Source organism: Chaetodon trifascialis, chromosome 7, assembly GCF_039877785.1.
Source record: "Chaetodon trifascialis isolate fChaTrf1 chromosome 7, fChaTrf1.hap1, whole genome shotgun sequence".
Classification (NCBI taxonomy): Eukaryota; Metazoa; Chordata; class Actinopteri; order Chaetodontiformes; family Chaetodontidae; genus Chaetodon; species Chaetodon trifascialis.
In genome coordinates, this window is record NC_092062.1 from 18,825,546 (window position 1) to 18,946,522 (window position 120,977).

The window sequence follows — 120,977 nt, forward strand, 5'->3', positions numbered from 1 at the left end:
CAGTCTTAGTATTATTAGATCTAAGTGCTGCCTTTGATACAGTTGATCATGACATACTTCTTGACAGACTGGAAAAGTGGGTGGGACTAACTGGCACTGTACTACACTGGTTCAAATCCTTTAGATAGAGATAGAGACTACTTTGTGTCAATTGGTGAGCATGTGTGTCTGAACGAAAGAAGATGATGTGTGGGGTGCCACGGGTCCATTCTCGGACCACTTCTTTTCAATATTTACATGTTGCCCCTAGCTCAGATTACGGAGCATCATAATATTTCTTATCATACTTACGCAGATGATACACAACTTTATATTTCTGTGAGTGGATGTGCCAGAATTTTCTTCAGCTTAATGCTGATAAAACAGAAGTGATTGTTTTTGGTCCCAAAAATGGAAGGTCAAAGATCAGTGCTCAACTTAACTCCATGTCACTGACAACAACAGATAAAGCCAGAAATCTTGGTGTAATTATTGATTCGGACCTGAATTTTAACAATCATTTTAAGCTCATTACCAAATCAGCCTACTACCACTTGAAAAATATAACCAGAATCAAGGGATGTCTGTCTAAAGAAGACATGGAAAAACTGGTTCATGCATTCATTTTCAGTAGTACAAAATGCTGCTGCACGAGTCCTTACAAAAATAGACCATATCACACCAGTCCTCAGATCACTACATTGGCTTCCTGTGAGTCAAAGAATAGACTTTAAAATCTTACTGTTGGTCTACAAAGCATTAAATGGTCTAGGACCAAAATGTATTCTAGATTTATTAACTCCATATGTGGTATCCAGACCCCTCAGGTCTTCAGGGACAGGTCTATTGTGTGTTCCCAGAATGAGAACCAAACAAAGTGAAGCAGCTTTCAGTTATTATGCTCCTCACCTGTGGAACATTCTCCCTGCACACCTGAGGTCTGCACCAAGCGTCAGCTCATTTAAATCAGGGTTGAAAACATTATTATTTGCTACAGCTTTTACTTAAAGTAAATGTATTTGCTCAATGGTTTTAATCATTCTAAATGCTAAATTATTGTCTTTTACTGGCTTCTGTTTTTAATTTTCCTTTAATTGTATTTTATTTTTCTATTCTCTTCTACTCTCTTTATTTCTTTCTTTGAAATGTGTGATTTTAATGTATTTTTATGCTTCTGTAAAGCACTTTGAATTGCCTAGCGTATGAATTGTGCGATACAAATAAATTTGCCTTGCCTTGCCTTGCCTTGCCTTGCCTTGCCTTGCCTTGCCTAGTTGAATCAGAAACACAGTAAGCATAACATGACAGTTCAGTTCAACTAACAAAATACATTTGTAATATGTTATTATGTTAAGTTCACCATCATCATCAATATCATTAGTATATATTGGCATATTGTCCACTTTGTTTGTCAACGACTAAATTGATTTACACAAACCCATAACAGCAGACTTAGGCAGTCTGCTGTTATGGGAAGGCAAAGCGGTCGTCTGCCAATCAGGAGGTCCGTGGTTCGATCCCTAGCCTCGGCAGTCCACATGCTGAAGTATCCTTGGGCAAGATACTGAACCCCAAAACTGCCCCTGATGCTGCGCCATCGGGGTGTAAATTCATATGTATGTCGCTTTGGATAAAAGCGTCTGCCAAAAGACTAATTGTAATTGTAGACTATTAATTAATCATGAAAAGCCAGTGATGCTCAATTCTGGACTCAGTATTATGCTCCACATTAAATATATGAATCTGCAAACAAATTTCATTATTTTCTGAAAATGATATCCTCGTTTAGAATCTGATGCCAGCAAGACGTTTCAAAAAAAAAAAAGTTGGGGCAGTGGAAACAAGAGACTGGAAAAGTTGGGAAATGCATCATCTTACAATTACTGAGGTGAACTAGCAACAGGTTAGTAACATGACTGGACATACAAAGAGCATCCCAGAGAGGCTGAGACTTTCTGAAGCAAAGATGGGGAGGGGTTCAGCACTCTGGGACAGACTGCGCTGGCAAATAGTTCAACAATTTAAGAATAATGGTCCCCAACCTGAAATTGCAGAGCTTTTAGTTCTTTTTTTGTCTACAGTACATAATGTCATGAAAAGATTCAGAGAATATGAAGAAATCTCTGAATGCAAGGGATAAGGCCCTAAACCAATATCGGCTTGGATGGCACTGCATTGAAAACAGACATGATTCCTCCAAAAACCATCATCCGTGAACACAATTCATCACGGCACGCACAAATGTAAGTTGAAACTCTGCCATGCAAAGAAGAAACCGTACTTAAACCAGGTCCAGAAGCGCCATCACCTTCTCTGGTCCTGAGCTCATTTAAGATGGTCTGACGAGTCAAAATTCGAAATTCTTTATGGAAATAATGGACGCTGCATCCTCCGGGCCGACCTGTTAGTTCCAGACAACAATGTCTGAACACCTTTTGGATGTATCATTAGATGTGTCATCAAATTTGGATGAATTGATGGTTACTTTAAATTCCTACTGCTTATAGTAGAAATGCATAATTAATAGGCAATAATTCAATTAACCAGCTTGAAATATTTCAAATATCAAATTTCAATGCAATTAACATGTGAATTTCATTGTTCTGTGAACTTCAAATCATGCAATATTTTTAAGAATGTGCAGACACAAGGAAACAAGGCCGAAGAGTGTCTGATAGAAATGACAGCAATAAACTCCTGAGACATAAATTTGAAGTTATCTCCTTCCAAATTATTGCTAGAAGTGATTTATCGTACCATCTTGAAGTTGACTTCTGAACAATCAACTTGTACAACGAAAATAAGCGTTTAACCTATAAAGAATCCTCTGAGGGACACTCATGTTTTCTAAGTGTACTTCAATGCATTCTCTGCTTTCTATGGTAATATCAAGAAAACCCCTCTGACAATATGCATCATTAGCAGCATTACTGTTCTGTTAGGAACATGTTGAAAATGTGAATGGAAACCATTTTGGAAGAAAAAGAACATTATTAAAACCTTAAAATAATCCTGTGAGGTAGGTTTGTGTTTTACCTCCAAAAATAGAGCCGTGAGGAAGGTGCATGCTTCTTCTGGACCATCACAAGCATCTACCAAACTTAGACTATCAAGATTCCTCATGGAGATTCAATATTCTCTGCTAACTCACTAAATTAAGATGGCTAACAGCCTCACAGACCTACTGTCATAATTTCTTGCTCTAGTTCCATTTTGTTTATTTTATATCTTTTTGAAACTGGATTTCTACATACGTGAACACAGCACTCAATCTAACTGTAGTTAAACTGTAACATGAAACAACATACACAACATACACTTGAAAGCAATTTTCAATGACATAAGTTCAGATTTATTTTCATCATTTTTTTTGTCATGTATTTCTTATTGTTTTTGTGGTTTACATGATTGAATATTTTAGTTTATTATTTAGAATCTATTCTCTATTCTTTATTGTCTATTTCTTATTACTGTTTTTGGTTTTGGTGTAGTTACAAATTTCAAGTCTTGATTTCAAGTGACTTGATGTTCTTATTTTTTGATATTTTGATTTTTCACCAACTCACGAGGACTGCGAACTCCGTAACGTTCACAGATGTAACTGTAAGAATCTTTATAGGTACGTTTTAAAGTTTGAGGCAGTACGTATCCACCAACAGATATGTAAACGTTGGAGGTTTCACGAGGTGTGCTGTCTCTATTCATGGTGGCTGGGGTGTCTTTGACAGGCATATTCGGTGGATAAGGCCTGTCAAGTCTGGTATCTGCAAGGATGTGACTGAGATCGTCAGTGGTAGTGCTTGCATCCTTGGTAGCTGGGGCGTATTTGGGTGGTTTGGAGATGGGTGGGGGGTGGATGGATCCCAAGCTGCCGTCATGGCATTCGCTTGCCTTCCTTAGGTCCTCAGAGTCCTTGTGGAGTATATGCTGAGTATGCTGTCGGAAGTCGTGGTCCCACTCATCATTCTTTTTGCGCCTCACTACAGTGTCATATTCCTCAGGTTTCGGCTGCTGGAGACGGGCATGATTGGCAGCTCTGCGGGAGGCATTGACCTGCTCAATATGCATGATGTTTGCTTTCCTCTGCTGAGCCTTCAGGCTCATCTCTGCGGCGAATGCCTCTGCATTCCGTTCGTCATCCTGACGCTGCTCCATTTTCATTTGATGCTTCTCACGTTCCTTTTGCTGTACGTTCAAGGCCTGTTGTTCAAGATTCCTTGAAGCATCATTGAGCACTTGGACTTCAGACTCAAACCTCCTAACATGTGGCTGCCTGTCTGTCATGCATTCCACCTTCTCTGCAGCAAGAGGAGGATGAGGAGTGCGAAGTCCGTAACGTTCACAGATGTAACTGTGAGCATCTTCATAGTTACGTTTTAAAGTTTGAGGCAGTACGTATCCACCTACAGATATGTAAACGTTGGAGGTTATACGAGGTCTGCTGTGTCTATTCATGGTGGCTGTGTTGTATTCGGGTGGGAGGCGCAGACTATCTCTGTCATTCTGGCTGTAGTATTCTGCCATTGGATTGTTTGTGTATAGCCTAGTATGTGATAAAATATCTCTCTCTAACTCAATTTCTCTCTATATTGTGGTACTGGTACTCTGAGAATGCTTTTATAGCAAACTAACATCAAAGCAAACATAACCGCCTTTGATCTTGAGCTCTTTTATTTGGCCTTTGATCTTGAGCGATTATTTTTCAATGCTGAGACGTCGTCGTGTGGCGTCATCACATGACGTCACACTTGGTGTGGACAGCGAAACTGACCGAAAAATGCCGGGAAGAAATGATTCGTTAAGCCTCTGTGATTGGAGGAGCCGAATCCCATAATGGTGGAAATGGTGTAACATTAGCTATTGTTTTAAATCTATGGTGAAAGATTTAAAGTAACGGCTACACGACTAACAATTGTTAAATCGGCGTTAACAGATGGAAATCTCATACAGATACCATATACTTGTTCAGATTTTATTATTGACCTTATTCTTTTATTATTTAGGAATTTACTCAGTTCCATGATGCTTTTCAAGTCTGTGGTGATGCTATATCTTTGCATTATAGTGAAAGATATCTAAAATCTGGTCCACCTTATCGACATGAATGATTTTCAATGTTTCTGGTCATTTACGACTACAGTAGTGTCCGTCCCATGTTAGAATTACAATTTAAGATTTAAAAGATTATTCGGAAAAACTCTCATCCCCGCAGCACCATGGCCTGTGCCGATGTTGACATGCACATCCGTGGAGCTGATGAGGAGCGACGCAGAGGCAGCTGTAGAGAGCCGCTGAGGATACGATGTTACCAGGCTTCAGAGTTCCTACCCGACGACAAAGGGCAGCTGCATGACCTGCTGCAGAAACAACCTGCTGTGTTGGGAGTAAGAAACTGGCTTTGTTTTTGTACTCTGATTGTGCTTTTACTGTAAGAAAATCGCGGCACTTCTTCCTGCGTATTAAATTAGCGTTTGTAGCCCCGATTTTTAAGACTCAAAATTGATGTGACCCCAGGAGAGCGTGCCACATTTTGTGAAAGCAGAGGACTCCAAACAGATTCCATTGAAATGATGGTATTAGAAATACGTTGATTCACTGATGGAAGTGTTACCACGCATGGCGCTTAGCCGCTCATCAGGAGCACTTCGGGGCTTGGTGTCTTGCTCATAATTCATTTAGGAGAAGCCAGGGATCGAACTACCAACCCTGCAATTACTGTACTGGACAACATGGTTGACATGAGCTACTGTCAGTGTGCATGTCACTGTCTCATAATAATTCAGCTGACAATAAGAATACAAACTTCTTTCCCAGTGTGTAATCCAGACAAATCCTGAACAGGATGAGCTTCACCTGTTAATGTGATTTTGTTCAGGTCTTTTTATTAGAAGCCTTTTATTTAATATGTGAGTGTAACTGCCTCAAGTTGTAACAATAATGTGTACAGTCATGGGAAAAAGGATCAAAGATAGCCAGATGTTTTTCTCACACATTACTGCTTTGTTTTCTGGATCACGTCCACACACCGTAACTATGTGATTTCATGTTTACAAATATTTACAAGACAACTCATGCAAAATATCACAAACAGATAAGCGGTACCATTAAGAGGGACGTCTAAAATAACTTGAACCCATTGTGCTGATTTGGACGGCAGCAACAGGAAATTCTTGGTTGGTGGGTTTTGTGTTGTTCTCCCTTGTCAGCGTGAAGGCTGAAGTCTCATATAATCCTGTGATACTGTGAATATGTGCACAGTGTCTCAAAGGTAAAATCACTGGTGCATTCTTTGTTTGTTTGGACTGTGTTTATCTATTGTTAGAATTTGGATGAAAATGCATCTCATTTTGGGGACAACATTCTCAGGCAAGCTATAGCTTGTTTTGGCAGGCACTGCAGTCAGTAGCCACTGGTGGAAATTAATTTCAGGAAAACTTCATTGTAGAAAAAAAAATGAATACAACAATTTGTTTCAAATATTGAAATCATCTGTACAAACTGCTCACAACAAGAATGGCAACAACAGAAAATAAAAGAAAAAGGACAGTATAACATTGACGGGATTGATCTGCCTGCTGCTTCTTTTTAATTTGTAAAATACATAATAAAAAACTCATCTACAATATAAACACTGATTCATACCTAGTTCATTAAAACAAACGTACAGACCACTGACGTACCATCATGGCAGTGTATTATGTGTCAATTTACAATTTACAGTATCATAATGAAATGCCATAATAGTTGAGCTTCATCCATTTATGTCTTAGTGCTCCGCAGATGAATTCCTTTTATTGTCATGACATGCGAACTGCTGTGGCGTCAAGTATCTTTCAGCTTGAGGACTTCACAACTATGAAGAAAGAAGGAAGAAGAATGAGGGATTTAGTAAAACCCATTTTCTACATGTTATGTACTCATTAGACCTGAAAGGGTCCATTTCGAGACCTTTACATACCTTACACGTATAAAATGGCATATTTTAAAGATTACATATTTTGTCAAACCATTAACTGCTTACTTAGAAATAAAAAGACAGTGGAAATTACTTTTACCACTGACTGCAGCTTCAGGAATGTTTCTTAAAAGTTAGCTAGGGACATTTTGGGAAGACTACTGCATATTGAAATCCATTATGAATAAAGAATATTTTGCTGTCTGCTTAAACATTTATCAAAGCTATGTAAAGGAGCAAACATGTTTGTTTCTTTAATTTCTTTGATGACAACATTTTTATAGCCACGTATTTAAACATTTAAAACTACTTTTGGGGTCCTCCTGGTCAAAAGCTGACCATACAGTCAGAGTAATATCTAAACATGGGGAATAATAAATTGTAGTAATTGTAAGTCTTTCATTCATTTGCTTACAACAAACAGCAACACTTCTTGTTAATTCAACATGCCTTCAGTTCTGCTCAGTCCATTTTCTACAACCTCTTGGTCACCAAATTTAATGCTGCTGTTTGCAATGCAATATTTTTGCACTGAATCCTTTTCTTTATTGTGGTTATGGAATACAGTTCTCATTACGTACAAATAAAAGCTGAACAATGATTTAAAAAATTGGAAACGAACAAAAACAAGTTTGAAAACACAGTTTGAAAAAAAAAAAAAAACAAGGTCTGAACCATAAATGCCCTAAAACAAAAGTTGTAACAGCACAGGCATGCGTTCATGCTCAAAACACTTGAAAACATATATTTTATGACAAAGTGTCACCCTCATGCCGAACAGACCGACAGACTAAAATGAGATGATGAGGAAAGCAAGTGGAAAACATGTTAAAGAGCCAAAAAACAAAAAACAAACCACCCATCAGGACACCGTACCATGCAGCAAACAACACAGGCACCAGAAGCACATTTCACACAGATTAGTAGTCAGGCCAAGGGCTCCTCACAGGTGTTAATGAGGCTGTGAAGGGAACAACACAGATGTCATCTCTGAGGACACCAGTTACTTACTGAGCTAAAACCCCTCAGCTCTGAGTCAGACCACAGTAGAGAGGCCTACTGCTATATGAGAGGTCTTGCTCTGGTAAAAACAAAACAGCACAAGGGTGGTGAGTGAAACTGAAAATTCAAGTAATTTCCAGCACTTTAAATCCTCAGAGTCTGAATTCCAACTTAAAATAATACCAGCTCATTTAAATGAGTTCTCCCACACTGGCAACAGTTTCGTGGTCCGTCTCAGGTAGCTCGTTGAATCTCCGTAAAGTGGTTAATAAGAAGACTGTGCATACTTCAGAACAAACGCTCCATGTTCAAATTAACGTGTGAATGAAAAGAAGAAAATAATGTCTGCTGATGACAATTTTCACCACGAGGTACAAGTTGATTTTCATACTTCCACAATGGGACATTTTGTGGCCATTTGGTTTTTTACTTTCAAGCCATTTTGGCTGTGTTGAATGAATATAGCCATGAATATTCCAAAGGATATTCATTTTAAAACATTTTAGAATTTTCATCTCAGTTTCTTAAATTAGCCTAAAATGGCTAAGCTACACAAAAACCGACACATTTTATCCTAAGGACAAAAAAATGCCCCCATTGAAAACCATTGAAAATGCCTTGATTTTTGATCCCACATTTATCTTAACATAAACTAATGCATTCCTATATGTTAGGATTTCATTTTGGTCTACTATCTTTAAATTTAAAATTTTTATATTTGTCCACCAGGTGGCGCTACTTTTAACCCCTTCAAAGCATGCAGCAAAATTTCACACTTTTTACTGTTTTCTGTGAGGGTGCTTTGCCACTGAAATGATAAGTGTGTGTCGCTTTGTTGTTGATAATGGTGTGTGTGTGTGTGTGTGTGTGTGTGTGTGTGTGTGTGTGTGTGTGTGTGTGTGTGTGTAAAAAAAAGTGTGTGTGTGTGTGTGTGTGTGTGTGTGTGTGTGTGTGTGTGTGTGTGTGTGTGTGTGTGTGTAAAAAAGTGTGTGTGTGTGTGTGTGTGTGTGTGTGTGTGTGTGTGTGTGTGTGTGTGTGTGTCTGTGCGTGTGTGTCTGTGTGTGTGCGTGCAACAAGTCTTTTCTCTTAGAAGACCACACCTGGCGTTAGAAACTTATTCTACAATAAAAATGATGAGTAGCTTGTTGTGGTTTTCGCTCGGGTTGTTTATGCAGGTGCAATGCAGCCATGGTTATAAATATGAGTAGTAGTACGGGTGTGGTCATTTTGGCGATGGAAAGACTTTACAGCACACAGGAGGCTCTGGATGTAATCATGCACTCTGAGTGCGAGGATGGCTCCTCATCCACCTCTGAGGATTCCGAGGCTGACATGGAAGAGGCCTCAGAGGTTGACAGTGACCAGCTGGAGTCAAACTCATCTGAAGAATCAGCTGAAGATGAGAGCGGAGGAGAGATGGATGAAGCAGCAGTGGGATAGGCTTCAAAGAACAGCAAAATTATTTGGTCTCCCACAAACACCGAAACAAGCCGCTACATCCCAGCAGCTACAGGTTTGATCCCAGGACCAACACACTATGCTGCTGCCCGAATCACTGACCCGGCCTGACCATCATGATCAAAGACTACAACAGATGCAAAGGAAGTGTTGACAACCTTGATAAGGTAGGAGCTATTACGCATCAGTTATGCACACATTTATTTATTGTTACTCTATAATTGTTATTGTATTGTTGTTGATCTTGTCTAAAATACATGTAGATTTTTTTCAAGTGAGCATTTTCATATAGAATAAATAATATGTGTATCATGAGAAAGAATACTTGGATCATTTATTCATATTGTCTTGTTTTATGTTTTGGGGTTTGTTTGTTAGGTTGTTGGCACCTACTCCTGCAGGAGGACAACAAATCGGTGGCCACTGGCCCTCTTCCACAACCTGGTTGACATCTCTCATTACAACGCCTATGCCCTGTGGACATCAGTTGAGCCATCCTGGCAGCAGCAGAAACCGCACAGGAGGAGGCTCTTCATTGAAGAGGTGGGAGAAATGCTGGTGCGCCCTCACATCATGAAGTGATGTGTGGCAGTGTGGCTTTTGCACAGACAGAAAAAGGAGGAGGAGAGTTTGCAGCACCTGCTACAAATGTGGCAAGTTCATGTGCAAGGACCACAGTCTGTCCATCTGCAGCCTCTGCTCCACCTGAGCTGGACTCTCACACAGACAGTGTCTCATCAGTCAATGTTTGTCTTTCAGTATTTATCATTCAATGTTCGTCTTTCAGTGTTCATCATTCAGTGATCATCTTTCTCAAATAAATTTTTTTCTGGTTGAAACTGATCTTGTACACACTCAGTATTGTTGTTGTTTTTTTTTCAATAAAGAAACTGGAAATATGTAAACACATTGGCATTTAAAGGGTTAAAATCCCCCAAATATAATTAATATTTGAAATGTATATTTCAGGCTGAAGTAGTTTTAAAAGATTGAATCATCTAAAGTGGAAAAAAATATGAATATATAATATTTTTACAGCAGTTTTTGGGAAGGTGGCACGTTTTTGTCCTGAGGATAAAATGCGTTAGTTTTTCTCTAAATCTGACACTGCAAAAAAAATAACAATGCATCAAAATCAATGTTGCTACCAATCATTGACCCATCTCAGGGCCTAATAATAATGATAATCAAATACTCCTTGAAATGTATTTTATGGAAATTATTTTAGTTTTGTTGTTTTTTTTAAATAAAAAACAATGGAAATATGTAAACATACTGGCATTTAAAGGGTTAAAATCCCCAAAATATAATTAATATTTGAAATGTATATTTCAGGCTGAAGTAGTTTAAAAGATTGAATCATTTAAGGTAGAAAAAAATATGAATATATAATATTTTTACAGCAGTTTTTGGGAAGGTGGCACGTTTTTGTCCTTAGGATAAAATGCGTTAGTTTTTCTCTAAATCTGACACTGCAAAAAAAATAACAATGCATCAAAATCAATGTTGCTGCCAATCATTGACCCATCTCAGGGCCTAGTCATAACAATAATCAAATACTCGTTGAAATATATTTTGTGGAAATTATTTTAGTTTTGTTGTTTTTTTTTTTGGAAAAAAAAAAAAAAAAACCTAGTGGAAATATGTAAACATACTGGCATTTAAAAGGTTAAGATCCCCAAAATATAATTAATGTTTGATATGTATATTTCAGGCTGAAGTAGTTTTAAAAGACTGAATCGTTTAAAGTTGAAAAAAATATGAATATATAATGTTTTTACAGCAGTTTTTGGGAAGGTGGCACATTTTTGTCCTTGGGATAAAATACGTTATTTAAGGATCTTTTAAGGGTTAAAGGTGGAAAAGCCAAACTTGTTCACTATGATTGCAGCAGCATTAACTGATCTAAAGCTTACTCCAAAGGTGAGATGTATGAATCCTGAACTTAAGCATATGACCACATATCAGTACAGACTTGATCCAATTAAAAAAAAAAAAAAAGAGAGAGATCATCAGAGCCAAATTGGGGTTATTATCAGGCTGTAAAATCACAAAACATGTACCTGGCTTTAGACAAATAATCAACATGGTGCTAAAACATTTTGAATTGCAGTCCTTTCTCATCATTGTTGTTTTTGTGTATGAAGACAAATGCAAAAATCACATTCACAAAGCAGGAGAACTTCTTCTGGCAAAATAAAAATAACATCGGCCCAAGACTTCAATGCCTTTTACTCTGTGGGTACACAGTAGATTTTGGGCTGAATTTCTCGTAGTAGATGACGGCAAAACTTAAGGAGCCTTGCAGCATCAATAGGAAAAAACGTAAAAAGTAGTATGGGATAAAGTTGGGGAAGACGTAAAGGTACAAAAAAAAAAGTACAATACATAATATCAAGTACATTACTTGTCTTTTAATAAAAAGAGACACTGATGGAATCAGAAAAATGGGAAAAGATATGAATAGTGTAAAACAGGAAAGTAATTCATGAGGTTACGTGTCCCTGAACCAACTAATATTTAGCACATGGAACTAGGACAAAAAGACAAAATACATGCAAAATGTTCTGAGGTGAAGTACTCACACCTTTATATAAAGGTAGGCTTAAACTCGAGACAGAGCCTCAAAACAGCAATGGGTGTCACTGCAGCTACAGTTCATCTAACAATCCTCAAAATACCCTCTCATGAAACAATGTGGTGCACAACATCAGGTCATTTAAGCAAAAGATAATAAAAAAGATAATCAAATACTCACTGCTGTGATGAACTTAGTGCCCTGGGGTTGGAGATCTTCCTCTTTCTGGAATATCGAAGGAGGGAGGTGTGGAGGCACACAGGAAAGAGGGGGGGGTTGTTGTTGTTGTTGTTGTAGGAGTCTGTGACGATGCCAGAGTGCACTGGTACAGTGAGGGTGCTCAGCCCCGCTACACTGTCACTGGACGTACACTGGGAGGATGTCTCTGAGCTCTCAGTGACTGCCCCACAACACAAAGAAAAGATACATTAATACTGTAATAGTGGCTCAAGCAGCACAGACCTCCATTCATTTCCTATTGAGGCAGCAGTTCAGGAAGTTCAGCCAGTGTGCAGGCAGCAAGTTTGTTTTGGCTTTGTCTTTTGTGCACCCCTAGAGCGGCTGTGTTGAGGATTTGAAATTTTCATTTCAAAATTTCATTTTTTGGACTTTGGCAACTCCAAGTGGTAGAAGCAGAGAAGACAGTAAACCTTTCAACTGCTACACATGGAGACTTTAAGGCTCACAATATATTTTTTATTTCCTTGTTTAATCTGTGTCATTTTATTACTATAGTTTGTTTTATTATCTTGAAGCACACCTCCAGTGCAGTAGTGTTATCTTTTCATTTATCTGCTTTTTATTGCTTTGTGACCACTGACTTGGAGTGGGTGAATACTTATGCAAGTGAATATTTTGTATTTTATATTTGTAATGAATTCAAGAGATCTGTTTTCATGTTGACAATGAAGGGTCTTTTGTGTTGGTAAGTGTTTAAAAAAGTCAAGTCTACTGTGAACAGTGTTATAGAACCTGAAAACTTCCAATGGGGTGAATACTATTTATAATCGCTGTGTTTTAAAAAGTGTAACAGTCACACCAATAATAAAAAGTGAAGAGAAATATGAAAATTAAGCACAAATGAGCTGCTGATTAAGTGTAAAAAAAAAAGACACAAAACAGTTAAAGTACAGTGTTTATACTGACAACAGCATTTCTAAAATTGTATTTTCACCCAGTAATAGTACACTGTATCTGATGTTTACCAGTTATTTGATCATCAAAATGAACACAGAATCATTCCCTCCAGCTCATCCTCCAAAAACCAAATTCAAAGTATAATTGGACAACAAGTAATTACAACTGCACTTAGCTCTGGATGTCTTTTGAATTTTATTACATACATTTTGTATGAATCCATGTTTTTGAAGACACTCTCCAATTCACATGTGTTCCATCAAAAGGCATTAGAAATATATTACCATCTCCAGAATAATGCTATTCAGTGAGCGCATAGTGGGGTTTTTTTTGTTTGTTTGTTTGTTTGTTTTTTGACTCAGAGGGTTAACTCACCTTTTGTGCTTAAAGAATTATCTTTTTTCCCCTGTGCTGTGAAAGGTTCACAAGAGAAAAAAAAAAGTCATTTTCTGATGCAACACATTTTATTATTATGTTAAGTTTACCATCATCATCAATATCATTAGTATATATTGGCACATTGTCCACTTTGTCAACGACTAAATTGATTTACACAAACCCATAACAGCAGATTGAGGCAGTCTGCTGTTATGGGAAGGCAAAGCGGTCTTCTGCCAATCAGGAGGTCCGTGGTTCGATTCCCAGCCTCGGCAGTCCACATGCTGAAGTATCCTTGGGCAAGATACTGAACCCCAAAACTGACCCTGATGCTGCGCCATCGGGGTGTAAATTCATATGTATGTCGCTTTGGATAAAAGCGTCTGCCAAAAGACTAATTGTAATTGTAGACTCATTAATCATGAAAAGCCAGTGATGCTCAATTCTGGACTCAGTATTATGCTCCACATTAAATATATGAATCTGCAAACAAATTTCATTATTTTCTGAAAATGATATTCTCATTTAGAATCTGATGCCAGCAAGACGTTTCAAAAAAAAAAAAAAAAGTTGGGGCAGTGGAAACAAGAGACTGGAAAAGTTGGGAAATGCATCATCTTACAATTACTGAGGTGAACTAGCAACAGGTTAGTAACATGACTGGACATACAAAGAGCATCCCAGAGAGGCTGAGACTTTCTGAAGCAAAGATGGGGAGGGGTTCAGCACTCTGGGACAGACTGCGCTGGCAAATAGTTCAACAATTTAAGAATAATGGTCCCCAACCTGAAATTGCAGAGCTTTTAGTTTTTTTTTTGTCTACAGTACATAATGTCATGAAAAGATTCAGAGAATATGAAGAAATCTCTGAATGCAAGGGATAAGGCCCTAAACCAATAAACCATGGCTAAACCATGGCTTGGATGGCACTGCATTGAAAACAGACATGATTCCTCCAAAAACCATCATCCGTGAACACAATTCATCACGGCACGCACAAATGTAAGTTGAAACTCTGCCATGCAAAGAAGAAACCGTACTTAAACCAGGTCCAGAAGCGCCGTCGCCTTCTCTGGTCCTGAGCTCATTTAAGATGGTCTGACGAGTCAAAATTCGAAATTCTTTATGGAAATAATGGACGCTGCATCCTCCGGGCCGACCTGTTAGTTCCAGACAACAATGTCTGAACACCTTTTGGATGTATCATTAGATGTGTCATCAAATTTGGATGAATTGATGGTTACTTTAAATTCCTACTGCTTATAGTAGAAATGCATAATTAATAGGCAATAATTCAATTAATCAGCTTGAAATATTTCAAACATCAAATTTCAATGCAATTAACATGTGAATTTCATTGTTCTGTGAGCTTCAAAACATACAATATTTTTTTTTTTTTTTTTTTAAAGAGTGTCTGATAGAAATGACAGCAATAAACTCCTGAGACATAAATTTGAAGTGATCTCCTTCCAAATTATTGCTAGAAGTGATTTATCGTACCATCTTGAAGTTGACTTCTGAACAATCAACTTGTACAACGAAAATAAGCGTTTAACCTATAAAGAATCCTCTGAGGGACACTCATGTTTTCTAGGTGTACTTCAATGCATTCTCTGCTTTCTATGGTAATATCAAGAAAACCCCTCTGACAATATGCATCATTAGCAGCATTACTGTTCTGTTAGGAACATGTTGAAAATGTGTATGGAAACCATTTTGGAAGAAGAAGAACATTATTAAAACCTTAAAATAATCCTGTGAGGTAGGTTTGTGTTTTACCTCCAAAAACAGAGCCGTGAGGAAGGTGCATGCTTCTTCTGGACCATCACAAGCATCTACCAAACTTAGACTATCAAGATTCCTCATGGAGATTCAATATTCTCTGCTAACTCACTAAATTAAGATGGCTAACAGCCTCACAGACCTACTGTCATAATTTCTTGCTCTAGTTTCATTTTGTTTATTTTATATCTTTTTGAAACTGGATTTCTACATACGTGAACACAGCACTCAATCTAACTGTAGTTAAACTGTAACATGAAACAACACACACAACATACACTTGAAAGCAATTTTCAATGACATAAGTTCAGATTTATTTTCATCATTTTTTTGTTATGTATTTCTTATTGTTTTTGTGGTTTACATGATTGAATATTTTAGTTTATTATTTAGAATCTATTCTCTATTCTTTATTGTCTATTTCTTATTACTGTTTTTGGTTTTGGTGTAGTTGCAAATTTCAAGTCTTGATTTCAAGTGACTTGATGTTCTTATTTTTTGATATTTTGATTTTTCATCAACTCACGAGGACTGCGAACTCCGTAACGTTCACAGATGTAACTGTAACCATCTTCATAGTTACGTTTTAAAGTTTGAGGCAGTACGTATCCACCAACAGATATGTAAACGTTGGAGGTTACACGAGGTGTGCTGTCTCTATTCATGGTGGCTGGGGTGTCTTTGACAGGCATATTCGGTGGATAAGGCCTGTCAAGTCTGGTATCTGCAAGGATGTGACTGAGATCGTCAGTGGTAGTGCTTGCATCCTTGGTAGCTGGGGCGTATTTGGGTGGTTTGGAGATGGGTGGGGGGTGGATGGATCCCATGCTGCCGTCATGGCGTTCGCTTGCCTTCCTTAGGTCCTCAGAGTCCTTGTGGAGTATATGCTGAGTATGCTGTCGGAAGTCGTGGTCCCACTCATCATTCTTTCTGCGCCTCACTACAGCGTCATATTCCTCAGGTTTCGGCTGCTGGAGGCGGGCATGATTGGCAGCTCTGCGGGAGGCATTGACCTGCTCAATATGCATGATGTTTGCTTTCCTCTGCTGAGCCTTCAGGCTCATCTCTGCGGCGAATGCCTCTGCATTCCGTTCGTCATCCTGACGCTGCTCCATTTTCATTTGATGCTTCTCACGTTCCTTTTGCTGTACGTTCAAGGCCTGTTGTTCAAGATTCCTTGAAGCATCATTGAGCACTTGGACTTCAGACTCAAGCCTCCTAACATGTGGCTGCCTGTCTGTCATGCATTCCACCTTCTCTGCAGCAAGAGGAAGATGAGAAGTGCGAAGTCCGTAACGTTGATAGATGTAACCGTGAGCCTCTTCCTGGGTACGTTTTAAAGTTTGAGGCAGTACGTATCCACCTACAGATCTGTAAACGTTGGAGGTTACACGAGGTCTGCTGTGTCTATTCATGGTGGCTGGGTTGTATTCGGGTGGGAGGCGCAGACTATCTCTGTCATTCTGTCTGTAGTATTCTGCCATTGGATTGTTTGTGTATAGCCTAGTATGTGATGAAATATCTCTCTCTAACTCAATTTCTCTCTATATTGTGGTACTGGTACTCTGAGAATGCTTTTATAGCAAACTAACATCAAAGCAAACATAACCGCCTTTGATCTTGAGCTCTTTTATTTGGCCTTTGATCTTGAGCGATTATTTTTCAATGCTGAGACGTCGTCGTGTGGCGTCATCACATGACGTCACACTTGGTGTGGACAGCGAAACTGACCGAAAAATGCCGGGAAGAAATGATTCGTTAAGCCTCTGTGATCGGAGGAGCCGCATCCCATAATGGTGGAAATAGTGTAACATTAGCTATTGTTTTAAATCTATGGTGAAAGATTTAAAGTAACGGCTACACAACTAAAAATTGTTAAATCGGCGTTAACAGATGGAAATCTCATACAGATGCCATATACTTGTTCAGATTTTATTATTGACCTTATTCTTTTATTATTTCGGAATTTACTCAGTTCCATGATGCTTTTCAAGTCTGTGGTGATGCTATATCTTTGCATTATAGTGAAAGATATCTAAAATCTGGTCCACCTTATCGACATGAATGATTTTCAATGTTTCTGGTCATTTACGACTACAGTAGTGTCCGTCCCATGTTAGAATTACAATTTAAGATTTAAAAGATTATTCGGAAAAACTCTCATCCCTGCAGCACCATGGCCTGTGCCGATGTTGACATGCACATCCGTGGAGCTGATGAGGAGCGACGCAGAGGCAGCTGTAGAGAGCCGCTGAGGATACGATGTTACCAGGCTTCAGAGTTCCTACCCGACGACAAAGGGCAGCTGCATGACCTGCTGCAGAAACAACCTGCTGTGTTGGGAGTAAGAAACTGGCTTTGTTTTTGTACTCTGATTGTGCTTTTACTGTAAGAAAATCGCGGCACTTCTTCCTGCGTATTAAATTAGCGTTTGTAGCCCCGATTTTTAAGACTCAAAATTGATGTGACCCCAGGAGAGCGTGCCACATTTTGTGAAAGCAGAGGACTCCAAACAGATTTCATTGAAATGATGGTATTAGAAATAACCATATAAAACAATTACCAGTCTTAACAAAATAGAACGTTACAATACCTTTGTCCTAAAACAACAACAACAACAACAACAACAACAACAACAACGCAAAGCACTTCACAATATCTTACGTGTCCACACACGCACGTTGATTCACTGATGGAAGTGTTACCACGCATGGCGCTTAGCCGCTCATCAGGAGCACTTCGGGGCTTAGTGTCTTGCTCATAATTCATTTAGGAGAAGCCAGGGATCGAACTACCAACCCTGCAACTACTGGACAACATGTTTGACATGAGCTACTGTCAGTGTGCATGTCACTGTCTCATAATAATTCAGCTGACAATAAGAATACAAACTTCTTTCCCAGTGTGTAATCCAGACAAATCCTGAACAGGATGAGCTTCACCTGTTAATGTGATTTTGTTCAGGTCTTTTTATTAGAAGCCTTTTATTTAATATGTGAGTGTAACTGTGTCAGGTTGTAACAATAGTGTGTACAGTCATGGAAAAAAGGAACAAAAGCCAGATGTTTTTCTCACACATTGCTGCTTTGTTTTCTGGATCACGTCCACACACCGTAACTATGTGATTTCATGTTTACAAATATTTACAAGACAACTCATGCAAAATATCACAAACAGATAAGCGGTACCATTAAGAGGGACGTCTAAAATAACTTGAACCCATTGTGCTGATTTGGACAGCAGCAACAGGAAATTCTTGGTTGGTGGGTTTTGTGTTGTTCTCCCTTGTCAGCGTAAAGGCTGAAGTCTCATATAATCCTGTGATACTGTGAATATGTGCACAGTGTCTCAAAGGTAAAATCACTGGTGCATTCTTTGTTTGTTTAGACTGTGTTTATCTATTGTTAGAATTTGGATGAAAATGCATCTCATTTTGGGGACAACATTCTCAGGCAAGCTATAGCTTGTTTTGGCAGGCACTGCAGTCAGTAGCCACTGGTGGAAATTAATTTCAGGAAAACTTCATTGTAGAAAAAAAAAAAAATGAATACAACAATTTGTTTCAAATATTGAAATCATCTGTACAAACTGCTCACAACAAGAATGGCAACAACAGAAATAAAAGAAAAAGGACAGTACAACATTGACTGGATTGATCTGCCTGCTGCTTCTTTTTAATTTGTAAAATACATAATAAAAAACTCATCTACAATATAAACACTGATTCATACCTAGTTCATTAAAACAAATGTACAGACCACTGACGTACCATCATGGCAGTGTATTATGTGTCAATTTACAATTTACAGTATCATAATGAAATGTCATAATAGTTGAGCTTCATCCATTTACGTCTTAGTGCTCCGCAGATGAATTCCTCTTATTGTCATGACATGCGAACTGCTGTGGCGTCAAGTATCTTTCAGCTTGAGGACTTCACAACTATGAAGAAAGAAGGAAGAAGAATGAGGGATTTAGTAAAACCCATTTTCTACATGTTATGTACTCATTAGACCTGAAAGGGTCCATTTCAAGACCTTTACATACCTTATACGTATAAAATGGCATATTTTAAAGATTACATATTTTGTCAAACCATTAACTGCTTACTTAGAAATAAAAAGACAGTGGAAATTACTTTTACCACTGACTGCAGCTTCAGGAATGTTTCTTAAAAGTTAGCTAGGGACATTTTGGGAAGACTACTGCATATTGAAATCCATTATGAATAAAGAATATTTTGCCGTCTGCTTAAACATTTATCAAAGCTATGTAAAGGAGCAAACATGTTTGTTTCTTTAATTTCTTTGATGACAACATTTTTATAGCCACATATTTAAACATTTAAAACTACTTTTGGGGTCCTCCTGGTCAAAAGCTGACCATACAGTCAGAGTAATATCTAAACAATAAATTGTAATGTAAGTATGTAAGTCTTTCATTCATTTGCTTACAACAAACAGCAACACTTCTTGTTAATTCAACATGCCTTCAGTTCTGCTCAGTCCATTTTCTACAACCTCTTGGTCACCAAATTTAATGCTGCTGTTTGCAATGCAATATTTTTGCACTGAATCCTTTTCTTTATTGTGGTTATGCAATACAGTTCTCATTACGTACAAATAAAAGCTGAACAATGATTTAAAAAATTGGAAATGAACAAAAACAAGTTTGAAAACACAGTTTGAAAAAAAAAACAACAAGCTCTGAACCATAAATGCCCTAAAACAAAAGTTGTAACAGCACAGGCATGCGTTCATGCTCAAAACACTTGAAAACATATATTTTATGACAAAGTGTCACCCTCATGCCGAACAGACCGACAGACTAAAATGAGACGATGAGGAAAGCAAGAGGAAAACATGTTAAAGAGCCAAAAAACAAAAAACAAACCACCCATCAGGACACCGAACCATGCAGCAAACACCACAGGCACCAGAAGCACATTTCACACAGATTAGTAGTCAGGCCAAGGGCTCCTCACAGGTGTTAATGAGGCTGTGAAGGGAACAACACAGATGTCATCTCTGAGGACACCAGTTACTTACTGAGCTAAAACCCCTCAGCTCTGAGTCAGACCACAGTAGAGAGGCCTACTGCTATATGAGAGGTCTTGCTCTGGTAAAAACAAAACAGCACAAGAGTGGTGAGTGAAACTGAAAATTCAAGTAATTTCCAGCACTTTAAATCCTCAGAGTCTGACAAGGAAATTAAACAAACAGATAATATGAATACCAATCTGATCAGTGTATTCACAGATGCATATAATGCTAAAAACAATAAACATATAATATCACAAATTTACAAACAACTGCAAAGCTCCAAGACCCATTCCACCATCCAGGTTAAGCAAAAATGGGAGGCGGAGTCTGGTCTGGAGATATCCAACGATGACTGGAAGGCCATCTGAGCGGGTCAAGCTAAAACCACTAACTCCAGAGCCTGGCAAGAATTTTGCTGGAAGAATACAATAAAATTTTTTGTCACCCCTAAGTTGAAATCAAGACAACAGGGTTCCCAGGGACAGGGTAATTGCTGGAGACAATGTGGTCAGGCAATGGCCGACCACTTTCACATATTCTGGAGTTGTCCTCTTATCTGACCATATTGGCAAGATCTTGCAGGCGAAATTCAATTAATCTTTACTTTAAAAGATGACTTTTCTTTTATTGTGCTGTACCTGGGTAAAAACCCGGTTGGACTTAAGCCTCGGGACACTTACATGTATAAAGTACTTTTGGCTGCAAGCAAAAAGGCCATTACACGGAAGTGGCTACAGCCAAACCCACCATCAAGGAACGACTGGATCACTATCGTCAATGAAATACAAAGCATGGAAAAATTGACTTTCACTCTAAGACTTAAAGCTGAACAATTTACCAAGTACTGGGAAAAATGGACTTCTTACTCCGTATCTGGTAACTCACTGGTTATGTGAAAGATAGCCCTATGTTGCCCTAATGTGGAAACCCATGTCAAACTTATCAACCTGTCTGTTCTATATGGTGTTACTGTGTGTTATTACTTTGTTTGTTCATTGCACCCTGAAAAAGAATTGAAAACTCAAAAAAAAGAAAGTTTCAAAAAAAATAAATCCTAAGAGTCTGAATTCCAACCTAAAATAATACCAGCTCATTTAAATGAGTTCTCCCACACTGGCAACAGTTTCGTGGTCTGTCTCGTGTAGCTCGTTGAATCTCCGTAAAGCTGTTAATAAGAAGACTGTGCATACTTCAGAACAAACGCTCCATGTTCAAATTAACGTGTGAATGAAAAGAAGAAAATAATGTCTGCTGATGACAATTTTCTCCACATGAGGTACAAGTTGATTTTCAGACTTCCACAATTTAAAGGTGGAAAAGCCGAACATGTTCACTATGATTGCAGCAGCATGAACTGATCTAAAGCTTACTCCAAAGGTGAGATGTATGAATCCTGAACTTAAGCATATGACCACATATCAGTACAGACTTGATCCAAAATCACAAAACATGTACCTGGCTTTAGACAAATAATCAACATGGTGCTAAAACATTTTGAATTGCAGTCCTTTCTCATCATTGTTGTCTTTGTGTATGAAGACAAATGCAAAAATTACATTCACAAAGCAGGAGAACTTCTTCTGGCAAAATAAAAATAACATCGGCCCAAGACTTCAATGCCTTTTACTCTGTGGGTACACAGTAGATTTTGGGCCGAATTTCTCGTAGTAGATGACGGCAAAACTTAAGGAGCCTTGCAGCATCAATAGGAAAAAACTTAAAAAGTAGTATGGGATAAAGTTGGGGAAGACGTAAAGGTACAAAAAAAAAGTACAATACATAATATCAAGTACATTACTTGTCTTTTAATAAAAAGAGACACTGATGGAATCAGAAAAATGGGAAAAGATATGAATAGTGTAAAACAGGAAAGTAATTCATGAGGTTACGTGTCCCTGAACCAACTAATATTTAGCACATGGAATTAGGACAAAAAGACAAAATACATGCAAAATATTCTGAGGTGAAGTACTCACACCTTTATATAAAGGTAGGCTTAAACTCGAGACAGAGCCACAAAACAGCAATGGGTGTCACTGCAGCTACAGTTCATCTAACAATCCTCAAAATACCCTCTCATGAAACAATGTGGTGCACAACATCAGGTCATTTAAGCAAAAGATAATAAAAAAGATAATCAAATACTCACTGCTGTGATGAACTTAGTGCCCTGGGGTTGGAGATCTTCCTCTTTCTGGAATATCGAAGGAGACACTACAGAGGAGGGAGGTGTGGAGGCGCATAGGAAAGAGGGGGGGTCGTTGTTGTTGTTGTTGTAGGAGTCTGTGACGATGCCAGAGTGCACTGGTACAGTGAGGGTGCTCAACCCCGTTACACTGTCACTGGACGTACACTGGGAGGATGTCTCTGAGCTCTCAGTGACTGCCCCACAACACAAAGAAAAGATACATTAATACTGTAATAGTGGCTCAAGCAGCACAGACCTCCATTCATTTCCTATTGAGGCAGCAGTTCAGGAAGTTCAGCCAGTGTGCAGGCAGCAAGTTTGTTTTGGCTTTGTCTTTTGTGCACCCCTAGAGCGGCTGTGTTGAGGATTTGAAATTTTCATTTCAAAATTTCATTTTTTGGACTTTGGCAACTCCAAGTGGTAGAAGCAGAGAAGACAGTAAACCTTTCAACTGCTACACATGGAGACTTTAAGGCTCACAATATATTTTTTATTTCCTTGTTTAATTTGTGTCATTTTATTACTATAGTTTATTTATCTTGAAGCACATCTCCAGTGCAGTAGTGTTATCTTTTCATTTATCTGCTTTTTATTGCTGTGTGACCACTGACTTGGAGTGGGTGAATACTTATGCAAATAAGTATTTTGTATTTTATAATAATAATGGGAAAAATAGCCACTCACTCATGGAGGGCTGACTGCCGGTGTCCTGCTCCAGCTCATCCTCCTCTATGCAATCATAGGGCCACTGGGCAAAGGAGGGAACGCTGGTCATTGAGTATGGATGTGTGTGTGGGTGAGAGGGCGAGGAGTACAGATGGAGATTGAGTGAGCCCAGCAGGGAGGAGGACGACTGGCTGCTGGAGGAGGAGGTGCTGCTGTTGGAGATGGTGGAGTGAGGTCTCTTGAAGGAAGTGGCGTGTTCAAACGAAGACACGGCGATGGATGCCCTAGTCCTTGACTCTGTCGAGAGAGACAAACACAGTGAGCTGTGAGATTACAGGAGGGACGAAAAATGGCAAGAAAGCAGGAAATTTCCTACGGTTGCTCATGATGATACTTGACACTGCAGCGGTAATGACTTCAAATCAGTGCGTCATCAATTTGTTAACTTGACGCAAATCTCAAAATACTCCTTGCATTAAAACACGTGTAAGCAAGAGCAAATTTTATCACCAAGATGCGACAAAGGAGGAAAGTCAGACAGAGAGGGAGGAAAATATTACTGAGGCAAAAACAGCTCACCTGACCCTTTCATGATATAGTCAATGGCTCTGTCACTGATAGCTGCATCACTTGGCTTGATGTCCATGAAAGGCTTGCTTCCAATTCCCATGGACACCATCTCCTGCATGCGCAACGCTGAAAGGCATGAAAACCAATCTTTAATGAAAATAAATAAAGAGCTATGTACATGAGATAAAAGGTGTGAACATTCGTCACATTGATATTCAGATCAAAATCCCAATTAAAAACACCTCTGTTTCTGAGCGCCTGCCTCCACAGAATCTTCCCTATGATGGCAGTCCACACAGCCTTGACCTCTGCCGAGCTGGCTTGGAGTATAAATGTGTCCTGTGACTTCCTCCGACGGAACCAAATCTCAAAACGTAGGCCACTGTCGCCAACATTTTCAGTCATGCCTATCTCTGCTGTCTACACAGAAAAGAATAAAAAACAAAATGAACTGTCATTATACAAGCACATTGCACAGACTGTCATAAAAATCCTCCTCAAACAACAAACTCTTACTTTGAAGGACTGTTTATAGATGTAAATGTCATATCCTCCTTCAATTTTTTTGGTCTTGCTGAAGAGGATAAGGTCTTCAAACAAGAAGACGTGGCGGAGGTATTTCCTCCGTCCACACCAGACGATGAACTCATCCTGGCAGCGGAGTTGACCCTGCTCCTTCAGGTTCACCTGGAGAGGAAATGTGATCGTTCGAATGCGTCAGAGGGAACAATCCAATTCCTGGTGGGATTCTGACCTCACTCTGCAGCATCCATAACAAGATGACTCATTCAAAAATAGCTTTAATGACCTCTGGTGTACAAGACTGCCTTATAGTAATGTTAAGTAGTATTTGGTGTTTGTGGTGACATCAAAATACTCATCATAGTAGCACAGGCTTCTCTGCCCATTACTACTACTTACGTCACAGCCCCGAATAGCATCCATAGCCAGCAGATCATTGCCATGACGAAGCTGAAACTTGACCATCTCCTCTGCTGTGCGGAGGTCGCTCAGCTCCTGCTCCTGGGACTGACTGCACTCCTTGATCAGGTCTTTGAGCAACAGTGCATATTTACTCATCCTCTGGATGGGCTTCAGCAAGTAGGACGCCAGGTCCATCTTGTCCCCAAGCTCCATCTGCTTATTCTGGAGAGAGACGCTGAGGATTTTAATTGTGGCATTCGTACTTATTCTACAAGTCTTTTGAACATGGGCTTACTTTTGCAAATATCAAATATGCTGTGGATCATGCAAACTGTGGGTTAGTCCTGTTATCTTGAATATTGTTTACTAGCCTTTAGCTGCTTGATGTTGATTCAGTGCACCTGTGTTTGCCTTAAAGATACTGTTTTTAGGCCAATATTAACATCTATCATAACAGAGTTTTTGTCACAAAACTGTGTGGTGCATTTTACATTTGAAAAATAAACTTTTCTATCTATATCTCTGCGACTAACATGTAGAGGTACTTGTCAGGCTCTAATATGTATAAATTTTTTTGTGATCCAATTTAGTATACCACCAAAATATCACGTATTTGCTTCTTGAATTCAAAATCTTGGGAGGGTAGCGTTTCTTGGTTTAGTGATGGCCACTGTGGGGGGGGGGTTTAACCAGAGCCAGAGTTTCCAGACGCACCTTAAAGAATTCGTTCCCGTGGCTGCTGAGCAGAGCGTCGGACTGGGGCTTATTCTTGCTGTACAGAGCATACATTCCAAACTGATCCTCCTGCACACAAGATTGACAAGTTATAACACAGACTACAGTGAAATGTAGACATTTCAGTTCACTTTGCCAAACACTATGAATAGTTCAATGCACAAGAGACTGTAAATGCAATGATATGGGTTCCTCTAGCAGTTATATTCTACATGTAATGTAGCAGTGTGATAGTGAAACCGTGACACTTCACTGCAAACACTGTGCTGTATTGACATCAGTCACTGTTATTGGGAGACACTGGACCTCAGAATTGTTTTTAAGCTGCCAGCAAGCCGCCTCAGAGCACAGCGGCTGACTGTCCAGACTCACATGTCTGAGAAAACAGCTACTGATGGACAGCGGGGAGTGGGCACATGACTCCAGATCCTTCAGGAAGTACTGGCTGTGGAAGTCCCACAGCTTCTCCACATTCCCAAATATGATGCTGCGCTTTCCCCGCAGGTCCTGGGGTAAGTCCAGACGCTCCATCTCGGGGAAATAGTGCTCAATGATGTAGCTGAGAGAGCGGACATACTCCCTCTCTGTGGAAATCATCTCATCCATGATGTGCTGCACTTTACTGGTGAACAAAAAGACACTGAGTATTTAGGATGTATTGGTATAATGATTAGTATAATACCAAACAACTTTAGGTAATCAATAAAAAGCTTTTGTTATTTTTGATGAATGAGCAGTTGTTTTATATCATTTATCAAGCAGGCACGCAGGATTTTCACAGCGTTATTTCATTATACAGTAAACTGAAGACGTCATCTTAGGCGATGGGAAAATGTGATGGCCATTTTACACAGTTTTCACATATCAAAATCTACGTTTCATAGATAAATTGCAAAAATAAACTTCCATAAATCAACAATCAATGTAACTGTTAGCTGCAGCCCTAATTAGTATGGAGACTACATTATCACTATATCAATATAGATCTACAACAAATATGATATGATGACTTTAATATAGTAAAATGTGGGGCGGTGCTCAAAGTCGACCGTTACCTACCGGTATGCAGTACCGGCACTTTTGCATTTTTCTCTTTGGTGTACCGTGACTTTTTCTTGCACACCAGCACTTCTCACAAGCAGCCGGTGCTCTTTTCTGCCCTCTCCAAAACAGGTTCTAAATAAACTGCATTATCCTGCAAACAGCACGTGACGCCCTCCTCTTCCTGTTTTCAACTGCTTTTCTCAGTGGGTGGCTACTGTCCATGTTGGATGCATTTATACACATATTAAAAACATACATGCAGAGTCTATGTTTAGTATCAGTGTTTCACTCCCTCACCTGCTCTGTTTCTTGCCATCTCCGTCACTGCGTCTGATGTGGACCCTGGAGGGCATAGACATGCTGCTGCTGCGTCCTAATGCAGGGCTCATCACATCGGGCCTCTGCAGCTTCTTCTCTGCAGACACGTTATTAGCCACCTCCAAACCCTTGATGTAAACACCCGTGTAGCCATGAATGTGGCTGACATCTGAGTGACTACTGTCCCTTGGGGTCAGCTCATAGCTCATGGTCTTCTTCATGATCTTCTTCATTGGCTGCTTGCGGAGGCGGGCGGCCCCGGAGTAAACAGGCTCTGAGTGGCAGGAGATGGTCGAGTCGACGGTGCAGTCGCTGTCCGTGTCGTCAAACATGGATGGACTCTGCCTCAGTTTGCTGTCACAGTCGGTGGGGAAAACGAAATGCGAGGAGGAGGAGACTGAACTGGTGGGACTCTTGGAGAAAGGCTCAGGAGAGTGAGGCTTGTTGTCCTCAAAAGGTAAGGGTATAATTGCCCCAGGTAAAAGCACACATGCGTTAGCTCCATGCAGTTCTGGAGAGGCAGTCTGACTTTCTGCAGTCACTGGATCACCGGCTGTGGAGATCGGGGCTGCTGTGGTGGCTCGGGCTAAAGTCTCTTCCAACTGCTGTTTGGTCTGCTGACATTTGTGCCACACTGTGTTCCATTGCTGCAGCTGCTGAGGACTCTCCAAGGAGATCACCATGTCATTGAGGGTGCTGAAGTTGTCCATGGAGAACTTGGATGCCTCAGTGTAGTAATTCTGCAGGATCTGCACCACAGATGAGGAGAGGCTGACACCTGTACTGTCCAGACTCAAGTGATGAAAATAATCCTTGCAGTGCTCCATCCATTGGTTCGCCTGCACATTTGAAAGAGCAATTAATCTACTTTTTATCATAATTCAATGGACAGAAGGGTTAATCCTGACAAAAAAAAATCCCTCTGAAATATGCCTCAGTTGTGAAGGAGTTCTGCTAATGCAACTGTCCATATTTTATGCTATTGCTTAAAAACCTTACCCAAAAAGCACTCTTCTTTAAAAGTAAAATGTAACATAACTGAAGTCAGGATATCAACATTAGATTTTAATACTTACTGAGTCATAGAATTCATACAGATTGGTCAGGATGTCTAGCTGGGCCTTCCTCCTCTCCACTCTGCTTAAGATGGAGCCCAGATGTTGCTTAAAGTCAAGGAGGACAGAACCCGGAAGAGACTCTGGAGACTCTTTCACCAGCTGCAGGCCATGCCTCTGCTGGTGCTGTGAGGATAAGGGCAAAACTGATCAATTCAGCACTGACTATCAACCGTGGTCCAGGAGCAATGTTTTTAAAAAATGAAATGGCTCTATTTACCACTGACTCCTCCAGAAACTGCTCCAAGCTCTCTCTCATCTCCTTAATTTTGGCCGCAGACAGAGTTACCGATTCCAGAGGAGTGAGTTGCTTCTCTCCCTCTCCACTGAACCAGAGTTTGACCTGGAAAGAGAAGGGGATTGTTTATTGATTGAGGATCCCATTTGGTCAAGAGTGGAAAAAAAGCAGCAGAAAATCTGCAGCACAGATGACACTATCAAGGGTGGAAAATTTCAAGCTCACCTGCTGTGTTTGCTCTTCAAACTTGCGCACTTCCAGCAGGTTCTCTAACTGTTTCTGAGACTTGTTGGATAGGATCACAAGTTTATGGACTTCTTCATCAACCTGGTTGTACAGTGCATTCAACATGTCGACAGCATCTCTAAATGCACAAAGAAAACAATAACAGCGCAAAACAGGTTATGAAACATTTTTACTCATATTGAGCAGTCTAATGTGGCTGAGAGTCTGCCCTACAGTACCTGTAGTTTTCATTCTCACAGGCCTCTTCCCTCCTGATGCGGGCAAGGACAGTGCCTCCTTCTAAACGCAGTCTGTTCAGGCGAGTGTCTTCTAGTACACACTTCATGAGATTCCTCTGCTGATCCATCACCTCAGACACCTCCTGAACCAAACATGCACAGTGGTAAATAAAATCAAATGAGTGAATACAATTTTGCAGCAGATGCAAACACAAATGAAGTGAAACATCTGCTTTATTTCAAACTCCAAACAAAATCCTGGTAATGTTATTGACCTTGACAGGCACAAAGATCACAAAAGTTAGCCATAAAACCAACTCCTGGGCTGTTTACTCCAGTTAGAAGGAAAAAAGCCAGCAGAGAGCTATTGTGTGTCAGTGGAGACACATAAATCAGAAGGCCAGACGGCCTGCAGGGGGTGGGTCTGACCTTCGAGGACTTCAGGTTGCTGCTGTTGCTCAGTGTGCTGATAGACTCCTGGAGAGAGGAAATGGCTTCACTGCAACTACTGGCAAATGGTTCAATTTTCTGGGAGAGAGACAGAAAAGAAACGCTTATTAGCAGCATCAGGGTATCGGTAATTACTGGAGCCCTTGGTCATTCTTAAATATCTGCAGGATATTCTGCAAAAAAGGAAACGATTGGCTGCTGTCCCTGCCTGAAATGGAAGGGGTTGATTCAAGAAAAGCGTTATTTCCATATCTGTCTCAACTGCGCCGGGGAAGCCATTTCTTGAAACTATATGAAACTTTGGCAAACCAACAAGCAAAAAATGTTCTTTTTTTCTTATGAACAACGAAAATCTAACAGTGCAAAGTGAAAAAGATATCCCCATTCTCGTCCAGCTCTCAGTTTAGTTTACATGTGTTTATACAATAGTGTTGGCCTTCATCACACTCACCTGCCTGAAGTGGATCCAGTGGTTGTGGTCGTAGTGGAAGATGCCCTCCAGATCTCGCGTCAGCTGAGATTGGTCGATGTGCTTCAGGAGGGCTTTCAGAGATGAAAGTGTCTCGGTCTGTGGCAAGAAGAACATAAAGTCACACACTTGGACTCAGTTTTAGTTCAATATATCCTTCAAAAATGTGAACACATCATTTTATTTGAAATAACTGTCATCTGTCAGACGGTAAGAGCCTTTATTTACCTGTACATTGAAGTCTCTCTCAGGTTTGGCTGCTGCCTCCTTGTCCACCAAGAACAGAATCGAGTAAAGTGCATTTGGTACTAATGCCTGAGGAACACATGCACAAGCAATTTTGGTCACTTAAAATGAAGAAAATAAACAATAATACATGTAGATTTTTTTGTACAAACAGCTGAACAATGTGACTTCTAATACAGCTGTTGTGGTTGAAAGAATTATCGTCCTCACATCAAGTAAGAAACTCATCATCACAACATGATGATACGTCTCTTGTGAGTTGGCTGCAGCCAGCCCATTCCCAGTGTGTGGTTAAAAACAGACAAGTAAGCACAGGCTTCTCCACAAAAGCCCAGAGGCCATGCTTTTTCAGAAAAATGTCTTGGAACTACAGTCAGTACAAATTCAAAGGTGTGCCTCTTTAAAAAATCCAAACTGTGTCAGAGACTGAGAGGTCGAGCAATAAGAAACGTGCAAGGAATGTCATAGTGGGACAGAGAGGCACAGCATTACATGTCAGAGGACAACAGAGATTCAGCAGGGCCTGAAAGCTCTTTGGGCGTGTGTTGGAAGGTAATTACATATTTTCCACTGTGGGCTCACCTGCAATTCAGACAGAGATGACAACAGAGCTGGAACAGGCTGCTGCCTCCTGCTATCTATTACGACAGATAGACCTTGATCACGCCTTTCTTTCCTGAAACAAAAGTATTACAGTTGGTAAACTTTCTGAGACAGACAACTCATTGCTTGTAGTTTTTGTACAAGCTTTGAGATTGATATCGTCTGATAACTGAGGAAAAAGCTAAACACAGAAGTATCTGATTATTTTGGGACATTTGGAGATGAGATTAGCGACATTTGATGTCTGGCTATTCAAAGTACTTTTCAAAGACATGGATATAAAACACTGATTTTGTGCAGGCTTGGTGAATGCATCTTTTATACTGCTTTAAGATGTATGTATGCAATGTATAAACAAATAATGCATAATCTAAAAATACTAACATTTTCGTTCATCTATCAGCTGTAAATTGTAATATAATAAAGTTTGCATGGGACAACAGTCACGTTCACCTCAGGGGTAAACGGCTAGGTGTGAAACAAAAAAATCCTGAGTATGTGTGACTTACCGCAGCGTGTAGTAGTAGTAGGCCAATAAACAGGTGAGGTCATTGACCGTGCAACTCTCACCCGCCCACACCTGAGCCCTTGTGCACACCTGCAGCACTGCCCTCCCACTGCGATCCATGTTTCCTGGAAGAGAGAAGGCCAGCAGGGGGGTCACCAAGCACTCATATGTCTACTATCACATTCTAGGTCAAGACTGTTGCTCAAGCTTTAGGCAGTTCACTCTCATGATGTCAAAGTTAGTCTCTCAGCAGGACAAGAAACTAATAGTGCTGAGAGCAAAAGATGTATCTGAATCACTCGTCTCCTACCTGGCAAGATGACAGCCCCCGATGTGAGCAGCTCTTGATTGACCTCTGACACCAGTCTGGGGAGGGTTGAGTTACTCTCATAGGAAGAGCACGATACCGAAGCCAACCTGATAGCCGTCCCATTGGCAGCTTTGGGACTGTGTAACTCTTCACTATGCCTGTGCCGCCTCCTCTCACTGCTGATGGTGTCACCACGTTGTCCTGTAGAAATAATTATAAATAGTGAGCACAAATCTATTAATTGTCTAAGTGATATTTACTGGGCAAGTGTATAAAAAAGCAACAGAAATTAGACCCTTCCTTTCACCTCAGTACCTCATCGTAATACCTCATAAAACAAATCTTTATTAGTGGTGTATTGTAGGAGTGAGTTCACACTGACTCATCATGGAGACCAGGTGTTTATCCAGACTGACTCACAGGTAACTCTGGCGTTATTAGGCTCTCATATCTTCACATCCTCCACTTGAGCTTTCCATACCTTGAGGCTCTGTTAAAAGGAATGCTGCTCCAGACATTCCCAAGTGGTACCACAGTTTATAGTCTTGAGCCTATTCCTGAGGAGGTGAAACAGCATGCAAATCCGCACACACAGAGTGCATGTCTGTGTATGCCTAACTGGATACTTCACTGAGGCTTGGCCAAGGAAGAATGTCAACAGCAGCGGCAAAATGGATAGCACAGTATGCACATTATACAGTATAGCTGCAACAATTATTTCATGAATGAGTCATTTTAATTTTTAGTCATTTCAATTGGGCATTATTCAAACTAAAAAGCTAAAGAATCTCTGGTTTTAGCATCTCTAATGCAAAGCTTTTCTCTGTCATACTTGATAGTAAATTAAGTATGTCACACTGGACTCTGGGAAATTGTAATTAGCATTTCTCCCTATTTTCTAGACAAAACAATTAATCAATTAAAATAATTGGAAATAATTATCAGAATATTTGCTAATAAAAATAACCATTAGCCCTCTGTTTTGGTTGTTATATCTACAGTTAGCTGCTTGCCTAATTGCAGGGTTCACCATCTTAGTTTAGCACGTTAGCATGTTAGAATTTGCTGTTATGCACTAAACACAGAGTAGAGCTGAGGATGAGGGACTTTTGAGGATTCATTCTCTGAGGAATGTGAATGTTCGTTCATGTCGACCCATGTCGTAGTTGCTGAGATATTTCAGCCTGGATCAAAGTGGTGGACTGGCCATCAGAGCGGCAGACCGACATTGCTATCCTTAAAGGCCCAGTCATACACTAGCTTCTTTCAAAACATCAGTCACCCAAGCTAAATTCCTTGCTTGAAAATAACGATAAAACCTTGATCGGCCTTTACTTAACAACCTCACCAACAGATGTGTGATTATGGATCTGTTTCTGATGGACACCTGTTATGTGTTGTCTTTTTAAACAGTTTGAGGCCTCTTGTATTGTCCTGCTCTGTTGTGTGACAGTAAACCCTCCCAGCTCAGCCTCTATTGTCTTCAAACAGTCAGTGCATTTCCTGTGCGACTGTGTGGCCAGGCCTGTGTTTGCTGCATGTTTCCTAAATTGCTTTGTTTTCAGAGGAAGTGACAAATGTAGAGTAAAGCCTCCTGAGTATTGTCCTGTGTGAAAGTCTTTTTTCTGTGTAGTCTGCGGGACACATTTTTAAGCTATCAAAGAGGCTAAATCTGCACTGAGCACTGGAATTTGAAGCTACTGATCACATAAATCATGGTGAATGTTGTGATATTGCAGTTTCTGGTCCACCTCATGAGTAAGTCAACCCTTCTGGGTATTTCTTTTTACAGTGAGTCAGTGCAAGTTATGTCTTGTGTTTCTGCACTGTATAGACCCGCCACAGAGACAGGCATAGTTTGAATGGCTTTTTCGTGGATTCCCAATGGCTGATTAATTCACAAAGGAAACTTTTGTAAATGAGGCAACCCGTCTAGGATCAGTGCAACCCCCAGTCCCAATAACACTGTAGGATCATCTCATTGTGGGATGCTGGGGTCCCTGTGGTTGGTTTACAGGGTTTACAAGATCCTTTATTGCCTTTGAAATGTTGTTGTGGGAAACCTGCTTTGCAACAGCTGAAATACAATCCCCTCTGAGGTAATCTCAGGAATGCAACAGTGATGTGATTTAACTATTGTATTTTCGCTGAGTGGTGCGCATGTATATATGAACATATATAAGGTAGCTTGTATTTAAAAAAAATAAAAATAAAATCAGTACTAACAGCCTTAGCTATGGCCTGGCATTGTTCAGAGTTAGGATTCATAGATTTAAAAAAAACTCAGATTTCACCTCACATTTCAATTCACGGAAGAATCTCTGTTTTCTAAAAACAGCATGATTCCCTAGGCGGTACTCTCACATCGCTGCTTTCCTGAGCTACCCCGTATGAACCAACACACACCAAAAAACAGACTGACAGTGGTAAAGAAAACACAGGGTTGTGACTAAAGTTCGGTTTCCAGGGTGGGGCCATACCTGTCCCCTGGACGTGCCAAAGAATACACGGGGGCTCTGACAAGCAATCTGTCACCAATGACAGCATTAACACTTCGGAGTTATGAGCTGTCTCAGCTCAGTTGTAACCAGCCCTGCTGCAGGGTATGATTACACACACTGGTGAGAAACTACCATTATCTAGCTATTAAGCGTGAAACTTGGCTTTCACACCCTGAGGTTGTATTATTTGATAAGCAAGAAATGATGAATAATGGACTGTCATGGTGACCCAACCACTGTTGGAGAAAACCATCTTGCCAATACTGAAGGTTTCTTTTCTTATTGCCAATAAATCCTTTAATTACCAAAACAAACAATGCTTTAATCGGTCTCTCAATGCCTTCTCACTTCTCTACCCTGTTTGCGGCATTCGGCCTAAAGACCACTCATTCCAATCTAATCTTAAAAAAACAAACAAACAAAAGGTCACAAATGTATAGTTCCATTTTCTAGAAAAGCCAAGCAACCTCCAAAAACAGCTGTGCATAGGGCAAATGTTGCTGGAACGGGAGAAAATAGTGTGTTTATTGTGGACTTTTCAGTCATGGATTACCACACATTTTGATGCTCTAGTGAGTATTTTGGCAGTTCTATCGTAAATACGGGGTTAACTCAAAATAAACCACAGTGCCCATGTTCACTGTTATCAAGGAACATGTCATCTCCTATATCAGTGTGGCTCGGTGATGTGTTTCTCGCAGTTTTTGAACAGAAATGGACGTCTATATCACAGAGGAATAAGTCAACAATCAAATGTAATAAATGTAATGTAAAATGCAATTATGTATGTAAAGTGCAAGTATCTCAAAACAGTACAAAAGCACATTGCTGGAGTAAATCTCTTAAGGTACCTTCTACTACAGTAACTTCAGAATGATTTTTGTACATTGTGACAACAAAGGGTTGAACATCAGTGCAGCATCGCGTACCTGACTCCTCTTTGCTGCTTCTCCTCTCAGAACTTGGAAAAGCTGCCTCGACATCCAGCTTCCCAAAACGAAGAGCGTAGCCGTTCATCAGCTTTTTGGGGGAGATGCTAACTGAGCCTCCAGAAGAGGATCGTTCCCGGTGGCCCTTAACCTGGCCTGCCTTGTTCGTTCTCTCCAGTGACTTTGAACGTCTTTCTGCCCGTCTCTCAGCACTCCTCAACCCCCTCTGTAAGTAAAGTAAAGGTGTGCTGGGCCTGGAGTCGTCACCACTGAGCCAGCCCCGGCTCCCTAGCCTCCGAGATAAAAGTTCTCTGGAGGAGGTCCGGGTGTCGGGGCTGCTACCTGGTGTCACGATTCTTTCTCTCAGGCCAGCACTGTGCTCTGGGCTTTCCTCCAGGATGGATTCAGAGCTAGATCCGAGGCTCATGGGGTTTTGCAGGGCCTCCATGTAAGATTTCCTGAAAAGTCTCCTGCTCTCAAAGGCTACAGAGTCCCTTGGAAGACGGTGTCGAAGGCCTGGGTTACTGAGGTCAGTGCTAAAAGAGAGCATCTTGGACCCGGGGGCTCTCTCTCTCCCACCACTATCTCCTGTTCCTTGTCCTATCCCACACTCTTCAGTGGATCTTTCAATTTTAATGATGGGTGTAGCAGTTTCCTGTGCCCTGACACGGTGGGTCTCACTGCTGGGGTCCATGTGGTTTGGGGAGGTGGGCTCAGAGAAGATAGAGTCAGCTCCCTGAGAGTGCAGGGACTCTCTGGAGCTGCGGTGGCTGTCCAGAGTCCCTGTGGATCCGCTGGTACTGCAGGTGCTGAGATGGCCACGGAAGCCACCTCTGCTACATTGTGCTTGCATGATGGGGTCCGACATGCTGCTGACAAACAGGGGGTTGACCACGTTCTTCCACGGCGTCCTGTACACCGCCGTACCAGTGGTAAGCAGACAGTTCTGTAGTGGGTGCAGGTTTCGGTCACGTGTTACATTCTGCAAGAACTCAGCTGTGAAGACACTGCCATACATGCTCTCTGCAATGGGGATTTCTGTAATGGCCTGTCCGCTGGCCGACAAGCATTTTATCACTAGCTTGGCAGTCTTACGGCCTAAAGGGACTATCTGTAGGTAGAAGTCTCCTTGCTTTAGTCGCACTTTGTGCAGAGGGGCGAGCTGCAGGGTGACCTTCTCGTGGATGCAGAGAGGCCACCCCTCATGATAGAAGAGCAATCCCCTGAACCTCACCTGAGAGAAAACACAAAAGTCAGTCAATCCCCACTCCCATAAAAGATTATCATCACCTGTGTGTCATGGTTCAGCTGCGGTACAACTTGCATCATTTCAGCTGACATCTGCAGAGCTGTGTTCAAACACATGTTTAACTTTAATGGAGAGGCGAGATGTTTTCATGGGACGTACTGGATGAATCACTGTCAGCGATCATTCGACTGAAAAGGAAACCTGTCTGATCAGGTCTAGTTTCGTAGCAACCAGAACACAAATCTCCAACATGACAGAATAAAAAACAGACCCTGAGAGCAAAGACGCTGCATTCAAGGGGTGGCTTTTTTCATCTCTTATGAATGTCAAGGCAAAGACTGAGGATGTGGTCCTGTGAAACCTCTCAGATTGCCTGCAATACAAAGACTCTCATGCACAGCAAGCTGTTCTCAGGGGCTAGGCTTAGGTGAAACTATTGCTCTATGGCTATCGTCACAGTGTAATCACAGCAGAGATGAATACAGAGGAATAAAGTTTCAGTGCTTTGGTCATACAGCCCCACAGCAATCAAAGCTTGTGAGAGAGAATATTGAATTTCACTGTGGACCCAAGAGTCCATGGCAGCCTCTCAAAAAGACCACAGTTTGCCTCTGTTTCCCTATTCAGAGAAAAATGGCTGCTTTTCAGCTTGTTTTCGGAACAATAATTAACTCTGTCTCAGTCTGATGCTCCCCCTTCCCACTCAGCAAAGATATTCACACTCAGCTGCACAGTTCTCACATTCTTTTGTCACAAACATTTTGTCTGGCTTATCTTTCAAGATGTTTACTGTTCTATGTTTGAAGTGTTTAGGGAGCTACCAAGGCCTGATGCACACAAACATGTGCTCTTGTTGTGCCCTTTCTCTACCTTTTAATTCCAGGTAAATCTCTATGCACATTGTAACTCAACATGAATTCTGAAACACAAGGCATTGAAGGATTCCTTGATTTAAAATCAGGACACATCTATCAACAACTCACACAAGTTTCTTGTTGGATTATCTGCAGGATCCTCTTGGCAGGAAGCAAGAAGTCAATGAGGCAGCGGAGGCCGTCTCCTCTGTACTGCCTTTCCACAACACTGAAGAGCTGCCACAGGACAGTGGCAGCGGTGGCACTGAAGGGTCGGTACAGAGCTGACAAAGTGCTCTGGATACAGTTGTCCAAAGACTCAGCGTCCTGAGGGGGAAAAAAAGAGCTGGATTAGGTTGGATATCGTTCCCTCTCAGAGTGTTTAATTTCAAGGATTTCAGACATGTGAAGTGAAAGTAGAGTCTATGAAGTGAAAGCATCCAGCATTTAACAAGAAAATAGCAAAAATTAGAGAAAAGTCAGAAAAAAATGATCTTTGTTTAAAGGATTAAAGTTTTTCCTCCTTTTAATCACATTGAGAGCACTTGGACGTTTCCTTTGGACCCCCTGGGAGCTTCCAGGCCCCATGTTGGGAACCACTAGGCAAGAGTGCTTGAAATGCAAAGAGGTCACTTTTAAAAAAGACTAGGAGTCTACAGCCAAACTACTGGCTCTGTGAGACAGTACACATGCACAGGGGTGGTTTGGGCTAAATGCTTTGGCACCCTAACATGCTCACAATGGCAATGCTAACATGCTGATGTTTAGCAAGTACAATGCTTACTATACGTACCATTGAACTTTGGCAAGTTAGCATGCTAGCATTTCCTAATTAGCAAAGTACAGCTCAGGCATATTGAAATTCATTAACAAATTTCTTTTATTTGAATTAGTTGTTTTTTAATTATAATTAGTTATCAAGGCATCTCTCATAATGCCAGAAACATTAACCTTCTGGTGGCATTTCAGGAAAAGTCAGGGGATCACAGAAGTCAGTAGGATTTATCCTCTGGGACCCAAGACAACTTAAAATTTCACAGTAATCCATTCAATAGTTCTTGAGATATTACAGTCTGGCTGTGAGCATCGCTAAAAATATCAAACAAATGTACAGTAAAACTATGGCCAAATAACAAGACATCTGCTTAGTGTACAAGTGTTTAAACCAGTTACACATACAGTTACAGCATATACACATGAGTACTGAGCATGATCCCACTTAGCGAGACAGTCAGGAAGTTTGAACATGACAGGAAATGTCAGCCATGATGGTCTTTCCATCAGGAGAGGGGAAACACCTGGTGAAAGTGACGTCACTGCCAGCGGACACAAACAGCAGAACTGGAAAGTCCAGACTGGGCTCCAGTTGCTGCCGGGATGGTGCAATGTTACCCACAAATAACAATCACGTCATTGATAACTATTATCTGACCCTTGCGTGACCTGGGCCACCACCACCTGTCCCCACCAGAACAGATGACATGTCCCACGCTGTTGCTTACAGCTTGTCCAGGAATGAGATGGCACATTTGGGATTACAGTAGTCCTGGATGAGGTTGACCTGTTCTTGTAGTTATGTTCACAGTTCAGGCTATGACCTTCCTCCCAGCAGTCAGAGCCAAGGCCAAACATCCCTCAGCTATCGGTCTTTCCCGAATGGAACACAACAGTGGACTAGAGACATCTGCCTCCAATGATAACCACACAGATAGCCAGCAATGCCAGGGAAAGTCCCACACTATGACAACTGTGTACCACGTTGAAGAACGTGGGGGCTGCGGTCTCAGCTCCCCACAACTAGCATTTACTTGAATGTCTATGCTGCATTTACATTACAATAAAAGTGCGTAAAAAACGATGCTTAGAAATCAAGTGATCGCCTCTGCTCTGGTGAATTGAGCCTGTCAGACAGCCCATGTTTCACTCTTTGTAGAAACTGTCCTGTTGATCTAAGCAGCTCGGCACCATCAATTAGAGGAGAGTGAGTACAGTTCAGTGCATTGGTACACATGCCACGACTCTACTACAAGGCGCTCATTGTGTACTCCGCCTCTTTAAGTGGCATGTGCTGTACACTGTTGGTGCCCTGAAACAAAACGCCCACCTCCATTAGCAGTCAGCCTGCTTTTAGCGGGACAAAAATGTCTCTGGGCATTAGTCACTGTTACACCCGGGAGGAGAAGAATAACATGGTGTTTTATTGGAGGAAAGCTAACAATAGGAGGAAAGCCCTCAATACATAGTTAGGACAGACTAGCAAGTTTCTCTTCAGGTTCCCAAGGCAGAAAAAAACTGTAGTTATGACAAGGATAGTGTTTTGAAGAACAATTAATCGACATGGCAGAGACCTGAGCTCAATGATAAATCAAATGCCATTCAACCTGTTGAACAGGAGTGCTAATGCAATGTCACAATAAAGACACAAAAACTGCTCTTTTTCTGAACAATGGCTGCATAACACACTGTTTACATTCAGAGTAGTGGCCATTATATGTTACATTGTCACCTTGTTGATTAATAACTTACATGAGGTACAACATATATAGCTTTCCATTGTCCGGAAGCATGTGAAGCTTTGTCACCTGGCTATTGGGAGACATATCTGCATGTCTCAGCAGAACGACTGAGCTTAGCCACCAGAGCTGAGCTTCCCATCCGCTTTGAGCCACAGAGGAATGCAGTGTGTATGGTCGGGGATGTCTAGTCTCAGACCCTCAGCCAGGACAGGAGCAGATTGGGAAGTCCCACCCTCTCTGATGCCAGGTCTTTGTAAGCAGCTGCTTGTGTGACGGAGGACTGAGGTGGTAATTAATGGCTTCAAGCTCCAGGTGGGACACTTTTGTCTCACCTTTGGTAAACCAGCTGTTCAGACGGTGTGCAGAGCCAGTCAGTAGGGTAAATGACGGGGTTTTTGTCTCTCTATGAAGCAGGCAAAGATAGAGGCTTGATTCTCTTTAATATTAGGTATGGCTGAGTTTGTGGTGGGAACAAATATTGCAATTTAAGCGAGAGCTTGTAAGCTGTTTTATGTTTTCCTGGTGTTTTCCAGTAAAACATATAAGAGATATCAAATATGCCATGGGCAAATGTTTCATTAGCTGGTGACTCTACAAGTACAGCACCTTTAAAGCATGTGTCACACTGCAAAGTGGAAGAATCAAAGTCAGAGAGACAGAAAGAGAGAAGGGGTGCATCACAGACAAAGAAAGAGACCTACAGAGACAGAGTGAGCGAGAGGTGGTCACTGACACATTTAGTGGGTCAGGGACACAAAAGGCGCTGCCTACCAGGCGTCCAGTGGAGCATGAAGCCACCAGGGGAGTGTAACAGGAGAGCCCTGAAGCCCCCATACAGGCTGCTCACTAACCAACCTACTAACAGCCTCAAAGGCACTGAGCTGACAAAGGCTGCAGGTTGCTCAGACCTGCCCTCTGCCAGGTGCCAGGACGCCAACAAAGGAGCTTGGTGAGACCCTACCACTAAGCCTACAGTTTGATTCAGCTTTTGATCGTTACCAAAAGAAACCCTATCTCATGAGAAGAGGAGAGGCAAGGAGAGGAGAGGAGAGGAGAGGAGGAGAGGGGCTGGGATATGAAGCCAGACAGCAGATCTGAACATTGCACTAATAACTCCTTTTGTCAGTTACATCAAGCAGAGATAACAAAGTAAGTAACATTACTTATGAATGCTCGACAAAGATCTCTATTAATTCAAAATGCTGCTCCAGAATCACCTGAAGACACACACTTCTTCTATGTCTAAGTATCAAACTCAAGCTGAACTACACATGAACACACACACACGACATTGCACACAATAATACTTAATCTCTCTCTGTGTTTAAACACGACAGAGCGCATTCTCCAGCGGACCACAGCATAATGTTAGAATGGCATTGTAAAAGGGCACTTTTGTAAATGTTATACTGTTATCTCAGCAGATAAACTTTAACCCCTGAGTGGCCCACGCTGACTGTGTGACAAACACAGCTGGGTCTGTGAGGTGACAGCCAGATCAACAACAATGGAAGTCTGGAGGTGATAAACTGGCCCACCCACTTATCTCGAGCAAAACTTACTTTTTTAAAATCTCCTTTCATTCATATTTACTTTCCTGGGGCTTGACTTTAATGCAACAGCTAAGAGAAAGAAATCTGCTAATCATCAGGCTTTAGTGTACACTGCAAAATGAAAGGCCTGAATGTTCTTTCATGCTCAGTCATTTAAATGTGTTGCACAAAATAAAATGGAACTGTATGCTCTTGGGGTATTGGGGAATGATTTTCCAGATTCCCACGCTGCTTATCTGAAAGACTTGATCCATGAAGTCAGTCGGCAACTAATGACTTTGTCCTACAGGATGTAAACAACATTGAGAGGATGTTGTTCCTGAGCAGCCCTGACAGACCTCGTCGACCCTATAGGTAGATGTTGTTCTGTATGCAGGACACACCCACGCACAGTCACATATTTGATGAGCCTTTGCATAAAGACAAAAAGGGAATGGACGTCCTTCAACCAATCAGAGCAGTGATGAGCCGTGACAGAGGAGACAAAGGAGACTAACAAAGTTTGCTGATACCTCTGCAGGGTAAATATAGCACGGGTGCATACCAAAACAAGCGGGAGGATGATAAAGGAAACCGACTTATCAGAGAGGATACAAACTTGTGTATTTCACTGACCCTGAAAATGATAAAAAGGACGTTCATCAAACCTTGTTTTCATTCTTTTTCTTTTTGCAAACAAAAGCCCACCACTGCTGATGATGGCACACTGCTGAAATACGTCAATGTCTGTATCAGCTAAAGAAATCAATTCAGGATTTGAAATATGTAGTATTTTTGAGCTCTGGTTTCTGATTACAGTGTTTAGCTCCCTGTCAAGACTGCACACTTAACTTGTCTTTAATCACTGCAGGGATGCACTTAATTCAGTCGTAATTGTCATTCAACATATGGGGGGGCCATCAATAAGGAATGACACTCCCAGTGTCCTTCAAAGTGAACGCAGAGTACAACAAACAGGCAAATATCTGAGAGCAGAGGACAAGATTTTGTTACAATGTAAACATTTTCACATTTACTGTGACGCATTAAGTTCTCTTGTTAGAAAATAAGAGAAACCATAATACAAAAATATGGGCACAAATATCTCTTCTCCTTCACTTTATGCAGGTATAAAAAGCTACCTGCTATGTTTTGTCTACAGAGCAAGGAGTCAAAACATCATCTGTCGACGAGCTGAGACAAAAACATCCATCATGAGAACGTGCACAATAACACAACACGTTCGATGAAGGTTCCCAGGAAGCCAGCTTTACACTCAGTGCGGTTTAAACATGCAAAAACACACAGAAAGAAACAGCAACTTACAAAAAGTCACAGTAAAACTGGACTGAAGACATTTTCAAGCTTGTACCTTAATGCTCAGGTAGTTGTCGCAACTCCGGGACTTTGCTCTGGAGTGCATTTTGCCCAGTGACAGCATTTAGGCACCAGACAAAACACCGAACGGCAGCAAAAAAACTGTGTCATCAAATCCGAGCGCTAAGATCCTGAGTAAAATCCACTCTGTGGCTGCTGTAAGTCATTTCTGTGATATCAACAGGTCCCGTGCCTTTTCTCTCTCCTGCTCTCTCGGTGTGCTGTGGTGCAGGCAGCTGGAGCAGACTGATCTCTTGTCGTAGCGTGAGAGAGGCAGCGCGCTGGCTTCCCCGTCACTCACCCTGCCTCCCTCCCTCCAGCATAACCTCCCCCACCCTGCTGCTGAAGCCTCTTCCAGCTGGATAAATGCTAACTGCTGCAACTTCAGGCTCATCATTCAGAAAAAGAAGAAAAAAAAACACTACCTGACCTGCACACCCCCACCACCCTGCACTCCACCCAGCAGGGGTCGGACTCTGACTAACTCCTCTCTGCACCCCCCTGACCCCTTGCACCCCTACCTCCACCGGCAGCTCCCCTCCACCCCTCCTGCCACAATAGTCTCTCTTTGTCCTGACAATACAAATGGACTAGGGTTTCAGCTTATTCTGCTGCTTTTCAAAAGGAAAAAGAAAGGAAGACATCAGCATAGGATGGGTGGCTCAGGTCACTCACTACAATGACGCTCCCCTTGAATACTGTCAGGGGAATCCCAATCTTTAACTGTGCCTTACACAGGGCTGACATATGTGGGACATCTTCCATTTACAAAAGACAGATATGACATCCTCAAAACAGACTCTATAAAACTGCCTACTCAAATGTCTTTAAGTTAAAGACATGAAAAAATAAACTTATATCATTAGTTAACGATGATGACATCTGACTGGCAGCACAAGAAAACCCTCTCAGCCACACAAGAAACACTGGAGAAGCGAGCATGTTTTTACTGCTGGAATGCACCAAAGTGACAGCACGATAGCTCCTTCCCATCTCCTCCTAAACACAGGAAATCCTTGTTCTGGAAAACGCGCTCCATGAGAATGCACGCTTTGTGTGAAAATATGAAGATCGCATTAAGCCAGCCTGTGTAAACAGAGGAGGTAGTGAGGATAGGTAATTGGGTTGGTTTATATTTAGAGGGAAGCGCTACAGTCTTGTCATTACAGGCAGACATCACAATGACCCAACAGTGATGAGAAAACACGCTGTCACCGCACGCGGGCTTGCGCAGACACACAGTTAGTTACTCTCATGTTGACAGAAGCAGGCGGAGAAACTTACACTTTAATGTAGTGAACTTCTGGGAAGCACACGTGACAAAAAAAGCAGAGATGTTACTGTAAACTGCGATGCAATATTGTGAACCAGTAGCAGCACGTATTGTTATATATACAGTAGACCTACATTTAGCCTTATGTGTGTATCTGCTCTATAATCTGCTATATAAACAGACGCACACATACCTCACATATGCACTATGCAAATATACACTCCTCTCTCTCTCCCAGTCATATAATGTTTGTGCCATGTCTGACCCTGTAATTTCTGCTTGCCTGGCCTTTCCCACTGGGCTGGTTTCACTGTCAGTGAGGGCACATTTTCGTCTTTTATGTCTCCCTTTTTTCTCCTTTTCCTTCTTTTTAATTCTTACTTATCTGACTGGGTTGAAACTGCGCAACAGAATGGTTCAGGCTGAAGTCGACGAAGGCCTTGGGTCAGCACGTGTCCATGATGCAGGCGTGTCAGCCAACTGAGGCAGCAGGGTGCCCGCCGAAGCAGGTTTGAGTCAGTCCTGTATAATTTTGTCCAAGAAAAGTGAGGCTGCAGCCCTGCCTGTCATGGCAGCATGGTGACGTTTTTGAGCTTTAGAAATAAATGAAATGAAGTTGATAGGAGAGAGATGACAGGAAATGAGTGGGAAGGACATGAAAAAGAGGTCCCCCGAGGCGTTTGTACTGGGAATGTCGTGTTCCAGGCTGGAGTGTTAACCCCTAGTCCACCAGGGCACCCCAGTTTTTACCTAATTATATTCAACTGAATGTACAATTTATTTTTTCCAGGTGTATACTGGGTGTTATTTCTACTATGAACTCATTCCTAACGCGATGGATTTGGAATAATCCAGCTACTCCGATACGCTTACGATTGTGATAAAACTATACACCCAGAAAATTACTACAATATATACAAAAATGTATGTGTTTGTTGATGATATCTCTGTCTAAATGTAGTTACAGCATCAGTTTGAAAGCAGATGAAAATTATGATACAAACACACAGACTCTGAATAATATAATATACCCTTCTATGTCGGATGTCTGTAACAATTTACTCTTAGCAAGGCTGTAAATTCATTTACTAAACGTTTTCTTCCAAGTAATTCAAAGCTGTGTTCTTGTGTGGCTGACTGAGGATTTTTGGTCACGTGACAAACTTTCATCTATCTACTATCCATCTATCTATTTTCCCGTCTTCATACGTCCTGCTTGGGAATGTAGACGTGTGGTTCCTCTGTGGCCACTCGAGGAGGCATCAGCGTGTGTGTTTGTATGCCTGGTGATTTAGGTCAGGATCAAGCCCTTCTGCACTGGGATAAACAGAAAACAACGCATATCCTGGAGCCAAAACGTATGTTTAAATTTGTGGCGATTTAGATCACAGTGCTGACGTCCCTGAGCTACAGATGAAAATAAATCCATCTGTGGCCTTCATACATTCTTACTGTATCCACAGTATGTTTAGAGTCAGCAGCACAATACAACATTAGCTCCATTTAAGCTAATACGGCTGCATGACCAAAAGAATTAAACTTTTTCTGTTGTTTTTCCATGAGCAACCATATAGTTTAAAATAGCCTCACTTACGCAGACTTGTGGTAAACAATATTTATGTGATCTGAAAAAGCAGATAGGGGAGTCCCAGTGGTGGCGCACGATCTGATAACACTATCAAGGGAACAAATTAGTCTGATGACATGAGAGCTGCAGTTTCATCATTTCTCAATGTCATATCATACTGCAGTTGTACAGATAAAAATATAAGACAGATTTAAGAGGGAGGACAGATGCAGTCGTTGTTTGGATTCAGATTGAAAGATTTTTGCTGTCCATTTCACTCACGTACACAAGCACACATGAACCCACGCGCACTCACACACACACGCTCACGGAGGGCTTAATTGGAGATCAAACTATGTTAAATAAGCAATATTAGATCACGTACATGCTCTGCTGTAAATACATGGGAGGTCATTTATGATCACACACACACACACACACACACACACACACACACACACACACACACACACACACACACACACACACACACACACGCACACACACACCAAACTGTGGAATGTGACACCTTGGTCCAACCTCACTTCATACCAAACTGCTACACAGGCCACCCAGCAACAGCTGTTATGAAAACTTCAAGTTTTCATCCTCTTACACTCCATCATTTTATTTTAAATTGCGACACTTGTGGCAGGATGTGATCAGCAATCACATCACTGTGGGTCTTTGAAAATTACTTGTATCTACACAGCAGAATAATGTCTTTGTCTAATGTTTTACACCATCAACATCAAAATGTCAAACAAAGTGGCATCTCCAATACCCAAATACAATTAATTTACCAAAAAAAAAAAAAAAACCAGAAAATGACACAGATCGACAGACTTTTGGAATTTTAGAAGAGCTTTTATACTTACAGGTCAGTTGTGAACCATTAAGTCCACACAGAGGGCAGAGTGAATGAGTCATCACTCTCCTTCTGTCACACAGCCTGAAGAACTCACATCACATCACCGTCCAGGCTGAGCTGCTGCCCCTTCTGCCCCCTTCCCAACCAGTCTACAGACAGTGACTGGGGGCTGTGACTGAGCCGTTCCTCCTCTCGCAGACAGACACATGGGTGCTGTTGCACTTCAGGCTCCGGGATTCAGACTGATTACTGTGCTACACAGCTTCACACAGCTACACAAACAAAATCACCCACATGACACCCCAACCCCCATCCTCCCATGGCCATGCTAAGAGTGCACTTCAGACTGAGGCTCAAATCTGTAAGGAGACATGCATACCCCGCACATTTCAAAAGACATGAATCTTAAATCAGATTTTGGGGTCTTTTTCTGATGTCTTTGTCAGGAAAGAGATTTACCCCCACCTCCACGACAGTGAGGTGCAGCTGTTCCACCAACAGCCCGACCATATTCGTGCGCTTTATTGCAGGGCAGCGCAAGAAGAGCATGCCACCTGTCATAGCCGCCTAATGTACCTTAACCCCCTGCTGTGTGGATGTCTCACTCCAACACAAAAGCCTGTGTTTTCTCTGAGCACGCGAGCACAGGTGGCTGGAGGAGGCAAGGTCAGGTTACAGCAGCGGCTCCCACAGTTGAAATCATCAAGGAGTCAAGGAGGGGACAGGCTCAGTCTGACCGAGAGTTCATATGCTACAATATGTACTGGGGACAATTACAATGAAGTATGACTTAAACTTAATTATGCAGAGCTTATGTTTTAAAGCGTTTAATTAATAATCTCTGTTGTAAAACTACAGTAATCAAGCTTTCTACCCCTTTAATGTCTAATCTAATCTAATCTAATCAAATGTAATCTGTGCTGTAGGGCGGAAGCACAGGTAAGTCATTGAAAAACTCTTTCCCATATTAAACACACTCATGTTTGATTTACTATGCTTGCAGAGACTTGTCTGGATAACCACGCACCATTAAATCTGTTCCAGCAAGAATTTAAAAACATACATCCACTATATACTGTACACTGACTTAATGTGTTATAGCAAGTATTTTAGCTGTACTGCATTGCATTTATTGTATATGTTTGAATTATCAAGGTAATAGAAGCTCCTCCGGCCAAAGGAGCAGTGCATTATGTACTATTGCACTTCTGTTAATTGACAATCAGGTCATGTGACAGGTTACAAAAAGGCCAGTAATACTCTCCTCTTTAGTAGTTATACTTAACCCACATGTCTGCAATCAAAATTCACTTTAAAATATAAACTATTTCAACACTACAAACTGTTTACAGTGACTGCCATCCTCTATGTGTACTATTGCACAGCAACACTAATACTTGCTCTTAGATTAAGTGCAATTAACAATAGCTGCTGCTCAACTTCTCCCTTAGAGACAGCAGTTTTAATTCTAAGAGCAAATAACAAACATCCAAAGACAGAACAATACCTCAGAGATCTCATAACTTCCAAAGACCACAAAGCCCAACTTGACTCAACAACCCAACACAGAATCCAAATCAATCCCAGCTAAAGCTTTTCAATTGTTTTGAAAGTCAGCACTCACCTCACACTGCTCTCCTGCTTTGAAGTCTCCAGCAACACATTGGAGGAATCGCTGGCTCTCTGGGCTCTGAGGGGTTGACAGCTGTCTAACCAGAGGAGAGGACCTGCCCCCAAGTCCTAAAGGAACCTGACATGTCCCATCAAATGCACTGCTTTGTTGACTGAGGAGAATCACAATATTAAGGCTAGCCAGGCAGAAAGTTTCCCAGCCCCCGAGGCATCCCAATTCCTCAGCGGGGCGTAACCCGGCCGTTTTATCTGCGCCCATCTCCCTCCTGTGTGTACACTGCAAGGGAAACTGAGAGCAGTGCAACTCTACTTGGTCTGCCATGTCAACAAAGTCTAGACAATTGCACTTCGCCTGTGCTTTCAGTTCCCCAATGTCCAGTTCACAGAGTCCTTAATGTATGCAAAACTTTGAATTTAAGATTATATCTTTTTTAAAAATCAGTTCATCACATTTTCTTCTAATCTGGAAGACTGTGGTCATCTTAAAACCCAGCAGACTCTCTGTTCTTCTGTCAGTAATAAAATTAAAGGATTAAAGATAAATGTCACAATAAAGAGATCAGCAGCATCACAGCCTCACTGATCTCCAGAGACAATGCAGCGCCTGTCAGAGCACACGGCCCGGGGTGCTTCTGAAGGCACCAGATGTCATCTTGCATTGTTATATGGATTACTACAGCCACTCAGCAAACACCTCCAGGTGTGCATTCCACACCAGGAAGGGGAAAAGGTGGGAGCCACTCCTCTGAATCAATAAAAAACTCTGACTTTTCTCTCTCTTGTTCTCTTTGTTGGGTTAAATCGTTGGTGCATCCCATTTATTGGACAGTCAAAAGAAACCCCTTACTCTAATAATAATAATAATACTGTCTCTGTCCTCCTTTACAGAGACAGAGTGCAGTGCATGAGCACGTCATTTATGTGGTCTAAGATGAAGGTAAGTGCGATGGGTGGCTAATCTTAGGTCTTAAATGTACACCTGGTCTTTGCGGGGTCTTTAATCTTTGGAGGAAGGAGCAGAAATTAGAGGCCCCTCTCCCACATCCTTTACATTGGGTTAAACTAAGGCGTGTAAACATTCATCACAAATGAATCACAGGCAGGCAAAGCATTGTGATTCAAGTCAATCTGAAGAAGATGTGAGGATTAAGGTTCAGATAGCGATACACTGCATTGTATGTAATATTAGTGGCTGACGTCATGAAGAGAAAATGAATATAAATAAACACGTCTGGATACTTTCTTTCACATTTGTCATATTTGCCATAGTGTGCCAACTAAAGCTCTAAAAATTAGCTGATTATTTGATTGGTGGGCCAACATATCAAGTGTTTTATCAAGTCATACTGCCAAACAATTGGGGAGATTTGGTTGTTTCTCTGTTTCATGTCACTGTGAATTAAATGCCTTTCTGTTTCTGGCATTTAGATTTAAGGTATTTTTTGACAACACACAAAGTCAGATTTTTCTATTCTCCATGCTGAATGTGTGGCTTAATTAAGGTAATTGCTTTCTGGGAGAAAAAAAAAATCCATGTCCTCATTTCCAGTAAAGCCAAGGATTCAAGACGCACTGATAACCATCAGAGGACTCATTATAGGCCTCACTCTACGTCTCTGCACCTGATAATCTGTACAAATAAATGCACATCTGAGAAGAGAGGAGGAAGAGAGAGAGAGAGAGACAGGGGGAGATAGAGAGAACCGGGGGGGAGAGAGAGAGGGGGGAGAAAACGATAGGGAGGGCGAGGTGTTTCCTGTTTCCATAACTCTAATTATACCTGTCTCTTGAGGATAGGGCTTATCATGGAATAATTTTTGTCATTGAGAAACTCCTCAATGACACAATGCTGAGTTTCTACACTTCCCTATATGTACATTTGCATATCTGGCTTAGTTAAATCATTAAGCCCAAGCCCAAGTCTATAAGGGCAATCCATACTGACCTTCACACATAATTTAAAGTCTAAAATTCAGGTTTGTAAGATAACATTATTATTTTACCATTTGAAATGTTTGTGTGCAAACCTGTAATGGAAAATGATTCACTTTGAGGAAAAATGTCCAGTGAGCTGCTTGAATCGTCGCTTCCAAAAGACAAAATAATCCCAAAAAATACTTACAACAAACAGCAAATTTTCATGCTCATTACACTGATGTGTTGTTCCACTAACTGTTGGTGCACTGGTGGCCTTTCGCAATTGAGAGCGCTCGTTTTTAAATAAACTAAGCACTGTTTGCAAGTTGCTGTCAAAGTAATGACTCCTTCCTGTTTAAAGATGCCTGGAGATAGACTCCTGGAATTATGTGGCTTTTTAGAGATGCTGAGTCTGGAGTCAAGGGGTTTGTAGCTCCCTATTTCACCCATTTTTATCAGAGCAAAGAACTTCAAGAACAGTTAAAAATAGATCTGCAACTCCTCTACTGGCTTTATGGGCTCTCAACAGAACTTGAACACTGCCCTCCTCTGGTTGACAGCACAAAGATACATAAAAACTTCACTTTCCTGCAGAGTACAACAGGACTAACAGACATACATGACAGTAACTGTAGAGTGGTAGACTTTCTGTCTGCTGTGTTTAACAGTGGACCAGTGAAAACAATAAATCTCACAAATAACAATAGAGGAAGTTCCCATAAACTTCCGTCCCCTGTAAACACACCACACAGTGAAGAATATTAATAACCAGCCTGCCAGGCCTGGTTTGTAATCAGCCTTTGGTCCATCTATTAGTATGCAGAAGAGGAGAGGCAAGCTGAGAGGAGAGGTGGGGGGTTGCAGGACAGAAAGAGATGGAGAGCGAGCAGCCGGAGGGAGGAAAAAGAGCCATCTGAGCAGCCTTCACCCAGCAGCTCACATTGCCCAGCAACCTCACCACCAGACAGAGAATGTGTACAGTGTTCTGCCGGCCGCTTCTGCTTACTCTCCCCAATATGGATAATTACTAACAAACACTGGAAAAACCAATAGCGAGAAACGGATTTCAACTTTACGCTGTGCTGCTTAGACTCGGATGAGCTTGCAGCAGCAGTAGCAGTGGGAGGTTTCTAAAGAGCTGCTCAAAGAGGAGCTGTCAGAGCTTTTCTTTCCTGAATTGCAAAGAGCTGTCATAAACTACACTGGTGGCATTCACACCAATCCCCGAAAACGTCTGTCTGCAGCCTTTGTTGTCCGTGCATTTTTATGGATTGTTACACATGTTGATGCCATCATTCTTCAGAAGTTAGCAACATGCAAACAGGCACATTGGCTTTGTGCACAACTGGTGATACATGATGGAAGGAGCTGCAAAGATATCAAAAAGCTTATTCAGCAATACATTTTTGTATCATGAGGCTGGAACAATCAAGCAGGAGCTGGATGATTAAACTGAAAACAAGAAAAAGGTTTGCTTTCAGTCATCAGTCAATTCTTCTCCCTCACATTCACTTGACTACTTTCGTCCTGCAGTGTCGCCCAGCAGAGGAAACTCTTGTCAGCTTGTTGAATCAGACTCAAATTAGAGCGCAGAGAACAGTCTTCCTCTTTTGTGTCAGACTTGAGAGTCAGAATTAGTGAACCATTTTCCCTCCAGATTCAGCTCTGCTCAGTTTAGGGCTTAATCAAGTGGAAATTGGGAATAGGGGGTAGTGGGGGTGGCCGGGGTTGGGGTGCAGGAGAGAATGGAGCAATTGTTCAGATAAAGGCCTCATGTTGAGTCCGCTTTGATGTTTCTCTGGGGGGATATGCTGGGATTTTACAGTAGCATTTCACTCCTTCACTTGTTTGCTCACTGCAGGCAAAAACTCTGCAGAACTGATGCAAAAAATGGGGCTCAGAGTTGACTTATCGGTGCTATTTTTACCAAATGCTTTCAAAGACTTTCCTACTCCACATTTAAATGGACTAGCATGCAAACGCCAGAGGGTCAGTCGCACAGTTTTGCAATCGGTATGTCTCAACATGCTGTTGTCTCTTTCTCTCACACGGACACCCAACAACATCAACATTCAAGCGACATTCGCCTCCGTTTGCCCCACGCCTATACAAGCAGACAGGCTCCCACTGATCTATTATGTTGCAGAGCCTTTCTCATGCATGTCTTGAATGAAAGCCAGCGTGTCGATGGTCTGAGGATAATCACGTTTTCCTGAGCCAGGCTTAGCTGCACTAAATAAGCCGCACAGGGGGGGAAAAAAAAGGTGGGTCGAACAAAACTGTTGTATATTGGGAGAAAAGATGGAGTCCCCCCCCCCCCCCCACCCACCCACCCACCCACCAAAAAAAGTTCCCCATGAAGTCTTGCACACAGATATGAAACTAAGACTGATGAATGCAAAAAAAGGGGAGAAATTTACTCTTGTAAGACGCACTGGAGGAGAAAGTTTAGGAAGTTATTGCATCCGGACGCCGTACCTTTCCGACCTCTCCGTCCCGTTCTTCAGCAGGTGCACTGGGTGCATTGCAGAGATGCTGCGGCGTCTCGTCTCCAGTCAGCGTCTCCCCTCCGCCTTCCCACTTGTTGCTGAATCGAGGAAGCCTCCATGGAAGAACTTTGGTCCCCAAAAGTTGGCACAAAGCAGAGCGACGAACACCAAAAACATGAGCCGTTTTGCAGTCAGCGTCTACTTACACTTAGTTGGTAGTTTGTGGGAGTTTAGCGCAGGTTCTGCAGGGCGCACAGAGGGGATATTTGCATTGGCCGACCCTCCCCTCGCCTTTCACAGCTGCCATTGTTTGCCTCGGTCGGGGCTCGGATTCAGTCCTTCCCTAAATCCCTGACGACTGAAGCAGGGAATGCTGCTTTCTCTGAGCGGGGCTGGCAATTAACAAAAGACACAAAGAAACTTCCGCCGACAGGTTTTCAGTTATTTTTGCAATACAGTTTTCTGTATAATAGGTCTAAATTTGCTGAGACTTATCTCACACTTTGCAGTAATCCTGCTCCTCCCTAGGTTTTACTTGAATGACAGGTAGAGTGCTGCATCTATGGTCACGTGAAACAGGCACGTTCAGCAGGGTGATGGCTCTGCTTGACCCCCTTGTGGAGGTGATGGGCACTTCAGAGGCAAACATTCATGCGCCCCAGCCTTCAGTGTCTTCTGAAGGCCCCGAATCTTTCAGTTTCAATAACTTCAACTTTGTATATTTTCCCCTCATGATCTCTGATTGGACAGGTAACTCTATAGATCAGTTCGATTACTAGGAAAATGTCGCCATCTATTGGTCCTAACACTGTCATGAGGGGTTGCTGTCTTGTGTGTGCCATGTTTCATGCAGCCTGTTCAGTCAGTGAGCGAGGTTGCAAGCCAGCTCTCCCGAGTCAACCTCGGCTTCCAGCCACAGAGAGTGTTTCAGGATCATCAGCATCAGCCAGTGAAGCGCAGACTGATGTTTCAGGATTGAGAATCTGCAGCTGTAACACTGAGGCTGATGGCAGTGAATTGTTGCCACCTAGTGGCTGACTCAAGTCAGTCAGAGGGAGGCAGACTGGTGGCCAGCTTCAGTGCCCCAGATGAGACAATTGTTTTGTGGGGCTTTTTCAAGACAAGCACAGGAGCAAATAGAAGATTTTAAGGGGGTTGAACTCCATTTAGCTTTTTAGGTCAGTTTTAGGCTTGTGATGTGCACACTGCAAAAGCCTTTTAAAAATTTGTTCAGTAATATGCACAATTAAATACAATATCAACTGAAATATTGAGAGGGCTGCGCCTACATTATTACTTAATCATATGGTATGGCCCCGTGTTAGATTTTATTTCAGTTTGTATAGTCCTTATTTGGGAGAAGGAGATGGAAGTGCAAACAGGAAAGAGACATGAGACATTTCTACTGGCAGAATGCACGTTCTGATGCCTCAAATCACTTGCATTTTGGCTCTTCATCTCCTTGTGATAATTAAAACAAAACCATCACCTGATAGTAGGTTGATCATTTCACTTACTGATCAAAAAGCCACGAATGCATGACCAGGCTCCAATTTAATCAATACTCTGAAAAGCATCAGCTTTGATTACAATTTCTTCCCTTTCATTTAAAATCGGAAAACAAAACAATTTACAATCAGGCCTCTCAAACCACAGTTACCTTCTAATTATTGTATTATGATACTGAGTGCTTTTGTGCTGCTGATGTTGTTCTGCTTCTATCCACACGGTGGCAGCAAATGTACCATAATCAAGTGGGTAATGAACAGAGGAAACAAACCCACAGCAATAATGTAAGTGAACTATATAACGTTTATTAAAATATATAAAAGACAAAATACATATATGCATAATTATATCCATGGTGAAATATGCATATACAGTATAATAATTATACAGTAAAATGTGTTTACATATATAGATTTTTTTATACATATAGAGAGATATTTTTGCATTAAAACTGGCAGTGGTGATTTCATATACTCCCCCCCGACACACACAAACAGGAAACCCCTCAGTCCACATCACATCAGGCCTCCCTGAGGAAGGAGCCTCTGTGAAAAGCTTGAGGGCAGCAGCACCTTTACACCTGAGATCCATGTTTTGGAAAGGTCTCACACAGAACAACACACCTACTCTTGACATATAGCTTCCAGGGACTTCAACCAACAGTATCAGAAGGGAAAGGATGTCACATCAAAAGCCCTCTGATATGTTCCTTCCTGGCATCTTGTGCCCTTGATGAACATGGGTAACAATCACAGCAGCCCCATCAGAGAATCTACGAAAACTTCAAAACTGTGCCACACATCTTTTGTTATTACACAGTAACTTCAGAAAAACATCTTTCCGGTCCAATATCATCTGCCATCACACTACACATTCCTCAATACATCTAATCTCAGGATATATCTGTATAGCTTGCAAGAGGAGAATGAAAAGATCCTGGACAGAGTGTGAGAAACTCCCATGGGATGACGTTTAGTCCTTCAGACTGGTGTGGTTGATCGTGGTTGGTCCTGTACAGTTTCAGTCACAGCACACTAAAGGCGGTCATGTCTGATGGTAATGATGGTAGTGATGGTGGTGGTGGTGTTCGTGGTGATGGTGGTGCTCGTGGCGCTGGACCACAGGAACCACAAACCCTGGGCTCCCAGGTGGACCGGACGCCTGCTCTCTCTCCAGGCTTGGCAGTACAGAGGGCACAGGGGGTTGCTGCTGGGGGTGGGACTGAGGCGACAGTGGGGTTTTGGATGGGGACATGGCCTCTCGGGCTTTTGCTCTTAGCCGTTTGCTGTGACTGTATTGCAAAGGGTGCTGATGGTGGCTGGAGGACTGGGTTTGGTGTGGCAAGTGGTACACATCCTGACCCCCATGTCCTGCTGCGCTACCACTGTGCAGCATGGTTTGCACAGGCGGGTGATAGCCATGACATTTAGTGGATTTGCCACCTCCGCTGCCCCCGTTATTCCCTCCACCTCCCCTGTAGGTTCCCTTGGGAGATTTGAGGAATTGTGTACCCTTGCTTCGAGATTCTGTAGGGTTATAGCTATCGCTGATGACCTGTGAGCGGCGCTGGTTAACAACTTGGGTTTCTGGTTCCTGGGAGCGTGAGCGGCTCTGGTTCTGGGAACTCCGACCATGAGCCTCCTGAGGTGGAAAGGGAAGGGTGGTTCCTGAAAGACAGAGAAGAGACACAGGGTCAGTAATTTATATGACATATAACACTGGGTTTTGAGCTGCTGTTTTCACTCTGCATCAGCACAGAATAAAGACACTTGCCTTCGAATCTGGAGGTGTAGTTCTCTATACCAGCCAGGTCCAAGTAGTGATTCCTTCTCTCTGTGTTCTCATCCACACAGTAATGCTGACCCTCGGCTGTCATCTCATTGCTCTGCCCTCTGCTGCTAAAAATGTGCATGATTAGTGGACAAATGAGAATACAAAATTATTACAATACACACAAGGATCAGCATTTAAGCACAGTAAACTTGATGTGTACTAACCTGATGTAGGAGGACAGCCGCTTGTCAGATGAACGCCCCTCTTCCTGGTGACAGCGATCTGAGTAGGGAAAGTACAAGAACTCAGACCAGGAAAAGGTGTTACGCAACATGCAGACTGAAACACTCAGTGGCTGTTTTTTTCACATACTATCATTACAGTTTGCTACTTTTATTGTTTTGCGCAACCTAAACTGGGTAAGCCTTCAGAGGAAATGCAAGAAGTCATCACAATTTAGATGATTTGTTTGTATTTTATAGAATAACAACTAAGATTTGGCATGTCCAGAAACATTTGTAGACTATGAATCAGGAACTGTGAACAGAGGAACAATCTGAACATCTGACTAAGGAACAAATCTGAATATCAGAGTCAAAACTATCCCCGAAATCAACAAATATCAGGGGATACTGAGTTGGCTCACAGCATACAGAAACAGTACATCTTGTCTGAGGTGTGATGTTGTTGTCATCGTCATGTACCTGTTCCTGTTTCTCTTCTGTGGCACCTCGGCTCTGGAGTGACTGTCAGTTTGACGCGCAGAGTCTTGCTCTTATTATGGCAGGAGTGGTTCACAGAGGCATCCACCACATCATAGATGGTGTGCATCAGACTGGACATGTCCTATAGTGACAGATAAAGACACTTAGCAAGTCTGTAGTCCTACCTTTGAGAGAAAAACACTTGAAAGAGACAAACTATCAATATGAAAAATAAACAGTGTATGAAGGAGCACACAGCAGCAGCGTGCGCATGCGCGCGCACACACACACACACACACACACACACACACACACACACACACACACACACACACACACCTCTTTTGTAACTTTCCCACTGTTGTCAAAGTCATACAGAGTGAAGATCCACTCCTGGCGGTTGTCATCCTCCACAGAAACGTCACACTCCAAGTCCTGTGGATACAAACATGTACTTAATCATATTTTCTGCACATAAACAGTTTCAATCCACAACTTTTTGCTAGTCGTCAGTAAAGCAATAGTCCTTCTACAGCACGTCAAAGACAAAACACGGCAGCATTTATGACGTCAGTGCGCAGTAGCGTGCGTCCCATTTCACCGCCATCGTCGTTGTCTTCAGTGTGATTTGTAAAGATTTTTCAAAAGGTGTTTCAGTGTTGTTTTCCTGCATTCTTCATGAGAATTTACTGTTAACAAGAAGGATTCAGGACACTATCCCCTCTGGTCACATCAAATCGAGCCTTGCATGAATCAGCGTGCACTTAATAAGCAGGTACATTTAAAGGCAGCCTTCCCCTGCAAAAAACAGTGTTGGACTCAAACAATCCCTTTACATGATTTCATACACCTTGAGAGCAATAGAGCAGAGGCTGACTGAAACTCCGGTTTCCAGCAGGTCACTTATTAGTTGCCTTTACTTTGTGTCGGTGGAGCAAAGAAGAAAAAGACCACTATGACCTTGTCTTTTCACCGTCCTCCAGGAAAAATGAGCACAACCACATTTCTCAGTTACAACTTTTTGGCAGTAAGGTTGATTCAGATGTATCTAGTAACATGGCCATAATTGGAAAAATAAACATTTGGACTAGAGCCCCTGCTGCAGGCATGGCGGAGAGCTGACACTGCGTGAAAGGCAGTGAGCATTTACAAGGGAGGCAACCCCAGGGAGAGAGGCAGCCCTTTATGGTTCTATAATATCTCCTAAGCTCACATAACCAGGAGTGATCACCAAAGGGCAGATCTAAGCAGTTTATTAAAACACAAGTATAAACATTACAATCTATTTATTCTATTTATTGGTCCCTAAATTCAATCAGGATACGGTCTGGAGCAGTGTCAACATACAGACAGATGTTCTGACATACAGCTGCAGCCAGGACAGAGCTTACCCACCGTCCATTTATTTCCTAACCTGTGTTTAAATAGTTTTCACAAAACAATTTCAACACTCAGTTCTCTTCGCTCTTGGCAAATGGTTCAGAGAGACCTTCAGCGTTCAGTTCAGCGCTATTGATCTAATTATTATTAGCTCATGTTGCATACGCTTGAACCTATTCACCACTTTGAATTTTTGTTGCTCCTGTCCCAACATGTTTGAAACGTGTTGCTGCATCTACTTCAAAATGAGCATATATTTGTAAAAATCAATGAATTGATGAGGTAAAACATTAAATATTTTGTCTTTGTGCTGTTTTCATTGATGATTAGAAAATGACTACATTCAGTTTTATTCCCGTTTCACACAGTGTCCCAACTCTTTGGAATCAGGGTTGGACTGTTAATGGAAACAAAACCACATCACAGCACTGCTTTATTTCAAGGTATTATATCTGCTTACGTCCAGACTGATGCGTTTCTTCCCGGTAGCTTTGGTCACATCTCTCAGTATCTCCCGCTCTCCGTCCTCTGAGTGCAGGTACTGCAGGTAGCTTTCACAGCCCTCAGCCTTCTCTGGAGGAAGAACCACTAGCAACACAAGAGGACACATTTTAAGCACAAAAACACTGATTTCTCGCTTAGAAATTTTGTGTAATTCAGCGGCCAGGCATTGTTCTTCATAGTTTTACAGGGGTTTGATTTGTACTGGGTATCATCGCGGCCTGCATATCTCAATTTGGCCATTAAGTTAAAAATCACTGCGCAGATTCATGGAGTTTGGTAAGATCTGATGAAAACATGGTAATGATCCAAATGTCTGCCATGCACACTTTGCACAACAAAGATCAAATCAGAACTGGCTTTTTTGTTAAATTATGTCTACACATACAAGGACTGAAAATCACCAAGAGCCAGCAATATCAATAAAAGTCTATATACAGGTCAAATATTCCAAGTTCTGAATGATTATGTGTACATGGAGTGGATGATTATGCACAGTATATGCATGTGTACATGTCTATATTTATTATGAACAGTGTGCAGGATTTATATTGACAATAGCAGTTAAAAACTGCATTTAAGTCTGTAAAATAATAAAGCAGCAAAAAAAGGTGACGCGGATAAAAGACTATAATCCAGTTCAACCTGACTCACTGTATGCATCCATCAGAGGAGAGGCCATCTATCTTTTTCTCATCAATCGCTATACTGATTGAACATGAAGTATCATGAAACAATAAATGCATACAGTGATGTCATACTGATCTATATCTGTCAGGTTTCAGGTTCTATTATTTATGGAATCATACATCCATCATGCAATGTTAGATGTGTTTTCTGTGACTGTTGTAGCATGAAGTGCATCAGTGAGCAAGAAAACATCCTTCTCAACCTACCCTCTAGGGGACAGTGTTGATCTGTGAATTGTCCTTCCTTCTGCTCGCCATTTGGAAACTCCTGGGACAAGGAAAGAAATGAAGGGGGGGGTTCAGAGATGTAAGTGAATCTACAGTTCAGACCACAGACACAGAGAAAACAAACAGTTCCAGCTAAAGCATTTCCTACTCAGATGAGAGGGAGGGGGCTGGAGGCTCCGGCGCGGCCAAACACTTTGAACATCTGCACGCTTATTGTGTTTCACTGTCTGGGACACGGCGAGCGCAGCCACAGCCAAGCTTTCAAGATTCCTCCAAGCCCTTCAAACGGACTCCTTGCATCCATCAAAAACTCCATAATGCACTTCATCACTGGGGCGCTCTCTCTCTCTCTCTCTCTCTCTCTCTCTCTCTCGCTCTCTCAGCCAACCTGTTTATTCTCATCCTGCCTGAAAGGAACCCAGTGAGGAGAGTTTGATGGAAGACACCCAGAGTTTGGGAAAAGCTTTTGTTGTATTTCATTGCTGAAAACTTCACTCTGAGAAGTTTAGGTTTATGTCAAGCAAAGCCCACAATGAGCTCTCAGCAGCATTCGCATATTTATTTTGAATGGAGAATAATTGCCAGATGGAAATTTCCATGCAGATAGGATGGGGCTGATTAAATATACAACTTCATGGCCATAAAACAAAAGCCGGACAAAGGGGTGGAAGGGGGAAAAAGCTCCCCTGTCATATGTGAATAATCTATATCCTGAATAAAACAGAACCGCAATGTATTCATAACCATCCCACACATGTGCTAATGCAGAGGCACACGGAGGCAAAGGCAACAGGGTCTTACTGGTCTCACACACACACACACACACACACACACACACACACACACACACACACACACACACACACACACACACACACACACACACACACACACACACACACAGCCATTCTTAATTACAACTGGATTGTGGAAACAATGAAAATTAAGTGCAGCACAGGCCCTAAACCACAAGTATTTAAACAACAAATGATTCATCTTATTTACGTCATTCTCAGTCCGCTAAGCTGCTCCACACACACTTTGAAATGAAATCTCACCAGATTGAATCAAGGAGGCCCACTGAAACGAGACAAATAAAAAACAGATAGATGCTAGAAAACAAAAGAACTCCATGTACCTTCAACAGAGCCGAGGCTCAAGCGAGAGTCTGAACATCTGCATGCGTTTAGGTGAATGAGCCCCCCTTTCCCTTCCCCTTCCCCTCTCTCTCACAGTAATGACAGCGCCAGGGCCTGTGGTTCTATTTAACAATCTCAGAGCCCGTCATTATTCCTCACTTCAGAGGATGATACCTCCAGCCTGTAATCTGGCCCTGACCTTCACCGCTGAAGGGGGGGAGCGGGTTGAGTGTCAGGGTCAAGACTCGGACACCCCCCTGTAAATTGGCCACCGGAGACAGTGAGAGAAAACAGCAGAGGAATGGGAGTAGAGTCTTGGGGAGAGGCGGAGAGGGAAACAGGAGAGGTGCAGGAAGTAAGCGGGAGGAGTAAAGAAGAAAGAGAGGAGTAGAGGAAAGAGGGCGCAAATGAGGAAAGGAAAGATAAGAGGAACAAAGATGGGAGAGGAGAGAAGCCAATAGGAGTAGAAGCAGAGGAGGATGTGGTTTGTTAAAAGGGAGATATGGCCTATCTTCTGCTTACTCCAGTCCCCGTGAGTGCAGTGGAAGAGGTGGAGGTGGGTTTTTACAGACTCTGAAAGGCTTGTGGGGAAGGTGGAGACAACTGGTACCGCTCCCTGGGCCCCAAACAAGCTGCAGTCTTTAATCACCAAATACACATGCTAGAAACCAGACGAGTGTATGTGCATCCCCGCGCAAAAGCACACACACAGTTTCCATCTTTTGTGGTTTCTGCAGCCAAGTTGTTGTTTCCTTTCTGCACTGGATGCTTTTATCTCCTCGCTTTGTACCGAGTCCCTTAATGAAGGGCAGTGTGTAAGGAAGAAGAAGGAGTTCACACAGTTCTGCAGCTCAGAGGAGCATCAAAGACAACCACTGAGTCTTTCTCATCCTTGTTCCCATGAGGGAGCAGTGCAAGGTATAAGCACCTCTAAATGGAAGACAGGATTCGCCGTTAAATATAATGAAACAAATCAATCAGACGACTTGCCAAGAGCGATTCTCGTCTCTAATTAAAATTCAGATATCAGGAGACGTCTTGCTGAGAGCACAAGGAGGGGACCAGCAGGGCTTGTGTTGAACACATGGTTCTCCACCCACCATCACCACCAGCACCACCACCTCCACGCTCATTACATCCATCGGGGGAACTAATGAGAGAGCAGGCTGGGTCCGACCGCAGTCTGCAGTTTAACATCTAAACACATGGCATCTCCATCCACATCGCCCACGGTGTCGGGCTCTCGAATCTGCCCACCACATGTGTAATTAACTGCTTTCTGGCATCTAGCAGCTCTCATTCTTTCACTATCAGATCACAAACTGCTCTGTGGGCTATGCAAATGAGTTAGCTTTTTGGAGCAAAGTGCTCCTCGTTTTCAACCGGTGGCGTACACCTGAAACCTGTGATACACACATCTACACACTGTGATGTTATATACGGGGAGGACAGATGGAAAAGCGCATGTGTGGGACAGACGCTTCAACAACACTGACAAGGGGCTGTATCAGATCTCAGTTGTCTTAACAAACAGTGCATTGGAAATATGCGCTGACAGTGTTCCATGTAAACAGGTTCTGTCTCCCAGACGCCTTGACATAAGAGACAGACAGTGAGGTGTGTGATGTTTGTTCCTGTTTAATGCAGCAGTTCTGCCAAGCTTCCCTAAAGCCTCAGCCTACTGCCAGACTTTTATGTGGGATAGGGTAACCAGGGGAAGCTTTCATAGCTCTCTACCAGGTGACATCAGACGTCCCCCAGCAGTCTCTCTCCCTCTCTGCCTGCCTGCCACCCATCCTCCCGCTGGAAAACACTGCACATCTTTGTTCTCGCTCCCCCCCTTGGTCTCAACCCCTAAATATAAGCATGCACGCTTCTTTTAGTCCATTCTTCAAACCATACGATGCACAACTGATTTTGAAAATCACATCTTCAAAAATAGGGGAGGCTAACATGAAGATTGTTTACACAGTTCCTCTGGCCTCGGGGTACAAAATATGGCAACTTGATCAGATCTCTTGATGCGTATCCAAGCACAAACATATGCTGGAAAAAGTGCAAAAACAGGATACTGTGTGGAAGCGCCTCCATGTAATTTTGAAACTATGTGGTTTTCTGAAATAGTTCAGATATCAGTTATCATATTAAGTCGCAATTAGTTCACGGATGACTTTTACTGCACAGACGGTGCTAACTGTATATTAAATTCTGCATTTGTGTTTCTCCTTTTTAACCAAACCAACAATCTCATTTAGTATTTCCTTAATTTCATGCAAAGAGTGTCTTGAGAGATAAATACTGAGCAGCTACCGCTGCGAGTTCTACAGGATGTTTCTAGAAATACAAAGTCACCTGGAACTGACACTTGGGAGGGCGCCACAGGAAAGCCTTGATGACCACCAGCCAACCAGCTCCCAGTGGTCATTAATTGGGGATGATTGTGGGGTTCCCCAGTCATTGAAAGTGAGGACTAAGTAGTATCAATATAAAGAAAGGAACACCAGTTCGTAAACAAACTGCATACTCTTCACCGCAGAATGAAACTGGAGAGGGAGTGGGGCCATTGAGAAATAAAAGCCCTCCATTCCAGTAGAAACCAACCTGGCCTTGACTCAAAACCAGATGTGAGCGGTTATACTGAAGAGAGGCAGAGTAACAGAGAGGGAGATGAGGGGTGGAGGGAGGGGAAGGGGCTGGGGCTGAAAATATGGGGAGCTAAAGAGAGAAGGCCAATTGCACAACTTCTGTCTCTTCTCTTGCAAGACAGTAAAAGAACAATATGTTGGTCTCTTGACGCCTGAACAGAAAGCTCTCTCTCCTTTTGGTTCATCGGGCCTCAGCTTTCAGACCAAGTCAGGGTAATTATGTTGCTCAGAGTCAACGGAGCAGATTGGCTCCAGCTAATATTGAGTAGCAATATTAAAACAAACAGTGCTGCATATACTGCTGGATTTGAGTCAGCCTGCATAATAATGTTCATCGTGATCACAATATAAACACAAGCTAAAAGCGTGTTTTTATGATTTTATGCTTGTAATTATTGGATAACTAAAACATGCTTTTGTCCACTAATCAGGTTATTTTATCTATGTATCAGGGTGTTGTGACATGTCTTTCTATGAATGGAAATGAGATCAGAGCAGAATGCCATCCTGTCATCTGGACTGGCCCCATGTGGCCAAGATGGCCCAGATATGGCTCTTTCAGGGTAGCAGGACTCTCTCTGAGGTCAAACAGGAGGCAAGACCTCTCCCTTGGCAGGACATGAATCACTGGGGCGAAGTCTCTTCGGTCCTAGTATAACAACAGCTGTGGGGGGAGATGAGCATGCTTGCCCGTCTATGTAAGAGCAGCACGTAAACCACTGAAAGTCACCCGCTCCCCTTCAATCAGGAGAGACTATCTCCTAAACTCTGCACGCCCCTCCAGTCCGCTCCTCACCCTATCGCTGATCTTTCTCTCACTTGGATTATGACCTGCTGGATGGCATAAATAAAGATTAGCATCACTGGCTGACCACCCTGCATCTGTCACCGGTGCTGTAATCAGCTTGCCTTCATTAAAGCGGGCTTTGATAGGAGTCTGATGTAATGTCATGCCCTCCTCTCAGCTGTCACACAGGCAGCTACTGTACTGTACTGGACACAATGTGCTTCATACCAACGACTGGAATCACAAACATGAATCTGGGTTAAGCAAATGTATTAAATAGAGGTTGTACATCATAACACTGTTAATGTATTTTAGTAGTTACTGGAAAGAGAACAACACAAAGTGCCTGGGCTTGCTGGTGTAATGCAATAGTCTCTGTGTGGACTTTTATGTGACCAATGCCATGTGTTATATCCACTCACACCTTTAATGATCTGCTCAAAGAAAAGTTTAGTAAAATGTGTTCTTGTAACAATCAGAAGTGATGCTGACTTTTTCCTTAACAAACAAAGTTTCAACTCAAGGGTCCATGTCTCAAGTATGGTATGGCATTAAGAACGAAAATTAACTTGTGTTACATAATTGCATAATTGCAACTAACAATTATTTTCATTATCAATATTTTTTTTCAATTAATCAATTAAACATGCCTCAAGAAAAAGCCTGGAACAATTCCCTAGTGCTCAATGTGACATCTTACACAGTCCAAAACCCACATCCTCACATGTGAGAAGCTGTAGCCAGCAAATGTTTTGGCAAATGTGCTTAGTAAATTGCTTAAACTATATATATATATATATATATATATATATATATATATATATATATATATTTATTTATTTATTTATTTATTTGTTTGTTTTTTTTTACAGATTTTCTTCAAATTGATCAACCTATGAATTATTTCAGCTTTAAAATGAATCATATGCTGCAGCCCCAGATGCCAAAAAGTACACAGAAACCAGATGGGACATACACAGTCCAGATTTCAAACCGGCACTCACAACCTGACAAACAAGAAAGAGGCGAGTGCACAAGGCGACGGCATATCAAAGCAAAGTGTGGGACAGGCGGTTAGACTCAAACAGGATGTTCCTCTGTTTCTGGCCTCCATGTGAAATTCTGTAAGCTCCCGCGCAGGCCCCTGGCTCTTAAGCCCGGCCAATGGGGAGCGCGCCCAGGCCGATAAAGCTGAGGGGATTTGTTCCACATTCCACAGGCCCTTTAAACAACACACTGGATCTGAGAATGCCAGGTTGTGGGTGAGGTGGCTGCAATGCCAATCCCATTATGGTCCAAAACGACTCCACCTCTCACGCAGTCACGGATCACCCTCCACAAGTGTCCAGCCGAGCAGCATTTGAAAGCGATCAGCTGCAATCATCTCATGTAGCCAGGGGTTTAGTATAAATCAGCTCTTCACACTGATGGTCTGTCAGTTACAGTCAACAAGGCTTTGTAAGCACCTTTCCACCTCGTCCTCTTCTGCCGGGTGAAAACCATTTCAACACAATCACTCTCACCTTTAAGGGCGCTTTTTGTGTACTGTAGTTAGTGTCAGGTTGCAGCTGTCTGTCTAGTATTGAAATGTCAGTTATAATTGCTCTCACCTGTGAGATAACCACCAACACCAGTGTTTTCACTGCTCGTTTTGTTAAGCTGCAAAGGATTTGAGTCACAGCTTTGAAAAGCAGGCCTGGCAGTTCATAGGGGCGAGGCTCTGTGGTTGGAGGCTGGTGGAGCTGCAGGCGTTATAGTGCTCCTGTGGGTGACTGAGAAATGTAAACAAACCATGTTGGGGAGGGACAGCTGCACGCCAGTGTGGAAGAGAAGCATCATTGCCCATGTAGAGTGGTTCCCAACCTTTTCATCTGACGTAACCCCACAGTGTTGTCAGATGAAGTACCTCTTCATCAGCACCACCTGTCATGTTCCAGATACGCTAGTATAAATGCATTCAAAACTGCATGTTAAGTGGGTATTGTTACAATAATCTTTCATAAAATAATCTTTCATAACATTGAAGTGTGTAACTTTTAATTATCTTACAGTTCATGAACTATTTCACTACTGTTAATTATTCCGCAGTTTTGCAAAGTATTTCAGCTGTTTATTGAAGAAACACTTGACAATTTGGAATTTTTAATCCAGAGTAACACTTCACAAAGCAAGTCATGTCAATTAAGGGAACTTGGGATCTCAGTACTATTTAGTATCTTAACAAAGCAATAGCGTACGTGTTTGCTTTTGGCCCGCGTCCCACCATTGAGTTTCAGGTGTGGCCCTCCAAGGGAAAAGTCTGGGCGCCCCTGATGTAATCCATGACAACTTTTTGGCTGCTCACTTAAATATGGGGCACTCCTGCTGCTAAAGGCTGGTGGGCTGGTGGAAGAACTGCCCGCTGGTTTCCTAAACATGTCTTCCGTCAGGATAAAAACAGGTTCAGGGTCAAAACCACAGCTCTACACTCCACTAGTTACTGCTCCCTTTGGGTAACTTACACAGAGAAGTACCGATCCATATGACTGACCGCGATAAGAGGAGCTTTTGCGGCCGTGACCAATCAGCCAGTAATGTAGCATGAACTCTCAACATATCCATCTGGGAGGCATACAGGCCAAACAGAGACGGACGGCTGTTGTGCTATACTATTATTTCACTCAGTCTTCAGAGGGAATCAGGCTCGCCGGCCAGAGACAACCAAAATACAGAGTTCAGTGCAGTAGGATGCAACAAATAACCAAGGTAGACAAGCAAGCACACAGCCAGGGCCCCTAATAACTCATCTGCTATAGCCTAACTATTCCCAATGACTCTTGCCAAACCTCAGGTCCTAAGAGACACCACTGGTTTGCATAATTGGTACCTTTCCTCCTTACTATGGAATATTTAAGGCTTGAGGCCACCCTGCCAACATTGTTTGGGTAAAAAATGTCTTGGTTTTGCAGACTGCTGCAGTTTTTGACATTAAATACCTTAAATTTGACATGCAGAAAAAAATAACCGCTGCATATTCAAAGTGGCCGCTCCTCTTTTAGCTCCTGTCTCTCTCTGTGTTGTTGTGTAACTCTCTCTGACTGTCCGGTACCGCTGTCTCCTCCAGCCAGTAAGGATTGCCAGTCTCAAAGACCACAAAAATTCTTGACACTGCAAGAACAGGCTTAATTCCAAGCTGTGAAGTTCCTCACAGGCCTGGAACTGGACAGGGGGTCATCCCAGGGTCAACACCAAGTGTTTTCCTAAGGATTCCTAAAAATACACTCCTGCTGGGCTCAGGAAGCAGAGGAGACTCCACGATCCAGAGATGATGTGAAGGAAACCTGGATATGTGAAATGGATCGTTGCTAAAGGGCCACTGACTGTAATGATTTGGCATATGAGACACAACTTCCCATGAAAAAGGGGACAAAGTTGAAAGCTGAAGAGGAACAGATGAGATGTAGAAAAGAAGAAAGTAGCACATGGGGCAATTACTGATGCACCAACATCATGCAAAGCTCATTCATATTTCTGTTGAATTATTCTCAAAGAAAATTACTGGTCAAAAAAATAAAAAAGGATGTGAGGGCATGCGTATGATGAATTACTTTTGAAAACGTTGCTGCAAGACAAGAATTTTAAAGCCTCACGGTGCAAACCATGAATTATAATTTTTAATTGTGACACATAGCAGAAATATGCCAAGTAAAGATTCTGAGGCCAGAGTCTGCAAGAGTGCAACATCTGTGCTTCGTCCTTTTGGGCTGAAGCTGCCATGTGTGCACACGTTAGTGACCTGACAGACTAGCTGTGTGTGTCTGAAACACTGTTCCCCAGTGTGAAATTCTGCAACGTAATTCATCCATGGCACAAGCAGAGATCAAAAGGCTATGGTGCAGAGGGCAGCTCAGCAGAGTGCACAGAGAGCTGCTACTTTCACAGCCATAATTACTGGAAATCATAGCTGTGAGGCTATATGAAGTGAGCATGAGCACTAAGCTGCATTAGCTTAGGTCGACTTGTATATTCTTATCTTATCTCACGTGTAAAGCTACAAGACTGATGGAGTCTTGTTCTCGATCACACGGCAAGTCTGGAGGCGGTCCACTTAAAAGCACTAAGTGTGACTCTCAATGTTTGATAAAAGTCCTTGAAAGACAATTCATGCTTCAAAAAGCAGAAGGGGCTGATGTGCAGTAACACCTTAAACGCTATGAGATAATCAGGTGGTGCCACGACAGAGCGGTTCTCAAAGCCAAGCACATGACACTGTGGGTCAAAGTTCAGATATTCTGATACACTGGCATTCTTTAAGTGATAGGATCAGTCAGCCCCTATCAACACAACCAAGTAGCTGCTGGTTATAGAGAAAGACCTTGCAGATCTACTATGTCTGAGAACTTTGCTGCATTCATTTAAAGGCAAATCTGCTTTTACTGTCACTATTTGTGCCACCAGCTTTCAAGAGCAGATTTTCTATGAGCGAAAGCCTTTTTTTTGTTCTTTTTCAATACATTTTGGTCACTGTAAACTGAGGTTTCCTTTTTTATATATAATGCTACAAAGGTCACTTAGCAGCAATATCATGAAATAAAATCCTGATTTAGAAGAGTGTGTTTTCTTTGTGAAGCACCTCCTATGAGCAGATGGTGTGTCTGAAAGGCTCTCAGTGAGGGGGGCAGGCATCTCAAGGAGAACTGCTGTTTATTTGAAATGAGCCTTTAGGTAAACAAGTTACATGGCAGACAGGGCCAGGTCAGCTTTTGAAGTGGACGGGGCTCAGGAAAGAAATGGGTGGGGGAAGAAAAGAAGGCTGCCTTCAGAGGAAATGAGAACAGTGGCCTCTTTCAGCACTGTTTCATCCTCTCCCTCCCTTTCTGTCACATATAGAAAGAGCACAAAAGGTGTTTGGGTATAGAAATACACCACGACAGACTGTGAGAACCGCTGAATTCTTATGTCTTCTGAACATATTCGTAGAATCATTCCACAATCATTCTTTTACCAAATTAAATTCCCCCTGAAAAATTACCACCCATGACAAAAATAAACCACTTCCTCTCAACGGAGACCCATTGAGGGTTTTGATGACGGGAACAGGTTTGTGTAACAAAAGCAACTTTGCAGCCATTCCCCATCGGAGCGGAATCTGATGTGCAGAAGGAGGGCCAGGCCTGTGCTGTCTGCAGAGCCTGGATCCAAGCTTTGAAGCTGCTAGTGTGTTTCAACAGCTAACCACTTTCAGATGGGACTGTGGCGTTTTATGAGCTGAGTAATAGCGATACCTACACATGTGCAGGCTTGGGGTCCCAAAGAGGGGGAGGCTCAGCTCAGAGCTCAGAGAAAGATGCCTAACTCCTCAGGGGTCTGGGTTTGGGTGTGTTGGATAAATCTTGTGCTATGGCATTCTGTATATGAAACTGGAAGACGGGAAGATGGATGTTGTGTAAAGTCTGTTCACCTCTGAACACAGTTCTGCCATGAATTCCACATCTTTTTCAAGGTTCTTGAACATCAAATGAACTTAAGGCACTGGCTCCTCATGGAAGAAACACTCGAAATCATGGCAATACTCTCATAATCTCATGCAGAAGGCCTAATCTATGTGCAAAGAGTACCACAGCATCCGACACCACAGAGCATCACAAAGAGTAATAATGCCAGCAGCATGGAGTGCCCTCCACTGGCCTGTTTTTTTTTTTTTTAGCATACAGGAAGCCACGGTTTGTGGTGGGTGGTGTTTCACTCTCCGGTCTCAAACCTAGCAGGGCGTCAGGTTTAGGAATGTGGAGCAAGGATGAAGTTTCGAAGCATTCAGGGGTGACTCCAAAGGCTTTTTTTTAAGAACACAGAGAGTGAATTTTATTTACCAGTGGGTCAAAAGGAGATGCAACATAAATAGAGGTGTTCATGGCACAGATTTATGGTCCAAGTCATTCATAGCTGCTATTGTGCTGCACTCTTTGTTTCCCCTCTGCTTGTATTGTGGAATATATGTCAAGCTAGCCTCTGACCTTTGTGGAGTCAATCTCAAGTTTCCCCTGGTTGAATTCATAGGATAACAATCTCGTGTCCAAGAGAGGAATCCCCTGTCCCCTTTAAACAAACACGCTAAAACCTCAGTATTCCTTTCAATCTGCAAATATTTAAAGCAACAAAATATTGAACAAAATGGATCTGCAGTGTCTCTTCCGATCAGGTTAAGCTGTATATGTATAAGCTATGCATTGACTCTGAAGGTTCCATTGTCCTCCCCAAGCTCCTCACATGAAATATACTCAGTGAATTTGTCATTTAAACAGTGTAATCAATTAACAATGACTGTAATGACAGCATATAATAACACCACCAACAATCATAACTGAAAAAATATGATATTCCCCCCGCTGCTCTAAGGCTTGCGAAATGAAGTCCACTTGGAAACGAGCTAAAGCTTTCTAAGGGGGAACAAGGGTTTATGTGGAAACATACCTTACACACTAAAATGTAATAACCTTTGAGTCTCCCGGTGTTTTACTTGGCTGGGGAAGCATAAGATCAAACACAGACTTGGATCCAGCAGCCTTTGCCAAAAATGTCAGTGCTAAGCACTGGGCTCCAGCTTCAGGTATTTTCTTTCCCCTGGCAGGGAGTGAGAGCAAAGACACAGACCAGTGTTAACCCTCGGCGGGGCTTGCCCCAAACAGCCACCAGCACACTATCCACTATCCGAGGGGGAAGTGAGGTCTCCCTGCTGTCATCAGTGACCATGCACGTCTAGGTCATGTAATGTCACTGAACACCTGGTATGGGCTCCATTCAGGAAGTTGAAATATTCACGTACAACTGCACGCTTGATGACTCGCAGCAATCTGGTCCTGTAGAGCTACACCGATCTCTCTGAAGTACACAAACAGATATCTCATAAATATCATGAAAAGCAGGGACTTCAAAGCGCAGATGAGGGAGCTGAGATAACTACAAAGGTGAGCGTCATTCTATATGTCTGCAGATAAGAGCTCCAATAATGAAGGAGGTTGAGCAAGTGTCATTTCTCGTCTAAATATATACTCTTGTTTTGAGCTGAAGGAGAAATCTAAATGTTTATTTATGTCATAAAATGATGTTATGGTACGACAAATGCTCTCACAATGTTGCCCCCTTAAAACCAAAACATCCAGACAACAAGCAATTGTTACTTATTACTTATATATGTCTATTTTGAGGGCTACCGTCAGTCTGAAGGTGCACTTTGCCGTTGGAGTTTATGACGGTCTGGGATGATAAACAATGTAATTAGTTACCAAAACTTGCATGATTAATTGTGTCATATTGTTACTACAACCTGCTTGGCTGTGTGATGAGATTATACCAGGCGGACAGACAGTAGTAGCAGTCTGTGGTGGTAGGATCTAAGGTAGCTTGCTGTCTGAAAGTACCTTTTGCAGAGTCTTTGGGCAGAGTCAGAATAGAGTCAGAATATGGGTATTTTTTTCAACTTGGCTCCCCATACAGAGTGAATTCACTTTGACACCGCTGTTGTAAATGCAAATCATGCCTTGATCCCTGCCTCCCATAGACAGCTGCACACATGCTTTTGTTGACAAGCTGAAGGACGTGGAACTGGCAAAGATATCGTCGGAAGCCAAACAACCAGGCCCTCTGACAGGGTAGTGTACTATTACAGGATGTTACAGGACAAAAATGTTTAAGTTTTGCCAAAACACTGCCAGCATTTGAAATCTATTCATTGTTTGCTATGTGTTTGAATGCAGGTTATGTGCGTAATCGAAAAAGATGATGCGGCTGGCGACATGTTATAGGCTAAACTGAACATAATATACATTGAACAGTGCAACTTCAGTTTTCTAGATTGGCCTCTCGCTCACTCTCCACACGCCTGGTACTCTGCAGAAGAACCAGAGGGAGCGAGGGAGGTCGGTGGGACCTGTGCCCACAGCTGAGTGCCTGTTCTCGGCTGTCCTCCCATGTCCACACACCCCTGGGTGTGAAGGTGTGGTCGCATTCTCTCCAGTCTCTTTGCCATGATGCATGTACTGAGAATACGGAGCTAGCTTTGTTTGACACACTTTGAGCGTTACACACCGCTCGCACAAGATCGATGTAACCCAAGTAACAGAGTGCAAGAAAAGGCATTCAGGATACAGAGGGGCAATGAAAAAGGCACCATTCTCCCTATTACAAGTCAGTGCACCATCAAAATTATTCTTATAACTTATGGTTAAATTGTTGCTTTAAGAGTCAATGTTTAGATTACCATCTGGCAAAAACGAACAACTGGCCTCATGCTAAAGGCCTCAGCTTGACATGTTTGATGGCTCTTTGATTTGTCCTGATGGCCAGAGAGACTCCGAGCTCCCTTCGTGAGTGCAGGTTGCTGGCAAATTTGAATGACAAAGTGAGCAAACTGCTTCAAAGTCCTTCAAACAGTATAAATACCCGAAGAAAAATAAACACTGTATCTGCCGGCAGTGTTTGAATGTCTCTCTCCGTTAGGCACAGGCCACACAAACCATTCTCTGCCTCTCACTCAGTCATCCACATACAGAGAGTTAGAGAGGGACTCAACCTCTGACTCACAGGCGAAGCCATGTGGTGATTCGCACTGAAACAGTCCAACATGAAAGGCTGGATAAAACAAGCATCCCGCACTTGTGACGGCTGTCAGAGCCAACCAGGTGATGATGTTTACACTGACAGAGCAGTGAATGTTTGTTCTGGGCAAATGGCAACCCAGACAGAAAAAAAGGCCCAAAAGAGGGGCGTGACGTGCATGTTTAACAGCTGTTACAAGTTAATATTGAAGATGAGATCAACGGTCATCTCAACAATGCAGTGGACAGTGCGTGAGGCCTTTACGCCCCTTCCCCCACTACTCTTAAAACCCCTCAGATATCTCCCCCATGAAAAAAAGAAACACCCTTAAACTCCCACCTCCTCCTCCTCTTTTCCTCTTCCCCGCCACCCTCTCCCACCCCATTTCCACCACAGCCCCTCTCCCTGCTCCAGGATTTTGCTGTACAAACCAGGAACAGATGTCTGCCGGGGCCGTGCTGAAAGACCCCGCTGTTCTGGATGCCAGCCACATGCTTTTCATTCAGAGATGAAGGCTCACAGCTCGCCTTCTTGTGAAGCCAATTTCAAAAAAAAAGAGGTGGAAAAAAACAAACTCTCCAAATGCCTTCAAGTCCCTTCAAAAGCAGTACATATATGAGCACACCTTTTTGTCTCCTCTCCACCATCTATTGCTCCCTGCTAGCGCCGCATCAGCGTCAGGCTTTTTTTTTTTGCTTTTTTTTTGTCATTCGTAGACGTAAGAGAGGCGGAGGTGAAAAATCACGAGATGTTTCTGGCGAGAACATCTCGTGAAAGAAGTCTTCAAGTACTCTTCAGGAGCTGCACGACTGTATCCAGCACACACACACAGCTCCAAACTCAAAAGAAATGACCTCAGTTTGAAACTTGCGGCTGTGTACTGAAATGTCCTGTAGGGTCACAGCCTTAAGATTACCCAGATATCCCGGCGTCAGATCCAAATCAAATACTGCTCACTCAAAATTAACATGGTGACGAGAAGATATACCCAAATGCCCAGCGGCGGAACTGTCCAAACATAACATCCATTTTGAGCAGGATCGCCAAATGAGGATTTTTATACAAGGGGAAAATCTTATTCACAGATTCCAAATGAATGTTAAAAAAACATTAGCTTACAGTTCGTTTAGCGAGCTGCTTGGGAACTCTGCTCTTAAACTAAATTTATTATTGAGGAGTGAGTGCTATGTAACTCTCCGAAAGTCAAAATAAATTTGTGTCTCGGAGCTTTTGGCACATCATTACATCCAACCGAATCCCTAACCGAGCCTTTTTACTTCAAGTGTGATATCATTAACCTTTCAAAGCGGAATAATAAAGGTCTTTGTTGTGGAATTTCGAATGTTGACACACTCCCTCCTCACGGACCAAGTCTGTGGGAAGTTTTGAGACAAAAGGTGGTGCTGAAAGGCTGAATTAGCCTGTCATTATTTGGGCATCCGAGCATGCCTGTTTGAAGCTAAAGGATGAAGCACTGTGGTTGTGTGTGTGAGGGTCTGGACCGCTGATGTGTTGATGTTTCCAGAGGTGAGACACAGTGAACCTTCACAGAGCTCTTCCACTAATGAACACAAGGGTGGATAAGTACAGGGTTAGGGGTTTTCTGCATCGCACATATTCAATAACTACAGACTGGGCTCATTTTTTGGTGGGTGACTCAACCTGTGGACTGCCACTTTGATCTCACCTGTAATATTTCTTCGTTGCACCAGGTGCTTGGACAGGTAAGGCTTGTCTTGAACACCTGCAACATAGTGTCAAAATCTAGGCCGGATGAGCCAAGCCATCCTGCTGAATCATGCTCTCTTTGTCCACGCAGACGACACATTAAGAGCCTATAGCATCACATACTGAGGGCAGCTTACCAGCTGCAGTCTTGAAACATGGTTTGCACCAATATCAATATTTAAACAGGCCTGTGCGTCCTTTGATCTTTTGTTATTTCTTGTTAAAGCGCGGCAAAGCATTCAGAACGTGTTGAATAGAATTGACTGATTTATTGAGGAGAATCACAGGTTTGCACAAACTGATGTTGGGCACAGGCTGTGTTAGCGCTTGTCCCCCCCACTCCTCCCCGTGGTTGTGCTCCATCTCAGCCCATCCCCCAGGACAGGGGCAGGGGGATAGAGGGGTGAGGGTTCGGAGGCTCCACTGATATCAGAGCCCTTTTATAACTCCCAGCTCTGCGCTTTGAAGTCGCAGCCAGACAGCTCAGGAATCCTACCCCCCCCCCATTTGACAATGAGGAGGGGGATGGTCAGAGCTAAACAGTGTGTTTGGCCAATCTCCTCCTGTACCAAATCATAAGTAATTTAAAGTGTCCCTGCTACTCATCAACCATGACTAAGTGGAAAAACTACTATCTGGTGAGAAGCATATGCTAAAACACTCAGGAGAAGAAAATGTGGCTGAAATTGGTCTAAAAACTTCAAATCCCCTTTAAAAAATTATATAATTACTGCTATTTTCGATTTGACTTGGACTTGTTTAATCTTGGTCTAAACCCCAGACATCTAAGAAAGCATAATCCAATAGTTATATCTGGAAACGAGACAATGTAATGTGATCCTAGCAAAGAATTAATTAACGGCATACGGGATCAAATGTGGAAATGGCGGTGCTGTCTTACAGCGGAGATAAGCTCCGTCTGTGTTGAAAGTCATGCCAATAGATGGGAAACTATACAGCATCAAAAGCATCCCCTGGGACATCAGCTAGCTGTACATTAATGTAGGCATTGGCTCATTTCAAACAGCATGAACAGAGCTGTCACTGTTAACGAGCAGGCAGTCACATATTGCCTCTGCTCTCTCAATAGTGAGCATATAAGCTACACATACCATCACTCCCATTCATGATACTGGATTGTTTGGCATTTGATACTTTGCATTAAGGCTGCAGCTAACCTATATTTTCATTATTGGTCAATCTGCAAAAATAGGCATTAGAATTTCCCAAAGCCCAAAGAAATGTCTTCAGATTGCTTGTTTTTGTCAAAGTTATGTCACATTAGAGAAAGAAAAGCATAAAATCTGAAAAAGACTTGATGAATAATTATCACAGCAGTCGTCAATTAGTTTTCTGTCAATTCATCCTCTAATTGTTTCAGCTCTGCTCCGTATCATGCATACAAGCAATGTATTCTATTATTCATATTTTGCTCATGTGCCATTCAAAATCCAGCGTGAAGTTGAGCCATTCTTCACAAGGCGATATTTCTATACTGTTTTCATGAGTATACGTTGCAACAGATGTGACGGCGTTTTACTGTCCACCTCCTCTCAGTCAATCTCAAGTTAGTCTCGCGGAAAGCAGGAAAAGTAAAGGGCTGGCTGGTTAAAAGCTGATAGTTATCCAGTTGCGGTCTGTGAACGAGCCTCTAATGCAACCAACGAATGACGCAAAATAAATCAGGGGCATGACTTTCATAGAAATAAGGGTGGGACCCGCCTACTAATAAGTGTCAAGCATATGCCTTTGGTGGTTTCCCTTCAGGGGAGTGTGAACTCAGACTCCTCTGAAGCAGAGTAAAGTTCTCTTTTAATTTGCCATGAGTGGGCGGTTTATAGCCCTGATATAATCTATAACTCTTCCACTATTACAACCACCCACCTCACAGACTGTCAGTACCTCTGCGTGAACTTCTTGCAGTTTCTGTCAGAGAGCTCGTGGGCTCTTGTACCCCTCAAAACGACACGCTAATTGAAGTGATGTAATGTTATGCCGCAGAAGGCTGCCCACTGGGAGCTGCACTAGAATGGGAGGCATTGAGGAAAAAGACACAGCCCTGAGTCATGATGCCAGCAGCCACAAGAGCAAACTTTATATCCCTCAGTCTGTGAAACGACTACCTTTCCATCCAGTCTGTGTCTGTGTGTGTGTGTGTCTGTGTGTGTGCTGCTTTGCCAAGCCGTTTCACACACGAGGCTCAGGGCTGTCATAACCCCATCCAATGATGCTGGCAGGGGAATAACCGCTGCAGTGTTGTGCCAGAGCCAGACGTGACAGAAAAAACAACAACCTACAACTTTGCAAAGGCATCAGCACGCCTTCACACATGCTTTGTGAATGCAGATCGCTTCCTCTTATGCCAAGAAGTTCTCAGCTCATCTTGGAGGCGCTTGACACTCATCCCATCAGCAAATGCATGCACATGCAAACACCTGGCACACCTTTTTTTCCCTGACAATGAATTATTTTTGTCAATGTAAAAACTGTTAGACCAACAGGAATGTTGCACAGCTTAACAAAAAGGGTGTGATGATTATTTCAGAGAGTAGCAGCCAACATTTTCCCATTCAGGCAGAACAGGATTTAAGGCTCCCCTGTGCCAAAATAAATCATAGGGTTTCACTGATTGTTATTGAATCCTAATTTTTAGTTTTACTCTTGAAAGTACTTTAAAGTCAGCATTGAAAGGTGTTCCACACATTTACAGGCCATTAAAATTAAAACTCATTGGCCTTAGAGTCGTTTCATTCAACTTAAATCAAATCAAATCAAATCAAATCAAATCAAATCAGGGAGTCCAAACAAGATGGTTTTGGTGTTGAGTTGACTGTCACTAATGAAGAAAGAGAAAATAAAAGAGACAATAAGAAAAGAATAAAAAGCCTTGTACCTGCATGTTCTTCAGCTTGTGATCCGTCGCGCTGTACCTCTCACATTCCTCCATCCCTCTCCGGAGGAACGCGTTCACAACAAAACTGTCTCCTGAGACATGGAGAAAACACACCGATCAGCAGGTATGAAGCGGAAGTTCAACCTGTGCTTTAGCAGATCATCACCATTTATAAAGCCCCATTAAAAAAATGATGCATCCTCACCTTCAGGGTTTTCTCTGCGCTTACACGCTTCGGATCCATCACAAACAGGGATGCAGAACAGACAATCGTTAGTTTCTGTACGATATGAAAACAACACTGGATATGCTTTAGAAATGTTGTCATTCAGCACTTTCAGCTCCAAAATTTCTCACCATGTTTTGACTGAAGTTTGCCCATTCTTAAGTCCCTCCTCCCTGGATCAATAAAGGTACTGCGAAATCGGACAAGGATAATACAGTCACTGACTCAACATGGTCACATTGTGTTTGTTTTGCAAGAAGAAAAGTCCAACTTCATCCAGAGGCAGGTAATTAAAACGCGTGTTCATTGAAGCATCAGTTGTTTCTGCGCAGGAACGAGATAAACATGTAGAAATGATGTGTGAGGGAGACAGGGCACTCTGACTGTCTGTCTCCAGGCTTCACTCCAGTCCAACTGGATGTGGGAGCGCTTTGAACACAGCACAGATCACGGAGCCAGTGTCAAGGCAGACACAAAAGGTACGGTACTTCCGTGTCGTGTTTTATAAAATAAAACCTCAGCATCGCTGGAAGCGTCGCAAAACGTTTCGAAGTTAAAAATCATGACGAAAATGTGGGAAGAATTTACAAAATTTGTGTGTATTAAAACGGTTTCAATTAAACACCTTGATATAAACTGGGTTATTAATGGCTTAAATTTAAAAATGTATTTTTTGCTGTAGGCTGCAATTGGTTTCCTGAAGGTTAGGTCATTATATTTTTATTTGGATAAGCATCTATCTAATCATAAATCAACCACTATGAAGAATTTCTCAATTATTATCTTAGTTTTATGAGGGTTGCAGCAGTCATTTTTTGATGATAAATCTGGCCATTTTATTATTTTTATTAACTACTTACTCAGCCTTTAAAGAGTGAACACAATTTTGCAGATGGGCCAAAGCAAAGGCTTGTTTATGGAATTTTAGAGGGAAAAATACTTGATTTCACTCACTGATTTGCTGCCTTACAGTGCAACTCGTTGCACTATGAAGTTATTCTGCAAATGTAATAGTGTCATAGTTAAAAACTGCAAATGAGTCTGTGTGCCCCTGTCCTTTTTCTGAGAAGTGTCCAATGCAGCTGCAAGATGTGTGTGGGCAGACAAACAAACAAGCAAACAAGCAAACAAAAAAGTCTGTTTACAAGAAAACCAAACAAATCCTCACTTATGCCAAAGTTTAAGTTTAAGCTATAGGCAGCATACTGGTTAGTGTTGCGACCTAAAAGTTCATTTGATTTGGAATGGGAGTCGAAAAAGTAGCTCAATCATGTGTTTAGTTTAGATCTAATTTTTTTTTCGTTTCAGTTATTTTTATTTATTTATTTATTTATTGGTTTTATCAAATGTACTTTTACTTTGAAAAGCCCCTTCACTCGTGTTGCGGTTCGTCCTATTTGACTTGACGCACTGAACACTGGTTTGGCTGCTCATGTGGGTGTGTCGTTGAACGTAAAACCGCGTCCTCTGTTGGTATAGTTCTCCGTACGGCTCCATTCATGCTTTTCAAAGCAGATTTTAGATTTATGACGGGGACACTTTTATCATTTTGATGATAACTTTCAACATTTTAAATCAAATTAGTTTGTAGGCTTGTTTGTATGGCAAGTTTTTCTTAATCAAACTAATCTAAACACTAAAAGGTAAAGATTTGAGTTATCAATAAAGAAGTGTTAATTAGATGTATCCTCACATTGGTTTATGATGATATATAAATCAGAATAAGAGGAGCATTTAAGCTTGACTGCTTCAACCCCAATTAGATTGTGGTTTTTTAATAAACTGATGTTTCCCAAATTCTATGGTGTGGATAAACATAAGGGGCAATTAATAACAATATTATTTAGTGGACGATTATGCTATTTGTCTGTGTGCTAACCGCACACTGAAAAGCTGTTCATTATAATTTCCATCATTTGTTTCAGGCTTGCGTACAACAGATGCTAAAGATAAACTTTTGTTTATAAAAGAGAACCAGGAAGAACAAGCTGTACTTTCACCCACCAGACATCAAAAGCTCTTCAGCTGTTTTACAGTTTGTTTCCTTTGGCAGGGTGTTAAAGCAGGGCCTGCTGCACATACTGTAACCACAGCCAGACCTCTATTGTTCTTTGTTGCAACATTTCCCCATAATGCAATCAGTCATGATGACATGAAGTTCACTTTGGTTGTAATTCTTAATTGTTGCATTGAATGGTTTTCTGACCAGAAAGATTTTAAAGTCAAAATCCAGAAGTGTTTGGTCATGGAAGGTTCCCTAGACGCCTCCCAGTGTTTAACTCTGAGAGCAATGAGTAAAAAGCTTTTTGATTCCTTGCTTTGTCGTGTGGCCTCATTTCTGGGCCAAACGTTTTGCCTTCTGGGTTTGAGTACTAGTAGCCTAATCATAATAATAATTATACTACTAACAATAATTGACATCTGGAGGACTTTTCCCAAATGTCCCTGTAAAGTCCTTGGGACGTTCTCCGAAGGTCCTGCAACTACAAGTTGGAGCATTTTACAAACATGACTTTAGTGACTGTATGCTTTGGGCTCTGTTTGTTGTCCTGTGTGTACGGAAAGCCCATTAAACATACTAAATTTTTTGACATGTAAATAAATGTAAATGTCACATAAGCCCAACACTTAACCAAATATGTGGTCATAACAGATAACAGATCATTAGATTATGTGTTAATTTACATTTTTTTAAAGTACACACACAAGATTAATAGAGATATCCTCAAGAAATTTCTGAAATAAGATTCAAAGTGATCAATAATCATATCAATGCAAGCTTTCTTTAAGGGCTTAAACAGGCTCTTAGGTAGAGACCTACATTTGAAGATGATATTCACCAACTTTGTCTCTGACACTCTGTGAAGCCACACATCAGCATCTCAGAGTCTGTGTACATTTACTTGCACTTGGACATTAGAGTTTCACTCCAATTTCACACATTTCAGGATCTTAAATCACACAAGGGACTTGGTCTTGTCCGCCTGAATATAAAGAGCCTCCTGTCCAAATCAGACTTTGTCAGCACTATAATAAATGAATGTGACCCAGGCATTCTGCCCCATAAACAAACTTTCAGAAAAAAACTCTGCTATCAGGAATGACACCGGTGGCCGTTCAGTAAACTGAGGTCAGCTTCCCGATTCTCTCGTTTGCACTCTGCAGGCGTGAGCGGGCTCCTGTGGATGTTAGCCAAATCAGTGACATCCATGAGACTGAACTCTGAAATGAAAAGTGAATGTTGGAAATGATGCCGGCACGTGGGCCCAGTAGAGCACGGTCACTATGATGAGGAGGAGGAGGAAGAGGAGGAGGCAGGAAGGGACTGTATCGCAGGAAGTCCACGTGTCAGGTGACCACGTGATACAGTTTTCAATTAGATAAAGCCTGGCTGTAGCCTGGACAACTTCTCACCAGCAATAACAGAGTAAGTTTCAGGCAACCTTACAAAAACATGAATGCGATGCTTGTGTTTTGTCAATATTCCACTCCTGTGCAGGTTACATTCAAACCGCGGAGAGACGCCACTTTGATCTTTGCATGCATCGAGGCATCGTCTGTTTTTACAGTTGGAGTCAGTCACTCACACACCCACTGTTCCTGTCAGTGCTGCTGTCCTAGTAGAAATTACAGAGCACGCACTCGACCTTATCTTTATCCTCTATTACCTAGACAGAGGAGCTGTGCCTGGAATAAAATAAGAGGCATTTATTCTCTGTGCTACTGGAAGAGCATCTCATTTTCTGTGAGCGCTACTATATGATAGTGTCCCAGTTTCAGTTTTCAGTTTCAGCAGCTATACTGCTCTTCCTGTCAATTTGTCTGCCATTTGACTTCCCATAGACACAGGAGCCTCAGATCACTGTCTGTGGTTGACAGGATGAGCCGACACATTTGCATAGCTCATTGATGGAAGCTTTCTTTGATCCCGCTTGCCGTGCCTAATTATCGCCATTTCTTTATGCAGCGTGGCTCTCAGGATTCTGCCTCTTTACAAGGTATCTCTCCCTCGTCCTCCCTCTCCTTCTCCCCCTAACATACCACTTAAATGGATGACATATATATGCGCTGCCAAAAAGAAAAACAACTATTGTTACAGTTTCTGACAGGCTAGTTTAGACTGTGAACACACAGGGAGAGAGAGAGCTGAAGTTGTTTTTAAGGGCAATATTCACTAGGATAAAAGATCTGCTTTATCATCAAGGGCTGTCATGTGGATGAAGAATTGAGAAGTCCTGACACGGATCAAGTTTTATGGGCTCATTGAGTATTTGTGCAGAGGATGTGGATCATCATCCTGGCAGAAGTGCAGGGTTTTTCAAGACTTCAAGATCATCTGAAAGATTATAGCAGCATAAACCATAACCCCTGTCCTTGGTTTCGTGTGCAGTTCTGCTCAGTTTCTTCTGAACATGCCTATAAGTCTGTGTGTAAATTAATCCCCTCCCATATGTGAATCACTATTGGCACATGCTACAATATTCCGTTGCTTTCAGCCATGTACCTGAACAACGGTTGAGAGGATAAACATCAGACTGTTTGTTTTGTTTGGAGTTTTCTGACATTTTCAAATTGCTCGAAACTGTGATAAAACCCAGCAACAATAAGGCTTTTGACTTTTCTTCCTTCTTGGTCTTGATTGCCTTTTAACAGCTGCCTGGTTTTGGACCAACTACAGTCAAAAGAAAAGGGCCTCCAGACAGAGCAATTATGGTTTTATTTACCGTGCCCGTTCCTACAGCTCTCCCTTTCTCCGTCTTCCTTTTTTCTCTCCACTTTGTGATCATTGATCAGATTAGAGAAAAGTACAGGTTCCTCGTGCAATTCATCTCACATAAAAACTTCATTGGCGTATGAAAATAGCAGGCGCCAAACAATTAGGTGTAAAAAGATACTGTGGCATTAAAGGGATAATTCACACAAACAACAGTTATGCTTCTTTAATGAAATGAGGGGAAATCCATTCTGGCTTTCTTATAAAACCCAATACTTAAGAAAAATCTATGATTGAAGGTCTTGATTAGAGTATAAAGAGAGTATAAATCTTTTGCTTGATCCTAACGGCAGGCTTTAGACAGTAAAATCAAATACACCAAAGTTCTAAGTGAGACGTGCTTAAGAAAACACTCACAAAAAGAGTCATTTGAAAGGTGACAGTGATGAGGTCTGAGCAGGAATGAAGCAAGTGAGTGAAAGATTCAGGAACAGCCTCCAGCCTCCACTTTTGAAGTGGAGTGAAAAAGCTGTTGCCCAACAACAAACAAAGGGCACATTGTCTGAACCCAGCAGCTGACATGCAAAGCAGCCGAGCATTCACAGAATGCAAAACATGTTCATATGAACAATGGAGACACTGATCCGCTCGTGTAAACTGTGCGTACGGCTGATACATTTAAAAACTGAATCATCGTTCCACAGCACACACTCAGACATCATATCACTTTGAGCCTGCGTGCAGGAGTCCGTCTCATAAGCGAACAATGTGTTATCTCCACAGCTGCACAAGCTGGAAGAGCCCTGTTTACGTCCACATTTGCAAATGTACATTTTATATATTTGTGGGGGTTTCTGGTTTTACACAGCAAAGTTATTCAGCTAACTTATGGGAGACAGACTAAAGGTCGACTGCAACCTGTTTTTAACGCTTTTATTGCCCATAAAATACACAACACAGGAGTCAGACAATGTTAATCCACCGAGGCCTCTGGCCCGTCATGGGACTGCTTTTCATGTCTGCCCTTTCAATGGGATATTGCCAACAAAATGCACAGACTGAGTTAATGTGTATGCAGTGATATCAATACAAGAAAATAACCAATGCCAATGAAAATCTGAACTATCCCTGGAGCATGACAACAAAAAGAAGCTGGTGCTGTTCAGGTTAAAGCTTCCTGTTAGAAAACATCCCTTTGAAAGTAAGACACGCCAGAGACAATAGGACGTTGGACCTACTGTATGCTAACACAAAGGATGCCTACAGATCTTCACCCCTCCCCCTGCTGGCCGCTCTGATCAGAACCTGGTTCATCCGCTCCCTGCCTACATACCTGTGGTGAATTAACAACCATCTGCCATCAGGTACGTGAGAAGATGGTCTGAGGACACCATGATGGCACTGAGAGACTGCTTTGACACCACTGACTGGGAAGCATTGTACAGTCCACACAGGGAGGACACTGACCTGGAAGGTACAGTGTCTCCCAAATAACAAACCCTGGGTGTCCCCGGAACTGAAAGCCCTTCCGAAGTAGAGGAAGAGGGCTTTTAGATCTGGGGACAAAGATGAGCTGAAGAGGGTGCAGAGGGAGCTGAAAAGGGAGATAAGCAGAGGCAAAGACAGCTACAGGAGGAGGCTGGAAGAGCGTCTTTAGAGGGACAACGATAGAGAGGTGTGGAAAAAATACCCAGAATTCATCCATCAGTGCTTCAAAGATTTAAAGTCAGTCACATCCACAACATTTCATTTTGGTTTAAACCAGCAGATGTGCCTCGGTGTAAATTAGAGGCACAGTCATGTGTCTAATCCTCCTTACTGGCTTTGACCAATGATTTTTTTCTCCCCCCTTCGCATCTTTTTTTGATATTTTCAGGTTGTATTACAGTGAGGGTCATGTTTTTTTTACTTCTCCACTGCTTTCAACACAATCCAGCCATCGCTGCTCAGGGGGAAGCTGGAAGGAGCTGGAGTAGACTGCCACCTGGCTGCGTGGCCCATCAACTACCTCACCAACAGATTACACGATGTGAGGCTTTGCAGCTGTGTGTCTGATGTGGTGGGTTGCAGCTCTACGGGGGACAGTGCTCCCTCCTTTCCACTTCACCCTCTACACATCAGACTTCAGACACAACGCTGACAGTGGTCACATCCAGAAGCTCTCCGATGATACAGCCAGTGTTGGATGTGTATCACAGGGGAACGAGCTGGAATACAGGAAAGTCATCACCAACTTTGTCAAATGGTGTGAACTGAACCACCTCCACATTAAAGCCAAAGACAAAGACAAAGGACGTGGGGACAGATTTGCTGTATTTTATTATCCACATCTAAAATTTTCCATTTCAAGGCAACATTATTTTTACACTCTTTTTTATGTAATGTACACACACATAGATATAGTTAATTTCATTCTGTATCCCTTTTTACTGTTTATTTGTTCTTTTTCTACATCTCCTTCTTATTCTTGCCATTATTGCTGTCTGCAACAACTTCATTTCCCTGGGGCGGGATCAATAAAGTTTTATTCTGGCAGGACTTCATACAGGAAGCGATCATTGTACAGTGTGTATCCTTTAATCATAAGGATCATCATATCTTAAATGTAGGGTTCCTCTTAAATGCATTGGTAACTTTTCTTTGCTTCCTGGGATCCCGAAGAGGAGGTCTTTTGCTGAGACAAGGACTCATTGGTAGTTGAACGGTGGGCAGTGCAGTGTCTACTGTCTACTACATTGGCTACTTTGCTTACTGACCGCTTGATCTGGTCCAATTGAGCGAGAAAGTAGTTGACCACTCGGATGGCGTCAGAGGGCTCTCTTCCCAGTTGTCAGGCCACTAGCTGCTGTAAGACTCTCCACGGACTCTCTGTAAAACAGGATCACAAAAAGGAACAGAGACACACCTGAACATGGAATAACTAAGGCACATCAAGTGCACAAGTCTTCTTTTTCCAGTGAATTTGGAAGCCAATCAATAAAGGAATGTACTCAAAAGATAGAATTAATAAACGTTCACTTCCAGTATATTTAACGCATCAATCAGAACAAATACAAGAGCATCTTCATCAATGATCAGTTGTTCAGATCTTTTGGAAGATCTTCGTAAACATTTTACCCCTGTAAAAAAGAGGCATGATTAGCTACCGAAATAATATCAGCTCGATCTAGATCAACCTCCAACTGCACAGGTAAAAAAAAAGGAGCCACCTGTACTTCTGACAAACCACTTTGAGAACAAACGGCTGCTTATCTCAACAAATTTCCCATAAGAATACCTGCAGGGAGAGGAGTGTGCCTGAGTGTATTTTGAAATGAAAAGAGTGTGTGTCGTTTCTGCTGAAGTGGTTTCACTAAAATGAGGATTGTCTTACCAACTTGACAGTCTGATTGACAGCTTCTGGGCGAGAGCTTTGCAAAGTGACATTTTCCCTGTGCCCAGAGGTCCTGAATGTGGGCATACACAATACCATAAATTACTTATTTTGCGCACATCTCTGACACAACCTCAGCCAATTAATGTGATTTCTCATTAGTGATTTACCTCGAAGCAGCGCAACATGTTTCCACGAAATCAGGCTGCTGTGCGTATTCCTGTTGGAGAAGTAAAATGCTGTTTTGACATAATCCAGGAGCTGCAGGAATATGAAAACAATGTGAAGTTTAGCAATGTGAAAAACCTGAGCACCTGAGTCTGTTTTGACCAACCTGTCCCAAATCCCATGGAATTCAGCTGTCCAAAACAAAAAGAGTGAAATATTTAGCCAAGATAAAATTTTAATGAGCCAAAGGGAAAAAAGGGTCTTTCAAGTTGCACAGGATCAAGGTGAAAATATAACACACATACACACACACACAGGATGGCAGAGAAGATCAAAATAATGACACTTAATCATCATTATTACGCTAACCACATCTTTATATTAACGCCAGCATTGACGTCTCTTTCGATTACGCAAAACTTATTCTATGGGAGCTTACAAAACAACTGTAGTTTTCTCCATAAGAAACAAAGGAGGCTTTGGTCAGGTCGGATTCACAGATGATTGAATGGATCCCAATGAATTCAAGGTTTTCACAAAAGGTAAAAGTAACAAACATTCACAGCAACTCCTCAAACCACTCCTGTGGCACAGTTCTCTTGTACCAGGGCCCATTCATATTAGAGCCAGGGCTTGCTTAAGAAAGATGTAGTGGAATCTGCATGTATAACAAGAAATAGGTTTCAAGTCATTTAGAGACACAATCTCTGTATCAGTAGCTCATAATATGTTATGAGCTTATATTAAGAAAAAATGACCATGAGCCAAGTGTATCAAATTTTTTTTATCTTTCAAATATCCAAATCAGAATTAGAATCAAAGACCCAGTAACGGTTGGCCCATAATTCATAGTCTGAGTTATTCAAGTATGCCCAAAATACTCAAAACAATATTTTTACCAACAGGCTCCTCGTTTTTACCCTCCAAAGGTTATGCATGAGGACCAAGACAAGAGCAGTGTCAGCCATATGTTTATGCCAGTTTGTCACCTACCGTCCTTGGTTGCCTCCTGTGTTAAGTCCTGTCTGACTGTCAGACTTCAACCAGAAATAAATCAAACTAAGAAAGTGAGATTTTCTCAACATGACGTTCTGTCCAATGTGCCGAGCTCTTGTCCACACTAGTGTCACCTGCTGGCAGCAACCAGCGATTAGCTGCTGAAAGGTCCTCATCCTCCTCCTGCTCCTGCTACTGAGCCTGCTCTGTCCATCCTCATTCAAGATGACTGAATGAAGACAGAGCAGTTCGTCAAATCACAGAGCTGAATGGGGAAAAAAAGTTAAGGACAAAAAAAAGCATTATTAATTCTTTGAATACAAAAAAAATCAATGACATAGATGAAATATTATATTCAGTCTTATATAAATCCTCACAAAGAATACCAAAATAACATCCCTGAGTTACCATTTCATCCATATCAATCACAGCCACAGATTCCACATGCATCGTTCTTCTGTTTTGTCCAAAAACCAGGCTGTTGTGATACTTTAACACAAAAAAATAGTACACAGGAAAGTACAATATAGCTTCAATTCCATTACATGATAACTGCATTATCATTAAGATAAAAACTATTTTCCCACCTGTAACATCTGATACCATCCCACATGATTAATGGAATCTAATTTTATTAGAGTCTGACAGCTTTGCTCACTGTTGGTATTATCTTAACCAGCTTCATGATGTAATCACCTGGAATGGTTTTCAATTAACAGCTATGCCCTGTCAAAGGTTAATTAGTAGAGTTTCTCTCCTTCTTAATGCAGTTGAGACCATAAGTTGTGTTGTGCAGAGACAGTGTGGGTATACAGTAAAAGGCCATATCTGCCTACTGTTTTAATCCATATTAGGGCAAGGATCACTCAATCTAGGAAAGAGAAATGATAGATCCATCATTACTTTAAGATATGAAGGTCAGTCAGTGTGGAGAATTTTAAAACCTTTCAAAAAATCTTCAAGTGCAGTCACAAAAACCATCGAACGCTAGTTCAGGACCACCCAAGGAAACCAAGAGTTACCTCATAACGGTTACCAGTTTCAGAAATCAGCAATTAATGATAATCTCAGATTACAGCCAGGATAAACGCTTCACAGAGTTCAAGCAGCATTCAGAGGAGACTGAGTGAATCAGGCATTTGAAAAGAAAACACTACTGAAGGAGACCAACAGGAACAAGAGAGTTGCTTGGGTCAAAAAACACAAGGAATGGACATTAGACCAGTGGAAATCTGTACTTTGGCTGATGAGCGCTTTGTTCACACTTTTTATTTACTGCATAACTCCATTTGTGTTCTTTTGTAGTTTTGATGTCTTCCAGTATTAATCTGAAATGCAGAAACTAGCAAATATAACAAAAAACATTGAATGAGAACTGCACCCAAAGTTTTGACTTCTTTTGTAAGTAAATGTTGAAAAATGTGACTTTTATTTAGTTCATGAAGGGTGGGCTGAGACAAATGACCAAAGGCATTTTACTCACATTGCAGAGCTTTAAAAGCAGCACTCATCACAGGGAGGAGTTAATTTAGCTAATTTTCTCAACGGATAGATTTGCTCAACTAAAAGGCACTTTTCCATTACGTGAGCTGAGCAAGTCGGCGATGTTGCAGCTAGTTTACACAGCTGACTAATGTTAACATTCATCAATGAGTTAAGGAAACCAGTTTCTACATCGACCAAAGTGAAACCATACCTTTCACCATTTCGGTTATCAATCCGATAACGTCATCGGTTAGCTGTGGCATTAGAAAACCAACAGTCGCTCAAATTCCTCGCGCTGATTTGTTACACCGGAAATACATCATTTGTTTTGGTTATCACATCCGCCTGCTGCTAGCTCTCTTGTAGCAACGACCTGCTAAAGCTGGAGGAACGTCAGCGCCCAGTGACAAAATATTTTCAATAAACATAAGACTTCGGATATAAGTACGGAGATATGGGGAAAAAACACAAGAAACACAAACCGGAGTGGAGAACAGTTGATGGTACATGAATGCACATTTTACTATTAGTTACCGCACCGCTTTTGTTCCAGCTAGCTTCCATCTTAGCTTAGCTTAGCTAGGCTAGTAAGCTCAACTGGCAAAGAAGATTTACATTGTTAGTCTTTTTTGTGTGTGTTTTAATCTACCCTAATATACCAAGACGGTGCACATCCCTCGGCTCTACCTTTCAGATGCCGTTGGTAAATTAGTTTCCTGCTAAAATCCTGTGCTAATTAGTTCGTTAGAATTTGACATAATAAGTATGTTTTGTTTGTTTTTTGGCTGTGCTTGTATGTAAAAGTGAAGTTCTATCTGATTTTCAAGTTTTGGTATTGTTAGCTTAAAATTCCAGTTTAACTTGCTCTGTAAGTAATTTCACCAGTATACAACACAACCACAACATACAGTAGATGTTCTGCATAGCTTCTTACATGAACTCTTTTTACAATACACAACCTATTTGGTGCATGAAGTAAGAGCAGTGTGATCCAGATCCAGTGTGGTCCAAATCATTACGCAAGTGACAGCTGTGTAAGATTTTGGTTCACGTAATTTTTAGTTTTTCAAGGAAAGTTTATGCACGTTATATTTTTTCCTTTCTTCTCATATAACTGGTATCAATCTCATGTGTGTTAATTAATTTGCCAGGTGATGTAAAGGGAAATCTTAAAGAGGTTGTTACACACTAGAAGGGCTCATGTATTAATATGTAATATGATCTGTAAATATGCTCTTTATGTAAATTGCTCTTTGGCCATTCTTTTTAAAAATAATTTCTTTGGCCATTTCTAATAGCAATAGTGATTTAGACTGGAAAGAGACTGGAAAGGAAAATGTAGCAGAGAGAATGTGCATAATAGTTTGGAAGATAAATTGTGGTTCTCTTGAAGATATAAAAAAAAAAAAGCTGTTGCCATCAAGAGTAGTTTGGCTTTCAATAAATTCCACATTATAATTGTTGAGGATATAAAAACATCCTTAATCAGGAAAAAAACAACAACATGCTTATTAGCACATGTTTGTTTGTGCAGTAGTTTGAAATACTGTGTACAAATACCAACATAATTTCACATGCTCACGTAGTCCTCCTACAACTTTTCACCTTGTACCATGATTCCTATCTGACTTATCAGCTTCATCTTGATTTTTTTTGGTTGTAGACTATGAGGATAAGGCTCTTGAGAAGCCCCTGAAGCTTGTCCTCAAAGTTGGAGGCAGTGAGGTGACAGAGCTGTCTGGTTCGGGCCATGACTCCAGCTACTATGATGACAGATCAGACCATGAACGAGAACGCCACAAAGAGAAAAAGAAAAAGAAGAAGAAAAAGTCTGAAAAGGATAAAGACAAATATGTGGATGATGAGGACAGAAGGCGACGGAAGGTTAGTTTACAGAAGAATATTCTACCTTATAGCTCCTGTCTTTTTTGCCACTGTAAGTTAAATTCATCCCATCCTATAGGAGGAAAAGAGGAAGAAGAGAGAGCGAGAGCAGAATGAATCAGAAGCAGCAGCTGCTACAGCTGCCACCAGTGCTGGTGTACCTGTTGAACCTTTCACTTTGTCAAAAAGTATAAGTATTGGATTAGAGGTGAGTAAATCTAAGCATGAGAAAATGACCAATGAATTTGTCATCATTTCATTAACAAGTCACTCATGGTATGACCGTATCTCATAAGCCTGAAGAGAAGAAAAAGAAGAAAGAGAGAGAATTTGAGATGGAGCCTGAAGGAGAGGAGTTTCACCCCAATATTAAGGTGGAAATAGAACAGCAAGGAGACAGGCCGGTCCGAGCATGCAGGACGCAACAAGGTAAGAATGCCTGACTATGAGGACAACATCAGAATTTTTTTGGCAAGTAAACATTACATTGAATTTGAGCAATTTTTCAATTTTAAGTGTGCTAATAAATCATTTGTTTGTTTGTTTGTTTGTTTGTTTGTTTGTTTTCCCAATGTAGAGAATGAGTCCACTCCTCGCCAACAACTGCTGGAGCACTTTTTGAGGCAGTTGCAGAGGTGAGGAACACTTATTTCAGTCTAATTGTTGCGTTCAGCCTTCAGTCGTCTTAATGCCACAGCACTGCTCCGGGAGAGCAGGAGGCTGACTTAATCTGACTTCATAGATTCAGAAGCATGAAGACTAAGGGTTAAGTAAGGGTTAAGGGTGGGACTGATATTTGTCCTTAATGATGAGTTCTATTGTTTTTTCCAACAGCATCACCAACTAGCACAGTTTACACAAGAAATATCACAAATTAATAGGCACATTGCCATGAAATTTCCTGAACACAGCTACACTGCCCAGAAGATACAGTCTTTTTTTGTTTTAGACATAGTGAGATTTTTATTTTACTACACCCTCAGGTCAGAATGTCATCTTTGCATACAACTTGTCCCACTGGCTTATTGACAGATGACATTAGACTAGATGAGCACGTGTATTGATTCACTGTCCTATGGGACAAAACCCCTTTTCATTTTCATGACTCTAATAATAGCAGCATTTGCATGTGTTGTTTGTATGTGCCACACCTACATGCTAAATATTGTCAGGTACAATAAACTTTGCCGCTTCTACAGACTGTCACCCTTAAATCTATTTGAGCATTTAGTGTTGTAGCACAGACCTGAGCTTTTATTATACACACATACACGTTGTATGTGACCTCATTGATGCCATAGTTTGCTGTCAACACATTCATATTGATCATATTGGCCGGACAGATAATGCGCCCCAGCATGATCAGACAAGAACACTTGCACTCAAAAAGACAAGCCTAAACAAAAGTTAAGGTTGGTGCTGTACTGAATAACACGGATGGGGCATCACTTGTCTTTCCAGGAAAGACCCCCATGGATTCTTCTCATTTCCAGTAACGGATGCGATTGCTCCTGGTTACTCAATGATCATCAAACACCCGATGGACTTCAGCACCATGAAAGACAAGATTAGAAACAATGAGTACAACACAGTTACAGAATTCAAGGTGAGGATGCTTTTCAACACAAAAAAAAGAGTTGGAATGATGAATATTCATTATTTTTGAGAATAATATGAAATTACAAACCTACTTTTTGGCCTTCAGGCAGATTTTAAGCTGATGTGTGACAATGCCATGGTGTACAACCGACCAGAGACTGTCTACTACAAGGCTGCCAAGAAACTGCTCCATACAGGATTCAAGATGATGAGCAAGGTACTGATGTCAAATGGAAGAAAAATAAACAAATTATACTTCTCTTGTAACCCCACCCATCTAATCAATTAGACACACAGCTTTGTCTATATTAGCTGTCTTGTGGTGTGACTTCACTGAACAGTCATTTGCTGAGGCGCTTCTATTAGCACTTCACTTCCCTTTGTTTAGCTTTTGATCAAATAGTTTTACAGGTAATGTTACTGCTAATACCTAAATGGAGTAGATCAAAATGTTAGTGTAATATATCAACATATAAAAGTGGAACTTCTGTGATTTGTTGATCCATACATTTCCATAAATTATACACTTAAGTTTTGATTTGTGAATAAGGTTGACGGACATCAGACAGACAGACTGCAGTAACAATATCATTTAGAGTCAAATCACGGCACTGCTTCACGTATAGTGAGTAATGGAATATGTTCAGGGCACTATGACATTTTCTAATCATGAGCCCTGCACATTAATAAAACTAATTTGCATGTAGTAACTCAAACAGACTTGTTACAGGAAGTCAGCCACTAATTCCAATGTCAATTGACCGAGGGTGGATTTAAAACATCATTGTCATCATAATCAACTTTCAGCTCTCCCTTTCTACTCCATCTACTCTCTTACCGTAAACACACAGTATCTGCCTGTTAAGCAGACAAAATTAAGAGTTTCTCCTCTACCCTGTCTACAGGAACGGCTGTTGGCTCTGAAGCGCAGCATGTCTTTCATGCAGGACATGGACTTCACCCAGCAGGCAGCCATTCTGGGAGATGAAGACCTCACAACAGATATACCTCCTCCAGAGATTATCCCCATCCCAGTGGAATCAGCTAAGAAGTCAAGGAAACAACCAGTCAAAGACATGAAGGAAGTCATCAGGTATTCCTTACTTGTAATATCTAGATTAAATGTGACTTTTTGTGTACATTTAAAGAATGAAAGGTTGTGGGAAGCACCGGTGGGGAAGTCCTGAGTTTGTGACGTTCAATGATTCAACACTCTGTCAGTGCAATGAAGTGATAACACAGTCACTTCTGGTATTTCAGTTATCTGTATGAACCAGAGGGAAACGCATGCAGCTTGACTGACAGTACGGCAGAGGAGCATGTTCTGGCACTCGTCGAGCATTCTGCAGATGAAGCTCGGGATCGAATCAACAGATACATGCCTAACTCCAAGGTTTCCACTTTACTTATTGTGTATAAATTCCCACTCATACATAATTTTTCCACCACTTACTCATTTTTTAACAATAACTGACAAAGTGGTAGTAGGCTTCCACACTTGAGGAGGTCAGTTTCGACCAAGGTATGCTGGCGAAGCAAGCAGTTTGTATTGACACTACATTTTTTCTGCTCTGTGATTTCAGATGGGCTACTTGCGTAAAGAGCCAGACAGTTCTCTTCTATATACTGTTGTAAATCAGCTTGATCCTGATGCAGAAGGTTTGTTATCATTGTTAAGTCTTTTAAACATATTTTAAAACTCTATGCTCATGCAGCATCTACACTACATTAGTATATATGTGATATCTGAGAAAGAGGCAAATTGTTTTTGGTTTTTGCAGAAGAGGAGACTCATAAAGTGGATCTGAGTTCCTTGTCAAATAAACTTCTCCCTGGATTAACGACCTTGGGTTTCAAAGATGACAGGAGACACAAAGGTATGCCATGAAGTGCACTTTTGTTAATAACAGTTGCTAATTGCCACAAAGTCTGTGACTAACAATGGATTATGCTTTCTTGTTCTGTGTAGTAACATTTCTCAGCAGTGCCTACAACGTTCAGACCCTTCAGAAGAACTCCATCTTTCCAGACCTGCTGTCTGATGAGGTGGATATGCTCTATTCAGCCTATGGAGATGAGACAGGAGTACAGTGTGCTCTCAGGTAGGTGGACTTTGCTGTCAAAGGTCAGACTTTGATTTGAAATGAGTGGAAATTCTAATTTTGTGCACTTTGACCCTCAGCATACAGGAGTTTGTCAAGGGCTGTGGAAGTATCACGAAGCATTGGGTTGACAGGCTTCTTGATAAGATGACAGCAGGCGATCACCTTAAAGCTGTCAGTCAAATCCGACAGGTATCTGGTTTGTTATTGATATATCATCCTCCCAGTCTTTATGGTTGTCTTGACCAGTCCTGCCACAGTTTGGTTCCTGTTACATGCATGATGCTTATTTTACATTGCAGAAAAGAAATATCATGCTGAAACCTGATGAAACCAAATCCAGCATTTGTGACATTCAGGTATGCTGTAGTTGCTGCTACAAGTGAAGATGCATTTAAATAGTCTTTTGACTGTCTGATTGAAGCGGTGTGTTTTTGTTCAGATGGCAGATGGCCCTGGCCTGGGAGAGAGCGGCTCGGTCCTGGACTTCATGTCAATGAAGAACTATCCTGATATGTCTCTGGATATATCCATGCTGAACTCATTAGGTGATTATCCCCATCAGCACTCTTAAGTGGCTGCACTTACATGTACACCAGTAATCCAGTCATAAGCCAGATAAGGCAGCGAGATGTGTCAAGTAGAGTCCATGTAAATGCTAAGCTTATGTTATGTTAATGTGATAATGCTTGTAGACGTAGAAAGCGCAACATGAGATAAGATGTTAGGAGTGGCATTATTGAAGGGCATTAAAACCTCAATCCTATTATAACTCTCAAGGTGAGTTTTTACTACATTCTGCAAATATATGCTTGCTCTGAATTTGATGCAGCAACACGTTTCATGCAAGTTGGGACAGGAGAAACAAAAGACTGGGAAAGTTGGGGAATGCTCCAAAAACACCTGCTTGGAATATTCCACAGGTGAACAGGTTCATCGGTAACAGACGCCACCCAGTCGATGTATAAATAATGGCAGAATGGCAGGAAGTTTACACCGCCTCTTGTATTTGCTTTTCATGTTATAGCGAATCCACAGACCTTTTGTCTTTCCTTTTTTTCGGTACACAAGACCGCCAGCGTCACACACAACACTTCTGTTACTTTGATTAACAGTTGCTTCACCTGCCTCCCTTGATATCGTGCGTGATTGTGGAATAAGACATACTGTGATTGTCTTTGTAATTCTTTGCAATCCTAAAGCTACTTCATGTGTACTTGCAATCCAAGCCCTCACTAGAATAGGTGTGCAGTTTTTTCTTTAGTTCATTTATTTAATTGCCTGCAACGATCTTACCCTCTGTCTTTCTTCATCAGGTAAAACAGTGAAGAAAGAGCCAGGGAACGAGGAGGGCCAGCAGCACTTCGATGATGCAGACAAACTCCTGCAGGAGTTTCAGGAGGCTCAGGTGGACAGAGTTGGCTCCAGACCCTCGTCCAACCTGTCCTCCCTCTCTAATGCGTCAGAGAGGGACCAGCACCACTTAGGTATCTGCAGTAAGAATAAGATTACAAGATTAGGTGCTCAGAGTGGAGCTTCACTCATTCTTTTTGTTTGATTAAACATCATATTATTGTCAGCTGTGAATATCTATTATATTCGTGCAACAACATAATGACCATACTTTATTTTATCCACAGGGAGCCCATCTCACCTGGGCGTGGGGGACCAGTCGGAAATGGTTCACGATCCCTATGAGTTCCTGCAGTCTCCAGAGCCAGAGAGCACAGCTAACAGCTGACCACACACACTGCTGCTCTGGTATGCTGGTGTTAACAGCACAGGGGTACTCAGCCTTGGACTGTAAAAACACTGTTGGGAGAGCAGGAGCCTCTGACCTGTTTTTAGTATTGAATATGATTGTACAGAATGTTTGTAGTGTAATTGTATGGTTTTGTATGAGTGCAACACTTAGAAAATAAATGCTTGCATCCGTTTGTATTGTATATTTGTATGTATGTGTGTGCGTCAGTAAGCAAATGAAAAAACTGTGATCAGCAGCATTACACATGCTGTTGAAACTGTCCTTCAGTATTCATCCAAATTTAGTGCATTTACAGTGAAAGGATGTGAAGAGATCATCTGGCTGATTCCAGACTTGTCTGCAGCAGTGAATTTCCACACATAGGCTTTAATTGCGCAATATTTGTTATTGTAGGATTTCAGTATGTGGAGACCCAATAGAGAAGTGAAATCAAAGCCATATGCATGCGGTATACATTTATGTTCAGCATGATGTTGCATGAGAAGCTGCAGATTTTATTTTTGAAAGCAGAAGTGTCATGTGTGTATCACTTGTTTGCAGTTCCCTCTTGCTCTCTAGGGGAAAAGAGCATTGGCTGGTTTTGGGGGAGCTCTTATTCTCCAGGGCCTGAAAGTATGATAAAGAACCGTAGAGACTGAATTTGCGAGGCAGGCTACATGCGTGTTCAGTCCGCGAAGGGCCAAGATAGAAAGCTGGTTATCTTGAGGGGAGCCGTCAGTGCGCATGCGCAGAAGGACAGTTTCCATGGCGCTGCGACGACCTGCTGAGTGAGTTGATTCTTCAACTTCTCACTCAGTCCTTCGCTGGCAAAAATTCAGCAACGTTTGGGCTTTTTATCCACAATTACGGGTGTGTTGTTGTTATTTTGCGCTGTCCTGGCGGCGTGTGTCAGCTCACCATGTGAATTTTACTTTTTGAAGCACCGACCCGTCTGACAAACTAATCATGGGATATCAAGCGCTGGAAATCTCCGTATGTCTTGAATAGGAGCCGTTTTAATTCTATGGTCGCCGTCTTTCCCCCGCAAAAGTAAGTAATTCTTGGTGTGTTCAAACTTTATGCAGACATATTTTCCTACAGGGTGTTTCTGGCATGTTTTAATTGTTTATTATAAACCATAAAAATCGAAAATATCCCAGCGGGCTGTGTGTGAATTGAACGCATAATATGGGGAGAGCTGAAGCAGATAACCTCTGATGAAGGTTAGCTGGAGCTTTAGCAAGCGAGGCAACAGTTTCCAGGAAGACACACAGCCAAACCTTTCACTTATTACCTCTTTCAGTTGGTAACCAGACTCAGATTTCACTCATAGGTCTAACACTGATGGACAAATAGCATTATTAATCTTTTTTTTTTTTTTGTCATAAAGCCCACAAATTGTTTGTTGTTTCCAGGTTTTTAGTTCATTTGGGTTTAGCACAACGGCCAATGGCCAAACATGTGATTTTAGAGCCTACTTTTTTACACAGAAAGAGATGTTACTCTGACTGTGGATCAGCTGTTTTCTGACAGGCAGATAATATCCTCCTTGTTATTTAGATACAGTGGTGCCTTCATCATGTGTTGAGGTGGATAAGGTCCACTGCCTCTGTCTGTTTAATGTCATCAAGTCACTGAAAACTAATGCAGTTTAATGCAAAAGCTCAGCAAGAAACCTTTCCTTCCAATGTTCAGTTTTCAGTGAGACATTTTAGAAATGTGGGCAGAGCTGCAACAATTAATCAATTCTAATTACTCCTCTGTGACAGTGAGCTGAATATCTTTGGGTTGTGGACATTTGAGGACGTCATCTCGGGGCTTGGGGAAATACTGATCCATGTAAACAAATTGATTAATCAATCAACAGATCAATCAATGAAAATAATCATTTGTTGCAGCCCTGCTTCAGTTGAATTGTATTCCCAAGTTTTTGTCCACCCCATTAATACCAGTGAGGTTAACCTAAGGCTGCTGATTTAGTTGCCAGTGTCGGTCCATAATGGGTGAACAGTCACTATCTAGCTCAGCTCATTTTCCTAACTCATTTCCCCAGCAAATGCGGCCACACTATGCTGGAGCCAGGCTGTGTGTGAAATGTGTGGATGGATGTTTTTGAGCCACCTGGAAGAAACTTTTCCTCCACTGACTGCGTCTCTTCCTCTCTTGCGCCGTCCAGATGAACTGCTTCGGTCAGAGGCTGAGACGCACCGCTCCCGCCCGTGGCAGCAGCAGAAATGAGCTGGTGCCCTCTAAGCCTCCCAGGATGAACGGATGGTCATGGCCCCCCCAGGCTTTCCAAGTGGTCGGCTGGCTGCTGTACTGCTACCTCGCCATAGTCAGCTTCGGCATCTACGTCCCTCTTCTGCCTGTGCCATGGAGCCATGTGGCCTATGCTGTATCCTTAACGCGCAGCCTGCTGTCATTTTAGCTGACCGTTAAGTGTGAATCTTTCAGATTTGAATATGGAACAAACATTAGTCACTGCTGCAGGACAAGACAAGGATTTTATTGTGTGGGCTGTCTGTATGGGCCCCAGTCACGCCAGACGTGACTCTGCCTCTGTTTGTGTGGTCTCTATTACGCCCAAAAGACATAATCAGTGGTGTTTTTGTCACATGTTGAATGCGGCATGATGTCAACGCTGGTTTAAGAACAGTTGATTTCTTCAGGGCTGACTTTATTTCTCACACAGAAGATCCACTTGTGTGCAACAGTTTTCATGCAGTTTTTATCGCACATTTGTCACACACTGAAAGCATTTTTTCTGGCGTATATAGCTTTTTTCCTTGACTCTTGCTGTGTACAGCTGATGGCCTTGGCATTTATTGTACACTTTTTTACCCATATTGCTGCTGTGACTATAGACCCTGCAGATGCCAGTGTGAGGGCCAAACAGAGCTATTCCAGCCCAATGCCACTTTTTGACCGGACAAAGCAGCCGCATGTCATCCAGGACCTACGCTGTTATCTGTGTGATGTCAAGGTGTATGTATCCAAAGTCTCTGATGTGATTTTTGCTTTTTTAAATGTTGTGCTTAACAATGTCGACATAATCATTGTTCGTGCAGTGGCCCCAAAGTAAAACACTGTGGTGTTTGCAACAAGTGTGTGGAAGACTTTGATCACCATTGCAAATGGCTGAACACCTGCGTGGGTGGCAGAAACTACTGGTAAGACAGCTTTTTGGATGAACCAGCGTACTTCCTGTGTCAAAGTTGGCGTTCATTAATATTCAGCTTTTTGTGTCGTCTTCAGGTGCTTCTTTGTGGCACTGTCCTCTGCTACACTAGGTGTCTTCCTGCTCGTTGTCGTCATCTTGTTCATATTTATTCAGCATTACATGGATCCAAACACCCTACGGACCGCCCCACAGTTCAACAGTGAGGCAGTAGAATATTGAGCTTTCATTATCTGACCGAGTAGAAGGCACAGAAATGGCTTTCATAGTATTTTTGTTAATTGTACCATTAAAAGCTGTGTATTTTTCTTTCTGTAGGTGTGCTGGGGAATGGTACCTGGTTGGTGTTTTTACCCTTAGCACCCATGAAGACTAGTTCAGCTGGTCTCCTTATATTAGCCTTTGTCACGGTCCTGCTGAGCATCACCTGCCTGCTGCTGCTCGGCCATCTGCTGGGTTTCCACTTTTACCTCTGTGAGTCACAGTCTTCAAGACCGACATTTGAGCTCTTTTCTCCTCATCCAGTCAACAGTCTTCACCATTTTCCTCTGGTGTGTGTTCTCCTCTTGACCTTCCAGTTTATAAAGGCATAAGCACATATGATTATGTGAAGATGAAGCGCCAGAAAGAAGCCAGAAACCGAGACACGGAGGCAAGAAATCCACATGACGCGAAAACTGAAAGCAAGGCCCCAGAGGTGAGACCTGTCATTGACCTCCCACTGTCAGTCACTTGTTTATACTGTCATGTGTATAAAGCATTTGTTTTTTTCCTTTTAAAAGACTCAAGAGAGCTCAGTTGACTGTGAGCCAGCATTGTCACAGAGTTCAAGGTATACTAATCATTTCTTGTTCGACACTAATTAAATCAAATTTTGGAGAGAAGGATAATTAATGCCGCTCCGGTTTACCTGCAGTACCTGCAAATTTGACAATAAAGGTTTACTCACAAGCCGGCTTTCAGAGTCCATATGCACTGAGGTAAGCATGCTGACTTACTGTATATCTCCTTTTTGACTAATTTCACCAGCATCAAATGGTTAATACTGCATTAAAAATCTGTTTGGTCTAGTTGGAAAACTTTAAGAAGTCAGCAGAAAAGGAGAATAGTTTCCATTATGGCACAGAAAATCCCACTGAGAGCACAGCAAGTAAGTACTCAGGGTTGTATTTACAAACATGGAGGAGCAAGAATATTAGAAATGCCTTCCAATAGAATACAAACAAACACAATAAGAGAAGATTCACATTATGTATAAAAGGAATTTTGTTCTTGGGCTGCATCACAGTGTACAGGGCTGTCTGTGTGTAAATGAGTTATAAATGCAGTATGCATACAAATCCATGACAGACTGGGACTTTTGTCAGTTATCTTTATTAGCTCAGAGTGTTTGTCTGTGCAGTTTGTAAATAATACTTATCTGTTCTTGTTTCCTCTGTCTGAAAGGGGAAATATGTATGAGCAACATCAAAAGCTGGAGGCCTGACAGTGATGAAGAGGCTCAGAGGGCCAGCGTGAAGTCTGCTGACAGAGTTCCTGGAGTGCAGGACCCTCTGGGCAGCTCAGTTATGACTCCGGATGATACTTAGCAGTATCTTAGGTGCATCAGGATATTCTGTGACGAGGAACTATTTATTTTGAAGATATGCCTCATGAAACTGAGCCACACAACCAGAGGACCTCTTGGACTTGACGACAGCAGTTTGATACATAACTGTGGACCTGTACTCGTGTTTTGTTCCTTTTTATTGACGCTATGTGTTTTTTATGATGACAGTTGAATTATTTAAAGCATTTTTTTTATTTTTGCTTTTTTCACAAAAACTGGCACTGTCCAGTGATTTGATAGTAAAGACTATAAATTTACATTTCCATGTTTGGTTCATTATTTTTTTTCTTCAGCATACTTGACCACACGGTGGCACTATAGACAGCCAAAGTCGCCTGCCTCCAACCTCTAGATGTTTCTGTCTATATTCTAAGGTGAATAGGTTGGATTTACCTGCGACATATGAACACTCATTCATCAGCAACAGCTTGGTCTGTAGCTGAGATGCATGTTGGGCGACAGACACAGCAATCAGCGCAAAAGGCAACATTCAGGCAAGTTATTTTGACCTGAAAATATATTTTTAATCAAGTGAAATGGATGTTCTGCCAGTTCGTCATAAGTCACTGGACAGAGCAATAGATTCAAAAGATCAAGATTTGAAGAAAACACCAACAGGACTTCGAGGTGGAGATGTTTCTATTTGGTGCGTTCGTCATCCAGTTTGTTAAAGGAGCCTCTCTACTCATGTGGATTAAGCTCTGCAGTGCTTCACCTCTGCAGGCTCATGCGCTCACTGATTCTGAGCAGGATGTTTTGAAGGCCCAGGGTGGTGACTTGTTTATTGGTGGTATAGTGGAGAGACCTGAGCTGCTACTGAAATTCAATGATGAGGTGTTTTTTTCTATTCTGTCAAATGTCTACTGAAATTCTTCATTGACAAATTATTTGAATTTGTCTCTTCACAGACCCTCAGGTGGTTGCGACCAGTCACATTTGTGTAATTTTCAAGAATGAATATATATTTTTTTAGACATTTATGCCTCTAATATATTGATCATAGCTGCCAGTTCAAGTGTTGTCTTGTATCTTGTGTTTGTACGGTGTCATGTATTTTCACCTCTCAGGGGCATGGACAGGAAATTGGTATGTTTGAATGGAAATGAAAGCATTTTGTTTTCTCTCTTTAACAGTCTCTTGTTTCAGAGTGGACTGTCTGTGATGTGACCAACAATAAATGGGTGAATATTGTTCTACAAAGTGTGATTTAATATAGTTATGTTTCAGTTATAAAATATCATATAATAACGTGAAGTGTAATATGGGCCACATGTATGTGTGGTGTCATGTAATGTGGAGTCTTTTTGGTCCCCAGTGCACCAATAGTCCAACGTAAGTAATAAGTTTCTTCTTTTTACTGTTTACTTTGTCCGAAAGAACAAATGCTTGTAAGCAACAGGAAAAGCTGGAAGCTTCAAACTGTCAGGTTAACAAAGTAAGAGCATTAATTAAGTTGCTTGTAAATATGTATTTTTTGGTCTCCTATTTCTTATTTTCAATGAGAGGGGGGATTTCTGAGAAATGAATGCTGGAAACCTGAGTCAGATGAAGCTCAGAGAGAAGACAGATGCTTAATGAAACTGTTTGAAACAGTAAAGGCCATGTCTCATGTAAAGTTGACTTGGACAGGATGCCACAGGTGTGACAGACCTCAAATAACATCCTTTCAGTCTGATGGACATTTTCTAAAAACTTAAGATGAAGTCATTGTACAGTGTATGGTTTCATGGTTTCAGTTTTAGCTCAATTTGACAGTAAACGCTGCTTTTGACCACGCGGTGGCGCACTTGAAGCAGCTTGAGGTCGACTATTATGTCATGAAGCGATTACGCTCAGTCCAGCCTGCTTTCATCATGAAGTCTGTCATCACTCTGAGCCTTGTCTTTCGCTCACAGGCGTGCATGTTTCACCTCTTGCCCCAGTCTTTGAATTGCACATCTGAGAGCTTGGCACTGCTTTATCATTTGAATCATCAGCGAGACTGGAGGTTACATAATGTCCATCCATGTCCAGCCATTAAGCTGCTCCTGGTTGTGTAACACATTACTGCGCTGGACATCAGAGGAGGAAGTTTGAGAGGGCAGCCTTGGGAGGATGAACATTCGTCTTGAGAGGATGTTAAAAAAAAATGTTTTTATTTGTTTTGACAAAAAATTGCTCGTCATTGATATGAAGCCCGGGCAGTCAGTTCCTTCTGGCCACCATAGGGACATTAAGACATTCTGTGCTCAGATAAGAGCAAGGATCAGATTTATTTATGTCTTTATTGCTCCTGTATGTGACCATTGCCCTCTGAGATGCATTTCCTGACTGTATGGCTCATGATACCTCTTCTCTATCACACACATAGACACACACACGGGGGATTCTCGCTGGTTGTTTATTAATGAAACTGTGATCCTCTAAACAAAACCAAGCACGCACTTTGTTTACATCCTCCACCTCCGCCTCTCAAAAGCACTAAAAAGATGCTTGGGGCTCACACTGCCTGTTAATCAGCGCTCCACTGAGCACCATCACAGCCCGCAACGACGAGGCGAGAGGAAAACAAGCCCGTCGCACTCGGCGGCAGCCAATCAGCGGGCTGGTTTCTCTTCAGCATCTCAGGGGGACTGAAGCGTCGAGCGGACTTGAGCTCAGGCTGCGAGGAGGAAAGAGACCTGAAGACTCTGCGACGCGCAGTTATGGTTTTGTGATTTTGAGAGAAGGTGGAGGATTACGGCACCAGGTGATTGAAACGGATTTATTGGTTTATTAGCTGATACGAATCGCAGCTTGTTTTGGCTCAAGGTAGACCTGCATGTTTTGACAATATGAAAAATGAAGAATTCGATGAAAAATTCAGCTGATTGCTGTGGGGGTGGGTTTTGTTTTGTTTTCGCGTCTCCGCATGCTTCCTTTATGCTGCCATTGAAATAGAAAATGCCTTGTAAGCTGCGAAGACGTGTGGCAACATGTTTTTCACTCGGTTAGTACATTTGGAAAGGTTTGTTTTTTTTTTTTTATCTGTATTGCCATGTTCTGCAATGGCAAGCACGCACGAGGGGCTGACAATAACAAACAGATCACGTGGACTCTGTGTGAATCTGACATTTTGTAAGTTTATGTAACATATTTGACTGAGACACAGAGGTTCAGCCAGCAGCTGCAGCCTCGTCCTGTAACATAAACACGAGCTTTTCCTCCTCTGTTTATCTTTTAAACGTGGGCTCGATGAGAGTCAGAGTGGAGGGATCTCCAATAAGCACCATTATTGGTTAGAAAGAATGATTGACAGTGCATTTGGCCTGTGGCTGCAGCCTTCATGCCAAGCTGTTGGGTTACATGTAGGTAGTTACATAATTATGCATGAAAAAAAAAAAAAAATCAGTATTCCTTCTTTTGTTGTCGTCCTGATTTTCTGTTAATTGAGTTCTGAAGCATGAGTGACGGTAATAAGGGGCAAGTTATATGGATATGGTGTAATTATGTGTATGTTGATTGGCTGATTGAAAATTAATGTCCAGAATTGAATTAGATCCAATTTGGGTGCTGGTTATAGCAGTAGAAAAGAAGTAATGAATGCATTATATTGTTTATTCAAAGACAGTACACCTGATGAGGGTAATATGTTTATTCCTTCTCAGTGAGTGGTTTCAGAGCTACGTTCTCCCCATAGGTTGAATTAGGTATGCATGAGAAGAAGACACAGTCACTGAGTTTGTCCCAGATTTTACTGTTCTTAGTTTCATTGCACTAGTCCAACAGCCTTTGGGTTCTGTCACAAACAATTAACCTCAGAGTGTAAATTACTCTATTTTGTTTGTGGTGACTCACATTCAGGTCAGGTTTACAAAATAACTGGAATGCTTTGGGGCAAAATGAAGTGTTGTGGTATGACAGCATTGTCTTTACTACAGGAAACCAAAGGGAGAATTATTTATTCACTTTGACCTTAACATTAGAGAATAGCTGCTATTGTGGTTTTCATTATTCAGCTGCTGGATGAGAAATTACTGTAGCAGAGATGACATTCCAGAGACTTTAAAATGAGCTATCTTAATTAATTAAGTTAGACATTATGGAACACAGTCTGGCTTCTAAAAGTCTCTATCTGGACTCTAATCAAAGCTAATTTGCTGCTGGCTCAACAGGCCTCCCTCCATCTGAGCCTCGTCAGGGACACTGCTGTCTGTGGCATCACATATTCCTCACAAATGTGGGGTTGTGTAAGGACCCCCGGGCTTTCTTTACACTGCCTTATACCTCTATTTGGTTTGCTGCTGCTGCCAACAATAACCACTGCATCTAATTTCAAACATCTTGTTTTTCTCCTGCACAATGCTTGCCAAGATCTTTGACTCACAAAGCAGTTAAAGGATTTAGGGAGGGGGGACTGACAGAGACAGCATGGTGGTGACCTCAGAACCGGGCTGCAGCACGCTGATGTCATGCCCTCTCTCCTTGCGTCTTCGGGTGGGGAGTGAGGGTGGGGCGACTGTGGCCAAACTGGGAAATGTTGAAAGTTGCACTGAGTGGTGTCAGGTGAACAATGCTGAAACAATGCTGAGGCCATGCTGAAGGCTTGTTCATAAGGCATATTTTTGTTGTCACTGACCAAAACCAGCAATGTGTTTGTTCATTTCTCTGTTTCCCAACTTCCCCATGCTATCTGTGGCACACAGCCACAAACTCATTCATCTATGGGAGAAGTAACTCTGCAAAATATATATCACAAATATATTGTATATAATTAATATTATTATTATTATTATTAAGTCCTAAAACAGTAGAGCACTGCAGTTTTTAGCAAACATTACTCAAGTACAAGTTAACAGGGCTTTTGTTGGGGACTATTTTCAGTGGCAGAACTATACACACAGTGCACGAGAGAGTATTTACTAGTTATATATTTTGCCTTCATTAGTTTAAAGTGAAGATGCTCAGAGGAATCACGCAGAGAGAGGGAGAGCGAGAGGAGGGAATCCCTGGAATTGAACAAGGATGTTGAGATTACGCCACTGTGAACCCCTCTAGGACAGTGTCTGTGGGGTTAACTAAAAAAGAACTACAATGGTCATGTTCATAGAAATGAAAGAACACTTCAGCCAGTGCAACACTGTGGTTCATTACGGATGCAAATAATGACTATTTTAGTTACTGCTAATCTGCAGATCATTTGCTCAATGAATGGATCAATCATTACTCTTTCCCTGAGGCCAAGGTGAGCTCATCAGTTCTTTTGTTTTGTCTAACCAACACAGCGATTGAACCATCAAATGTTTTGTTTGGAAAAAGCAAAAATGACTCGATCATCAAAGTAATTTTCTGAGTGGACTAATCATTGGCGCTCTACGGATCGCTGCTGTGTTTGAGTAGTTTTAGGGCAATGATGGAGGTTTAAGGCCCAGAGGAGTAATTACTCACAGAAAGTGGGCAGACAAGGTGTCGTATAGATGGAGGTCTGTCCTGAGCAGGGGGGGAGGGGGTAATGATGATGTTTTTTACATTTTGATAGACTGACACTGTCACATTCCAGAGCAGTAGTCTGGAAAGGACACTGATCTGGATAGAAAGCAGATGGGATCTCTGCATGCCCACTCACCACGATGGCATGATGGAGGAGTAGACTACTGTTAAACACTTTCCTCTCTCTCTCATACACAAACACACACACACACACACACACACACACACACACACACACACACACACACACACACCAGCACATCACTCTGACAACAGCGTCTTCATTTTGTGAGTTAAACACCATCTGCCAAACAGCTAAACACAGATTTTTGGTTTTTGGTATTTCATCCTGCGTGTTGTCCGCTGGCCAATCTCCTCCCTTGAGAACGAGTAGAATGTTCCAGAGTATTGTTGCTATGAATAGACGCAGTTCAAAATGGGTCAATTTATGGTTAAAGCACTCATCTGTGCAGTGTATTGCCAGAAGGGGAGTGTATGTAAGCATGCTGTCATCCAGTCACAGATTTGTCTCTGGAGATCTGCCCTAAACCAAATGGCTTCTCGTTTGGATGTGGCAAAGTGGGGCAGAAAGAAGGCACAGGGCAAAACTGCTCTGAAATGATGCCTGTATTTGTCTAATTTTGAACAAATACCATTAGAGTAGCAATTCAGTAAGGTAAAGCTTTACTGTACCAAATGGTCTCTACTCCACACTGTCTGTACAGTCTATAATGATACAACTAAAAAAGCTCTGTCCTTTCATCTGTGTTCCTCTTTAGGCTACTGAACTGCAGTGTTAATGACCTCTCTCATGTACTGAACATGATGTGGTTTGAGGAGGCTTGTTGTACTTGGAGGACTTGAGGCACTTGAAACTACTGACTATAAATTGGAGGAGGAGAGTGAAAAGATTCCTTTGTTTCCCATCGATTTTGCTGCTGTCGTTGAAGCACAAAGGAAAACACACAGCAAGTGGCTGATTTATTTGAAAGGATGTGGATTCCCACAGAACGTAAAGTTGACGATGATGGAATTTCATTGTGGGCATTACAGGAAGCTGCTGCAAAAAACTGAAGCAGGGAACATCAAAACCTGCATCACACGATAATACAAAGATTTTACTGCACTGTGTTTCCATGTAAAGTAGGTTATTAAGTGTAGTAATCCTTCCTTTGCATTACAGTATGATTCTATTGGTTATAAAATAGCAAGTTCCCCACTTAAACTTAGAATTCTGATTAATAACTCCAACATGTGCGATGATCTTTTACAAATTAAGTATCCTTTGGGTATTGGACAAAACCTTGTGGACATTTTTCACTATTTTCTAGACTAAATTGTTAAGCAATCAGTATTGAAAGTACTTGCACATGGCAGCCTTAGATGTGATTGCATTAGTTCCTGTGAAAAAACTCACACTGGTGTCTCATTGTCCAAGTGGAGCTTTATAATGGCACTGATCTCTGGATTCCATCTGTTAAGATAAAATATGATTTGATTCTTGAAGATTAATTTATATCAGATAAATACAAGTGTTGCATTAATGCAAAATTATGTCTTGAACATGAATTTATTTCTTATTCCACCCTTTTGAACACATGCGCATGATTGGCTGAATCTGTGGACCAAAACAGACAACCAAGGGAAATAAAATTGTACTATTTATAACCACAGCATACTGATAACATTTAGTGCAAATATGCACATATTCACTGAGAAAAGGCACAGATACAAAGATCGATCACGGGTTTTTAAGAATTGATATTGGATAATTGAAGTCTAGAGGTCCATTTTTCCTCTTCAACTATGGTCCAGTAACAAGGGCTGCAGATATATTAAATACACGTTTTAGAGCTTTTGAGATGAGAAATCATTTTCATTCATCTTTTTTCTTTGGAAGTATAATGAATAGCAAGTTATGAGTGCAGCAAAGTGCGTTTTGATTGATAACTGACTTCTCTCGTGGTGATGTAAATATACTTTACATGTGCAGCTCATTGGTGATTCTTTATACTTGAGAAATAAACAACCTCTATAACTCTGTCTGGATTGTCTTGGCCTGAGCCCTGGATGACGTATGACTACAAAACCCCTGCCATGAATAGTGGTACTCTGCGATGTCACCACGTGTGTATGTGTGAAGAAATGGCCATGGGTCAGACAGAGAAGCCACGAGCACTGGACAAAGGCTTCCCAGTGTCTGCTGCTCTGAATGCCATTATTCACACACGTTAATAATCTCTTCTTTTTCTCCCGTAAGAATCGACATCCTGATTATAATGGCTTTATGCAGTGTCAGTCTTGGAACTTTTGTGCCCATTTAAGTGTCGACTGGCCTGAGCAAGGTCAAATTGGCAGTCTCTGGCCACAGGGTCGTGGAAACAAAACCCTTTATGCTTTGCATGGTGCCATTGGGGGTGAGTGACTGCATGCTATAGGCGACTTGCTTGAAACTTTTCTAGCTGGAGCAGACGGTTTGGTCCGCAGGACACGGCATCTCTCTCCGGTTTGCATTTTGTTTGTATCTATTTAATCTGCAGCAAGTGCCACTGCTGGCAAATTGTTTTAGAGACTTTGCTGGGGTGTACCGCGCCATGGCACCACATGTCCTTTAAGGATGCTGAGCTAAGTATGGGAACAGCTGAAAGGTGAGCAGAGCACCATCACTTACGCGACAAACACAGCTCAGGGTTACATTATCTTACTAGAAACAGCACAGGGCCTTTTTTATTGCTATTTTGCAAGTTAGTAATTCGATTTTCCTGCATCTCACTTAAGGAATAATGACTAAGGTGAGCACTTGAGATGTCATTCAAGTGTGAGGCTGAGTTGAGAAGGTGACACGCTGCTGCTCTGCACACACAGATGCAAATCAGGGCGGTGATGTGTATAGAGTGGAATCCCTAGAACGCTCATCTTTGCAAATCCAACCTTTAAGATGTGTCAGAACAAACAATAATTAACATACAGGTGTTGATCTGGAAGGTGTTAATGATGATGAAGAGGCTTTTGATGTAGCTCTTTGTGAAGTTGTGGTTACTATTCAGTCTATTCTGAAGGCTTTCTTTAAGTGTAGCTCTGTCTGTGTGTCTGTGTATGTATTCCACACTGGATTAGATAATTGTGCACGATAAAAGGGTGATGAGGACAAGAGTGGAATATTGTATGTTCTTGTCCTGTAGTGTAGCTGCGTTAGTCGCTTTAATTTTATTTTCTTTATTATGCCTTCCACTCACAGACACATCCTCTCACAGTATTCACCTCCATTCTCATCTTTTCCACAGCACAAAGAGAAAACAAAAGTCAGCTAATCCGAGCACTGCACAGAAGGAACCAAATTCCTGCACCAGCATGGCAGACCAGAAGTAAGTTTTAGAAGTCGTCTCCAGTATAATGAGCCTTCTCTTCACATTTTGTGTGTTAGTTCAAATGTCCGTCTGCTTTCTTGGTGCTCGATTTGTGCGCCTTTGAATTCCACTGAGATCTATTTATATCATTCACCTCTGTGCCAGAACACGTAAGACATCTGCCCATTCACAGGCAGCGTGAGCGCAGAAACACACCTCTGGAGAGTCTAATCTGACCTGTTACGCAGAAGCACCGTACAATAAGGGACAGCCAAAAGACAAACTAGCATGCTGTGTCTTGATCTTAAGATCCAGTGTTCTCTTCTCCAGAAGTTTATCCATTGCAAGTCTTGCAGAACAGGATTACATCAGATCTACTTCAGCCAAATATCCTCTTCCTCGTCCTTGGTGTACAGGAATGTGATTAAATGTCTATTTCTCTCGAATTTGATGATTTAGATTAAACTATTTTGCTGGAAAACTTACTGGCTTTATTTATGTTGTTAATTAACCTTATATGCCCCATTGACTGCTCTTCTCAAACCACTTGTATTTAAACGTGGTTTAAATGAGTGGCTTCTGTGCATATACTGTACATTTTCCATTATATTATCTCAGCTGAAAACTGCCACGTTACCTGTTACATACTCAGATGATGATCATCGTCAGATGATGTTGTATTTTTTTCCCTCTTAGAGACAACATAGATGACTTTAAAGTCCAGACAGCCAAGCATCCAAACATGGGCTCAGCCCCTTTACGGCCGCACAGCGAACAGTCTAAAGACCGGACATCCAAAAGGCTTTCGTCCGAGTCTAATGGGACCAGTGAAGGAGGTGTGGGGTCGTCCACGCCAGTGGAGATAACAGCGTTGGAAGAGTCGTTTCGGCGTTTTGCCATCCACGGTGACACTCGCGCCACCGGCAAGGAGATGCATGGCAAGAACTGGTCCAAGCTCTGCAAGGACTGCGGCGTGATTGACGGCAAGAACATCACCCTCACTGACGTGGACATCGTCTTCAGCAAAGTCAAGTAAGAAAGGCACCAAATGGATTGTGCATTTAAGGCTAAATATTGTCAATTCTTTTTGAGCCTATATGGGTTTGTATCCTCTAAAAGTCTGTGTTACCTTCCAACCTATGAGGCAGCTAAGATTTTGTTACAGGCATGCTACTACAGGATTGTCTTCTTTTACTACATCATGCTATTTTACTGTTGCAACAGCAGAGATGACTACAGGCTTAGTCACCCAAGTCAGCATGCCCTGAAAGGACACTAAAGGGGTGCTGAAAGGGTAGCACTGTGGTCGTAAAAAACAGAGGTGGAGATGCAAACTGTCTCCGAACGAATGATATTTCTTTTCTATTTCATTAGTCTTCAGAGAATTGAATCAATGGCTTCGTCTTCAGGACACAGTCAAGCAAATCAGGCACCGACCTTATTGTACGCTGACTGACCAGCCAGAAAGGACAATGAAAACTGACGGCAGTTGAAAGAATTACTTAAGACATCAACTGTTTCTTTATGTTTCATTAGTGCCTGCACCAATGAAATATTAAGATGAACTGATATTTTCAGGCACTATTCTGGAAGATGCCTTTGTTTTGTATATTAAGTTTGGTCAGCTGAATCTGTCCATCAGAAACAGCAGCCAGAGCAAGAGGTCAAGATGGCTCATGCTGCATCTCCTCAGGCCACATTGACTCATCCTTTACCGCTTGATTTAAGTGATGTAGAGTCGAATAATAAGCTGTAGCCTCAATATTATTTCACAGAAGAAGATGAACTTTTCATCTGTACAGCTGTGCTTTGATTTACAAAATGTACTGCGTGCCTGCAAACTATTTGGATTGATAACACACTGACAGATGAGTGCAAATATCTTCCCCACCACACTCAGATGCAGTAAGATATATACAGATGTATCCGACATTGCAAAGATTAAAGCTGGTGTTGTAAAGGACAGGGCTCTTTGCACATTGTTGTATTGGAGATCTTCATTCATACACAAAGCAGCTTTTTACCCTGGCTGAATGTTGTGAATAAAGATTGTTCTGCTAGACAGCACCAGAATAGAAGAGTATGGCTGGAAGCCACTCATCATCGAGTCTCGCTGCAGGGGTGAAAAATGTCTGCTTGGAAATCTCAAATTGATTTAGTGCATTTTCCGTCTTGTGCTGGTGTGTAATCATAGTTCAGTCTCCGTCACTTTGTGTACACACTTATATACAGGAGGTTCCAAAATGGTTTTTAGTGTTATTTTCTGTTTGAGACTGTTTGTTCCTGTCTTTATTTAGGAGAGTGCTCCGGGAGTATTTAAGAAATATGTTTCCACAAAGCTAATACTTCTATTAAAAGCATACACTGCAGTGGAAACCAAAATGGCTTATTTTTTCATTTCTGATTTAATGCGTATCAAGTAGAAAGTTGCACAAATATAATCTATAAGGTATAATGTACTTGGCTGGGGCAGGATCCAGTCCTCAACTACAACTTGTAAAAGGCCGTGCCAGTGCCTTCAGATGCTAGAGACTCAGACTGACTCATACTTTTGACCAGGTTTTTTTATCCGTGATTATATTTTGAAGCTTTATTGCAGATCATTCACAGCGTCTATGCTCTAAAGGCTGCAGAATATAACAATGCAGAATGCAATATGCAGGTGAAAGCATAAAAACGATTACTTGTAGTCTACATGTTTTCATGATTGGCATTATTGTGCACTTAACAATGGAAAGCCTCTGCTGACACATAACAAGCAACTTTACCAAGAAAGTACCCTTAAAGGTCATGCAGGTTTTATAGCTCTTAAGGATAGGTAAACATCCAAACCATCCCTTATTATTTCAGCCGTCACTTCTTACAGTGAAGCAAAAGAAGTATCTTTGTTTTTCTGGACTTTGAGTCACCCACATCAACACCTTCACAGTTGGCATGGCAATGGGTGTTCATGTTTACTGCTGTGAACATTTTTCTTGGCAAGACCGGAGTGGGAACTTTAAGCTGACTGTGGGATTTAAGCTTGTTTTCATCACGCTCCATTGGTGAGCAATATTTAGAAATGTGCAAACAATATAGCTAACTGCTTTAAGGATTTGAGAGAAGAAAGTTCCCCGGCTGCCATACAGACATGCTTTTTGTGGTGAATCTGTATAATGTTGTATACATTAGGTGCTTGGATGTGTGTGTGTCTCGCATGTGAATTTGCAGGCTCTGTTGTCTGAGCTGCACAATATCTAATCAGGGAGGACCGTACAGTAGAATGAGTAGAATCTGAACAAAGCCTGTGGTGTACGTACATTTCAGATGCAGCCACAGGATAAAAAGAGGTACAGACTGGGGAGGGGCTCATGTAGTTTCTGACTCCAGGCATGACTGAGCCGAGGAGGGCCGCCATGCCAGAGATGCAGATCTCCACTTTCCCTTTAATCAGTGTCAAAGCTCTTTGCTCACACACGAAAAATTAAACATCTTAATGAGCGCTGGCTAATCACGGCACGGGTGGATGAGTCCTTTACTGTGGGTATGGAGGTCTGCTGTGCTGTCTGCCTGCTTGGAGCCAGAGCACCACAGCATAAACTATGGATGAGCTGGAAATCTGTCTTGGGCTAATTAATTACTAGCATGGTCTTATGGTTGCTTTGTTTTCCAGGCTTTGGTTGCATTTCCTCATCACTGAACACGATCATAGGTGGTGCAGGAGTATTTTTAAATGAAACAGCCAGCCACCGCATCAGATCCATATGGACCGTGTTCTGCAGATGCCAGCGACGGCAGTCTCCCAAATGAAAATAAACTTCCATTCATCCTCTGACCTTTGTCCTTCTTAACCCTTGCCGCCGCCTCCTCAGATAGCGATTAGCTGTTTAGTCATGCAGCTTAATCATTTGTGTACTTTGGAGAATGTCTTAGCTCAGTATGGGGAGATGTGCAGAGGACACACAGCTATCTTCCCTTGGACAGACATGGCAGCTGAAGTCCAGTGTCCTTCCTGACAAGAGACAGGCGCAGAGGACTGGAGCTCTCAAATGTTCAACACTGATGGATCACCCAAACAAAAGCAAAAAAAATTAAATTAAAAATGGGGTCACTGGATGAGTCAAATTAATAATAAACCCAAACATCACTGTTTACTGTAGCTTGTTGCTATGACAGCATGGTTGCCCAGGGAGACTCCAGGCTTTATAGGCTGTTGTTTAGGTGATTTATCACCACAGTGATGGCTGTTTGTGTTTGTGTTACTATGCACTTTCAACATGGAGGTGAAACGGGCGCACAGCCAATTAAACTGGAGCGCTCTCAGACGGAGGGTGATTGATGATGATGATCTGTGGTATGGTGCTGTCAACGTTACAACGGTTTGGTTTTATATGTGAGAATACGAGGATTCACAAAACCCTTCCAGCACTTAGCTGCTTTCAGCAGGTCTAAACGTCTCTCGCTGGGATGAAAAACATCAGGGAGATGTTGCAACGGTTTGTCGACTGCCTCAGAAAATATCATGGTTTCACAGTATACGATATTACACGCTAATTATAATTACTGTTAGTCGTTGCAGTGACCCTTAAAGGGATGAAAAAAGAAGAATCTGATGCATGATATGAAGAGAAGAGTCGCATTTAATGCCTACAGGTGTGTGTGTAAGTCTGTGGAGTTTCTCAGATGGCAGTTGAGTACTGAAGCACTGGGAGAAGACATCCAAACAGTGAAGGTTTTATCGGTGCTCATCTCAGTAGTTCATCTCCATGCTGTCTTACATCTGCCATGTTGAACGATCAGACTTGGCTTCATGTATACTACTCGAAACTCTTACTGAGAGGCTGTGGAGAAGACCTGCCGACAAAGCAAACCTAAAAAGAGTTCCTGTCCCGGGAAACATGGTGATGGGACAAGTGTTAATCCCATACTTAAGATCCTTTTCCACCTACATTTCAGGAAGAAATCCTCTCGCAACATCACGTATGACGAGTTCAAGGTTGCACTTGGAGAGCTGGCCCGCAAGAAATACAAAGACAAGACTGGAGAGGAGGCCGAGGCCGAGGTGTTCAAGCTGATTGAGGGGAAGGCACCCGTCATTGCAGGAGTCACGGTAAGACTCAAAGCGTGAATGTTACTGACTTCATACCGGGAAGGCGCAGAATTCACTCAAATGATTTAAAAACTTCCTCACAGAGAGCCGTGGCTTCCCCAACAGTGACCCGTCTCACGGACACCACCAAGTTTACAGGTTCGCACAAGGAGCGGTTCGACAACACCGGCCGCGGGAAGGGCAAGGCGGGACGAGAAGACATAGTCGACACTTCCGGATACGTCTCGGGATATAAACACCGGGGCTCATACGAAAAGAAAGTGAATAAACCCACTGTGGGCAAACCCATGTGAGGGCGAGGATGAGGAAAAAAACATTTGATCAACTACTAGGATAATTTTCTATTAAGAGTACTCAAAGAAAGCACAAAAGAATAGGATTTCATATATTTTCCCACCCATATATTTTGTGTGTGTGTGTGTGTGTGTGTGTGTGTGTGTGTGTGTGTGTGTGTGTGTGAGAGAGACATGATTTTGAGTTCCTCTCTTTGTGAAGTGTGAGAACTGGAAAACTGTTTACATCTATTTTTACAACGTCATCACCAGCTGGTACATTCCTGTCTGATCGCAAGTTACTGCCAAACACTGAAGAAAACATCGGAGAGAAACTGCTATGCTATGAATATTGGAGCTTTGTTGTTGTGATAGGGCCTTATAATATTAATTGAGCACAATTGAAACAACATGCCAAGAAAAACAAAAGTGGGACAACAGTTTGATGAATTAACAACAATGCACTTTTTAATGGAGCTTTTTCTATTCCCATATGTAGCTGAAGAGATGCAGTTTTCATTTCTTGCAGGGTTTCAGTGACAATTGGCACACATTTCTCACACTGATGTTATCAGTTTGTTTCTTTTGAAAACTTCAATTCTTAATTCCATCTTCAGTGTTGTTTATCTGCCACCCCCATCTGTTAAATCCTTTGTTTATTTCATAAGCTCACACCGTCATTTGAGTCATTTGCCTTCAGCTCAAACCAAGAAAAATAATATTAAGGTTTTTATCAACTTATTTTAAACTTCTGGGCAAAAAGACATCTTAGTTCCCCACTCAACCGAACATTTTTCTCACCGCTGCCCTATCCTTTTGCGTTTGTGAATATATAAAACATGAAAATCAAAATTCCTTCCATGCAAACCTTTTAAATGCAGGAGTTCCTTTTTTTTCTCATCCTGTCGTTATCCAGAACTTACTGTCTCTCCCCTCACATAAACCATTTTGCTAACATGCTTTTTGAATTTTAAATTGGTGAGTTCAGCTGAATAAGGAAGCTCTAACCACAGTAGATGAACTGAGTTGTACAAGATTGTATTTTTAACATTTGACTTAAATATTTCCTCATCAGATTTCTATACAGTAGTTCTAATATATTTGTGGTAAGATTGTGTATATTCTAAAAATTTATAGCCACATGGCTTAATTTATGACACTGGCTCCATATGTTGTTTTTTTCTGTATTGCTGTACTTTGTGCATGTTAATGTATATTGCATTTGATTCAAAAGCATATAGATGACAGTAGGAGTTTGTCATATCTTATCTGAGGACAGACTACTGGAGAGACTTAAATATTTTCTTGCTAAAAAAAAAATAAGTGATAAAATTGTGGGCTCATGATAAAATCTTGTATTGCTTGAAATCAATATGTATCAACCTGTACATGTACAAAGTCAGCTGCACTCTAATGCTATTATATTTGTCTGTTGGTAAAGAAAAAAAATAACTTTTATGGGTGGTACTGTCATTCAAGGCACAAATTCCACTGAAAACAAAAGCAGGGTTTTACTGTTGTATCCTTACACACTGTACGTATGAGATAAAGGGAAAATTGCAAACAGGTAATAAACTTTTGTAGAATATTTTTCCAGCATAGTGAGTTTCACACATTTCCTGTAGCCTCAGCTGATAAAGAATCATGCATCAAGTGCAAAACTAGCAGCTATCAGTGTGTCTTTGTCTGCTGCAGTAGCTCGAATATGATCTGTTTCCTGTGCTTAATGCCAAATACTGTGCACCTTTAATGTGGAGGAACAACATTGTCTTCTTTTCTTTTGAAATAACTTAATGTACTATTGTGCCCCGGTGCATGCAGTGTGTTTTTTTTCTTGTTCTTTCGGCCTCTTAATGTATGTTCATGATTTGTAGTGCATTATTGAAAATAAAAAAAGAAAACACACATCTGAAGCTCTCTGCTGAGTAGGTTACAGGGTGCCAGTCAAAACATACTGTTTTTTTTATGGCTTTTTCAGGAACACTGTGAAACTCCCCACCAGTAGCACCAACCAGTGACCTGTAACGTTCACATAAAAGCAAAAGCTACATTCAGCTTATGTAGCAGCATCCACATCCTAACCTGCTTTGCCAGGTCTTGCATTAGTGTTTGTGTGAGGAAAGTGCAAGTGTGTGTGTGTGTAGCTCTCCAGCCCTAAGGCAGAGGTATAAATAAAGTCACAGTGCAGCTGCTGGAATCTAGATACATTCATTCCACTGCAGTGTACAAAGCAGATGGAGACACGAGTGACCTAAAAAAAAGGGGGGGAAAACAGCTCAGACAGACACAATCTTGCCACTGATCCAGGAAATACACTATGACCTCCTCACTAACATTTCCCTCTTTATAATGATTTAACATAACAGTCCTGTCACACACTTATACACAAACCTTTTTGAACTGATTGCCTTTCCCCGTTACCATTTACGTCAAGCAAACACAGCCTATACATATTTTTTGAAATAATAAACACTATGCTATAAACACACAAGGGCCGGGAACTTAATACACACCAAAAAATAAATGCACACTGCAGTGACAAACAGTAACAATTAATGAAAAACTGCGTGCAGCTGCTGGGCCTCGTGCAGTGAATGCGATGCGAACATGACGCTCTGCACAGCCGGGCTTTGAGATTTTCATCCTGTTGTGTTCGTCTTCATTTAAATTCTCCTTCAAAGTTTCCCACTTCCCTTCAGCTTGGCTAGCAAACACTAGATGGTGGCCAACAGGGACCTGCAGTAGTTGCACAATCACCAACATCCAACAGACTTGGGCTGATTTAGGTGTAAGAACATCAATGTTATGACTGTGTTGACACCACAATGGCTGCATCTTCTTACCTGTGGTTTTCTTGCAGCATATTTGACAATTCCTTGACCTTTTCAGCCTCCTGCACTTTCTCTCTCAGCCCCACGATCTCTTGCCTCAGCTCCTCCACTTGTGTCTGAGCCTCTGAGGAAGCAAGGAGTATGAATAAGGCAAACAGCAAAATATTCACTTGTACAAGTCTCCAACTGGCATTTACGCCCACCTTTAATCTGAGTAATAGGTGAACTTTTCATCATAGACTTGAGATACTGTCGTTCTAACTTGATGAGCTGTTTCTGCAGAGCCACATTTTCCTCCAAGACAATCCTCAGCTGCTCGTTCAGTTTGCCCTGTGTTAGAGTAAAGGCAATAAATACAGTGTGCTCGTTAAAGCCAGCTAAAGCTCAACATCCTTTTCTAGAGCTGTGTCCACTTACAACTGCACTGCGAGCTTCCTCCAGCTGAGCAGAGAGGTTACAGACTTCGGTTTTGTGCCCTTCCTCTCGCACGGCCGCTTGAAAACTCAGTGCATCAGCTTCCCGTCTTAAGGTCCTGACCTCGGCCTCCCAACTGGAAATATCCTTTTCCATCATACCGAGGATCTGGACTGCTTGAGCTGGAGCCAAAAATAGAAAAGACAATAATTATCTCTGGGCTTCTGTAATCAGATGCGACATTCCCAAAAACCAAACTCACACAGGAAGTTGTTATGATGCCTCTTTCCTGTGAAGTGTTTGTCCACGAGGTTGAGGAACATCTCCAGGGGTTTCCTATAACTACCCTGGGAGGTAAAGTCAGAGTTGAGTTTATATGAGAAAAATTACAAATGAATAATGACTCCATGTGTTAAACAGAAAAAAAGATTTAAAGAATCAACTTCCTACCCTTTTTTCCTCTTCTGCCGGCTGCGGCAGGCTGGAGCCCCCTTCGGTCTTGTTGAAGCTAGAATAAGTCAATCTTGGAGGATGTAAGATGGGGTTGGAGCGGTCAGACAGAGTCAAACCAGGACGACGTGGACTGGGAGCCCGGATGTTAATGAATGAAGAGCTGTGACTTTGATCTGGAAAAATGTTCAAAACGTAAATTTATTAACTTGCTAAGAGAGTGAAAATTTGGTGTTTGTCTGAAGTTTTTTAAGTTCTGACAAAGGATTTTATTAAGTACAGATATTCAGGTCTTACCAGGATTGGGAGTAAAATGTACTTTGGCCACATGTCTGCCTTGCTTGGGGAGGTCTTTTTGCTTTTGTTTTCCAGGCACAGGTCTGCATCTCTCTACACAGGGGCTTCTGTCGCCGCCTAGTGGTGATTTTACACATTGTCATCAATAACTTTAATTTAGTGCCCTGTATATTACTATTTGAAGATTAAGTATTTAATCCCATGTTCATCCAGCTATGACTACCTGTTCTAATCACTGTTAAAAATTAGAGATTTTGATTAGTTACTAAAATGCTGATTTGTCATAAATTACTCATGGATCATGATTTTTTTGCTCCACAAAAGCTGGAATTAAAGTAGAGAAACTTGCCACTGAACCATGAAGTATTGCTCCTTTCATATAAACTGCTGGAATCTCTACCCTCATAATGAACCACCAACATGCACATGACTAACTCTGCATCTCTAATCAACTCTCAGAACAGAGAGCTGCAAAAACCTACCATATTTTGTGCGGGGGTGCCTGAGGATGGATTTAGCAGTTTCCTAAAAAGATAAAGCACATGCAGTATATGATAATGCAGATGTGCTACTGGTAACAGTGTCTGACCAACTGTGAAATAAAAATCACCTGTTTCGGAGAAGAAGTCCTTTGTTCTGTAAAATCTTTCGATTCTTTAAGACAAACGACAGTTTGAAATTAAAAGATGTTAGAAAACACAACTCAAGTTCTACTGGATTGGTTTTGGATTTGAGAATTAGCTTTTGGACTTTGACATCTTACCTTTTGCCTCCTTGTGAATGGGGTCAGCGAGGGGCCAAGCTTCACTTTGGTCTCCATGATTTGTGGCAACAAAATTCATCACAATATCATCGCTGTCAGTAAAGAGAGAGGTCCTCTTGGTCAGGCTGTCAACTACACCCAGTCGCTGATTTCTGCTTCTGAAAACCACAAGGAAGACAAGAAAGACAGGAAAAGATAGAATACAACAATTTAAAAAAAATACAGCCGTGCATAAGCACAAGCAAAGCATAAAAAGTTTCAGACCTGTATCAAGAAGTCACAGCTAGTTAAAGGCTGAAGTGAAGAGATATGTTTTTAGCTTTCTTGTGAAAATATTTAGCATCCTGCTTCCCTGATATCTATAGATAGTGTGTTCCAGAGCTTTGGGGGTGTTTTCCATGTTCTACAGGTCTTTGGCAGACCTTCTATTAAGTCAAAGTAGAGGTGTGATACATAAAGTCATTAAATTTAAGCATCTGACAATCAGTGTACCTTCGATCAGCAGCCTGGTTCAAAGCTGAGCTCCTCTGCTGAGGTAGAAGGTCAGAAGAGAACTGCATTATGGCGGCTCTGCGCTCGGCGCATCTGACTGAACAGCCATCTAGAAAACAAAGGAGGACGCTGAGTTAGGCTGAAAACTGAGCTGAGATGAGCACAGTCCGTCCGACGTGGCTATGTCTCACCGAGTTTGCGAAGGCTGGGCATGGCATGCACCAGATGAAGGCGGTAGTGTGGGTGATTTTTGGTCAGAGGGTTGAGCCGGAGGTCCAGCTCTCTCAAAGATGGCAGTTTGTGCAGCACTTCCACCTCTTCAAGGGAAGGTATGCAGTTACGGTACAGGATCAGCCTCTCCAGCACTTTCAAATGTTGAACTCCCTGGACAGAAAAGGGGCCAGTCAACAGTGACGATCAGATACACTAATAACAACGTCACTGTACTTTTCTGCCTGTGAAAAGGTTTGTTGTGAGAGGGAGGGGTGGGTGAAGGAGGGTAGGTGTGTCAGTCAGTCAGCATAAGACACCTACACTGTACATCTTGGATTTGAATATTTCGAGAAATGTCATCATCTGGCTCTGATGAGGACCTTGAACAAACCAATAAGCGTGATACACTCGGACGTTTTAGCACACGATTTTAGTTTTCTGATCATCTTAAAGCAGCTTAAAGAAGAAATGCAAGGCAAAACTGTACGTTAAGTGGCTAACCTTTTCCAGTTGCGCTATCAGTTAAGAAGAGAGGAACTTGATGAAACATCTACAGACATTCACAGCCTGAACACACGACCTGGTGTTTAAAGCTAACGTTACCTGAACGGAGACGAGAGCATTGTTGGAAAGGTCCAGAGACTTCAGCCGGACAAAGTTAATCAGTGCGTTTCCAAGATGTCTGATCTTCCCGTCCTCATGCGTTCCCGGGAGGCTCAGTGAGCGGACATCACCTGTTTAAGAAGTGTAATTTATGTATAAACGAGACCACGCTGCATTATTTACTTCTCATATATAGAACTGACAGTTATTTGGTGGCTATGTTAGCTGTCGTTAGCTTAGCAACTGATGCGACTGTTTGGGAAAGTAACTAGCTACAATTCCTTTAGATAACAAAATATAAACGCCACGGCTTGTTAGCTGTTATTTACTCCAATATATACTTTTGTAGCAGCATGAGAAAATATTACCAAGACATGGATGTTCCAATTGTATCCTATCGCGTATCCATTGCTCCGTTATTGTCAAGCTCTCCGGCGCCATACTTTTCGAACTTTGGCTGCCTTCATGTACTGTCAAAAAATCTTTAAAAACCTCTTATCCCAACTGCTGTTAATGAATGTTTAACTTTGCCTTTAATTCAAGCCACCTGCTAATGCGGTCTTCCTATGGCTCTTTTTGCTGAATGAAAGAATATTTCTTAAAAGTTTGGCTTGCCGTTGTGTGTAACCTAAAACACTATTTCAAATGCGAGTAGCAACAAAATATAAATGTCTTTTAATTGACACATTTCTACTTACATACATCTCTTTCAAGTTTATTTGTAGAGCATAGTCTCATTCAAAAGCAAGTAAATGCGTTTCACAGAATGATAAAAGAGTAAAAATCAGTACTCAAGGGATTCTCAAAAAAAAAAAATCAGTCAATTTCAGACCTCCGTGTGCGCTTTGTCCTGTCGGAATAGTACCAGAGTTTACGAACAGCACTGAAGGCATCTCTGAGAGCCTGCGCACTGTCCATATCCGGATTTGTCACGTGTCAAAACAAAGGTGTAAGTGTTCTTGCTGAAGTTTGACCTCACGTGTTCTGTGTATAGCTGGCCATTGACTCCATAAAACACTATACTACAGTCATATTTGTGCTACAGCTGTGGTCGGTAACTTCAGAGACATTCATCGGAACTAGCTTTCTCTGCAGCCGCTAATAACGGAGGCGTTGTCAATATCGTGGATGTTTGCACGGACGCCACTCGTCCTCAGGATCAATGGCGTCCTGTATATCAGAGTTGATAACATCCTGTTCCAACATCATTTTGTCTTGTACAGCGCTTCACGCGTCTCATACACTCTTTAAGGTGGGTGTCATT

At 41.8% G+C, this 120,977-nt stretch overlaps 6 protein-coding genes across 11 annotated transcripts; 3 read left to right on the forward strand and 3 right to left on the reverse strand.

Moving 5' to 3' along the window:
- Nucleotides 1–18,913: 18,913 nt before the first annotated feature.
- LOC139334351 (pleckstrin homology domain-containing family G member 4B) lies at nucleotides 18,914–51,984 on the reverse strand. Of its 4 annotated transcripts, none has more exons than XM_070967177.1 (24): nucleotides 51,856–51,984; nucleotides 36,822–37,019; nucleotides 34,590–35,823; nucleotides 31,160–31,360; nucleotides 30,851–30,974; nucleotides 30,321–30,414; nucleotides 29,721–29,807; nucleotides 29,475–29,591; nucleotides 29,003–29,101; nucleotides 28,574–28,716; nucleotides 28,335–28,473; nucleotides 28,092–28,214; nucleotides 27,833–27,997; nucleotides 26,736–27,595; nucleotides 25,767–26,016; nucleotides 25,374–25,463; nucleotides 24,657–24,881; nucleotides 24,252–24,422; nucleotides 23,978–24,155; nucleotides 23,745–23,861; nucleotides 23,184–23,462; nucleotides 22,461–22,693; nucleotides 20,318–20,387; nucleotides 18,914–19,211 (listed from the first exon to the last, which is right to left on the reverse strand). In XM_070967177.1, the coding sequence occupies exons 3-23, from the start codon at nucleotides 35,605–35,607 to the stop codon at nucleotides 20,343–20,345; spliced, it is 4,758 nt and encodes a 1,585-aa protein (XP_070823278.1). In that variant the 5' UTR covers nucleotides 35,608–35,823; nucleotides 36,822–37,019; nucleotides 51,856–51,984; the 3' UTR covers nucleotides 18,914–19,211; nucleotides 20,318–20,342. The 4 variants fall into 4 exon arrangements, with proteins under 4 accessions (XP_070823278.1, XP_070823277.1, XP_070823275.1 ...); XM_070967176.1 differs by lacking the exon at nucleotides 51,856–51,984 and adding an exon at nucleotides 47,453–47,581; XM_070967174.1 differs by lacking the exon at nucleotides 51,856–51,984 and adding an exon at nucleotides 42,113–42,263.
- A 1,676-nt stretch (nucleotides 51,985–53,660) lies between these two features.
- nkd2b (NKD inhibitor of WNT signaling pathway 2b) lies at nucleotides 53,661–77,060 on the reverse strand. 2 transcript variants are annotated; one of them, XM_070966412.1, is made up of 10 exons: nucleotides 76,774–77,060; nucleotides 76,622–76,648; nucleotides 76,417–76,508; nucleotides 58,630–58,690; nucleotides 57,693–57,820; nucleotides 56,192–56,287; nucleotides 55,853–55,994; nucleotides 55,373–55,430; nucleotides 55,149–55,270; nucleotides 53,661–55,042 (listed from the first exon to the last, which is right to left on the reverse strand). In XM_070966412.1, exons 1-10 carry the CDS (start codon nucleotides 76,796–76,798, stop codon nucleotides 54,420–54,422), a joined length of 1,374 nt encoding a protein of 457 aa, XP_070822513.1. In that variant the 5' UTR covers nucleotides 76,799–77,060; the 3' UTR covers nucleotides 53,661–54,419. The 2 variants fall into 2 exon arrangements, with proteins under 2 accessions (XP_070822513.1, XP_070822512.1); XM_070966411.1 differs by having other exon boundaries at nucleotides 55,149–55,273; nucleotides 76,774–77,058.
- A 10,655-nt stretch (nucleotides 77,061–87,715) lies between these two features.
- Nucleotides 87,716–94,910, forward strand: brd9 (bromodomain containing 9). Its single transcript, XM_070967178.1, has 17 exons — nucleotides 87,716–87,881; nucleotides 89,042–89,262; nucleotides 89,342–89,470; nucleotides 89,559–89,691; nucleotides 89,840–89,897; nucleotides 90,724–90,868; nucleotides 90,968–91,078; nucleotides 91,767–91,954; nucleotides 92,122–92,254; nucleotides 92,445–92,520; nucleotides 92,643–92,738; nucleotides 92,831–92,963; nucleotides 93,044–93,155; nucleotides 93,266–93,322; nucleotides 93,406–93,511; nucleotides 94,280–94,450; nucleotides 94,604–94,910. Exons 1-17 carry the CDS (start codon nucleotides 87,833–87,835, stop codon nucleotides 94,702–94,704), a joined length of 2,019 nt encoding a protein of 672 aa, XP_070823279.1. The 5' UTR covers nucleotides 87,716–87,832; the 3' UTR covers nucleotides 94,705–94,910.
- A 548-nt stretch (nucleotides 94,911–95,458) lies between these two features.
- Nucleotides 95,459–100,689, forward strand: zdhhc11 (zinc finger DHHC-type containing 11). The gene is made up of 11 exons (XM_070966600.1): nucleotides 95,459–95,757; nucleotides 96,884–97,102; nucleotides 97,514–97,692; nucleotides 97,776–97,877; nucleotides 97,963–98,087; nucleotides 98,204–98,359; nucleotides 98,464–98,582; nucleotides 98,668–98,717; nucleotides 98,802–98,865; nucleotides 98,957–99,035; nucleotides 99,332–100,689. The coding sequence occupies exons 2-11, from the start codon at nucleotides 96,884–96,886 to the stop codon at nucleotides 99,472–99,474; spliced, it is 1,236 nt and encodes a 411-aa protein (XP_070822701.1). The 5' UTR covers nucleotides 95,459–95,757; the 3' UTR covers nucleotides 99,475–100,689.
- Nucleotides 100,690–101,536: 847 nt separating this feature from the next.
- Nucleotides 101,537–115,550, forward strand: LOC139333403 (tubulin polymerization-promoting protein). Of its 2 annotated transcripts, none has more exons than XM_070965768.1 (5): nucleotides 101,537–102,222; nucleotides 108,227–108,307; nucleotides 108,986–109,321; nucleotides 113,225–113,378; nucleotides 113,462–115,550. In XM_070965768.1, the coding sequence occupies exons 2-5, from the start codon at nucleotides 108,294–108,296 to the stop codon at nucleotides 113,669–113,671; spliced, it is 714 nt and encodes a 237-aa protein (XP_070821869.1). In that variant the 5' UTR covers nucleotides 101,537–102,222; nucleotides 108,227–108,293; the 3' UTR covers nucleotides 113,672–115,550. The 2 variants fall into 2 exon arrangements, with proteins under 2 accessions (XP_070821869.1, XP_070821868.1); XM_070965767.1 differs by lacking the exon at nucleotides 101,537–102,222 and adding an exon at nucleotides 107,129–107,590.
- On the reverse strand, nucleotides 114,821–120,179 carry cep72 (centrosomal protein 72). Its single transcript, XM_070965766.1, has 14 exons — nucleotides 120,082–120,179; nucleotides 119,714–119,844; nucleotides 119,089–119,281; nucleotides 118,898–119,006; nucleotides 118,406–118,563; nucleotides 118,253–118,296; nucleotides 118,125–118,167; nucleotides 117,643–117,759; nucleotides 117,346–117,521; nucleotides 117,158–117,242; nucleotides 116,899–117,077; nucleotides 116,685–116,811; nucleotides 116,494–116,605; nucleotides 114,821–116,386 (listed from the first exon to the last, which is right to left on the reverse strand). Exons 1-14 carry the CDS (start codon nucleotides 120,152–120,154, stop codon nucleotides 116,365–116,367), a joined length of 1,569 nt encoding a protein of 522 aa, XP_070821867.1. The 5' UTR covers nucleotides 120,155–120,179; the 3' UTR covers nucleotides 114,821–116,364.
- Nucleotides 120,180–120,977: the final 798 nt, after the last annotated feature.

Excerpts from the sequence above, each read along its gene's own strand:
- LOC139334351 (XM_070967174.1), bottom strand. The coding sequence starts at position 42,181 with ATGCTGTCACTGGGCAAAATGCACTCCAGAGCAAAGTCCCGGAGTTGC. Across the intron at positions 27,998-28,091 it reads AGTTTCTGGAGGAGTCAGTG|CACCAGCAGAGGCATGGCCT; the intron begins GTAAATAGAGCC and ends TTATCCTCACAG. Across the intron at positions 24,156-24,251 it reads TCTATAAACAGTCCTTCAAA|ACAGCAGAGATAGGCATGAC; the intron begins GTAAGAGTTTGT and ends TTTTCTGTGTAG.
- nkd2b (XM_070966411.1), bottom strand. The coding sequence starts at position 76,798 with ATGGGCAAACTTCAGTCAAAACATG. Across the intron at positions 76,649-76,773 it reads CAAACTTCAGTCAAAACATG|CGTGTAAGCGCAGAGAAAAC; the intron begins GTGAGAAATTTT and ends ATGGATCCGAAG. Across the intron at positions 55,043-55,148 it reads CTACACCTCCAGATTCGAAG|GAACCACCCTTCCCTTTCCA; the intron begins GCAAGTGTCTTT and ends TCTGTCTTTCAG.
- brd9 (XM_070967178.1), top strand. The coding sequence starts at position 87,833 with ATGGGGAAAAAACACAAGAAACACAAACCGGAGTGGAGAACAGTTGAT. Across the intron at positions 87,882-89,041 it reads GGAGTGGAGAACAGTTGATG|ACTATGAGGATAAGGCTCTT; the intron begins GTACATGAATGC and ends TTTTGGTTGTAG. Across the intron at positions 91,955-92,121 it reads GACATGAAGGAAGTCATCAG|TTATCTGTATGAACCAGAGG; the intron begins GTATTCCTTACT and ends CTGGTATTTCAG.
- zdhhc11 (XM_070966600.1), top strand. The coding sequence starts at position 96,884 with ATGAACTGCTTCGGTCAGAGGCTGAGACGCACCGCTCCCGCCCGTGGC. Across the intron at positions 97,693-97,775 it reads TATCTGTGTGATGTCAAGGT|TGGCCCCAAAGTAAAACACT; the intron begins GTATGTATCCAA and ends TTGTTCGTGCAG. Across the intron at positions 99,036-99,331 it reads TCCCACTGAGAGCACAGCAA|GGGAAATATGTATGAGCAAC; the intron begins GTAAGTACTCAG and ends TCTGTCTGAAAG.
- LOC139333403 (XM_070965767.1), top strand. The coding sequence starts at position 107,547 with ATGTCCTTTAAGGATGCTGAGCTAAGTATGGGAACAGCTGAAAG. Across the intron at positions 109,322-113,224 it reads ATCGTCTTCAGCAAAGTCAA|GAAGAAATCCTCTCGCAACA; the intron begins GTAAGAAAGGCA and ends CCTACATTTCAG. Across the intron at positions 113,379-113,461 it reads CCGTCATTGCAGGAGTCACG|AGAGCCGTGGCTTCCCCAAC; the intron begins GTAAGACTCAAA and ends ACTTCCTCACAG.
- cep72 (XM_070965766.1), bottom strand. The coding sequence starts at position 120,154 with ATGGCGCCGGAGAGCTTGACAATAACGGAGCAATGGATACGCGATAGG. Across the intron at positions 119,845-120,081 it reads ATTGGAACATCCATGTCTTG|GTGATGTCCGCTCACTGAGC; the intron begins GTAATATTTTCT and ends CTTCTTAAACAG. Across the intron at positions 117,760-118,124 it reads GCACCCCCGCACAAAATATG|GCGGCGACAGAAGCCCCTGT; the intron begins GTAGGTTTTTGC and ends AATCACCACTAG.